Below are 144,179 nucleotides of genomic sequence, written 5' to 3' on the forward strand. Positions count from 1 at the left end.
CTTCCTTTCATGGAAGCTCTGAAAATTGGATCAGGTCCTCCTTGGAATTGTTGGGATAAGAAAGACAAAAGTTGCTGACTTGCAGGGACAGATTTCTTGTCTGAGGTCATTGTAGCCCACCAGTCATGGGGCTTGGTGTTTGCAGAGGGCTGAGGAGGAACTTAGGCAGCTGCAGGGGTCTTGAGGTCAGAGCAGGCTGTGTGAGAAGGAAATGACTGTCTGGTACATTGACCACTGTTCTTATTTTTTACCTTTTTTTTTTTTTTTGCGAAATTGCTTGTTGTTAGCCTCTGGGTCAAGTGCTCAGAAGGTTGTATAATCATTGATAATAAAAAAAATAGATTATGGTTGCTTTGGTGTTAAGTCTGGGATAGTTCCTGTGTTTAGCTAAAGATGATGAAGAATATATTGGTGATTTTCTAAGAATAACCTTTGGAATCATGGGAATATTCTGTATTGGGTGATTCCCCCTTTTCTTTCTGTTCCCCACTGATTATGATAATAAAAGACTGAGATTACCAGGGCAAAAGTAGAAGCTAGGGAAACTAAAGAAGCTGTCGCAAAGAAGCTACTTAGCAACTGTAGAAGCCCGAAGTGACCTGTCAGCTTGCACTAACACTGTCTCTGAGTCGTTACTGTGCCTTCCAGGTATCCAGTCCTTCAGACCCCCGAAACTGCTGAGGCTAGTCCCCAGCACCAGAGAACCCACAGCAGCCCCCTCCTACCCTCACCCTCTCACCAACCATCCCCTGCCACACCAGCAACCCCCAGGGCCCTATGCCCCATCCTGGACCGATTGGGAAGAAAAGCACCCATATGAGCCAGAGGCCCCACCTGCACCAATTGGAAAAAGAATGACCTGGAGCCCCACCTGTTCAGATTAAAGGAAGAAATGGGTAGATGGCTATGTAAGAACACATTAAACAACATAAAGAGTAATATGGCGCCATCAGAACCTAGTAATCCTATAGCAGCAAGACCTGAACATCCCAAAGCAGATGATCCAGAAAAAAACCACCGTACAAACAACTTTTGATGATAGAGGCCCTAAAAGAGGAAATGAAAAATTCCCCTTAAAGAAATGGAGGAAAAGACAAACAAAAAATTAGAAGAAATCAAGAAATCTCTTTAAAATGTCAAGAAACCCAAGGGGAAAAAATCAAACAAGTGAAGGAAACAGTTCAAGACTTGAAAACTGAAATAGAGGCAATAAAGAAAACACAAACTAAAGGAATTTAGAAAAAAAAATGTAAGTAAAGGATTAGAAGCTACAGAAGCATGCATAACCAACAGAATACAAGAAATGGAAGAAAGAATCACAGGTGTTGAGGATACGATAGAGTATTCATTCATCAAAGAAAATGTTAAATCCAGCAAATTTTTAACACAAAACATCCAGTAAAACTGGGACACCATGAAAACCAAACCTAAGAATAATAGGAATAGAAGAAGTAGAAGAATTCCAGCTCAAAGGCATAGAGAATATATTCAACAAAATTGTAGAAGAAAACTTTCCCAATCTAAAGAAAGACATGATCCTGCCCCTGACTTCCCTTCTGGACCAGAGGTGAGTATCCGGGCCCAACCCAGACCCCATCCCTGGACTCCAGCCATTCTGGGAAAACCTGCCCAACTTGGCCCCAGGTTCTGGCCACCGGGCAGGTCCCCTTCTAGCCCCACCGGGAGGGATCCCCTTTTCCAAGCCCCCCAGCAGCCCCTGCAATCTCCGCACCATGGCCCCACGCCCATCTGCCCGAGACCCCAGCCACTTCCTGAGACTTAGAGACCGGCCTCCAGCTCCCATCCTTCCCCCGACTTCCCTTCTGGACCAGCGACTTCCAGTTCAGATAAGAGCTTCCATCCTGCCCCAGAGTTCCCATTTGGACAAGAGAACTCCCATCTGGACAAGAGAGAGAGAGACTTCCTGAATCTGTCAGCTCTTTCTGAACCAAGTACACTGATAAGACCAAGAAGGAACCACAAGGAGATGGGCAGATGTCAAGGCAGAAGTACATACAACAAAATGAAGAGCAATACAGCATCACCAGAACCTAGCACACCTCCAACATCTAGACCTGAACATCAAAAATTGGAAGAAGCAGAAGAAAGTAGCCTTATGAGTAACATCATGAAGAAGTTAGAGGCTTGTGTAGAGGAAAAGACAAGAAAATTGGAAGAACGCTGTAAACAATTAGAGGAAAGGGCAAACAAATTAGAAGAAAACAATAAAGTCCTGGAAGAAAACAATAAAGTCCTGGAAGAAAACAATAAAATACTGAAAGAAAATCATGAACAAGCAATGAAAAAATAAAGGAAACAGTCCAAGACCTGAAAAGGGAAATTGAAAAAATAAAGAAGACACAAACAGAGGGAATGCTGGAAATAGAAAATCTGAATAAAAGATCGGGAACTTCAGATGCAGGTATAACCAACAGAATACAAGAGATGGAAGAGAGGATCTCTGGCATTGAACATACAGTAGAAGAAATAGTTTCATCAGTGGAAGGAAACACTAAAGCCAACAAAGTCATGAACCAAAATGTCCAAGAAATTTGGGACACCATGAAAAGACCAAACCTACAAATTATAGGGATAGAAGAAGATGAAGAATACCAACTCAAAGGCACAGAAAATATATTCAACAAAATTATAGAAGAAAACTTTCCCAACTTAAAGAAGGAAATGCCTATGAAGATACAAGAAGCCTATAGAACACCAAACAGACTAGACCCTCCAAAAAAGTCCCCTGGACACATAATAATTAAACAACTAAATGTACAGAATAAAGAAAGAATATTAAGAGCAGCAAAGGAAAAAGGCCAAGTGACCTATAAAGGTAAACCCATCAGAATAACACCCGATTTCTCAATGGAGACTTTGAAAGCCAGAAGGACCTGGACAGATGTAATGCAGACACTAAGAGACCATGGATGTCAGCCCAGACTAATATACCCAGCAAAACTTTCAATCATCATAGATGGAAGGAACAAGACATTCGAAGACAAAGCCAGATTTAAACAATACCTATCCACAAACCCAGCCCTACAGAAAGCACTAGAAGGAAAATTCCAACTGAAGGAAGTCAGATACACACTCGAAAACACAGGCAATAGATAAAGCCACAACAGTAAACCCCAAAGAAGAGAAGTACACACAGACTACCACCAAAAATAACAGGGATGAACAATCACTGGTTGTTAATATCCCTTAATATCAACGGACTTAATTCACCTATAAAAAGACATAGGCTTAGAGAATGGATATGAAAGCAGGACCCATCTTTCTGCTGCATACAAGAAACACATCTCAAATTCAAAGACAGACACTACCTAAGAATAAAAGGCTGGGAAAAGACTTTCCAATCAAATGGTCTTAAGAAACAAGCGGGTATAGCCATCCTGATATCTAACAAAATAGACTTCAAACTAAAATCAATCAAAAGAGATCAAGAAGGGCATTACATCTTCATCACAGGAATGATCCACCAAGACGAAGTTTCAATTCTGAACATTTATGCCCCAAACACAAGGGCACCCACATATGTAAAAGAAACATTACTAAAGCTTAAACCACATATAAAACCCCACACATTAATAGTGGGAGATCTCAACACCCCACTTTCACCACTGGACAGATCTCCCAAATCGAAACTTAACAGAGAAATAAAGGACTTAACTGATGTCATGACCCAATTGGACCTAATAGATATCTACAGAACATTCCATCCTAACAAGAAAGAATATACCTTCTTCTCAGCACCCCATGGAACTTTCTCTAAAATTGACTACATACTTGGCCACAAAGCAAATCTCAACAGATACAAAACAATTGGAATAACCTCCTGTGTTCTATCAGACCACCATGGTTTAAAGTTAGATTTCAACAACAACAAAAACTACAGAAAACCTACAATCTTATGGAAACTGAATAATGCTCACCTGAATCACCATTGGGTTAAGGAAGAAATAAAGAAAGAAATTAAAGACTACCTAGAGATCAATGAAAATGAAGATACCACATACCCAAACTTATGGGACACTATGAAAGCAGTGTTAAGAGGGAAATTCATAGCACTAAATGCCCACATAAAGAAGTTGGAGAAATCCCACACTAGTGACTTAACAGCACACCTGAAAGCTCTAGAACAAGAAGAAGCAAAGTCTCCCAGGAAGAATAGACGCCAGGAAATTATCAAAGTGAGAGGTGAAATTAATACATTAGAAACTAAGAGAATAATACAAAAAATTAATGAAACAAAGAGTTGGTTCTTTGAGAAAATCAACAACATAGACAAGCCCTTATCCAAACTAACCAAAAGACAGAGAGAGAGAATGCAAATCAACAAAATCAGAAATGAAAAGGGGGACATAACAACAGACATTGAGGAAATTCAGAGAATTATAAGGTCATATTTCAAAAACCTCTACTCCATAAAACTGGAAAACCTAAAAGAAATGGACATTTTTCTGGATAGGTACCACATACCTAAGTTAAATCAAGACCAGATAAACTATTTAAATAGTCCAATAACCCCTAAGGAAATAGAAACAGTCATTAAAAGTCTCCCAACCAAAGAAAGCCCAGGAACAGATGGTTTCAGCGCAGAATTCTACCAGATCTTCAAAGAAGAGTTAATACCAATACTCTCTAAATTGTTCCACATAATAGAAACAGAAGGAACATTACCAAACTCCTTCTATGAGGTTACAATTACCCTGATTCCTAAACCAAACAAGGATGCAACAAAGAAAGAGAACTACAGACCGATCTCCCTCATGAACATTGATGCAAAAATACTCAATAAAATACTGGCAAACAGACTCCAAGAACACATCAGAACAATTATCCACCATGATCAAGTAGGCTTCATCCCAGGGATGCAAGGGTGGTTCAACATACGAAAGTCCATCAATGTAATACACCATATAAACAAACTCAAAGAAAAAAACCACATGATCATCTCACTAGATGCAGAAAAGGCATTTGACAAAATCCAACACCCCTTCATGATAAAAGTCTTGGAGCGATCAGGAATACAGGGAACATACCTAAACATAATAAAGGCAATTTACAGCAAGCCAACAGCCAACATCAAATTAAATGGAGAGAAACTCAAAGCAATTCCACTAAAATCAGGAACGAGGCAAGGCTGTCCACTCTCCCCATACTTATTCAATATAGTACTTGAAGTTCTAGCCAGAGCAATAAGACAACATAAGGAGATTAAGGGGATACAAATTGGAAAGGAAGAAGTCAAGCTTTCCCTATTTTCAGATGACATGATAGTATACTTGAGTGACCCCAAAGATTCCACCCAGGAATTGATAAAGCTTATAAACACCTTCAGCAAAATAGCAGGATACAAGATCAACTCAAAAAAATCAGTAGCCCTCCTACATACAATGGACAAAGAAGCTGAGAAGGCAATTAGAGATACATCACCCTTTACAATAGCCACAAATGACATAAAATACCTTGGGGTAACACTAACCAAGCAAGTGAAGGACCTATATGACAAGAACTTTAAGTCCTTGAAAAAAGAAATTGAAGATGTCAGAAAATGCAAAGATCTCCCATGCTCATGGGTAGGCAGGTTTAACATAGTAAAAATGGCAATCTTACCAAAAGCAATCTACAGATTCAATGCAATCCCCATCAAAATACCAACACAATTCTTCACAGACCTGGAAAGAATAATACTCAACTTCATATGGATAAACAAAAAACCCAGGATAGCCAAAAGATTCCTGTACAATAAAACAAACTCTGGAGGCATCACAATCCCTTACTTCAAGCTCTACTATAGAGCTACAGTAATAAAAACAGCTTGGTATTGGCATAAAAACCGATATGTGGACCAATGGAATCGAATTGAAGACCCTGACATTAACCCACACACCTATGGACATATAATTTTTGACAAAGAAGCCAAAAGTGTACAATGGAAAAAAGAAAGCATCTTCAACAAATGGTGCTGGCATAACTGGATATTAACATGTAGAAGGCTGCAAATAGATAGATTCATGTCTGTCACCGTGCACAAAACTTAAGTCCAAGTGTATCAAGGACCTCAACATAAATCCAGCTACTCTGAACCTGCTAGAAGAGAAAGTAGGAAGTAGTCTTGAACGCATTGGCATAGGAGATCACTTCCTAAATATAACACCAGTAGCACAGACACTGAGAAAAACAATCAATCAATGGGACCTCTTGAAACTGAGAAGCTTTTGTAGAGCAAAGGATACGGTCAACAAGGCAAAGCGACAGCCTACAGAATGGGAAAAGATCTTCACCAACCCCACACGTGACAGAGGACTGATATTCAGAATATAAAGGAACTCAAGAAATTAGCCATCAAAACGACCAATAGTCCAATTGAGAAATGGGCTTTAGAACTAAACAGAGAATTCTCAACAGAGGAAACTCAAAAGACTGAAAGACATTTAAGGAATTGTTCAACATCCCTAATCATCAGGGAAATGCAAATCAAAACAACTCTGAGATACCACCTTTCGCCTGTCAGAATGGCTAAGATCAAAAACACTGAAGACACTTTATGCTGGAGTGGATGTGGAACTAGGGGAACTCTCCTCCACTTCTGGTGGGAATGCAAGCTTGTACAACCACTTTGGAAATCAATATGGCGCTTTCTTAGAAAATTGGGAATCAATCTCCCCCAAGATCCAGCTATACCACTCCTGGGCATATACCCAAGAAATGCTCAATCATACCACAAGAGCACTTGCTCAGCTATGTTCATATCAGCATTGTTTGTAATAGCCAAAACCTGGAAACAACCTAGATGCCCTTCAACTGAAGAATGGATAAATAAATTGTGGCACATATACACAATGGAATACTACTCAGCAGAGAAAAACAATGACACCATGAGGTTTGCAGGCAAATGGATGGATCTAGAAAAAATCATCCTGAGTGAGGTAACCCAGACTCAGAAAGACAAATATGGTATGTACTCACTCATAGGAAGATGCTAGATGTGGAACAAGGATGACTGGACTGCTACTCACATCACCAGTGAGGCTACCTGGAAAACGGGACCCAAGAAAGACATGGAGAAATGGATGAGATCTACATGAACAGCCTGGACATGAGTGGGAGCAATGAAGGGCGAGGGTCGAGGGAAAGAGAGTGGGAGATCCTAGCTGGATCAAGAAAAGAGAGGGAGAACAACGAATAGGAGACAATGGTAAATGAAGACCACATGAGAAAAGGAAGAAACAAAGAGCTAAAGAGGCCCACAGAAATCCACAAAGATACCCCCACAAAAGACTGCTGGCAATGGTCGAGAGACAGCTGGGACTGACCTACTCTGGTGATGGGATGGCTAAACACCCTAATATTTGTGCCATAAACCCCATCCAAGGACTGAGGAATCTGGATGCAGACATCCACGGCTAGCCCCGTGGTGGAGCACTGTGAGTCTAATTAGTGAGAAAGAGGAGGGTTTATATGAGCGAGAATTGTTGAAACCAAGGTTGGATAAAGCACAGGGACAAATAACCAAATGAATGGAAACACATCAACTATGAACCAAAGGCTGAGGGGCCCCCAACTGGATCAGGCCCTCTGAATAGGTGAGACAGTCAATTGGCTTGATCTGTTTGGGAGGCATCTAGGCAGTGGTACCAGGTCCTGGGCTCGTTGCATGAGTTAGCTGTTTGAAACCTGGGACTTATGCAGGGACGCTTGGCTCAATCTGGGAGGAGGGGACTGGATCTGCCTGGACTGAGTCTATCAGGTCAATCCCAGTCCTCGGGGTAGACCTTGATGTGGAGGAGGTGGGAATGGGGGGTAGGCTGGGGGGAAGGGGAAGGGGGCAGGAAGGGAGAGAACAAGGGAATCTGTGGCTATTATGTAGAACTGAATAGTATTGTAAAATAAAATAAAATAAAATAAAATAAAAATCAAAAAAAAGAAAGAAAGAAAGACATGCCTATGCAGGTACAAGAAGCATACAGAACACCAAATACACTGGATCACAAAAAAGTTCCCTTGCTACATAATAGTCAAAACACTAAACATACAGAATAAAGAAAGAATAATAAGAGCAGCAAAGGAAAAAGTCAAGTAACATAAAAAAAGGCACATCTATCAGAATTACACACGACTTCTCAATGGAAACTCTCAAAGCCAGAAGGTCCTGGACAGACATTCTGGAGATACCAAGAGAACACAGATGCCAGCCCAGACTACTATACCCATCAAAACTTTCAATCACCATAGATGAAGAAAACAAGATATTCCGTGACAAAACCAGATTTAAACATTACATATCCACAAATCCAGCCCTACAGAAAGTACTAGAAGGAACACTCCAACCCAATGAAGTTAGCTACAACCACCAAAACACAGGCAATAAATAATCTCACACCAGCAAATCACAAAGAAGGGAAACACACACACACACACACACACACACACACACACACACACACACACATTACCATAAATTAACAGGAATTAACAATCACTGGTCATTAATATCCTTTAATATCAATGGATTCAATTCACCTATAAAAAGACACAGGCTAACAGAATGGATATGAAAACAGGATCAATCCTGCTGCTGCATATAAGAAACACACCTCAACCTCTAAGATAGACATTACCTCAGAGTAAAGGGTTGGGAAAAAACTTTTCAAACGGATCTAAGAAACAAGCTGGTGTAGCTATCCTAATATCTAACAAAATATACTTCAAACTAAAATCAATCAAAAGAGATGAAAAAGGGCATTGCATATTCATCACAGAAAAAATCCATCAAGAAGAAGTCTCAATTCTTAACATTTATGCCCCAAATACAAGGGCACCTACATTTGTCAAAGAAACACCTCAAATCACACATCAAACCCCATACACTAATAATGGGAGACTTCAACATCCTTCTCTCACCAATGGACGTGTCTGCTAGACAGAAATTCAACAGAGAAATAAGGGAACTGACAGATGTTATTACTCAAATGGACCTAACAGACATCTATAGAACATTTCACCCTAACACAAAAGAATATACATGCTTTTCAGCACTCCATGGAGTCTTCTCCAACACTGACCACATAGTCAGTAAAAATAAATAAATAAATACATAAATAAATAAATAAATAAATATAAAATGAATAAATAAATTTCAACAGATACAAAAAAGAAAAAATGGAATAATCCCCTACATCTCATTGGACCACCACGGCTTAAAGCTAGAATTCAACAACAACACAAAATGCAGAAAGCCTACAAACTCATGGAAACGAGAAATGCTCATCCAAATCACTACTGGGTCAAGGAAGAAACAAAGAAAGAAATTAAAGATTTCCTAGAATTCAATGAAAATGAATGCACAACATACCCAAACTTATGTGACACTGAGAAAGCAGTTCTAAGAGGAAAGTTCATAGCACTAAGTGCCTACATAAAGAAGTTGGTGAAATCCCACACTAGTGACTTAACAGCACACCTGAAAGCTCTAGAACAAAAAGAAGCAAACTCACCCAGGAGGAGTAGACAACAGGAAATAATCAAACTGAGGGCTGAAATCAATAAAATAGAAACAAAGAGAACAATACAAAGAATCAATGAAACAAAGAGTTGGTTCTTTGAGAAAATCAACAAGACAGACAAACCCTTATCCAAACTAACCAAGAAGCAGAGAGAGAATATCTAATTTAACAAAATTAGAAATGAAAAGGGGGACATAATTACAGACACTGAGGAAATCCAGAGAATCATTAGGCCATACTTTGAAAACTTGTACTCCACAAAATTGAAAAATCTAAAAGAAATGGAAAAATTTCTGGATAGGTACCCCAAACCAAAATTAAATCAAGATCAGATAAACAATTTAAATAGACCTATAACCCCTAAGGAAATCGAAGCAATCATCAAAAGTCTCCCAATCAAAAAAAGCCTAGGGCCAGTGCAGAATTCTACCAATACTCTGGAAATTGTTCTGAACAATAGAAATAGAAGAAACATTACCAAATTCTTTTTATGAGGTTACAGCTACCCTGATACCCAAACCACATAAAGATGCAACTAGGAAAGAGAATTACAAACCAATCTCTCTTATGAACATTGATGCAAAATTTTTCAATAAAATACTATAAAAAACCGAATCCAAGAACACATAAAAAATCATGCACCCTGATCAAGTAGACTTCATCCCAGAGATGCAGGTATGGTTCAAAATATAACAATCTGTCAATGTAATCCACCATACAAACAAACTGTAAGCAGAAAACCACATAATCATCTCATTAGATGCTGAAAAAACCTTTGACAAAATCCAATACCCCTTCATGATAAAGGTCTTGAAGAGATCAAGGTTCCAAGAACATATTTAAACATAATAAAGGCAATATACACCAAGCCAACAGCCAACATCAAAACAAATGGGGAGAAAATTCAAAGTGAGTCTATTAAAATCAGGAACAAGACAAGGTTGTCCACTCTCTCCATACCTATTCAATATAGTACTTGAAGTTCTAGCTAGAGCAATAAGACAACAAAAAGAGATCAAAGGGATACAAATTGGAAAGGAAGAAGTCAGACTTTCACTATTTGCAGATGATATGATACATAAGCAACCCCAAAAATTCTACCAAGGTACTCCTATAGCTGATAAACACCTTCAGTAATGTGGCAAGATACAAGATTAACTCAAAAAATCAGTAGCCCTCCTATATACAAATGATAAAGGGACTGAGAAAGAAATCAAAGAAATATTACTTTTTACAATAGCCACAAACAATGTAAAATATCTTTGGGTAACTCTAACCAAACAAGTGAAAGACCTGTATGACAAGAACTTTAAGTCTTTGAAGAAATAAATTGAAGAAGATATCAGAAAATTGAAAGATCTCCCATGTTCTTGAATAGGTGAGATCATCATAGTAAAAATGGCAATTTTACCAAAAGCAATCTACAGATTCGATGCAATCCCCATCAAAATCACAATGCAATTCTTCACAGACCTTGAAAGAACAATACTCAACTTCATGTGGAAAAACAAAAAACCCAGGATAGCCAAAACAATCCTATACAATAAAGGAACTTCCAGAGGTATCACCATTCCTGACTTTAAGCTCTACTATAGAGCTATTTTAATAAAAACAGCTTGGTATTGGCATAAAAATGGACACATTGATCAATGCAATCAAATCCAAGACCCTGACATTAATCCACACACCTACAATGATCTGGTATTTGACAACAAAGCCAAAACTGTGCAATGGGGAAAAGAAAGCATCTTGAACAAATGGTGCTGGCATAACTGTATATCTACATGTAGAAGGCTTCAAATAAATCCATATCTGTTGCCATGCACAAAACTCAAGTCCAAGTGGATCAAGGACTTCAACATAAATCCAGAAGTAGGAAGTAGTCTTGAATGCATTGGCTCAGGAGTCCACTTCCTAAGTATAACACCAGTAGCACAGATACTGAGAGCAACAATTAAAAAATGGGACCTCCTGAAACTGAGAAGCTTCTTTAAGGTGAAGGACACTGTCACTAAGACAAAAAGGCAGCCTACAGAATGAGAAAAGATCTTTACAAACCCCACATCTGACAAAGAGCTGATCTCAAAAATATATTAAGAACTCAAGAAACTAGACCTCAAAATATCAAACAATCCAATTAAAAAATGGGCTACATAGCTAAACAGAGAAATTGCAACAGAAGAATCTCAAATGGCCAAAAGACATTTAAGGAAATGTTCAACATCCTTAGCCATCAGGGAAATGCAAATCAAAACAACTCTGAGATACCATCTTACACCTGTCAGAATGGCTAAAATAAAAAACACTGATGACAGCTTATGTTGGAGAGGATTCAGAACAAGGGGAACATTCCTCCACTGTTCATGTGAGTGCAATCTTGTACAGCCACGCTGGAAATCAGCAAGGCAGTATCTCAGAAAATTGGGAATCAACCTAACTCAAGACCCAGTAATATCACTCCTGGGCATATACCCAAAAGATGCTCAACCACACCACAAGGACATTTGCTCAGCTATGTTCATAGCAACATTATTCGTAATAGCCAGAACCTGGAAACAATCAAAATGCCCTTCAACCGAAGAATGGATAAAGGAAATGTGGTACATTTACACAATGGAGTATTACACAGTGGTAAACAAACGAACTAATTAACAACAACAACAAAAAACAACCACAAAACAATGTTATCATTAAATTTGTAGGCAAATGGTTGGAACTAGAAAAAAATCATCCTTAGTGAGATAATCCAGGCCCAGAAATATAAATCTGGTATGTATTCACTTATATGTGGATATTAGCCATTAGGTAAATAATAACCAAGCTACCATAGACCCAGAGAGGTTAGACATAGAGCAAGGGACTAGGAAGGATGCAGGGATATCCATGGGAGAGGGAAATAGTATAGATTTTATCAGTGAACCGGGGACAGGGTCAAGAAGATGAAAAGAGGAGGATCAATTCTAGAAGGGAAGGGGAGATGGGGTTGAGAGAGGGAATGCAGGAACAGATGGCTAGAATTGACAGGCATTTGAACGGCTGTATGGAAACCAGAAACTTCCTAAAATATATGAAGGCAATCGTGATGAAGTCTCCAAATAATGAGGGAGATGTAGTCCTAAATACCCAACTAGCCATCTCTTGTCATCAGACAAAGCTTCCAGTCCTGGGACTGGGTTATGTCAAATTAAGTTTTTGGCCAAAGGGGTTCTATGGAAATTCCCTAACAACCCAGGCTGTTTTTGCCAAGACAGTTGATTGCTCTCCACAAACTGACAGCAAGGCTCCAGTGCTTGAATCCTCCCTCACACAACTCATTGAACATGGCGAGGTTGAGCAGGTGCCCACATAATGCCTTCACCCTACATTTTAGTGTCTTTTGTGTAAGAAGGTACTCTTCAGGCTATTAAACAATAAATATAAACATGTAAATACCAACTCAGCCCGTAAACCTTTGGTCTGTCCTGCTTGCAAAATATGCTAGGGTAATGATGGCACAAAGCTTGTGGGAGTAACCAATCCATGTCTGATTTGACTTAAGGCTCACTCCAGGAGCTCATACCTGACACAGCTTGGGTGACCAAGAACCAGGGACTAGATAGCCCAGAAACCTAGGGTAAAACCAAATACTACTGTTCTAAAGCTAAACAAAATAACAGTAAAATGACTCCTAATGATATTCTGCTATACTCATAGATCAGTGCCTTGTTCAGTCATCATCAGAGAGGTTTCCTCCTGGAAGCAGATGGGAACAAATACAGATACCCACAGTCAGACAACACACACACACACACACACACACACACACACACACACACACAGAGAGAGAGAGAGAGAGAGAGAGAGAGAGAGAGAGAGAGAGAGAGAGAGAGCCCTTGGAACACACAGCTCTAAATGGGATGTCTCCATCAAATCCCTCCCCTCAGAGCTCAGGGAAGAGGAGACACAAAGAGTATAAGAGCCAAATCAACTGAGCAATGTGTACATGAGCTCATGGAGAGAGAAGCCACATGCACAGGGCCTACACTGCTCTGCACCAGTCCTCTGAACAAATATTATACCATTCAATTTAGTGTTTTTATGGGGCACCTGAGTGTGTGAACCAGTGGGTCTCTGATTCTTGTGTCTTCTCTTGGAGCTCTTTTCCTTCTGTTGGTTTGCATTGTCTCACTTGATGTGATTATTTTGCTTTATCTTATTATATTTATTTTGTTAAAAATTAAAATCAAGGGCTGGAGAGATGGCTCAGAGGTTAAGAACACTGACTGCTCTTCCAAAGGTCCCGAGTTCAATTCCCAGCAACCACATGGTGGCTCACAACCATCTGTAATGAGATCTGGTGCCCTCTTCTGGCCTGTAGTCATACATGCTGTATACATAATAAATAAATAAATCTTTTTTTTTTTTTTTTAAAGGGCTGGAGAGATGGCTCACTGGTTAAGGGCACTGGCTGCTCTTCCAAAGGTCCTGAGTTCAATTCCCAGCAACCACATGGTGGCTCACAGCCATCTGTAATGAGATCTGGCGCCCTCTTCTGGCCAGCAGGCATACATGCAGATAGAACACTGCATGTTGATAGATAAATCAAAATAATTTACTACCACCTCCCAAGGGACATAGCTTATACATCTTTCATACAAACTTTTATAATTATTTGACACCCACAGTCTATGAAAAATGATGCTTGTAAAAAAAAAGAAAGAAAGAAAAGAAATAGGAGCAAGAGAGAGAACAAAGGCAGAGTATAAAGTAAGTTAATTCTGGGAAGTCAACAACTACTAAATATTTCCTTATATTTTCCTACTTTCTATGGGAAAATATTTACATTTTACTGAATTTGAAATTGTCAGTGGGGTTTATCACATAGAAAACTATATGGAAAGCCAAAGTCTGTTTTGAAATACACAGTTAAAAACTAAGCTTCAAATTGTTCTTTGAATATTAAGTAAAAGAATATGTAGAGAAAGTCAATTAGTAGTCAATAACTATGTATGAAAATGTCATTTTTAAAAATCAAAATTGAGAATGAAGTACTAGTCTGATTATGAGAAGCCAGTTCAGGCACCCTCACCACTATTGCTCGTAGTCTAATCTGGGGTCATCCTTATGGATTTCTGGGAATTTTCCTAGCACCAGGTTTCTCCCTTACCTCGTAATGTCTTCCTCTATCAAGATACTCTTTCATTGTTTTCCCATTCTGTCCCTCCCTCAGATTGACCATCCTGTTCCCTCATGTTCTCATCCCCCATCCCTTCCCTGCTATTGCCCCCCCATTGCCAGTTTACTCACATTTTATCTATTTCCCATTTCCAGGTTAATTGATGTGTCCCTCTTAGGGTCTTCCTTGTTTCCTAGCTTCTCAGAGCTGTGGGTTGTAATCTGATTATCCTTTGCTTTACATCTAGTATCTACTTATGAGTAAGTACATACCATGTTTGTCTTTCTGAGTCTGGGTTACCTCACTCAGGATGATATTTTCTAGTTCCATCCATTTACCTGCAAATTTCATGATGTCATTGTTTTTTACAGCTGAATAGTACTCCATTGTGTATATGTGCCACATTTTCTTTATCCATTCTTTGGTTGAGGGGCATCTAGGTTGTTTCCAGGTTCTGGCTATTATGAACAATGCTGATATGAACATAGTTGAGCACGTGCCCTTGTGATATGATTGAGCATTCCTTGGGTATATGCCCAAGAGTGGTATCATTGGGTCTTGAAGTAGATTGATTCCCAATTTTCTGAGAAGTCGCCATAGTGATTTCCAGAGTGGCTGTACAAGCTTGCACTCCCGTCAATAGTGGAGGAATGTTCCCTTTGTTCCGAATCTTCTCCAACATAAGTTGTCATCAGTGATTTTGATCATAGCCATTCTGATAAGTGTAAGGTGGTACCTCAGAGTTGTTTTGATTTTCATTTCCCTGATGACTAAGGATGTTAAGCAATTCCTTAAATGTCTTTTGGCCGTTTGGGATTCTTGTGTTGAAAATTCTCTGTTTAGCTCTGTAGCCCATTTCTTAATTGGTTTGTTTAATAGTTTGCTGTCTAGTTTCTTGAGTTCTTTATATATTTTGCAGATCAGCCCTCTGTCAGATGTGGAGTTTGTAAAGATCTTTTCCCATTCTGTAAGCTGTTGTTTTATCTTATTGATCATGTCCTGTAGCTGAAGTTTTCCTGTGTCCTGCCTAGCCTGTGGTCAGGACAAATCTCTCTCATCCACCAGTCCCACTGCCGCTCAGATCCAACTAAACACACAGAGGCTTATATTAATTAAAACTGTATGGCCGAATGGCTCAGGCTTCTTGCTAGCTAGATCTTACATCTTAAATTAACCCATTTCTATAAATCTATACCTTGCCAAATGGCTTACTGGTATCTTTAAATCTTGCTTCTTATGGCATTGGCTGGCAGGGTCTCCTGATTCAGCCTTCCTGTCCCCAGTATTCTCCTCTCTCTTTGTCCTGCCTATACTTCCTGCCTAGCTACTGGCCAATCAACACTTTATTTATTAGTCAATCAGAGCAACACATTCACAGCATACAGAAAGACATCCACAGCAATGTCCTTTGCCTTACAGAAGCTTCTCATTTTCAGGAGGCCCCATTTATTATGCGGAGTTCCACAGCCAAGCACCAGGCTGAAATCTGGGATTCCAGTCAAAGAGAGGGAGAGGGATTATATGAGCAAGTGGGGGTCATGATCATGATGGAAAAATCTACAGAGACAACTGAACCAAGCTCATAGGAACTCACAAACTTCAGACCAATAGCTGTGGAACCTGCATGGGGCCTGACTAGACTCTTTGCATAAGGGATACAGTTGTGTAGCTTGGTCTGTTTGAGGGGCCCCAGCAATGTGATCAGGATCTATCCCTGGTGCATAAGCTGGATTTCTGGATCCCATTACCTATGCTTAGATACCTTGCTCACTCTTGAGGAAGTGGAGAGGGGCTTGGTCCTGCCTCAACTGAATGTACCAGGCCTTGCTGTTCCCCCACGAGAGAACTTACCCTTTTGGAGGAGGGAGGAGGGGTGGGTCAGGAGGGAGGGTTAGGCAGGGATGTGGGGAGCAGGAGCAGGAATGAGAGGGGGATTTGTGGTTGGCATGTAAAATGAATAAATTTTTTTAAAATAAAAAAAAGAAAATGAAGTACTAGGGTAAACATGAAAAGATGATTACATAGCACTGTACATTATATTACATTACATTGTATTGGAGTGTCTGGGTCATTTTCACACTAAGCAGTTCATCAATGATATCAGTGTTTCATTCAGACATTGCTACTCATTTTTAAAAAGGAAAAATTTCCAAAGTTGTAACTAACGGTGATAGACATTTAAGATTAATTTTCTGAAGAAGTTACTTTGATAGAAAATGATCAGTTATGGAAAATTTTAAGACCTTAATAATCAATTCTGAAGAAACAGAGACATGAACTGTATCATAATTCCCAGAGTTTTGAGAAAATAAGATTTCTCCAATTCTGTACATGCTTGTTTGTGATTTTAAGTATTTTCCTATTTTCATATTTACTGCTAATTGTGAAGGAAATTTTATTAATATTAAAATTAATGACAAATGCACTTCAATCAACTATAAACAAAGAGCCATATTTAAAAATCTACCTAAATTACCCATTGAAAATTCAGAAATAGCCCCTTGTTCCTTGCCTGTCTTGTGTGTCTCACTCATGTCAAGCCCAGGCTGGGTCCTGGGGTGAAGGAGCTGCCTGGCTACCACCAGCAGGGATACTTGAGGGAGGTCTCTGGAGGAGGTAGATCTCAGAAGGGACCTAGAGCTCGAGTGAGGTGACTGTCCCAGCCCGGGCCGTGGCCATGCTACCAAACGAAAGAAGAAGCAGTGACAGAACCGAACCACGTTCAACAGCAGCCAGTTTCAGGCCCTGGAGAGAGTGTTCGAACGCACAAACTACCGTGACACCTTTGTGCGTGAGGAGTTGGCCCGGCGTGTCAACCTCAGGTGTCCAGGTCTGATTCCAGAACCGCCGTGCCAAGTTTCGCCTGAATGAACGTGCCATGCTGGCTACCCGCTCTGCCTCGCTGCTCAAGTCCTATGGCCAGGAGGCCGCCATTGAGCAGCCCGTGGCCCCCCGACCTACCGCACTGAGCCCAGATTATCTGTCTTGGCTGGCCGGCATCATCCTGCTACAGCTCTGTGCCTCCCTACAGCCCCGGAGGTTCAAGTCCTGTGACCCCCGGGGTCAACATGGCCAACAGCATTGCCAGCCTGCGCCTCAAGGCCAAAGAGTTCAGCCTTCACCACAGCCAGGTGCCCACAGTGAACTGACAGTGTGCGCTGTGTCCAGCCTCCTCCTGGCCCAACGACAGACAGCAGCAATGGAAGTGGCCTTGTCTGTCCCTGTGCCCAGAGGGACTGGGCAACCTCTCCTGTGCCTTCTCTTTATCCCAGCTTCCTGAGTTCCAGAGGCCTGCTGGGTACTGGAAGGGCTTATGGTGGCTGAGATTGTGGCCTGAGGTCCCTGGAGCGGCCTGGCCAGAAGGTGGAACAGGAGTCTGCTAAGGAACTCACTTATGTATTAAAACCAAAAAGCTTTTGTCTTTAAGGAATAAAACCATTTAAAAAAAAAAGAAAATTCAGAAATACTAGATTCTGATAATGCAATTAACAAATATGCAAATGATAAACCTTAAAACCAGAAACTGATATATTTGCTAGTCCTATAGTGGGTGACCGATATGTAGACAGTTTTATTCTTATTAGAAAAATAAATTCACGAAAAATTTTAAATATTATCTATTTTTATTTTATAGTTTGTGCTATAGTATTTCTTTTATTTTGTATTTTATTTTCATATTGATATTGTATTATAAATATGTATGCTATACTTTAAGTGCTAAAACATAATAAAAGAAAATTTTCAGTCTTTTAATCATGACCATTGTTATTTGTTTATTTAATCGTTATTTAATAATATAATTTCATCGGATACTCATTAAAAAATAATCTGCTTCAAGTATCAAATATGCTTAATACACCATTAATTCCAAGTATATAGTTTACACTTAAGAAATAGTTGTTGAATGAATGGGTGAATGCACTTAATTAATATTGAGAAGTTAATGGGCACATTATGAGCACTCTTTTTTTCTAATTATTCACAGAGGCCTCAGGGAGCCTGTTCCCAGATAGAGAATAATATACCTTCTCACATCATATTTTCCTCAGAGCTTCATGATCATCATTTTATAATGTATTTTAGATCATCACACTGTGGCTAAAACCCCTTCAATTACTTTCCAAATCTTTGGTTTTCTTTTCTTTAGATTAAAATTTTTCATATAATATATTCTGATCATGGTCTCCTCCCTCATCTCCTCCCAGATCCTCCCCACCTCCCCCCATCCCACAGGCTTTCTCTCTCTTCAGCAAACAAACAGGCACATAAAAAACAAGACAAGGGGCTGGAGAGATGGCTCAGTGGTTAAGAGCACCAACTGCTCTACCAGAGGACCCGGATTCAATTCCCAGCACCCACATGGCAGCTAACAACTGTCTGTAACTCTAAGATCTGACACCCTCACACAGACATACATGCATACACCAATGCACATAAAATAAAGATAAATAAATTGTTTAAAAAAAAATAAACAAAACCCCCAGATCAGTTATAGTGACACACAAAGCCCCTTTGCAGTATGTTTTTTCATTGCTGTGGAACTTACCACTCCAGTCCTTTCACTGATAGTACTTTTGCACTTGTCCACACTCCTCATGACTTTTCTCAAATCACCTTATCACCATCTTCAATCTATATGAACCAGGAAACGCCATTCCACCCCAACAGACACCTTCTGTTTTTTTTTTTCTTAACCTTTTAAAACTTTTTTTAAAACATTTAGTGTGTGTGTGTGTGTGTGTGTGTGTGTGTGTGTGTGTGTGTGTGCCAAATTTAGGTCATCAGGCTTGGCAGCAGATACATTTTACACACTGAAATGTCCTGCCAGTCCGTATTCTGTTCTTTTGAATAGCATTTAGGCCTTTCTAATATTTGTCCTTTTCTCCTGATTGTGATAAGCCATTAGGTTTTGTAGTGTACTCTGAACAACTGCCTGGCAGAATTGGTGCTCAGTGACAGTTTTAGAATGAATGTAATTGCCCCAAGGATGTCAAAGGTGACTTGCTCTTGTGACTATATAGTTATTTATTAAGGCAGTTGAACTTAAGTTTCAAGTTCTTACCTAGACAAATCACATAAAGAAACAAAAAAAGTCATGCACCCAAGAAGAAAAACTTCTAATTGGAGTGTGGAGAATATTCTGAGACGTTGCATCTATCCAGGACTGGAGTGTCAATCACAAGGGTAAGCCCCTTTCTCTGGAGAACTGATAACTAGTTAACTTTGGCAGCAGAGCTGACAAAGCAGTTGCAGAAGGGCGGGGAAAGAGCAGGAGCCAGCGAGCTACCAGCGTAAAGGGGAGGGGCTGTGGTGACGCAAGTCAAATTGAACTGCTTTGTCCCTCTGCGCTCTCCGTCCGAAAAGAAGCTGAGGGTCATAGGTATGGCGGCTTTTAGGGTAAGTGAAAAGAAACTTAGTTTTCCACTCCCCACTCGCTTTGAGCCCACAACATTCCAGTAGCTGTAGAAGGGATTGTCTAAGGTAACTCCTGGAGGGAGCCACTCAGCAAGTGGAGGCCTAGAGGTGCGACTGTGAGAATCGGAATCTTTAAGATTTGCAGTCTCCTTAATCCCCTGCAGTTAAGTGCTTGTTCCAAGGCGGGCTTAAGCATGATAACCCGCTGGGTGATGAAAAGGCCGGGGCAACTGGCTGCTCCGACAGAGAGAAAAATAATCCTTGGCATTTGTTTTAGTGCTCAGTGTGGGGCTCCATGACCCGAACGTAGGACTTCCTTCAAAAATTATTTGGGGGCAAAACAGACAGAGACGAGACTTCCTAGAATCTGTATTGGACGTGGACTTATACTCAGTGTTGTTACTCCCAGTTGAATAACAAGTTTCGTTGGAGTTTTATGAGAAAAGGTGCTTTTATGTAGGAATGGGGTAGAGGAAGCGAGCCAGCTTTCTCTTGAGTTTCAACATTAGTTTACAAATACTTATGCACTGTATTTTTTAAGTGTATAATGACCCTGTTAGGCTTGAAGGAGGTAAGAGTGTCAGTAATTCAATCAACCGACGTTGATTTTAAGTTGGCTTAATGTTGTTCATTATTTCCCATTCTTACTGCATTTCTGCGGCTTGGGACCTCATACTTTCCCTTGAATTACGGACCTCTCTCCTAACTGGACTCCACTCCCTCCATTCCTCTGATGGAATCCATTTTCTCCTGTGCTGCTATAATACTTACACCAAGATGAGACTCGTACCTCTACTTTAAAGCCTTTATAGGCTCTCCATTATCAGCTCTCAGGGGTCAGGTTACACTTCTAAATAACAACACTTCACCTAGCCTCTGCTTTCCAGCTTTCTTTCCTGTCACCCAGGAATCCCCCCTTTGTACTTCTTACTTTATCTCTCCATGCCCCTTTTTACCTGCTCTTTCTGCAATTCCTAAAATGCCCTTGCCCATTCTCATTTACTTTCTACCAGGCATGTCCAACCAACCTTTTGATAATGCAACCGACCTGTCATCTACTAAGTTTATTCTGGAGAATCACAATCAAGTTACAAAAAAAAAAAAAAAAAAAAAAAAAAAAAAGCAAAATCAAACAAAAACAAAAAAAAAAACCCCAAACTTATAATGTTTTAAATACATTTACAATTTTGTATTGGGTGGGATGTGGTCTGTAGGCCACAGGTAGGACAGGCTTGTTCCCTTTGGTAAGGGAGTGACATTGACCAACTGTAATGATCCACACAAGATAGTTATTGACAACCATACTGATAAGTTATTAGTTCTAAGTCCTTTTTTTGATGGCCAGACCAAGAGCAGTGGGTTTGTGACTCTGAAAAGTTTCTTGGTGCCCAAGTTCAGGGATACAGAGCTTTTAAAGGCAAAACCCACAGAGATACATCAAGGTTAGATGAGGGTCACAGTAACCTTGAAACAATTATTTCTGGCAGAATATAGTAGTTATTTCAGACATAACTTTCCAGTTATTTTAGTTAATATATCTGGACTATGGTCAAGGCCATGGAAATCTCACATGTGTTGCCAAGGCAGACATGACCATTTTGGGGAGGGGGTAAAGGGCTGAGAACTATCTAAGCAAACAGAAAATGGAATAGGAACAGGATGGCATTACCTTAGTCATTTCATCCCCCCACTTTTAAAAATTATGTTTAAATTTTTTATCTTGGCTGAGGGGTAAATACTGGTTCCTGAAGATCATTAGCCTAACAGAGGGAAGTTTTTGTCTGATGAACATTAAAAGGCAATTTATTATAGAAGGCCCTATAGCAAGTTTTATAAAAAGGACGGGTAAGGGAACATCTAGGGCAGTGAAAAGTTGTGAGCCATGGGTTTTAATCAGATGTTTTATGGGACCAGAAATTATTTATGTTTTTGATCTAAGTTATTTTAAATTTTTTATAAAGTTTTTTTTTAATGATAACTTTTGATTTGTTAGCATAGAAGCAACAAGTTTTTCCTAGCATCACACAGTCTTCCCTGGGACATGAAAATGAAGTTTAAGCCTTGACTGTTTGTCAAGACTCTATCTGGGCATGGAGTGTAACTGAAGGTGTCTGATGTCTATCTATTTGATAAATTATCTGTTGTAGGCTCTTTTCCCCTCATTAGAGCCATAGTGTTCAAGGCAGTAGTCCCTATCATCTCTATTTATACCATCATTGGGACAAGGAGAGGGGCAGCCTCCTGTATTGCCGGTGGGCACATTTTTCCAGTAGTACTCACAGCTAAGAAAAGGACTCATGTGGCTGTTCAGGTGCTGTTAGCAAGGTGGGAGTCATAGATGATCTAAGCAATTTCTCCAAATGGTTGTTTCAATTACATTAGGAAATTGATTTAGGGTTAAAGTGTATTTCAGATTCCCAACACTGGACCACCCATGTGGGCCCAGTGTCACTTCCAGTTTTGGTCCCGGGTTCTCAAAGCACCCCCAATCCAGCTTATTGACTGACCTTTGTAAGGGTTATTAATTTAAACTACTCCTTTTTGTATGCCATGGTCTCCATGGTAGTACGATGGAATATTTTGTGGTTTGGGTGCCAAATCCAGGTTATGAATTGCCTCTGCCGTGGCTCCTGCAAACTATTGGTTGTGCACACCAGGAGCAGCAGCAATCAGGTAAAACAGCCACAGTGAGGGTCAGCACCAACTAGGGTCCAATGAATAAGTCACTGGAGGTCTAGAGTCACTGTGGGCTGCACTAGCCAGAAGAGGTCTGACTTCTGTGGTTACCCCCGCAGCTTCGGTGGTAATCTGTGCTCATCTGTGATAAACCTGCTCTGGTAGCCTGTATTATGCAGCAGTTAATGGTGTGAAGCAAATGGTGTTATCCTGCTACTGCGCAGTAAAGGAATAATAGAAGGCTTCTGTAGCAGTGACATGTGGCTAGACATGAATCTTTTGCTCTTTTTCCTTTGGCTAGGAGAAAGTCTCTCTGAGGAAAGCCCTTGTCAGCTTTACAGTTGTCAGTCATCCTCTCTCTTACATTGTCCTTCAAATAGCAAGCTAGAAATCTGAATGCAGATGTTTCAGCAGAGAATTCCTTGCCAAATATAAAATAGTTATCATGGATTAACAAAAGCTGTCCTAGCCATGTGGGGTAGTGCACATCTTTAATTCCAACACTCGGGAGGCAGAGGGCGATGGATCTCTGAATTTTAGGTCAGCCTGGTCTATAGAGCAAGTTCCTCTATATAAAGGAAAAAAAAGCTACCCTTCCAACTCCCCCATCCCTGCCATGTGTTAGAAAATGCAATCTCCACCTTTATCTCCTCCTCTTCCTTCTCTCCCCCTCCTTTTTCTTTTTAATAACCTAATGAAGTAAGCAGGGTATAGGGTGTGGAATCCTCCATTGGAGAATGGTCTCCATACTTGGGGTTAGACCACTGAGGAATACTGACTCTCCCCTCTCCTGTGGTTATAAACTGTCCATGACTCCTCGTTAGGGCAGAGGAGACCCTTTCCAATCCTTGGAACTTTGACTGGCTTGAGGTAGGGTAGGCGAACAGAGTTTTTGAATTCATGGTTAACTCTAGCATGCATCCAGAAGATGTTTCCCAGTGGTTTTCTTACCTTCCAGTCTTTGGTGGCGGTGAGTCTTAGGAGACAACGAGTGTGATGGAGATAGCTGATTTCGGGCTGAGCACTCCTTAGATGTTTGCTTATCTCCTGTGGTGGATCTAGTTGTAGTTTTTTAGGACTATCCAAATTGATTTTCAAAGAGGCTGAAGTAGTTTATACTCACACCAGCAATGTACAAGGGTCCTTTCCCTGCACAGCCACACCAGCATTTACTGTCATTCCTGGATGCTGGGCATTTTGACTGAAGTTATCTTAAATTGGGTTGTTTGTACCCTCCAGTCTCCCAGAAGTGGTCCAGCCTATAGCTCACATGTACATTGATTGGCTTGGTTGAATACACATAGCAAAAATCACAACAAACACACTAACTCCAGATGCCCAGGTCTTGTCAGGAAAACACATGCAGTATGAAAACCAACACAGTATGTCCCCACATCCCAAAGCATATTCTCATAGTTTCTCACAGGCTTTTATTTTTAATTTCAACCTTCTGAAGTTGACTTTTTGAAATGCTGATGAGCAAGGACCAAATTGTACAAGTACATTTTTTGTTATTATTGTACTTGGGTTGTTTGTATTGTTGTTCAGTTACCACATTTTCCCCCAAGAGTTTTGCAAGAAGATACAGTGTGTGTGTGTGTGTGTGTGTGTGTGTGTGTGTGTGTGTGTGTGTGTGAATTTCCTTTTTCAGTAAAGTATTTGCTCTTTGTTTTCTAATATAATAAATAACACTGTGGCTGAAGGACTTTTTGTTCTTAGTAGATTTAATGATACTTTATTTTTTTAGAGATGATTCACTTACCCACTATTTGCAGAAGAAAATAAGCACCCTGATATATACAGGTCCTCTGTTAGTGACACACTGGTGATTACTCTAAAACAGGGCACTCTTGTCAAAGACTTTTATGTTGCTGCCAAGAAATAGCTCCTGGTCTGTAGCTCCACGATGAAGCATTACTACCTTTTTTTTTTTTCTTTTCAGTTTCAGCTACCAAAAAATAGTAGTATATCTGTTAAAGTAAAGAATGAGTTTAGTGACATTTGTTATTATCACAGACTTTATTATCCTTGGAAAATTGTCTAGTATACATAGGGGTATATGTAGTCCAGGATTCAGAAAAAGAGAGTAAGTTGTGTTTTCATGGATAAGAAAGATAGTGTAAGCCTCTTCTTTATGACTCAAAGGAGTATATGGAGATCAGTGAAAATTATATGGTCATTAACTCAGGCTACTGAAGATCTTTCTCACAAAGATGTAAAAAAAAAAGAGTTTGGCAGAAGCGTGCTCTATTGACAGCATTCCCTTTTACTGCAGGTCACAAATATACTGTTTGTGGTTTCTTGGTAATATGTTTTAGAAAGGATTTTATCATTATAGGAGAGGCTGGACCAGAAGCTATATTGTGAAGGTCTTGTATTTTGAGATATAAATTCCCATAATTAAAAAAGTGATATGTCTGTTATATGTCCCTTGCTTGTAAAACTAATCTCTTACCAATTATATTGTATCTAATAGTCATTAGTTTATTCTGGAGCACTTCTTGATCTTTCAAGTCAATTTCTGTTCTGCTCCCTACCTGTTATTTCATCAGTTATGTATGTATGCCTCTATGTTACTTTCCTCTGGTGTGTACATACTTAACTCTTTAGAAAGAGGATATCACCCAGAAAGAACACTACTGGTATAGTTAGTTACACTTCCCCCTTCTCTGCTGAAAAGACAGATATTGGGAAAGAAAGAAGAACTAGAAAATAGAGGTTTAAAAAAAGAATTGAGCCGGGCGTTGGTGGCGCACGCCTTTAATCCCAGCACTCGGGAGGCAGAGCCAGGCGGATCTCTGTGAGTTCAAGGCCAGCCTGGGCTACCAAGTGAGCTCCAGGAAAGGCGCAAAGCTACACAGAGAAACCCTGTCTCGAAAAAACCACAAAAAAAAAAAGAATTGAAAAAAATATAATTTGTAACAAATGATAGTGGAAAAATAAAGAGTGAATGAAGGAATTGATTACAAAGAAGAACAATGATTAAAAACAAGAGGTAGGTAGGCTGCTTTTTCCTTTAGCTAGGTTGGTGAAATAGAACTTTCCATTGTTTTCTACTCCAATCTAGTGATCCAGAGTTTACATATGTAGCTCTGTGGTGATATAGTTCCCAAAGAATAAATGAAAACATAAAAAAGCGCCAATTAAAAGTAGAGAGCAGATAAAGGAGATTTATTCACTGCAGCCACATTAAGAAGAGGGACCAGTATACCCAATTATTCCCTCAAATCCTTCTTTGGGGTCCTGAAGTTATGTAAAGTTTAAATAGAGGCCAAGGATATGCACACCTAAGCAGTCCCAGTCTAAGTGTGGTCCTGCATGTTGACCCATCACTGAACTTCAGTTTCATCATGTAAGGTGGTTGGCAAGTTGTTAGAACTGTGTGAAATCTCTCTCCAGGAGACAAGTTTCCCATTTGACTGAGGCCTCTTCTTCAAGGATGAAATTTCGAGGGGAAAATTACCATGTCTTTGGAATCTTTTGTTTCAGTAGTTTGATAGTCAAATTGAGAGGCAAATCTCTTTAGAATATCTTCATTTCTTCTAAACTTGTTACAACAGTCTCTTTTCACTGTTCTTTTGGCCTACACAAAATGTAGTCTATTAGCCGGGCAGTGGTGGCGCATGCCTTTAATCCCAGCACTCGGGAGGCAGAGGCAGAGGCAGGTGGGTCTCTGTGAGTTCGAGGCCAGCCTGGTCTACAGAGCGAGATCCAGGAAAGGCACAAAGCTACACAGAGAAACCCTGTCTCGAAAAACCAAAAAAAAAAAAAAATGTGGTCTATTTAAACAATATTTAAAATATTTAAGCAGTTATACTACAAGTATATTTTTCCCTGGGGAACTCACTAATGAAAAGATTATTGGTTATTCTAGCTAAAAGTATATTGATCTGAGTAGAAAATACTATTTATGTATTTGATACAGTATGATTAATTTTACAAAGTCTTTTCCATGTTATATGTGAAGTTGAGTTCTTTCTTTAGTAAAAAACAGTTATGCTCTGTTGGCACTAAGAAGTGATCTTCAAAAATTTGAAATTTGGGCTAGAAATATGTTATAAATTAATATCCTCCTTTTTAAGTATTTCAAACATTTTATCTATTTTAATGTTTCCTTCTTAGAGTGTGAGAGATATCAAGATAAAATATTATTTTAGTCTTGGAACCTATGAGCATGTGCAAAATTTCAGAGTAAATACATTTTGGGAGATGTTTTACAATAGCCCTCCTGTTTTTCAGAAAGTTAAAAATTAATAGCATTGATTAACCTTAAGATTTTCAGTTGTTTTGTAGTTGATTTTAATTGCTACTACAAATAGACTTTCAATAGCTGTTACATAAAAGAGCTTACTAGATTCTGTATTTTTACTACCTTGTTTACAGTTAGGGATCCTTCATTATTTGAATATGAAGTCATTGGTATTCCAAAGTTCATTGGGCTCAGAGAAACATACTGCTACCCAACAGAACTCTATTTTAGGAGAGAAAATGGGTTGCATGCGTTCAAAAATAATAATATAACATTATATTTGTAAGTTCCAGATTATTGCTTTATACAAAGAGTTATATGAATTTGGAGAGATGGATTTGAGTGAGCCAGTGGAACTTGAGCTAGTCTTTCAGAGCAGGGCAGAACTAAGTAAGCATATTAACAATGTCTCCTTTTGAGTACCTGCTATTTGCCAGGTATGTTAGTTACAGGATTTGGGAGGTCGTTCTAGTAGGGAAGATGAAGGGAGTCTATGTACTGAGAGAAACGAGTGTGCTTTACATGTTTGAGGCCTGGAAAGATTCATTTAGCTGGAGTCAAAGGGTGTATGGGCAGAGGTGAATAAAGATGCTTGTTGAGGTGGGAGAATGAAGCAATAATTTAGAAAGATTAATTTAGCAACCCCATACAGCTTATTTAATTGTTTTGAAATTTTGTAACATATGAACCCTAAACTGAAAGCAACTTGAAAGGCATCTTCTTGAGTGTTTCTGTTCAGTGTTCCTTTCCTACATCTCTATGAGCTGTGCAGAGCCTCATTTTCCCCTGCATATAATGCACATGTGTTTACATGTGTATGAAACATGGCCTTCAGGCAGTTTTTAAAATAAAATTGCTGGTTTTGACAGTGTATAATATTTGTCTGACCTTGATATCCATAAACTGAATCAAGTTGACTATGCCAATCTTTTGCTGTTTCTGAAAGATTCTAATTATATTGTTTATATATATTTTTATTTTTATTTTTGTACTTCTTAGATTTTTATTTACCTAAGATAAATTTTCAAGTACCATTCAGTAATAACTGCAATACCATCTAGAGTCATAACATGTTTAGAAATTCCAAAATAATTTAGTTTTTTCATATAATATTTTAATTAAAATATTCAGTGTTTAAAATATGTTATCATTCTAGTTCTATTACTGAATTATGCAGCCACATTAAGCTGGGCTGTTTGTTCTGGTTATCTTATGATTGGCCTTTTAAGTGCTAGAGCTTTAATATTTATGCAAATCTCACAAGTACCATGTAATTCCCATCCATCTTAGACTAGGGAGTTAAACCCATTCTTCTTCACTCCTTCTCTTCTGTTTCCCAGTTTTGCTAATTGAACTATGTTGTGGCTGTTATAATATTTAAATGAAGTAGACTTGAATGGATAATTGAGCTCAGAAAGAATCTTAGAAATTGCTATCTGGAAAAGTGTATTGGTGTTGTTTGCTTTTTGTCTTCATAAGTGTGAACAGAATGTATACAACTTGTTGACTTTATGGGCAGGCTTGGTGATTTGCTCAGTGAATAGAGAGCCTTTTCCCTCAGTGTTTTTTCAGTCCTTCAAGGACCTTACAGAGTACTTGTATCTATTTACTTACCTGACCCTTTCAAAATATTATGTATACTTTCTGCACTATTAACATACTTTCCCATGCAGAAGAAGCATTCAGAAAATGTTAATTATCTACCACTTTTCCATCACAGTGTATTATTAGACCACATTTTTTGTGAGCACATTCGTCCTAAGGTGTGTCACACATCACTACTTGCTGTTAGTGTTTCACAATATTTAGATTTCAATAACATACTAGCTCCCATGCTCATTTTAAATGGCATTTGAATGTGGGCAACAGAGCACAGAGATGGAAGAATCTAAACTTTTTTTAATAGTGCGAGGCAGAAAAATGATATTCAATGTGGTCACATTGCGAAGAAGGACAAAGAAATCTAGGGAAAACCTACACGTCCATCTTTAGAAACCTCCAAGTCTGTCTTGGAGGCCTGAAGTGAGATTAAATTTAAAATAGAAGGCCTAAGATTTGCACAGCTAAGCAATTCCAGACAAGGTGTGGTCCTGCCCACCATTGGTTCATCCTTGTCTGGGATCAGTCTCATTCTTTAAGAGAGTCCAACAAGTTGTTGTTAGAACTATATGAAATTCCTTTCCAAAACACAAGTTCTCCCTCTGATTGGGCTTGTTCCTTGTTCCAGCATGAGATTCCTGAGGAAATTCCCATTTCTTTGGAGTTCATTGCTTCAGTTGTGGGAGGGTCAGATTGAGAAACACAAGTCTCTTTAGAATAATAGCTTCATTTTCTGTCATGCCAGTTATAATTCCCCACTTTCTGTCTAATACCTCAGTCTTGAGGTGGAATATGTCTCTTTGAAAAAATATAATAAGCAGAATTCAAGTAGGGACCAACATTAAAACACATTTAGTTAGTGCCAGGTAGCAATGCCTAAGAAACATTTTTTTTATAACCTTTTGGCTTTCAGTTACTTTTGGAAGAGCTGACAAAGCAACTTCATTTTGTTCATTAAGGATAGGGTGTCATCATGAAGCCTAGATTGACCTGAAACTTAAGGTCCTCCTGTTTCAGTTTCCAAAATGCTGGGATTATGGGAAAGCGCTACCAGAACCAGTGTGACTTTATTTCAGTTTTGACTACTTCTTGTTTGTTTCCAAATAATATTCTCTGAAGGCATTACTAATTAATCATCTGATAGTTTGTTCTCCATTTATTCTCTGAGGTCAGAGAAGATTTGTCTTGGTTTGTCTGAATTAATCCACATTGAACAGGGTTGGTAAGTGACAGATGTCAATGAATTAGTGCCAATAATCCCTTTAGGCTCAATTTTAGGTACCTGAAGTATAGAAGCAGCAGCTCTGCTCACTGGCATGCCTGAAGTTCTTTCTGCTTGTGCTGTGGGTAATGTCCTAGCATTTCAAAAATGATTGGGGTCTTTTGTCAGAAGCTGTACTTCTGTAGAATGTTGACAGTTTAGTGACAAGGCTTAAAGAAACATAACCATCAAGAGGAAAATTATTTTGAAAATTAATTGTAAATATTTATAAATATCCAATAACTGTTAATCTTTACAAGGTTTACATAGTTTGAGGCATCTATACATGTAAAACATCAAGTAACATTTAGCATAATTATACAGAAGTACTGTATGGAAGCTATTTCTAAAGCAAAATGTAGAATCTTTGGTTTAGTAGAATAAGTCTATAGCACTGACAAAATCTCTTAAAAATTTGGGGAATAGTGATAGTTATTACAAATAGATTATATACAAGTATATCTAAATACAATAGCAAAATACTTATTATAAGAGTATATATTATATATAGAGATATATGTATGTGTTAAATATATAAAATTTTAATAAACATATAAGAATATTATATATAATAGCTCCAGGTTTTAATTAGCACAATTGTCTAGAATGGCTATTTTTAATGCCCTTTTAAGTATGTAAGACAGTAAGAGGTCAGCATTATACCATACATATAATGAAACCATTGTATCCAGAGAGTGGGAGGGTCTCTGAAGTCCCATCATTATAAATGCCAGTTGGTTTTAGGAATCAGCAACTAAAGAGACTAAAGAAAATATGGTGATATTTTATTTGTGCTGAAATGTGATTTTATTCATATATTAATAAATAAAGTTGCCTGGGGGTCAGAGCTAATAGCAAGCCATAGCAGAAGCTGGGTGGTGGTGGTGCACGCCTTTAATCCCAGCTCTTGGGAGGCAGAGCTAGGCGGATCTCTGTGTGTTCAAGGATACAGCCAGCATGGAGACACATGTCTTTAATCTCAATACCAACCATAGAAGACCTGGAGGTCTGTACAGACAGGCAGTGATGAGGAAGTCATGTGGTGTAGCTGGATTTTTCTCTCCGGTTCCCACCAAGCCCTGGAAGTCCCTTAGCCCACTTATAAAATAAACACACAGACGCTTATATTATTTGCAAACTGTATGGCAGTGTCAGGCTTCTTGCCAACTGTTCTTATATCTTAAATTAACCCATTTCTATAAATTTATATCTTGTCACATGGCTTGTGGCTTATCGGCATCTTCACATGCTGCTTGTCATGGTGGCGGCTGGCAGTGTCCCTCCGACTTTCCTGTTCCCTCAATTCTCCTCTCTGTTAGTCCTGCCTATACTTCCTGTCTGGCTACTGGCCAATCAGTGTTTTATTTATATAGAGCAATATCCACAGCACTTCCCCTTTTCTTCTTTTTCAAAAAGGAAGGTTTTAACTTTAATATAGTAAATTACATATAACAAAACAATTATCGAGCAAGAATTACAGTTACAATATTAAAGAAAATATCCTATTTATCTTATATTTGTGAGTTTAAGGTTTTATATTTAACTTATCTTTTATCATAACTAAGGAAAATTATAACTATCTAGCTTTAACTACATCAAAGACCTCACAAGGATATAATATTACCTGCGAAATGGGAGAATGATGTAAGCAACTTTCAGGAGTTTTGCAGGCTAGACAGAGACAGCTGGCAGCCTGGAAAGTCATCCAAAGTTCTCTTGTAAAGTTGGGGCATCTGTCTTTGGTCCATAGGGCCAGAGTCTCCGTGTCCTGTAGAATGTCTGGCAGTTTCCTCTGCAAAGCAGGAACCTGAAGGACCATTTTTTCAAGCAAAGTTAGTGGTCACCTTTCTATGGGTCCTTTATGTCCAGTCGATACATTTTTTTAATCAGTCCAGGCAAGAACAGTTTCTTGTCAAAATGGCTATTTTTGTCAAGGTGAAGATAAATTTTAAATGGAGTGTCTTCAATGTCCATCCTCCTGTCTGAAGTAAATCAGTGCTGCCAGGAGCAGACATGTCTCACTGTCCAGAAAGTCTAAATTTTTAAAAATATTTTAAATGCCATATTTTGTAGGTCTTTGAAGTATTTGAAGATTACCTGTCTATCTGAAATATATCTTTGTATACCTAACTTAACTAACATGTTACAAGTTTAACTATCATAAAAGACTAATTATCTGTATTTTTTAAGACATGAAGCAGGAACCTGGTTTTGGCTCTGTTTAGAATTGGTTATTAAATATTCTCAGGTTTAAGGTGGAAACTTGAGCTGTTGGGTGCTATTTGTAGCTGGATTTTTCTCTCCGGGTCCTGCCAAGCCCTGGTAGTCCCTTAGCCTACTTATAAAATAAACACATAGACACTTTTATTATTTACAAAGTGTATGGCCATGGCAGGCTTCTTGCTAAATGTTCTCATGTCTTAAATTAACCCATTTCTATAAATCTATATCTTGCCACATGGTTCGTGGCTTACTGGCATCTTCACATGCTGCTTGTCATGGTGGCGGCTGGCAATGTCTCCCTTCACCTTCCTGTTCCCTCAATTCTCCTCTCTGTTAGTCCTACCTATACTTCCTGTCTGGCTATTGGCCAATCAGTGTTTTATTTATATAAATCAATATCCACAGCAATGTGGTTGGGTTTACAACCAATGAGAAGGCAGAACAGAAAGTCTATAAAAAAGACAAACACAGGAATTAGGTCTCTTGGATGAAGAGGACAGTAGCAGCAGTGAAGCGTAAGGTTTTTAGCTCTTAGCTCTGACCTCTTGGGCTTTCATCTTTGCATTGGCTCTGTGTTTCTTATTTAACAAGACGGTTACATCTACATCAAGGTCCAATATAACATGAAAATATTCCATCATTTGTATTGGTTATTTCTTTAAAGAACACAGTTAGGTGAAGCTATGAGGATGGGAAGAATATATTTTTTGGCATTTGAAACAGCCTATTTACCTATCTATCAAATTATTTATTCATGTTTATTAAATATATACATCATGCTTATTGCTGCATGTGCCAGTGGCCGAGACAAATATCATAACCTTTATTAGTTATTGGAGAGAGAGAAAAGATGTTTTTCTAAGTTGAGAAATGCAGGGTTTGTAGAGGACACATTTTAGGGTTATGTTATCCAGTGTAGGACTCAGAGGAGTGTTTCAAGATGAAAGAAAGGGTTGGGAAGAATTTTTTTTGTTAGTTCTCCATAATCCCTAATCTTTGAGTTGTTTCTCATTCATATTCAGGATAATGTCGGGCCCATGGTCCAGGACAAGCTGTGCATATTCTGGCATGCTGTGCCCATTGCTTAGACTGGCTCTGGCTGGCTACAATCTGTTAACTGTCTCCCCTTCCACACTTGGTTGTTTAGAAGTCACTGTGCTGAGCAATAACACTTGTAGGTTATTTTACATGTATGAACCTTACATGCTTTTAAGTTTGTAAATGGTGTACAATAAGGCTTAGATGCACAGCTATATATGTTTCTAGTCACAGATACATAAGGCATCAATTGTAGTAGAGTCAATTTAAATTAGTTACTTACAAAGTAGTTATTTAAAAGACTTCAATGTAAAACCGATCCTGAAATGAATTTTGACTTTGTGAAGACACTTTTCTAAGTAGCCACAAGTCTGAAATTCAAACAGCAAAAAATATAAGTCAATTTTTAAGCAAAACATAAAATCGTGCCTTAAGTTTATCACAAAGAGTAAGACAATCTGTTTAACAACTTTTGGTTGTTTTAGATTTAAGAATTAAGTTCTCGTTTTACATTGGTACCTTTACATTAGAGCATTAACAATTTTGAAGTAGATGAATCTTGTTAGTTCTCAAACTGGAGTTTTATAATTGGGGTGAGATACCAATTTTTTATTTTGTATTTTTTTTTAGCCTTTGTATAAATCTGTGTTAAAGACAGACTAGATTTTAAAAGTAAATACAGAAATATCCAACACTATCAAGTTTTAAATTGTCAGAAATTTAAAAAAAAGTGTGGTGGGGATGTTCATGGAAATTAGAAGAAGGTATCAGATTCCTTGGAGCTGAAAGTATAGGCCATTTTGAGCGGCCTGATAGTGGGTGCTAGGAACAGAACTCTGGTCCCTGAAAGAGCAGGACTTAACTCTAAACCACTGAGCCATGTCTCCGCACTTCATCTTAGCCAAAAGGCCGAGAAGCGATGAGCCATGTCTCCAGCCCAAACACATTTTTTTGCTTCACCAAATAGAGGTAAAAAGCAGCTAATTCTGACTGAACTGTAAAGATGGGAAAATGTCCCTGGAGAAAATGTTCCTGCTGGAAAATTCCATCTTTCCTGTCCACTTAGGGTCAGCTCATTGCTAGTGGCAGACACCCCCAAAATGTGTCTTAAGTCCATCTGAGTTGCCATTTTGTTATTGAACTTGGGGAGTCACAGCCTGTCCCCCAAGCCAGGTACAGACACCTGTCCTCACTAAGGTAATTAGAAGAGTCAAATTAAGAGTGGAGAGCAGAAAAGGGAAATTCGTGGATAAAAGAACCCAGTGACCTCACCCAAGTCTATTTCCCAGCATCTGATACTGACTATTGAATTATCATGAAGATTTACAAACTCAATGTATGCCAAGTTCCTGGGAACATGCTAAGTGCTCCACAGACACAGAACTTGGTGTCTTCAGAGAACCTTTATGTGACTGGAGGCATTGTAGTAAGGTATGGCACAATGCTGTAGTACTTCTACCAGAGAGCAGAGCCATTCCTCATCTTATTTTAACTCTCTACATTTTTTCTTTCTTTTCTAACGGTGGAGTGCCTCCACTACCGTCATTTGCTCTGCATCTGTTCTTTCTTCTATTTCCTGTCATTTCTTTTACTTCTTGACTGGTATATTCATTAATGGAGCTTTTTATAAAGACAGCCACTGGAATGCCCTTGTCTCAGTTCTTTACCTCTTTCTTTCAGTTAATTATTGATGTTTCAGGAAAGCTTTTTGGACAGGATATTTTGTTATGTTGTCCTGTTTCTTTCTCCTTCTTATGATTTTAGGACTTCACTAAAAGTTCTAGACAGCGGAAATCTTCAGAATATTTTACTTTCACATGTATCCTGTGTCTCTATTTGCTGTTATTGTTGTTATTTTTTTTTAAAGTTAAGTTTTTTATTTGGATTTTATTCTTTGTGTACACACGACCATGTCTGTTGGTGAAACTAATACTATGGTGTGTCCCACAGGTTTGAGTTTTTTGTCTTTTTTTAATTTAAAAATGTTTTTTTTTTTTAATTTTACATATCAACCCAAGTTCCCCCTCCCTCTCTTTCTCCTGTCCCCCCTCTCACCTCCCATCCCCCACTCTAGTCCACTCCTCAGAGTGAGTAAGGCCTCCTTTGGGGAGTCAACAAAGTCTGGCATACTAAATTGAGGCTGGACCAAGCCCCTCCCCACTCCAAGCACTGGGCTGAGCTCCTAGACTTCAGTCAATGAGAGGGAGGAGGGATCACAGGAGCAAGTGAGGTCAAGATCAAGATGGGGAAAACCGCAAGGACAGCTGACCCAAGCTAGTGGGAGCTCACAGATTCTGGCCTGTCAGCTGGGGAAACTACATGGGACCAAACTAGGCCCTCTGAACAGTGGGTGACAGTTACATGGCTAGATGTGTTTGGGGAGCCCCTGGCAGTGAGACCAGGACTCATCCCAGGTGCATGAACTGGCTTCTTGGAACACATTGCCTAGGGTGGGATATCTTGCTCAGCTGTTATTGCTCTTTAATGCTTAGGTTAAATGTTTTTTGTGAAGAAGACATTTTTTAGTGTCTGAACAAGGAAATGAATCTCATTTGTAATCACACTATTTGATTTTTAAAAATTAAATTATTAGTAAAGTTGTAGATGAATAAAAGAAAATTTTTCCTTAAGAATATGATTTTCTCCTTCCTTATTTTAGATGATTGGGGTTATAATGAATTATGTGTCCCCATGACATTCTTAGGCTGGAAAAACAAAATTGGTATTCACATGTTTTATAAAATACATTTTAGAAAACTCAAGGTAATAGCAAATAATTACCATTGAAAACTGTTTATTGTAAAAAGTCAAAAGACTGGATAAAGATGATATAACTACTCTATATTTTAGATCTTGGCTCTGACATTTGTATAAGAATAACTTAATGATTTGCTATCACTAATTTGTACTAAAACATGTATCTGATACAAACCCAGAGATAAATTGGCTATAAGGCCTCTTAGATTTATTTGCTTCATTGTAAAATGGAAATGGTGAGGTTCAAAGTAACATGAGAAGCCAAATCTAATTAAAGGGTTATGGGAAGCTTCATTGTGAGCCCTTATCTAGCAGTTTTGGGTTCTGGGAATTAATTAATCTGGTAAAAGAACTTGTAGAGCAAGTCTGCTGAGCTGAGTTCTGTGCCAGAACCCACGTAGGTAGGAGGAGAGAACAGGCTGCACACTTGTCCCTGACCACAATGTGTGCATGCACTGTGGCACCTGCACTACGCCCTCCCCCACCCCACGTGAACAGAAACCCAGAGTCATCTGTTCTGAAAAGGGATGTTTTGTGGAGCAGTGATGCAGAGTTTGGTCTGAAGAAGCTAGGAAAATAATGGATGACATGTTTCTTCAGAGATGGCACTGAGAGGGGATGGGGCAATTTGTTTTTTATGTTTGTATTCCCAGAACAGCTTCTGTGTTTTGTTTAAGACTGAGAAAAATGTAAATAAAATATATGTTTGTTTTTTTATGATCACCATTCTCTAAATTATAGAGTTAGGCATCTTTCAGGAAAACCCATCCCATATGAGGATAAACTTTCTCATTTTTAGTATTTCCATTCTTCCTTCTTGGAAGAATTAACACCATTGTATTTCTTCACAGTGACCATGACTAGCTTTGCTCCCAGTTTCAAGGCAGCATATATATGCTCTGAATGGATAGATATAGAGTTAAAAATTGATATGAGAATAGTTTAATCTCTCTTTTTTGAAAGAATCACAAGTTATTAAATGTTGCAGCTCCGAAGCAGCACCGTTTAATAAAACTGCCTTCAGTAACAGAAACTATCTTAGTCTGTGCTGTCCAGTACAATAGCACCAGAGACACATTGATCTATGGAGGCCTTAAAATGTGGCTTGGTGGGATAGAGGAGCTGCCTTTTAAATTAATTTTAATTCTAATTGTTCGTAGTATAAGTAGCACTTGTGATGAGGGCCCTAAGTATCTGCCCTAAACACTTCTTTTTTTTTTTTTATACAAATAAGGCATGACTAACTAGTTTTTGTCATATTTCCTTAAGCACAGATCTGTGACTAAACACAGTCATGCTATGAGTAGTAGCTAGTGCTATTTCTACATCTGAATGCTTCAACGCTTTCAAGTTGCTGATCAAATCATGATGAGTATTTCTACTCCATCTATCGTGTTTAGTAATACTTTGTATTGCTTCTTTTCTTACCATACAAATTCTACTATCCTTAGCAAAACAGAAAATAGAAGGTCTAGCAAGATGGCTTTGTGGCTTAAGGCACTTGCCCCCGTACCTGAAGATCTGAGTTTGAATCCCAGGGCTTACATGGTAGAAAGAGAGAACCAACTTCCATAAATTATACTCTGACCTTCACATATGTGCATGGCATGTCCATCCCCAGAACACACACAAAATAAATACTTATCGTTTAAAAAGAAAGAAGCAAGTAGGACTTCAGAATGAAGTTTTCAAATAAACTTGAGGGAATAGTTCTTAATTGTATTGAATTTAGTATTTTGTGTGTATGGGTATTTTGCTTCTGTGTATGTATGTACACCACTTGTGTGTCTGGTGCCCACAGAGGCCAGAAGAGAACATGGAACTGGAGTCACAGATGGTTGTGAGCTACCATGTCTATGCTGGGAATTGAACCCTGGTCCTCTCTCGAAGAGCAGCCAGTGTTCTTGACCACTGTGCCATTTCTCAAGCCCCTAACTTCATTTTTAAATTAGCACATACAGTATTAGATAGCATAATGTCTTTTTAAATAGTGTGTTCAACTCGATGCTCTCCTCCCTTGCTTCTCCATTCTCCTTCCCTTCCCTGCTGCTACTTTATATTTGCCCCTCTCTGAGTCTTTCTGCTTCCCACGCTTCCTGCTTCCAGGGTACCTCATCAACTTCTAAATTGTTAGAAATTTTCTAAAATATTAAAATTCCCTGTAGTTTCCATATTCACGATGTTTGATGTGAGTAAACATATGTTATAATCAGTGCAACATCACTAAATATAAAATATTCATGACTTCTGGTGACTTTCCCTTTTGGAGGAAAAGGGTGACAATAGCTTATTTGCTACAAAATTATATACTTGAAAATTATCAGTCATTTACCATCATACATTGTCATAATGAGAAGAAACTCTGGATGCTTTGTAGTGCAACCTCCTTTGAAAAGTGGGGAATTTGAGGCGTAGTGTATACAAAAGGTCGGCTAGAACCCAATTTTTCTATTTCACAGCCTTGTGTTCCTTCAGTGATAGCATTTTTACCTTTGCCTTTTAGACCTTCACAAGCGAACTGGCCTCGGGCACTGGAAAGTACGAAATTCTATTAAGCTGCTAATGGCTGTCCTATATTTTGATGACTAATCTCAACTTGTCACAGCTCATTAGGTACTAGAAATAGACTCACTAAGTTCCTGAGCCAAATATTTAAAAGCGTTTTATACTTGCAATATTGCAAGCACAATTGAATTTTACAAATCTCAATTTGAAGGACCAGCTGGCTGTTTGTATGAGGCACTTGTTGCATAGCTATATTCTAGGGTGCCAGCAGCTACTGAGGCATGTTACCACAGGTGTCTAAAATAGGATTTCTCTTTCTTTGAGAAAGGAGAAAGCACAATCACTTTTCTGAATTGTATTGATCAAAAGGCTAAATCTTGTGGTTGTAATTCTGTGAGGACAGATTATAATGTAGGCCAGCTTCAGTTTTCTCCAACAGTGAAACTATTCTAACCTGCCCACAGCATTTGCTGCTGCTATTAGATCTGACATTTTAAAATGTCATGGTGGATTTCCTGAACAAAATTCTTTAGAAATGAAAGATACACTTGATTTTAGCCAAAAGGCGAAGAAGCGATCAAAAGTAAATGATAAACAATTAACTCACAGATTTCCTGAGCCCACATCTTTTCTCCTTGAATCTCCGTATCAATCTAGCTATAGCTGTCATCGCTGCCAAAAAAAAAAAAAAAAAAAAAAAAAAAAGTATGTATTCTACCTTTGTCCCTAAGGAGTTAATAGTCTACTTGAGGAGCAAATGGTCATGCCAATGACACATGAAATAAAAAGCTCAGGATAAGAGTTAGGGAGAAAGAAGACTACCTGTATAGACTGGAGATAGATTACAGAGAACATGAAAGGTAAAAAATGGTTTTAAGCAGTGTGTGAGGAAAGAGGAAGCCAATTTATTTTCTTGAAGCAGGATGGTGATCTGATTGACAATAAAATTATCTTGACTTGACAGAGGCAATTACACTTGGCTGGAGTTAGATGAGACTATAGAGTCGTGGCCATGGGCTAGGAGAGACTAAGGATGACAGCAATGATGATGATGATGGTAACAGCTAATATATACTGAACCTTTTCTCTGTGTTAGTTCCTTTGTGATAGGTGACATTAGACATATGGACATTGACACATGAATTCACTTTCTCAGAGCCACATCATGAATAAAGAGTAGAGCCATAATTTACATTCAAATTTGACTCTGAAATCTGCCCTGTTTGTACTACTTTACCAAATAGATGAGAAGGGCTTGGGCTAGGTTGGTGGTTTCTATAGTCATTTGTGTATACCTATATTATTAACACTCATTGACATAAGCTGTTGCATTATATATTGTCTCTCCTATTAGACTGAGACTCTGAGAATGCAGATCAGAGCTTGCAACCCCAGTACAATTTCATTAGTGTCTATGTGATAATGTGTGCCTCTTCCTTATCCTTCCTCGTTTTTCTCCTACCTCTTCCTCCTCCTTGTAACAATGTTGATTAGCTTTATCCAAGCATGAGTTACAGTGCTGCTGGCCATGAGGTCAGTGTTAATGAATCAATAAAATATATTAAATAAAATGTCCTGAATTAGAAATGAATGTGAAACAAGGTTATATATTGATGAAAATAAAACCAGTGAATCATGGGAAGCTAACCCTGGATTTTCCCCAGGAGCAGTAGTTCTCAGCTACTTTATAGAACAGAGCAATCACAAATAACAAGAATCAATTGTTTTCATTATAAAAATGCTGGTAAGGGATGAGTTGTACCGGAATGAGAGAGTTATGTGCTGTTTATCTTTGCTGTTTATAATCTTTATGTTACAGAATGCTCTTCCTAAGGCTTCCTGTCTTTTGGGAGGAACTGGTTTTAATACTCATTGGCTTTTAAAAAATCCTTTATAATTTGCCCTTGACAAATCATTATTTTTGCAGTTACAGATAGTTTTAACTCCAAGTTCTTTCATTCTTGTTAAAGCCAGACCTCCTCTTAATTTTAATGCTATTTGATTAATTGGCAGCCTTATCTTATAATTTTATAGTATTCTTAAATTCCTCTGGTACTTAAAAATACTTTTGTTTGTTTGCTTTTATTTGTTTTTAAATCAGGAATTGACAGTTGTTTGTAGTGTTTCTGTTAAGGGTCAGATAATACTTTTGGCTCTGTGGAATATGTAAGGTCTCTAGTCACATATACTTCTTTGCTCTTCCTTTTACAAACCTTAAAGTATGCTTTACAGTCATTTTGTTTAGCTCAAAGCTCAGTCCAGAATTGGGCCAGCATTGTAGTTTGCCAAGCCTTTTTATAGTGTTTCAGTGTGCTATGCCATCAGCCACTCCATTTCACTGTTTTAACTTGTACTTAACAAGGATGAAGCATGCTAATCTGTTTTTGTTTTAGATTATAATTATCAACCAATTCATGTGAATTTATTTTAAAGTCTAGTTATTATTACTGCATTGCATGAATTAATGTAACTACACTAAGAATAGTATGTAGAAAAGTGTCCATATATTACAATACTTACAAAGTGTTTTTCTTTCTTTATATCTAGGGATTACTATCTTAGGAAAAAATAGTCTTTAAATACTGTAAGACTTGACCTATTTCACATAATCATCTTAGGGTTTTAGTAACAAAATTCCATAGGTTTGTAGGTGAGCATGCTTTGTGGCATCAGTTTTAATAATTTTGAATCTTTTAATGTAATTTTAATGATCTGGGTGATCATGAATACCTTGTGCATCTAGGAACAACAGCAGAATTAGCAAGAGACATGAATATGAAAGTTCTTGTTATGTAGCCAGCCCTGATTTAGAACTTTTCTTCCTGCCTTGGCTTCCCTAGTGCTGAGATTATAACTGTTTGCCACTTAGAAGTAGTGGCATTAAACATTATGTGTGTGTGTGTGTGTGTGTGTGTGTGTGTGTGTGTGTGTGGTGTGTGGTATGTGTATAAGTGTTTATTTGTATGTGAGTGCACAAGTATGTGAGTATACTTGCTTGTATGTGTGTATGGATAGGCCAGAGGTTGAGAGCAAGTGTCTTATTGATCACTTTCCATGTTTAATTCACTGAGGTAGGATCTTTTATTGAGCCCAGAGTCCTGGAGCTCACCATTTTGGCTAATCTATTTAGGTAGCTTGTTCCAGGAGTTCTGACTCTGTCTTCTGAGTGCTGGGATTGTATGCTGACTCCCAGGCTCTTCCAGCCATTTAGAGTGTGTGACAGGGATCCATACTCCAGTCTTCATATTTGTATGGAAAGTGCTTTATCCACGGAGTCATTTTGTGGCCAGACATTAATTTTTTACTAAAAATGTTTTGTCATTTACAAAACCTATGCTAAAAACGAATCAAATGAATTATACTTGTTAATTTTCTTTCATATTAAAATAATATTCTTTTTATTTTCTTTAAAATTGTATTTAATATATTAACTTAAAGTATATATTATTTGCTGCTGTGTTTTGAAGTAAAAACTAGTTTTGCAGCTTCCTTGGAGTGAGATTTTGTTTCTTTATTTAAAAATATTAATTAAGCAAAATTTAAATTATGTGTATGTGGAGGGGGGCTGTCAGTGCAGGTGTTTAAGGAGGCCTAAGGCATTGGATCCCAGGGAGCTGAGTTACAGGAAGTTGTGAGCTGCTATGTGGGTGCTGAGGACTAAACTCAGATCCTCTGCAAGAGCAATATGTGCTCTTGACTGCTGAGCCATCTTTCCAGCCTCTTTTTAGTTGTACAGCTTCATTTAAATTCACATACAGGATATTAGACACCAAGGCATTTTCCAACAGCATGTGTTTCAGTAGATTTTCTTCTTTTTTCCTCTTTTCCACTACCCTGCCTGACCCCCAATTCTGTCCTGTACCCAGTTTCTTTTCCTCCTATAAGTCACTTGTGCTTTTGCTCACCCTTGTCCTTCCATGGTGTCTGTTTTTACCCTTTCTTGTTCTCTTTTCTAGTTTTATAGACTTTAAACACATTTATAGTCATATGAAATTTGCAAAAAAGTAGATAGTTCTGGAAAGCATAATGTTAACAAGGTAGCTCAAAATCTTCCATGATTTTAAGTTATACTTTTATTTATTTATTTTGCATGTGCCAGGGTGTACATGTGTCACTGTGTTCACATGAAGGTTAGAAGACAACTTGTTTGTAGAAGTGGCTCTTTTCCTCTAATCTGGGTCCTGGAGATTGACTGCTGGTAGTCAGACTTGGTGGCAGGCACCCTTATTAGCTGAGCCATCTCAGCCTTTCATTTTTGATTGCATGTGTGCCTGTGTGATATGTGTGTGTTAGTGCAGTCATCCATGTGACATGGCATGATTGTGCCATGGTGTGATTGTGGCCGTCAGAGGATGACAACTGTTGGGAGTCAATACTCTGTTTCACCTTTTCCAGGCAGGATTTCTCTTTTCTTTCTGAGGCATGGCATACTCCAAGTAAACTGGCCCAAGCATTTCTGGGAGATTTTCCTGTCTCTACCTTCCATTTCCCCTAGGCTTCATTTCAGGTGTGCACTGCTGCATCTGGCTTTTTATGTGAGTGTCAGTAACTTAACTACTCAGATCATCATACTTGCAAGTGTTTTTACCTGCTGAACCATCTTATTGGCCTCTCAATTGCTTTTTGTGAGACATAGTTTTATGTTGCCCAGGCTGGCCTTAAACTTGTTATGTAGCCAAAGATCACCAATGAACTCTGGATTTTTCTTCTCTGCCTCTTGAGTGCTAGTATTACAAGCATGTGCTACCTACCAAGGTAGGTTTATGTAGTATGGGAATAGATGATAGGACTTTGTCTATGCTAGGCAAGTAATGTTATTACTTCTAGGAGACTGTAGTAAAGATAAGAGCTCATATATGTTCATTTAAAATCAGACTTTGAAGAAGACAATAAGATTTTTGCACTACAATAGTTAGGACAGCACAAGGTGTTTATATAAATGTATAAAGTAATTTGAAATAGTTGAATATTGAATATATTTCCCAAGATTCTCCCAATACTTATCAGGACTTAGAAACAGAGAATCTTTTCACTTAATGGTAATTTTGATGTCTTTTTCAGATGAGAAAATTGACAACCATGCCTGCAGGTCTGATGTATGCATCTGTAAATGTACATCTGGCCAAAGAAGAGGAACCCAAAAAGCAGCTAGTGAAACCAGAACAGGTAGGTATTTGGCCTACCAAAGTTTATGAATTTTGCATGATATAGGGATAATGGAAAAACTATGTAGGTGTTTTTGCTACATCTATTATAATAGATGTTATCTATTTTATAAGTATAAAGAAATAGTTATGAGATATCTAAAATACATAGTATATTTAGTAGAAACACAAAATTGTAACTTAAAAATGGTGATTTTTCTTAATGGCAAACCATTAAGAATGGGGTCTTCAGCCACAAAACTTTGCCCTACAGTTTGTCCTTCCTGAAGAATGTTCTGGGACTGGAGCCTAGCAGAATCCTCATCAAAGAGACCAGAGAGACTTCATCCAGCAACTGATGAGAGCAAATGCAGAGTCCCACAGCCAAACATTAGGCAGAGCACAAGGTGTCCTGAGGAAGAGGTGGAAGAAGGATTGGATTGGAGGAACCAGAGGGATCAGGGACACCATGAGAACATGTCCACAGAATCCATTGATTGGGACCCATGAGGGCTGCAGAGATCAGGGAGCCTATAGGGGTCTGACCTAGGTCCTCTGCATATATGTTATGGCTGAATAACTTGGTGTTCTGTGAGATTCCTAACACTAGGAGCAGGGGATGTCTCTGACTCTTTTGTCTACTTATGCGACACTAGAGGAATCACTTTCTCATCAAAACTTATAATGTGTTGAGACTTGTGATGGTTTTGGGGTTATCCTAGAAGTAGGGCATTCCTTCTATTTCACCAGGATTGCTTGGCTTACTTTTTGGAGGCATCTTTTGCTTCCCATCCACCAACAGTGAGCCATGCACCTGGAGCTGTATTCAGCTTGGCCTTTTTTCCATGAGTCCTTTTTCTCCATACTTGTTAGTTTCTTCTCATGCCTGTCCTATTTTGCTTTCTCTATGGCTGTGATAACACAATGACCAAAAGCAACTTGGGAAGGAAAGGTTTTGTTTTATCTTTAAAACTTACAGTCTATCATGGAGAAAAGTCAGGGCAGAAACCCAAAGCAGCAACTGAAGCAGAGGCCTTGCAGGAATGATACTGACCTGCTTCTCCTAACTTGCTCAGCTTGCTTTCTTACACCATGTAGAATCATCTGCCCAGAGGTGGCTCCACCCAAAGTGGACTGGATCCTTCTACATCAGTCATTACTCAAAGAGTGCCCACAGCCTTGCCTACAGTCCATTCTGATGAAGGCACATGCTTAACTGAGGTTCTCTCCTTTCAGATGGCTCTAGCATATGTCAAGTTGAGAGAAAACTAACTAGCCTGTGACTTTGAGAATTTCTGATGCTCTTCTTTCCTTTATTTCTTTAGAATTTTAATCTGCCTTTTCTTATTCTGACTCCTCTCCTTCACCAGGTTACAGGGCAGCATTATCCAGTCTGCCACCTTATCTGAAAGGACTAAGATTTTTGAATAGCAAAACTAGTGGTTTTTTGCTATGTTATAGAACATACAGAATTCCCAAGTACATTTTAATTGGAATTAATTCATTTGCTTATTAAACAAGGCTGGTTGCTAGCTATATGCTAGGAAATATTTTTAAAAATCAGGATCTAATTTTTAAAAATCAGGATCTAATTTTGAGGAACTTAAAATGTCAAAAGGATGAAAATGTGATATACACACAGAATGCCAATGTATCTTTATTGTGTAATTTGGACAATACTGCTGTTTAAATCTACTTGTTAATACAGTCTAAACCAAGTCAGAATACTTTGAATAAGGTGTTCTGGTTATTTTAAGTTTTTGTTAAATTTCTAGCTGAACAAAAAACTTCGATTCAACTTTTTTTATTAAACATCTTTTTAAAAAGGATCAATATGTTCTTGCTTTATTGAGTACCATTTATTGAACGTAATTAAATCCTCCTTTAATAGAAAACTTTGCAGGGCTATGAGACAACCATCTTTTAACTAAGACATTTGTAGATCACTAGAATGAATGGTCAAGCCATAATTATCCCTGGAAATTTCTTTTCTAAATTCATCAGTGTCATGAATTTGACTTATTTTATTGTCATTTGACGGTGTTGGATCATCCCTAGAACAGGAGTTAAAGGTGATTGTGAACTGCCATGTGGGTCCTGGGAATTGAACTCGGGTTCTCTGCAAGAGCAGTCTGTGGTCTTAACTGCTGAGCTATCTCTCCAGCTCCACCATTTCCTTAAAAAGCAAAAACCAAAACCCAAAACTTTATGATGAACAAACATATAAATTAACTTTACCACATATAGGTTTCTTTTTTTTTGTTGGGGTCTCTCTATAATAAACCTGATATCTATATTTATAGCTATATCTAACTAATCTAGAGCTACTTCACTTTTCATATAAATTATAAATTTCTGGCACTCCTAAATACACATAGGTATGTGACAAACTTAAATCCAAGCCTTAGTTTGAAAGGAGAAAGAGACGCTCCTTAATCCTAGTATAGCTAGCAAAGAGCTAATTCATTATAAAACAAGAATAATGTTATAAGGCACTTATACATTGTACAAGGCAAAAATCTAGCTAGTCAACATATGCACCATATCACATAGGTATCCTTTACATCTACTATCTCATCATACTATCCCATGTTTGTTTTTGGTAGATCTGACTAAAGCCATTAGTCATCTAGTTCCTTTTCTGTTATCCCGGAAACTTGACTCTCCTCAATTATATCCTCACCAACCTCCATGGAAAAGTGCTACACCCTGAGTATGAAATCATTCTTTTCTTTAAGCAAATAAGTCCTTGCTTGTTTATTTTCATAAATTTTTATATTTATATTTGTTTTTATTAAATATTGGTTAGAGTGTATTTGATATTTGAAAGGTATAAATAATAATATAAAACCACAATGGATAACCATGTGCCTGCTACTCAGTTTAGAGGAAAGGCAAAATCTCCTGTATTCTCATCCCTTTATTGACATATACCCATGATTCCACTGAGTTTGTTTCATTCCCTTTTTATTTTATTTATTTTTCTTAAATTTGATTTAATGTAAATGTGGGTGTTTTGCCTGCATTCTTGCCTGTGCACCACATGTGTGCCTTGTTCCCACAGAGGCCAGAGAGGGTGTCGGATCCTCCCTGCAGAAGTTAAAGGTGGTTGTGAGCTGCCATGTCGGTGCTGGGAATTGAATGTGGGTCCTTTGGAAGAGCGACCAGTGCTCTTAACTGCTGAGGCTTTTCTCTAACTCCATTATTTCCTTAAAAAAACAAAACTAAAGCCAAAACACTTCATGGGACCTTATCCGTTTTGGTAAGCAATTTGGGTGTTTATACACATTTGAATTATATATTTATGGAACATACTTGCATGTAATTTTGTGCATCTTAGCATTTGGTTTAGTAGTAGTTTCTTGAAAGTCATCCTTATTTTTGTATGTGGCTGTAACTGATTTTTATTTTTTATTTTAATTGCAGCAGGACCTTACTATGTAGCTCCAGCTGGCCTGGAACTAGCAGTGTTGTTTAGGTTGGCCTCAGACCTGTGAAGATCTGTCTGCCTCTGCCTTCTGAGTAGTGGAATTAAAGGCATGCACCATCATGCCCAGCAATGTGATTATAGTGATTATAATTTTTATATTTTGCCCTAATTTATAATAGTCTGTGGTATGGATTATAATCCAGTTTAACTTTCTACTTTTCCTTTGGTGAATATTTGAGTTATTTCCAGATTTTTACAGTTAAAATTTTGCTAGGATTAAGGGCTGGTGAGATGGCTCAGAAGGTAAAGATCTGTATGGACTAGTCTTATGTCAACTTGACACAAGCTAGAGTTATCTGAAAGGAGGGAACTTCAACTGAGATCAGCTGGAAGGCATTTTCTCAATTAGTGATTAAGCAGGGAGGGCCCAGTCCCTTGTGGGTGGTGCTATCCCTGGGCTAGTGGTCCTAGGTTCTATAAAAAAGCAGGCTGAGCAAGCCATGAGGGGCAAACCAGTAAGCAGCACTCCTCCATGGCCTCTGCATCAGAACCTCCCTCCACGTTCCTCCACTTTCGAGTCTCTGTCCTAACTTCTTTCAGTGATGGACTATTGCATGGAAGTGTAAGCCAAATATACCCTTTTCTCCCCAACTTGCTTTTGGTCTTAGTGTTTTCATCATAGCAATAGAAGTGCTAACTAAGATAAGGTCCTTACCATTAAGCCTAATGACCTATTTTCAATCCCTGGAATCCTCATGGTGAATTGAGAAAACCAACTCCCATATACCTCCACATGCACACCATAGCATATGTGTGCATAATCATGCATGCATACACACAATCAAATATAATTTAATTAAAAGATGCTAGGATTAAAACTAATGTGTCTCTCGGCTATGGTGATCAACATCTGTAATCCTAGTACTCAGGAAGCAGAGGTTGGAAAATCGTGACTTTGAGGCCATCTTAGTACCCTGAGCTACATAGTGAAGCCCTGTCATAGAAACAAAATAACAAACAAAACAACCCACTGGGTCATACTATATGTGACATCACTTGCTTCTGCTTTTCTAAATAGTTTTTATGTTCAGTTTATCATATCCTATTGGTAGTTTAGATTCTATAGACAATTTTAGCCATTTTTAGGAGGAAGGTTGATTCCTGTTTTTACACAATGCAGGAAAAGGCAACCCAGGTGTTTGTTTTTGACATGAACTTTATTCTCTCCCCAGCTCCCCATATATACTGCACCACCTCTCCATTCTAAATATGTTGAAGAACAGCCTGGTTATTTACAAATGGGCTTTGCATCCATCCGTACTACAACTGTTCGTTATATTGGCTGGTGCAAGGTAAGTCTATTTTGATAGTAGATGAATATCAATGTTTTTGATTAATTGTTTCAGGTATTTATAGATGCATTTTTAAAAAGAGAAGAAACCACCTTGAAACTTAGTGGATTAAAATACTAAGCATTATTTTGAAAATTAGTAATATGATGAGAGTTCAGATTGCTGATTCTTCTATTCATATGATATTGCCTGAGGCCACTCAGTGGCATTTATCAAGCAAATGGGCTGAGAGCTAGAGAGGCCAAAATAGCTTAATTTGTATCTTTAACACCCTGTCAAGGGTGGCTGGCAGACTAGACTCAGCTGACATTGTTGACAGAGATGGAAGCTAATAGCACACTGATGTTTTATTACCATCACCATATAAATTTAGTTGTGTGTTGTTAACATCTCTACTGTGAGGATCTTAGTAATAGTGGTACCAGTGTTTTTCTAATTCTAGAGTAATAATCACAGATTTACTTCACCAACAAATGTAGCCTGGTTGTAAACCTGTGTACGTTTTTTAACATTTATTTTATTATTTTTTGATAATTTCATACATGAGCACCATATTTTGTATCAGTCCATGAGTATTGTACTTACATCATTTCCACCCCAGCCTCTCCCTCTAACTCCTCCTGTGTTTCCACCACTCCCTCTCAATTTCATGACCCCTTCATTATTGATACACACACACACACACACACACACACACACACACACACACACACACACACATGCGCGCCCCCCCCCCACATACACGCATGCACACACACACTGTGAGTCTATTTAGTGTTGCTCATTTGTATATGTATTTAGGACTGACCACTTGGCATCAGATAGCCTATCAGGGTGCTTGTTTCCAGAGAACACTGGTTTCCCTTTAAGAGAAAAGGCCATTAATGAATTGCCTATGACTCTTAATCTGTGACTGGGGCCCTGTGAGATTTCCTATATCTTAGTTGGAATGTCAACTGATAGTATCGTTGTGAAGGTCTTCTTTAGGCTACCATGTTGTTAAGATTTCTAGATGCAGATTCCCTGTCATAGATAGTTCTAATATATTCCTTTTAAAAAGAAAATTTTGAGGCTGGTGAGATGGCTCAGTGGATAAAGACACTTGAGATGCAAGCCTGGTGACCTGAGTTTGATCCCCAGAACCCATGAAAGGAAGAAAGAGAGAAACAACTTCACACAGTTGTTCTTTGCCTGACTTCCACACACTGTGTGCATATGTACACAGATACACACACACACACACACACACACACACACACACACACACACACACACTAATCATCATCAAGAAATTCAATGAACTTATAAAAAATAGCATCCTTCGGTGAAATATCTAACCAGTGAACTCTGATCAATCTGGATGGTATTTCAAACATGATATGGGGTTATTTTTGAAAGTTTGTGCCTGTCATACAATTCCAGGGTACTGCTTGTGCTAGTCATCCTTAATAATGTGATCTCTGTTGGAAATATCTTTACTAATTGTGGTCTGAGTCATGCCCCTCAGGCTATATGCCAAGAACTAGATGATTCAGACTTACGTCTCTTGAGACCTAATTTTCTATAGTGTACTCAGATGTGTCTTCAGTGAGGTAATTGTTCCTGAGAGATCTTTAAATTGCTATTGTAACTATCACCCAATTTAAGACTGAAAGAACATTTTATTCTGTTAATATGCTGAAGCAAATAGGTTGATGAAGGGCACTTTCAAATGCATTTCATCTTCAATGTAAACAACTTTTCCTCTCTAATTTTCTCCTAAATACGCAATCTATTCCTCAAAAAAAAGTCTGATTTAAATTACTTCTTTGTGAAAAGTAGCATCATGTAGTGCAAATTCAAGTGCATGCTCCTAGCCTACACTTTAGTGTCTTGAAATTTAGGTAACAGTGCCCCCCAGTGGTAAAAATGAATTCTTAAGCACAGCTAAAGTAAATTTCCCCAAAGACCAGTTTTCTTCCTTGATGGTTAAATACTTCAAAACAGATCAGTAAGTATTTTAATGCTGCAGTTGATGTTTTCTGAGTCACTCAAGAGAAATGTCTCAGTGTCACTATATGTTTTATGCTAGTTTGTATAGCTTTAAACCAGGGGGAACATCTATGCTTATTCTTTTTTTTTTTTTTTTTTTTTTTTTGGTTTTTCGAGACAGGGTTTCTCTGTGTAGCTTTGTGCCTTTCCTGGAGCTCACTTGGTAGCCCAGGCTGGCCTTGAACTCACAGAGATCCGCCTGCCTCTGCCTCCCGAGTGCTGGGATTAAAGGCGTGCGCCACCAACGCCCGGCCATCTATGCTCATTCTTAAACTGAGACAAAATTAGTAAACCAAGACATCTCATTTCCCTCAGTTGTTTCTAATACAATTGTTTCTGTTCTTCTGCACTGAAAATATATATTGTTCTTGTTTCCATGTCATGGTTTCATACATAAGGAGGCCATATGTTTGGATTGTGTTTTCTTGTTTGTATAAGAGAATCCAGCATGGAATATAGCAAGATTCTGAGTAAATTTCCCCTAGTGTAAGTGAGACAACATCTATTCAATGAATATAACAATATCTTGGCATTCAAGTAAGTTAGAAACAGATAAACAGAAAAAACATTGCTTTAGCGCATTAATCCCTTTGGTGGGTTAGTATAATCTTGATTTATGGAGAATTTATATTCGTATTTAAAAATAAATGCCTCATTTGTTTTTTTCTCATTCTAATTGCACACTATGATAAAGGGAAGAGATAAAGTGCTTTTCATTAGGCCTTTCCTGTTTTTGTTTTTTTCTCCACAAATCATTATGCTGTTGCTATTGAATCCTTATTAGTCAAACAGTTTGTGTGTGTGCTGTGACATACCCCCCTTCATGATTTATTTAAGATCCATTCATTTTTTCCAGGCCATTATATAGTAAGATGATAAGTCATAAAATTTTCAGTATCTTTTCTGTGAAGTCACTGATTATTTTAAAGGTATTACTTTACCCACTTTTATGAAGAAAATAATACACCAGAATTACTATGTTAAATAAAATAGAAAGTAAGAGATGAAAATATGATAGAGTAAGCAAATATGCTCATAGTGAATAAACAGAAAATCTGGATTTAGATTTGAGTGCAATACTAAATCAACAGCTAAATGTAATCTCAGAATTGTGGGCTATTATGTCAATCAGCCACTTCAAAAATCCACATCTCTTTTGTTCTCCTTTTTTTGGCTTAGGGTGTTTATATCTTTATGAAGAATGGGATAATGGATACAGTACAATTTGGAAAAGGTAGGTGAGTAAACCATCTGTAAGTAGAAATGTATTATGGTTTAAGTTGTATTGTTTAAAATTTAAGAATATGAACATAGCATATTATCCATTACTATGATTACACTGATGTAGAAGATAGATTCTGTACTTTATCTGTAACAATAACACAGCAATAGTATGTACTATTTATTTTAAAATTTATTACATGCTGAGGCCTCGTCACATTGCTGAGTGTTGCTATAGAGTTTTCGCTAACAGATTAGAAAATGAGGGTTAGAAAGTTTAACTAGGTTTCCAAGGTTACTAGGAGGCAATACCCAGATTCAAACTCAGGTCATCTTTAACTAAAGTCCACATTGTATATTTATAAAACATAAGATAAAGATATATTCCCCCCCTTTTTTTTGGTTTTTCGAGACAGGGTTTCTCTGTGTAGTTTTGTGCCTTTCCTGGAACTTACTTTGTAGACCAGGCTGGCCTCGAACTCACAGAGATCCACCTAGCTCTGCCTCCCGAGTGCTGGGATTAAAGGCGTGCACCACCACCGCCCGGCTATATTCCCCCTTTTGCTAATTAGTTTAAATAAATGTTATTATCTGTTAAAATACATTATGCATTTTTTATCAGTTGCTGGGAAATTACATAGCAATCAGTCATCTTGAACTGTTTCAGCTAATGTTGGAAAGTAATTGTATTTGATGCTTTAGCTTCTTAATGGTATTTGGCAGCAGACTTAGCTCCCCAATATTCCTTGCTTAGAGCAGTTGGCAAAAATAAACATATGGAAAACACAAAGAAAAATCAACTAAAATTTTAGGTATGTACAATAAGCTTAATGAACTTTATTTGAAATATTATTATTTAATATGAATTAAGGATTAACATTTCTTATCAATAGTTTTTGAGACAAGGTCTTACTGTGCAGTCTAGGTGAACCTGGAACTCATTATCTTCCTGTCTTATCATCTCAAGTGCTGGGTTAACGCATGCAACAATATACCCAGCTATTTTTCATTAATCTTGAGGAACATAATTATGTATGTGATTATCGTCAAATAACTATGATAGAAGAGTATATTTTTAGATCTGGAAACAATTTGAATGTATAAAACACCAAGGCATATATACTTTGAATTATGCTTTATGTGTTTTTTGTCTTGCTCTTTGGTTTTAACCAATGGCTAATGTGAGGTTATTGGAAATAGTGACAAGAGGTGTCTAATTGCAAAACTCCTTTATAAGATAGCATTAATTCTTGCTGGATCCTACCAGTGTTGAAGCCTATTCATTGGAGGGATATAAAACATATATAATCATGTGGTTGATATATTATGCACCCCAATAAACTTATCTGAAAAAAAGAGAAATAATAGAATAAAAGGGTAGATTATTAAATCTACTCTGGGAAAAAAGAGATATAGAAATTATAGAATAAAGGATAGAATATTGAATCTACTCTGAGAAGTAAAAAGAGACAATATGGATATGATAAGATAAAAGGTAGATTATTGAATCTACCTTTAAAAAGGAACTACTTGTTTTAAATAGGATAAGTAATGAAATTTTTTGTCTGAATTTGTCAAATGTTAATGTACTGGACATTGTTAATGTATATAATGGAGTTTTCTGTCTGAATCTGTCAAATGTTAGTGGACTAGACATTGTTAAAATAATTCTTGACAGTATATATTGTATAAACTTATTGTATATACTTTTTCTTATTAGTTATAACTTTTTTATTTTAAACAAAAAAAGGGAAATGTGGTTGATATATTATGCACCCCAATAAACTTATCTGGGTGTCAGAGAACAGAAAAGCCACTATATTAAACATAGAGGTTAGGCAGTGGTAGTGCATGCCTTTAATCCTAGCATTCCGGAGTTCACAGCCACACTGGAAACATCCAGGCATGGTGATACACGCCTTTAATCCCAGGAACTGATGGCAGAAAGCAGAAAGGTACATAAGATGTGAAAACCAGGAACTAGAGGCTCTTTTAAGTTTTTAGGCTTTTAAGCTTTTAGCTTTTGAGCAGCAGTTCAGCTGAGATCAATTTGGATGGGGACTCAGAGGCTTCCAGTCTGAGGAAACAGAATCAGCTGAGAAATTGGCAAGGTGAGGTTAGTGTGGCGTGTTCTGTTTCTCTGATCTTTCAGCATTCACCCCAATACCTGGCTCCGGGTTTGTTTTTATTAATAAGACCTTTTCATGTTACATCATCAGGAATTTATTTTATCGTACTTCTTATTTAAGCTATACCTTCTAGAGTCATAGTTCATTTAATAATTATAGTAATGCATGTCATAAAGAGAGCAAGTATTAAAAGACCTATGGAAGGTAAATTTGATTTTGTAGTTAGTATTATAATAAATGATTTGTTTCTGTCCATATCAATTTTTTTGTATAACTTATTTAAAGAGTACTTCAACTACTCACTAACATTATATTGCCTACCCCTGACATACGAATCTCCAGATGTTCTGTACTGTCCTTACATAGACTGTCCAATTGTAGTCAGTCATTCTTACCCATTGTTAACTGGTCTCTTCAGATGCATATGTCTATCTGAAGAATCCTCCTCAAGATTTTCTTCCCAAAATGGGAGTGATTACAGCTTCAGGGCTGATGGGTTTGGTTTCAGCAAGAAAAGGTATGTTTATAAAATATATTTTCTCTTTCAATGAAATTATATTTTTTCTGAATTTTACCTTAATGACATTTATTGGATAATGTCAGATTGGGTTAGTATAAGATGTTTAGGTTCTTTACTGTACCATATTTATGTCTATAAAGGTTAAGCTTACCACACTAACTGTAATGAAGAATGGAGAACAACTGAAATTCTTCTATTCTGCTGGTAAAAATGCAAAGTGATAGAGGAATTCTACAAAATTGTCCCATGCTTTCTCATAAAGTTAAACATACACTTATCAAGCAACATAGGAATCACATTTCTAAGTATTTACTTACCCTAGATGTCCTGACTAGTCTTGTGTCAACTTGACACAAACTAGAGTTATCTGCAAGGAGAGAACCTCAACTGAAAAAATGCTTTCATAACATCCAGCTGTAAGGTATGTTCTCAATTAGTGATTAATGGTGAGGGCCCAGCCCATGTTGGGTGGTGCCACCCCTAGGCTGGTGGTCCTCGGTTCAACAAGAAAGCAGGCTGAGCAAGCCATGGGAAGCAAGCCAGTAAGCAGTACTCCTCCATGGCCTATGCATCAGCTCCTGCTTCCAGCTTCCTGCCCTGTTTAAGTTCCTGTCTTGATTTCCTTCAATGATGTACAGCAATGTGGAAGTGTAAGCCAATAAACTTATATGAAAAAATAAAGATAGAAATAATAGAATAAAAGGGTAGATTATTGAATAAAAGGGTAGATTATTGAATCTACTCTGAAAAAAATATAGAAATGATAAAATAAAGGGCAGATTTTCTTTTTCTCCCCAACTTGCTTTTTGGTCATGGTGTTTTGTTGCAGCAATAGAAACCCTAACTAAGACATTAAGAGAAATGAAACACCCCTACATGAATGCTTATAGCAATTGTTAATAATCATGAAAAAGCTGGAAACAAGGTAAATAGTCTTCAAACAGGTAAATGGATAAAGGAATCTGTGGCACATCCCTACAAAGGAAAACTATTCAGCATCATAATAATTTGAGCTATTGGTGCATATAACATTGATTGTGAATTTGAAAGTAGGGAGTGTATATATGATTCTGTTTATATGACATTCTCAAAAAGACAAAATTAGAATGACAGAAAGTGGATTGTTAGTTGCTTAAGGTTAAGAATGTAGGAAAGGATAATATGAAGTATTTTTAGTTATATGACTATATATTAAAATGTACAAATATATGACTTTTTAAGCACAATGTTAAAAAAATATATAGCTGTTGCAATTAAAATTGTAATTTGCTTTTTGTTGTCTAATTATAATTTTGGTTTTTTTAATCTGAAGAAATTTATACTACCAAAAAAATTCCTGAGAATTATATGTTAATATAAAGATGTACACTATCCACTCAAAATTGCTTTTCTTAATAATACTACTCATACTGGAAGCTATGTGAAGTATTTGAGGAAGATATGCTTTATCTCAGATAAAATCTGGTTTACTTTTGGTTTTATCCTGACCAAAGTAATTGAAATTAATATTAGCCAGATGGGAATGAAGTCTGTAAAAGTGAGTAACTCAGTCTACCCCTCTTATTCACTATTCACTATGATACAATATATCTGCTTTCTTTATACCTCTTTGTACAGTGTATCTGTACCTACTTTGCTTTTCCATCTGACTATAGCTCTCATGTGAATGGTCTGATAAGATTACAATCAGGCTCATGACTAGTTGCAAAGACACACAAGGCTCAGTATGTAGTCATGGTCACGGAATCAGAGGGTATAAAATGAATTTAAAAGGAGGGTGACATAGTTTAGAAAAGAATTGGTTGTAAATTTCTAGAAGTCTTTTCCCAGGGACTAATACAACATATACTTAATTTCTCTAGTAACAACTTGAGATGATATGAACAAAGCCAACAAGTGTTGAGTGACAGTGATGGGCAGAAGAGTGGCCAAGTTTTTGTTGAGGTCTAGTCACATAAACAGTATCTATCTAACAAAATTCCAGACTTCCAAGAGGAAAAGTTCTCAGAGCTAGCAGAAGCTCCTAAGGCAGCAGTCTTGAGTTTACTGTGTTAACTCTTTTCATGCATGCTATTTAACAACCCTGTTTTATATGCACATCATCAAGTTTTAGCTGTTTTCCATCAGATTATTATTTCTTTATATTGAGTGCTTTTGAGCTCTTTTATATTCCTAAAATATATAATAGGTTATTATAAGCTAAAGTAAGCTCACTGTTCTATATAGGTCCTTAGAACTGATTATCTCTATGTAACTGTGTTTGGTAATTTTCGTCCAACTCACTTCTGTATCTTTTTCCTTGAATTTTGAAGGGGATTGTCCACAGTGCATTACTTAGTTTCTTAATTACAATGTAGTAATCTTCTGGTAAGAGAAAGTATTCCTTAGGTCATTTATCATGTTTCTGAATGTGAGAGCTGGAATAATATGTTACTTCATTTTTCAGACTGCAGTTCTCAAACTACTAGTGAGTAGTGAAGTAAACATAGTAGATCTGAGGGTGTATTTTATTTCAAATGATAGAATTTATGAGAGAGTAGCAAATACAGTGCTTTGTGCTTACTATTTGAGTAAATATCATGAAAATTTTGTCTCAGAAATGTACTATGTGTGATAGATCAGAAATCATCATGTAACCTTATTCTTCATCTAGGTCATAGTACAGCTAAAGGAAGAAAGCTTTCTTCTAACCCTACTGTACTGAAGATAGAAATCTAAAAGAAAACCATTTGCATGTTTCTAAGTGCACAACACACAGCTAATGAGTATCTGTGTTTAGCATTCTTCCTTAACTCGAAAAGTATAACTGTTGAACCTACATGATAAATATCATTTTGCAGAATGGTTTCTTATATACAAGTAAGAAAGAGTGAATGTCATTTTTTCCAATAGTTTATCAAAAAAACAAAAACAAAAACAAAACCCTGCCGTACACCACCTTAATTCAGGGAATTTTGATGAATTAGGAGATCCTAATCCTGACATATTAGGATTGTTAAGTCAAGAACTAAACAAAAATCCTGAGGAGGAGCAGAGTTGAGATTCAGTTTAGGATATGCTTTAAGTAGTCTAGACTTTCTCTCCCTATACCACAGAAAGCAGCCTTCCTACCTACCTTAGCCAAGCTCAGTCTATTGTTAGACCTGACTTTAACAGGCTTCTTTAAAAATAATTAAACCACACAAAGAAAATACAAGGTGTGTAACGTTTCACAAACTGCAAAGTTAGCAGCAATCATTGTCAGGTATTTTTTCACCTTAATATTTTGCTCTTTCCTTTTTAAATACGGGTCTAAAAAGCTGTTAGAAAGAGTTAACAACTTACTCTAGTTGAAAAAGCGACATGTAATTGCTTAGTCTCATTCAGAGTCCACCATACCCAGACAGACATTTAGGAGGCCTGTCATTTGGAAGTAGTGCTCTTGGAGGTCTAAGCTTTAGCACAGAATGCTGTATTTCCCACTGTTATACAGCATTGCCGTGGTTCTATGGAAGTGTTTAGGGAGAGTGTGGGGATAAGATAAAAGCTGTGTGACAGGGCTTGATACAGAACTTCTTATACTCAGGTTAATCAGAGCAATTTCAAGTTGACAGGCTCCTAGTGAGAACCTAGTAAGATTCTCTTTGGAATTTTTTAAAAAGAGATTTTGCTGTCAAAAAAAATGATATGAAAATGACTCTTAGATGCTTAGTTAAGGCACTTTTGAAAACGCATTAATTATGTCAAGCTAATTGTAATTAGTATTACTTCAGTATTCTGAATCAGTGACATGAAGGAGTTATGTACCTTTCGAGGTCGTTAGCTGATTGGTTAGTTGGGTCCTTCACCTTTCTAAGTGTTAATCAGAAAGGGCATATAGAAGAGAGTCCATTTCACTTTAACCTGCTTTGATTAATTCTCCTATCATGCTTTGTTAGATATTTGAAAAAAATGTAATTATAATTTTTAAGTTTCTTAGGATATGAAAAATAATCTTTTAAAAAAGAAGATAATTACTAATTCCTTTGTGTAGATAATTATTAGGTTCAGAACATTTTTCTTAAATTGGACATGATGGCTAAGGGACATTAATTGAATTGAGAGCCTTAAGGGCATTTTAGGTACCATCTTGATTGGTATTACTAACTAAAGAGTAATTTGATATACAGTGATAGCTTAAAGAGGGCCAAAGAAAATATTATAGTATAATAACATCAAGTCTCTGATGGTATGTATTTTGAGTGAATGATTTGTTTGAATTTTGTAGGTTCTAGGTTTAAGAAGATTGCTTATCCACTAGGATTGGCCTCATTAGGAGCAACTGTTTGTTACCCAGCTCAGTCAGTAATAATTGCAAAGGTAAGTTCCTTTTAAGTGAGAGCAGTGTTTGTTTAAACTCCTAATGTGACAATATTTAAATGCCACACAAAACCTTAAACATTTGATTTTCAGAGGCATCTAGGTGAAATAAACTCTTGGGTTGGCACAATTACATTAGCATCTTGTCATGGAAAAATGTCATTTTCAATTTTATGATCATCATAAATAAATAGGATGAATGTGTTTAACTATAGTTCAGCAATGTAAAAGCAGGTTGATGGATCAAGTTCAGAGAAAAAACTGGAATTTATGGGGAGAAATACTGCTTCATAGTTGGGACTATATAAATGTTCTTTTTTCTTAGTTAACAGAAAATTATACCTGCCGGCAGCTACTCAGTTCAGAAGATTAACACAATGCAAGAAATAGCGAAATAATAGATTACAGAGACTTCTGAGGTTAAAAAAATACAGAAACAAAGTGAATTTTGAAACGTGTAAAAAAATACCATCATCCAGCTCATTGTAATTGCTGCACATTTAAATAGTCTCCTAATAATTTGAACAATTTTTAATGGAAGTTACCTTTTTGCAATGATAGAGTTTAGTCCCAGAGTCCCAGACACTGTGCTGGTCAAGCCATAAACTATATTTCCAGGCCTTGTATTTTTACCATGAGTTCAAATTCAGAAGCACAGATTTGGGGTATGCAAGTTTTTCTTCTTTTCTGCCATTAGTTATCAACATTTAATATTTCAATTCATACTTAAATATTGTTTCCAAAAGGATGTTCTGTACTTGTATTCTCACTACTATATCTCTTTAATTGTTGATGTAGATAAAACTGCTTTCTTCAATATTTTGAAAATGTCATGGATATTGTGAACTCTGCAGTTTATAATGTGATCAAGCTATAAAAGCTTATAAAAGGAAAAGAATATTATTCATTAAATCTAGTTATACTTGAGAAAATTGCTGGATAGAGTGATGAATTTTTTACAAAAGACTTCTTCCTATGAATTTACATGAGAATTAGACACTCAAATTAATGTCGATGCTGAACGAAAACTTGAGTTCATTTTACGTAACCTTTATATTGTTCTCATTTGCTGATAAGCAAATGATGGCCCACTGAAGCTTCCCAGGGACTACCTTATCTGAAGTCACACTCAGCTTTAGGCGTCCCACTTTTCTATCTGTTACTATTCCCACTGGATGATGCTGCCACTGATTCTCTTCTTTTTCTTTTTACAGTAATTTTTCTGTGCATATGTGTATGAGTGTGTGCTTATTTTCATAAAAATGATACCAATTCATCCTTAAATATAAGCATTAGAGAAAAGTTTAGGCTAGAAGAAATATAACCACTAAAATATGCTTCCAACCATAAAAATATCAGTATCAAAATCTCTTGGAATATTCTTTTAGCCGTCTTTACATGATTACATAGAAAGATAGATGAGTAGAATAGAATAATGTCATAGTATAGATCTTTTTAAATTAAAAAGTGTTTAATTCATTTTAACAAAGGAAAAAACTTAAAGAATTATTGAACTTTAATATTAAATTCTGAAAATTATTCTACAGTAAATCACCAAAATTTCTAACAATGCAACCCTTGCTTTTTTGACACTCAGTATATTGTATATAATTTTGTCAGATTAGAATATACATATATGTACATATATAAGATAAGTAAATAGATAAAATATGGCTTCTTGATCTAAAATCCATGATAGGATTCAGAAAGTCTATGACTCCTACACTATCTAAAATTGTATGGAAAAAATATTTGTATATAATACATTCTGTTTATTTGGTATTACCAGGACTGGTACATAGCAATTACCTGAAAAATTGAAAGCAGTATATATCTGAAATTTTAATTCAAATTGTACTATGTCTATTTTCTCTACTTGATTGTTTCAAATGTTTGTGTGTACATGTCCATGCATGTGTGTACACAGGTAGGTGTTCATGTATATACATGCACATATGTAAGCATGTACATGTGAAGGCTGTAGGACAGCCTTGTGTACCATCCTCAGGAACACTATATACCTCCTTTGAGGTAGGGTATCTCATTGGCCTGGAGCTCACCAATTAGGCTAGATCAGCTTGCCAGTTAGTTCCAAGGACCATCATGCTTCTGCTTCTCCAGATCTCAGATTATAAGTAGACACCATCACACTGGACATTTTTATCTTGGTTATGAGCATTGAACTAAGGTTCTTTGCTTGCAAAGCAAACACTATACTGACTGAACCATGTCCTGTAACCCCACCTCCTTTTCTCTATTTTAAAGGAAGGTTGTTCACTAAATATTAGGGTTTTTTGTTAAGATCTTTGACATCTTTCTTACAATAATAATATATTTAAAAATTACATTTCCATTTTCTATTAGTTTCTTTCAAATAGGGAAAATCATTTGAATAAACATGGTTGCAGAATCCACCTCAATTTTATATGTGTGTGCATGTGGATGTGTCTCCCAGCTTTTTCAATGGCTAATCTTAAAGAAGTTATATTTTAAACATTCAGTTTCAAATCTTTATAATGCATTTAAGTCAGTTTTCCTAAAAACATATTTTAACTCATATTTTGTCTGTCATGTTGTACTTAAATTGTTTAGTTTCAAATGAAACTGGTATAGAAACTTATAGAAAAAGTAAACGTAAGACTGTGAGTCAACTTGCAAAAGAAGTCATCATATTATGTGAAATAAGCTAGATTCAGAAAGACAAATATTGAATCTTTTCTCTCATTTATGGATCCTAATTTACATATTGATGCATAAAAGCACACACACACATGAATGTGATATGGAAATGTATCTATGTGCACAAATATATGACATGAAAGCATAAAGGAGTCTAATGGAAGGAAGAAGACTCAAAAAAAGGAGGAAGGAATTGGGAGTGAATATGGTCAAAGGACATGATATACTTGAAAGCAATTGTGTTTAGGAAACTTATCATGGAGGAAATTTTGCAAGGCAATTTGGAAAAGATGTATTTTATATTGAAAGTAACCACTAGTGATCAGTATTCAAAATTCTGTGAGTATCTTTTACTATAAAATAAACCTTTCACTTGGACTGGAGAGGTGGCTCAGTGATTAAGAGTACTTGGTGCTCTTCAGAGGACCCAGGGTCAGTTCCCAGCACCCACACGGCGGCTCACAACCATCTGTACCTCCAGTTCTAGGGAGTCTAATGCCCTCTTCTGCACAAGCGACAGCCATGCATATGCTGCACATATGTATATGCAGGCAAAACATTCACACACTTAAAATAATGATAATTAAAAAGAAGTAAATAAATTTTAGAAACTCTGTGGCTACTCAGACAAGTCTCCTTACAAGGATATCAGATAAGAGCTTTTCTATTGTAAGTATTTTTCTTTTTGGAAGGAAAGGGTTGTCAGCTTTCAAAACAAGTGACAGTCCAGACAGTAGGTAAATGAAAGTCCACTTAGTATGACACTATTGTTTTTTTAAACATTTTTTTTACAGTATTTCATCATTAACTTTATATAAAAATTAACCAAGTAGTCTGTCTTTGGACTCTGTAAAGCATCTAGGAATAAACTTTTATTTGTAAAACTTAAAGTTAACTGAGCTTTATTAACTTTGTGATTAGAAAATTACCTCAAAATATGTTAAATATGTCATTTAACAGGGGTAAAGACTGCTATATGGTAATGATGGTACTTTACATTAGTATATAAAAGAAGGATGCATTATTTAAGAATGTGTTGGGCAGGCAGTGGTGGCACACGCCTTTAATCCCAGCACTTGGGAGGCAGAGCCAGGTGGATCTCTGTGAATTTGAGGCCAGCCTGATCTACAGAGCTAGTCCAGGACAGACCCCAAAGCTACAGAGAAACCCTGTCTTGAAAAAAAAAAGTTTACATCCTTAGTCATCAGGGAAATGCAAATCAAAGCAACTCTGAGATACCATCTTACACCTGTCAGAATGGCTAAGATCAAAAATACTGAAGACAGCTTATGTTGTAGAGGATGTGGAGCAAGGGGAACACTCCTCCATTGTTGGTGGGAATGCAAACTTGTACAACCACTCTGGAAATCACTATGGTGACTTCTCAGAAAATTGGGAATAAGTCTTCCTCAACACCCAGTTATACTACACTTGGACATATACCCAAGGAATGCTCAATCTTACCACAAGGACACATGCTCAACTATGTTCATATCAGCATTATTCATAATAGCAAGAACCTGGAAACAACCTAGATGCCCCTTAACTAAAGAATGGATAAAGAAAATATGGCACATATACACAATGGAGTACTACTCAGCAATAAAAAACAATGATATCATGAAATTTGCAGGCAAATGGATGGAACTAGAAAATATCATCTTGAGTGAGGTAATCCAGACTCAGAAGGACAAACATAGTATGTACTCACTCATAAGTGGATACTAAATATGAGGGAAGGGATGGCCAGACTGCAACCCACAACTCCAGAGAGGCTAGCTAACAGGGAAAGACCCTCTGAGGGACACATAGGTGACCCTGTGAAGGAGAAGTGGATGAGATCTACATGAGTGGACTAGGTGTGGGGGGTGGCAGAGGGCAAGGAGTGGGGGATGAAAACATAGGGAAATGGGAGGGTCAAGCTGGAACAGGGACAGAGTGGGAGGGTAGGGAGGAAGATACCATGACAGATGAGGACATCATGGGAATAGGAAGAGACAGGGTTCTGGGGAGACTCTCAGGAATCCACAAGGTTGACCCCACCTTGCTCTTCTGGCAGTGGTCCAGAGGGTGCCTGGACTGGTCTACTCTAGTAACCAACCTAGCAAATAACCTAGCTGTCAGCATAGAGCCTTTGTCCAATAACTGATGGAGACAGATACAGAGATTCACTGCCAGGCACCAGGCTGAGGTCCTGGAATCCAATTGATGAGAGGAAAGATACTGCAGGCGAGGGACGTCCAGATCATGATGGGAGGACATGCAGAGATGACTGGCCACACTAGTGGAAGCCCATGAACTGTGGACTGGTGTCTGTGGAGCCCCCATAGGACTGGACTAGGCCCTCTGGATACGGAAGATGGTTGTTTGGCTCAAACTGTTTGGGGGGCACCCAGGCAGGGGGATCAGGATCTGTCCCTGGTCTATGGGCAGGCTTCTGGAACCTGGTGCTTTGCACAGCCTTGGTGCAGTGGGAAGGGGCTTGGACCTGCCTAGGCTCAGTATGCTGGGCTCTGCTGACTCCCCATGGGATACCTCAATTTGGGGGATGTGGGGATACAGGGTGGCTTGGAAAAGAGGGCTGGGGGATGGGAGGAGGGGGGAATCTGTGGATAGTATGTGGAGTGAGTAGAAAAATAAAAATAGAAAAATAGAAAAGAAAAGAATGTGTTGGGATACTAAAGAGCTTTACTATGTATCAAGTGTAAATAAATCCTAGATGGAATAAAGGCCTACTCATAAAATGAAATGCTATTTAAAATGTAAGAGGAAAAAGAGAGGTATATTTTAACTATTTTTAAATAAGTTACATCTTAAGTAAACCACAATCTTGAAGCCATCAGAGGAAAAATGATACATTTCACTATATAAAATGATTACAGTAAGCCACATACAAAGGTTAATAAATAAATGGAAAAACTATTTGTAATGTATACAACAAAAGTTAACATCCTGAATGTATTAAGAACTCATATAAAAATAATAAAGAGATGAGTACTCTTTAGAAAAGTAGAAAAAGTATACAGATAGGCAGTAGACAGTATAAGATGTATAAATGGCCTAACCAAAGATACTAAGTTTTTATCTGCAGTTGTTGGGTTTTTCTTTTTTACTCTTTGGGGGGGGGGGCATGCCACCCAGCTCCCAAATAAATCACACACAGAGTCTTATTCTTAATTATGAATGCTCACCTTAGCTTGTTTTTAGCCAGCTTTCCTTAACTTAAATTACCTGTCTGTCTGTTGCCTCTGGGCTTTTCCCGTTCTCTTACTACTGTAAATTTTATTCCTGCTCCATGGCTTGCTGTGTAGCTGAGTAGCTGGCCCCTGATGTCCTCCTCCTTCTCTGGCTACTTACTTCTTCCTTTTTTTCTCCCAGATTTCTCCTTCTATATATTCTCTCTGCCTGCCAGCCTCACCTATCCTTTCTAATGCCTCGCCATTGGCTGGTCAGCTCTTTATTAGACCATCAGGTGTTTTAGACATGCACAGTAACAAAGCTTCACAGAGTTAAACAAATGCAACATAAACAAACATAACACACCTTAAAATAATATTCTACTATAAGCGGTTGCATAAATGTCAATTTAAGAGATCATGTATATTTTGATACTGGGGGAATTTATTGGAGAAATTATTTTGGCCACTCCAAACACCTGGTAAATATGCACATGGTCAATCCATCCCCTTATGGAGCCCTATTGTATAAAGCAAGCTCAGATCCTGCTAGGAAATCTCTGTGGACCCCAACAACATACCACTTGAAATTTTAGTCTGTTAAAACAGTTCAAAGTTGTAAGTTTGTAGAAAAGATTCAGCAAGTTATATTTTAAACAATTTGGCTTTTAAAATATCAATACTTATTAAATTTAGCATCATAATATCAACATTCAGAGTCCTTACTGTTTTTTCTCTAAGTAATATTTTCCATTTTTCATAAACAATTTCTTATATTTAGGCAATGTATTTTGATTTTATATATCTGTTGCTGGAGGGCTTCTCTCCAGGTTCCCCAAGCCCCTCAGTCCCACAATCCACTTATAAAATAATCACTCAGACGCTTATATCACTTATAAACTGTATGGCCGTGGCAGGCTTCTTGCTAACTGTTCTTATATCTTAAATTAACCCATTTTTATAAATCTATACCTTGCCACGTGGCTGGTGGCTTACCGGTGTCTTCACATGCTGCTTGTCCTGGCGGTAGCTGCAGTGTCTCTCCCCTCAGCCTTCCGCTTCCCAGAATTCTCCTCTCTCCTTGTCCCACCTACTTCCTGCCTGGCAACCTACTTCCTGCCTGGTCACTGGCCATCAGTGTTTTATTTATATAGAACAATATCCACAGCAGCTTTCCTTGTGTCCCACTTGTCCAGAAAGGACAGCATTGTATTTGTACTGTCAGCCATCAAGGCAAGGGCAGTTCTTTGCCCAGTAGGCCATTTTGTGCCAAAAAGACAAACTTCCAAATGGAAATGTCTTAGAAGCCCAACATTCTCTCGGGATCAATTGGTACAGCCAGGAGCAATTGTGTCTCACGTCAACAGAATTGTAAGTTATTTAAATGCCATATTCTCTAGGTCTATGAAGTGTTTGAAGATTACCTGTCCATCTGACCTATGTATCTGTCAATCTGGATAACCTAACTAACGTAACTATAGAGATGACAGGCATAGGTGACTATAAATCTATAAGTCTTATCTACCGAAATAACCTAAGGACTAAGGCTTCACGTAAACAAGGTAAACAGTCTATAAGCAAATGTATGGTGAAGAACGATGACTTCAAAATTGTAGGTCGCAGGGTCTGGGAAAGGTATATCACAATCCAGCGGTGTTCTCTGGAGCTCTGCTCAGTTCACCTCCAACGTTCAGCGTCCCGGCACAGAGAGAGCACACAGAGAGAGCGCTGGCCCATCCAGCTCTCAGATTTCCAGGCGCCTCCCCTGGCCCTGCCTCGTAGGCGTGACAGTTGCCAGAGTCTCAGTGGGGGTTGGAACTTCCAGATCCAAGCTGAAATGGCTACCCACTACAGGAATTTTTAATTTTTTTAACAGTGTTGTGGATAAAGCATCATGTACGTTAGACAAGTACTCCTATAATGAGCGTACACATCCATAGATGCTCATTTTTTGTCTTTCAGCTTCATAAAGACTTAAAGGAATAATAATTTTGCTGTTAGCTAATAAGAGTGAGAAAACCAAAGTATGTATGTGGTGGAAGTGTAAATTGCTGCTGTTTATTGCTAACTTTTTGACAATATGATAACATCTTACAAAAACCAAATTAGAATGATTCTTAATCCAGAAATTTCACTTCTAGGAATTTATTCTGAGAAAATACTGCAACTGTGAATGACCTAGTTGTATGTATAAGGAATAGGATGCTAATTTCATCATTTATACCTGTTTTCATGCTGTATTATTTCTTTTTTCCCCTATGCTGTGGAATGAGTATAGAGCCTCATCCATGTTAGACAAGACCCTACCATAGGGTTTTATTTCCAACCCTGAATTGCTTAAATTTTTCAAGTGATAGTATGCAATTAATAAAAACAAATTTTTTTAATTTGAAGAATAAAAAATTGCTTAAAAAATACACACGTTTGTCAAAAGTGTAATTTTGTAAAGTTCTCTATTAAACCTTAGTAGTTGAATACTGTAACCGTGAGGAAGAATGGGGAAAATTAAGAAGGAACCAAAAGATATTCAAAGGGAAAATGCTATTAGTAGAAGTTAACCCAGACTGACTAACACGGAACTCGGGATCTCCCAGACAGGTACCGTCACTCCCAGCTATCTTTCTATCAGAAACGAATGTCAGTCTCTAAAAAATTAATCGATGTCTTTTATTTCTCAGCGAATGGAGAAAGATCCATAAAGTTTAAAACAGTCATTGCATCTTAGAAACCTTATTTTTCTCAGTTATCTGTTTATTTCTCTCTCTCTCTCTCTCTCTCTCTTTCTCTCTCTCTTTTTCGAGACAGGGTTTCTCTGTGTGGCTTTGTGCCTTTTCCTGGAACTTGTTTGGTAGCCCAGGCTGGCCTTGAACTCACAGAGATCCGCCTGCCTCTGCCTCCCGAGTGCTGGGATTAAAGGTGTGCGCCACCACCGCCCGGCTCCTGTTTATTTTCTCAAAATATTTCTTCCTAAAATTTGTAGATGCAATTTTCACTTAAAGTCCTCTAATAGGAGCCACCTGGCCAGATCAGAAATGGCAGGACACAGAATGAAGAATCTTGAGTGGTGTCACACATGTGGAATCTAGAGAGGCTAAAACAGAAAAGCAAATTGCAAAATACTGGTTGCTGGGGGCTGGCAATGGAAGGAAATGGGGAAGTGAGATGTTTGGATATACTGAAAGTTATAGGACAAAATGTTAGGAGACAAAAAAGTTCATGAGGTCTTTCTATAGCAGGGCAATTATAGTAAATGTATATATTGACTACCTGAAATTTGCAGAGGAACTTGATCTTAAGTGTTTTCATCCCAGACATATGAAAGGTAACTACATGAGCTGATACCTATGTTGGTAAGCTTGGCTATAGGAGTGAATAAAAAAAAAGTATATGTATACCAAAGTATTATGTTGTTTACCTTAAGTAGAATTTTTATTTGTACTGCCTCTATAAAGTTGAAAAAATATTTTAAAATAATAAAATAGTGGCTGAGGTGTGGCTCCTTAGAGTGCTATGTGCAAGGCCCAGAGTTCATTCTTAACACTATAAAAATATTAAAATAGCTGGGCGGTGGTGGCGCACGCCTTTCATCCCAGCACTTGGGAGGCAGAGCCAGGCGGATCTCTGTGAGTTCGAGACCAGCCTGGTCTACAGAGTGAGATCCAGGACAGGCACCAAAACTACACAGAGAAACCTTGTCTTGGAAAAAAACAGAAACCCTGTCTCAAAAAACCAAAAAAAAAATAAGCATAATTTAAATTGATGTTATATTATGAAAGAAATTATGTATTTGTTAGCTCTTTATAGGAAGCTAGTCCTTTTTCATATACAATTTTGAAAATACTGCTTTATTTTATGTGAACTAGACATTGATATTTTTATTGTTGATTGCAACCTAGGTGTTCATATAAAATACCTGATCTGAATTGAAAAGTTTCTCCCTTTTTCTTTGTTAGATAACTGGGAAAAAGGCATATACTACAAGCCAGCAAATTTTTCAAGCCATTAAGTCATTGTGGACAAAAAGCAGCGAAAAAGAGTCACTCCCTGAACCAAAGGAAGAAACTAAGGTAGACTTTAAATAAACCAAAAATGTAGTCATTTAATTTTGGTTTGAGTAAGCATTGGCTCATATTGATAATACTACAGAGACATCAAAGAGAAAATGGAAATAAATGAAAGACCCAAAATAACTTGGTATAGTATAATTTTATATTCTTTTAGTAAAATCATTTGCTTCTGAAGAAAATGTCTGTTTTTGCTAAACAGGTAGGAAAGTCTGACAAAGTACATGCTAAAACGCCTGACCTAAAACATTCAGTGACTTTTCCAAAAGATCTTGCCTCTGAAATGACGATGAAATCGGAATCAACTGCAGGTTTGTTTGGAATTTTTAATTTTGTTTTCATTTTTATTAAATAATTTTAGAACATTATAGTTGATACTTTGAACTTACATGTTTTCCTGAATGTTTTCTCCCTCTTATGTGTGCTTTGAATTTCGTTTTTGGTTATGAGGGACCTAGATGCCTGAGATTTTTCTTTTTAAATCACCATGTAGGTATAATACAAGTCTCCACATGTGTGGGTCTAGAGTAGTACTGTCAATGTGATTGAGTGAAACATTTAATATCACTTTATAAATGTGAGCTATTTTATCAGGAGGAGGAAAGTGTACCTTTCAGGATTTTATCAACTGACAGGTATGAGTCACACCTACATAAAGCGGATCAGCTCCTATTTCTCATGCTATTTACCTGCCAGTCTCCTGTCAGTCTTGGTTTCCACTATCTGTGGTTTTATTAAATTCAGGTACCAGGAGAAAATGAAGCATGAAGTAGTACTTGTAGCACTGTTACAACTTTGCTAGTATTCATTATTGACAATTAATATTTTGTGGGACCAAAGAGTGATAGTTATACTTTCTAAAGAAATCCTACCAATGATCAAAAAGAATGTAGCCAAATGTTTAAAACCACTTTGACAGTCTATTCACATAATCATGTCTGTCACAGATTTGCAGAGATTTGCCTTTCTATACAATGTGAATGATTCAACCCATAAGCTGCCTCATTGCAAAGGAAAGATACCAGGTTCAGAGGTAGAAAAGTAAAAATAGCAGTTATCTACCCTTCATAAAGCATGTACTATGATATAGAGTCCTTTAAATATTGTATTCAACCAGCAATACAAAGCAAAACAAAACCCCATCTCTGATGTATTGATAATTTTTCCCATTTCATGATGGAAACAGTTTTTTTTTCAAATTATATAACTTGTCAGTAGCAGAGCCATATTTCTAGCTCATTTTCCTGATGCTACAGTCCAACCTCTTCCCATTGTATCTAGTCCTTTTAATTTAAAACCAGAATTTAGTGTCTAATTTCCTCTTCCTCTTGCTCCTCTCTCAATCTCCATCTGGTGATAGGGCATGGGTCATGCCTATAATTTAAGCAGTTGGGAAAATGAAACAGAAGACTTGGGAATTAGAAGCCAGTGTGGGCTCTTGCTTATCTAATGAGTTCCTACACTAGTCTGGGCTACATTCCAAGACCCTGTTCAAAATTGCAAGATGCTGATAACAATAGTATGTGACCAAGAAGAGTTGTCACCAAATAGCAAAACCTGATTTGAATGTTTTTCTGTCTTTCCATTCTAATAAAGACAAGTTATACAATTTTTAGACTTTCTCTGAGTAACCTACAGTTGAACATATTTACAAAGGATATAATATATGCAGTCATTTTTCTAAGTGTCTGTCAATTCCCAACTATCTTGGTTGCAGGGCGTTTACCCACCAACACCACAGTTCCATAGAGTTTTCCTGAGTGCGAGCAGCAGGAAATAGTAGATAGAAGGATTTAGATTGTGGAGATAAACATATAGAAAATAAAGAATAGCCTCAGAGGGCCTAGAACTTATTCCAAGGAGCCCTGACTGTCTCTGCCCTAAGGTATTTAAAGAGATGCCAAGGGGTAGAGCAAAAGACCTCTCCCCAGCATAGCCATACGCAGACCATCTCAGACTCCTGCACTCAGGCCTGTGGTCCTAATCATCCTCTCTATGTGGACCTGCTGAGTAAAGCCACGAGGAACCTGAAAATGGGCTCCCACAGGTTCCCCTTTCTTAATATATAAAAAATAACTCATTATTAATGGCTTATAGCAATCTCCGTAGCTGTTACACCTCCCAGTATGGGAGTAGAGGATGATAAAGATGGCATTTCTCTTTTGAATTAGGTCCAAGGTGACTATAACAGTCTTTTTTTTCTAAACCAAAAACTCTTAATGCAATTGCAAACTTAAAGAATCCTGCATTTCATAATTACCAGTAACAGGTTATCATAAATATTGCTATATATAGTCACAATTCTCCCAATCTTACAACTCAAAGCAAACTCTTCACCATTTGAATTAACATATATGGTACTATATATAGTTACAATTTTCTCATTCTTAAAACTTTAAGTCTTAATAGAACCATTTGAATTTTCTTGCTAACAAAACAGGAAAAACTTCTGATGTATTCACATCAAACTTAAATATATTTCCTTAACTCCATGAAACCAGGGTGCATTAATATCAACAGGTTAAACATAATTTCTACAAACATACTTTCAATCTTAATTCACTCATAACTCCTCCTTTTCTCTATAATTTTTTAAACAATCTCAAACCTAGTTAGAAAAACCCAAACTTACACAATTCCTACAAACCCATATTAAAATGCAATATTCTCAGTCTAACCATTAACACTTTGAAAACTTTTAATAAAACATCCAAAAGCAGTTTCTTAATAAAACTCTTTACACTTTAAAAGTAGTCTCATAGCCGGGCAGTGGTGGTACACGCCTTTAATCCCAGCACTTGGGAGGCAGAGCCAGGCGGATCTCTGTGAGTTTGAGGCCAGCCTGGGCTACCAAGTGAGTTCCAGGAAAAGGCGCAAAGCTACACAGAGAAACCCTGTCTCGAAAAAAAAACCAAAAAAAAAAAAAGTAGTCTCTTAGTATACTCCATTTGCATTTCTTAATAAAAACATTAATCTACTCAAATAATTTAATTAAATTAAATAAATTAAATAGAGTAAGGAATATTAACTCTACCTTTTCTTTATAATTCTTTAAGCAAAATCTCAAGCCTAGTTAGAAATCCCAAACTTTTCCATTTAAACAGTACCATTTGTAACACAAAACCAGTTCTATAAGTAATTCCATTTTTACAAAAACATTTCCATAAAATAGTTCCATTTTTAACACAAAACAATTCATGAATCAGTTAATAAAGCATATGTGCATGCACAAAACTGCATCTTGAGTCTGGGTAGAAACAATAAATTTCTTCATTTAAACAGTTCCATTTTTAACACAAAATAATTCCAGAAAACAGTTCCCAGGTCATTACTATAAGTAAATTCAAAATTGTCCCATTGCAATGAAATCACTATTGTTCATTTCATTTCTTAAGTTCCAAAATTCAAATAATAGATTCTGGTATGAGCCTTCCAAATAGGAAGAAATCCATAACAAAAATCTTTGTAGTTTTATCTCATTTTTTTTAAGTTCAAAAAGTTCAAAAAATTAAATTCTGGTATCAGACTTTCACTTCCAAATATGAAGAGACGTTTTACAACCAAAATTTTGCAGTTAACAATTTTAGTTCAAACAAGCGTCTCTACAACTTTCATTCTCAAGCCAGAGACTTTTTTAGTTACACTAATATTTTAAACTGCACCATTTTTGCTGTTAGCTCAGGTTTTTCTGTGTTGCATTGATTTTCCATGGAACTCAGCTGCAGATGCCTTGTGCTTGTTCTGGCATCCACCATTTTAGCTTCTTAGTGGCTTCTGGAGCTTTGAAACCACTCAGACTGCCTGCTTTGCAATCTACTAGGACACTAACTTCTGTATCTTAGGTTTTTTTTTTTAACCATGTACATTAAGCATAGATTCACAACATTTACACTTTTTTACAAATTCATATAACATACCTTGCAAAGCATTTAGACTCATATTCAACATTTACACGTTTTTACAAACTCATATATAACATTAACATCTACTTATTTATACTCCTTAAGGAAACTATAGAACTACTTTAGCGGATATATTTCTCATTTACCTCTTATATTCATCTTTTACAACTAGCATCTTCTTACAAGCTTGTTGCTACATGTCTTAAGACAACCTTAGATACTCCTTGCAAGCTTATATCCTTAAAGAAACTCTATAGATCTATTTTACAAACTTATATAGGGCTACTATTAGCATATATCTAACTTAGCAAACACCTAAAGATTTAATTTTCTACTTCTTACTGCTGTGGATATCATTCTATATAAATAAAACACTGATGGCCAGTGACCAGACAGGAAGTATAGGCAGGACAAGGAGAGAGGAGAATTGGGGAAACAGGAAGAAGGGGAGAGACACTGCAGCCACCGCCAGGAGAAGCAGCATGTAAAGATGCCGGTAAGCCACCAGCCACGTGGCAAGGTACAGATTTATAAAAATGGGTTAATTTAAGATAAAAGAACAGTTAGCAAGAAGCCTGCCACGGCCATACAGTTTATAAGTAATATAAGCGTCAGAGTGATTATTTTATATGTGGATTGTGGGACTGCGGGGCTTGGTGGAAGCTGGAGAGAAGCCCTCCAGCAACATCTTACTCTTAATTATTATCACTATCTCTATTAGAAAGATTCTTTTAACTAGACAGGAAGTACGCATATCATTTCTAAAGTTCAGAGCTTACAGACAGCTTTGATATTCCAAAAGTTCTTGATAGACTGAAACAAGAGTGTAATTCTTTAATGGCTCTCTTAACTCTGGGATTTAGTGACTTCTGTTGCTATGCATTTCAGATGTTTTATAACAACTTTATTAAGAGCTATGTCAGTTTACCGCAAACCCAAAAAAAAGAAAGAAAAACCTTGTAAGAAATATTCTGTTTCTGAATTGCTTAACTGGCAACTCAATTTCCCAACAGGGGAAGATAGTTGTCTAAATTGGAATGGGGTTCTAGACCTGCATCTTTCAACAATTCTGAAAACATTGCTGAAACTTACTTTCAATAGTCTCAAACTCCTCAGTAGTCTGGAAGCCTCTTTATTCTCCTACTATCCCCAGACTGCAAGATGGAACCTTGATATCAGGAAAATTGATTTAGCTGCTTTTTACACTCAGACTCTGATATAATTTTCTACCTTCTTAATTTTTTTTTATTTTACAACACCATTCAGTTCAACATAATAGTCACAGATTCCCCTGTTCTCCCCCTCTCGCCCCCCTCCCCCTCCCCCCAGCCCACCCCCCATTCCCACCTCCTCCAGATCAAGGTCTCCCCCAGGACCGGGATCGACCTGGTAGACTCAGTCCAGGCAGGTCCAGTCCCCTCCTCCCAGACTGAGTCAAGCGTCCCTGCATAAGTCCCAGGATTCAAACAGCCAACTCATGCAACGAGCCCAGGACCCGGCACCAACACACAGCTGCCTCCCAAACAGATCAAGCCAAATGACTGTCTCACCCTATTCAGAGGGCCTGACCCAGTTGGGGGCCCCTCAGCCTTTGGTTCATAGATCCTGTGCTTCCATTCATTTGGTTATTTGTCCCTGTGCTTCTTAATTTTAAAGCTGTATTTTCCATGAGTTCTTTAACAATGCTGATGTTTTGATAGATTTTTATTAACCCAGTATTTCTACCAAAACTGCTACTTTTCAAAGGAGTCAAGAACATAGATGTTCTTTCAGGAAACATATCCTTCGTTAGCTTACTGAGAAAGCATTTTCATCATTTCTTTTCATTAGCTTTAACCCTTGTTATTGTTATTAGCAGCTGTGATATTTAGCATTTATTTTTTATTAGGAACTTTCAGGTGAAGCAACTCTATTTCGTAAGACAGCTAGATTTTCTGAAGTTTGTTTCTCATCTATAAGGCAGTCATTTCTTTTGGAATGTCTGTTTCTTTGTCTTATTAGATTTGCAAAGGAATCATTCATTGCAGGTTGTTTGGTCAAAAGGCAAAGAACTTTTTTATTTTCCACTAAGTTTCTTCATAGCTAAGACAATGTTCAGTATATAACTGATTTCCCTTGTTTTAAGGATTTTAAAGTGGCTTGTTTGCTCTTATAGGTAGCTTTTTGTCTAATCTGAGTCCTCAAGAGGCAAGATTAAGCTTTCTAGCATTGCTTTGAGAAGAAATTTTATTCTGAGCTGAAAACATTTTGGACAGTATCACCATCTTTAGCTGAAAAACTACATTTCCCAGAATGCATTTCTCTTCATCAGCTCACTGTCAAGAGATAGCTTATGGACTCCATTTCCCATAGTTCTTTTCCAGGTCCAAAAGTCACTTATGAAGTTTTTGCCTGGGAGGTTTGAACCAAGTTTTTTTGCTTTTGCAGTGGGAGATTTGAACAAGCATTTTAAGTTTTCAATTACAGAACATTGTGAGATTTCTGTTCTCTTCTCAGCTGGCTTCAACAGGTGTCTCTGCTTTATCCGACACTGGCCCCGGATCAGAACCGCACCTTAGCATGAATTGAGGCTGGCATTCCTGATAGCAACTTTCCTCAGGGCTTGTGTTTGCTGTAGCCAGTCAGTGAAAAACAAAAGCATTTACAACAGCTTTTCCATAGCTCCTTCAGAGTTTTTTTTTCCCCACTGATCTTATTCTCATTTTGCTTGTTCCTTCCCCCTCAGATGCAGAGCTTCAGCTATCTGTCTGCGGCTCTGTACCTCTGCTAGCTGCCTTTGGAGGTAGGGGCTCCCCCGCCCCATCTGCCTCAAACTCTAACAGCTTTTCTCAGGTCATGCATTTTCTGGGGCAGAATCTGTCCCTTCTCCTTTTCTTCAGAGAGTGTTTTTCCCTGACAGTTCCCATTTTGGTCTCAGTTTATTCCCTCTGCCCCAGAAACAGTTTTTGACACTAAAGTGGCGGCTTTCCCTGCTACTGAAGGTAGGGGCTTTTTGGCTGTTTCTGTTTTCAGGGTCTGTGAGGTTTGTGTTCATAAATCAAGCTTCTGCTTTTTTTTAACAAGGGAGGTTTTTGTTCCCCCTAAACTCGCATTTATGACAGGTGTTTTGCCTCATCAGGCCTTCACTTGGCCCAGCCCCTCAGTGGGTTGCGTTTGTTTTGTCCAGGTGCTCAAGAACAGAGCTTTTGCCAGAGAAAATCACCCCTTAGGGCTACGCTCCCTCATCTCACCAAAACAAAGCTTTCTGGTTAGAAAAGAAAGCTTTACTCCTGGATAGTTCTCCATTCTGCCCTGGCTGGCCTCTTTCCCCAGACAACTTCTGACTCGGCAGCATGACTGCTTCAGACACAGTTCAGGTCTACTGCTTTCCCAGAAAGGTCTTTTCTCTGATAGGAAAGCTTTTCTCAGATTTCTTTTTGCAGCTGTGGACCTATCAACCCGGAACTTGTGGGAAAACGGACAACTATGCTGTTCCCACTGGCTTTAGCTTTGTTCTTTAGCAATTTCCCCCTGGGTCCTGCACCTTCCTGCCTCAGCTCTGTGCTCAAGGAACCTAGTATGCCCCAAATGCACTCCAGCTTGGAGAGACTGCTGGCTAGTTGCTTCTCAGTTGTTGGTTAGAAGCTAGGATACAATGCTTAACAGAGTTTGCATTGCTTCAGGAGATCTTTGCATAAGGTCAATTAGGAGCACCCTTTCATTCGGACAAGTCCTCAAACAAAACCCTTGATGCCTCAATTCAGCTGTAACTGAAAAGCTTGGCTTTTTTGCTTTTCCCATGTAAACAGTTTCCTGCTCTATTGGGCTCTTTGTGGCTCTTTACCTACACTCTCCCAAGTGTTTCCTCAGGGTATTCTGACCCACTGCCTTTTATTTTACTAGCTTGAAGAGACAGAGCTAAGAAGAGGGGTTTTTAGGAACTGATCTCTGCCTCCTGCATTGCAGGGAGGATTTTTAAAGCTTGAAAGAAAGAACTTACAGAGGTTTTGCTGTCTTAAGAGGTTTATTGTTTTCCATTAGAGCTAATCACAGCTAATTCTCATACATTCACATTCAGGTGATTCTAATTTTTGTCCTTCTGCGTGAGAAAGTTAAAGGCTTAAAGTTTTTTTTAAGAGCTTTTAATTTGAGAAAGAAAGATTAAGGCTTTTTAGAGAGATTTTCCCCCCAAGTTTTTCAAGAAAACCTTTTTAGTTTAAGAGAAAGATTTTTTCCCCCCAAAACTTCTGAACTTTAACCTTTTTGGCTTTTTACACCTGCATTTTTGCCTCAGGGAGAAATCACTTTCTCCTGCCACTTGGACTTAGCATTTCCGCTGTCCCCAGGTCAAAAGCTTCCATAGGAAACTTTTTTCTTTCCGAAAAGCTCAAAGAAGAGCTTTTTTACTACTTGTAAAACTCAAAGAAAGTTTTTTCCCCCAGTTTGCGTTCATAGCCCCCAAAGTTAGAAAACTGAAGAGTCTTTCTGTCTAATTGCCTTATTTATCTTAAATTTTTTCTACACGATCTTATACTTCTAAGTTTTTCCTACACTATATTGCTACACTCTAATTCCTTATTTTTCACAGATAGAAATTGAGAAAAGGATAGAAGAGATTCTTGCGTTGCAGCATCAGACATCCTTCCAATCCATTTTTTTCCTTTTCTCTCGAGGATAAAAACCCCTGCCCCTTAATAATATATATAAAACATACTATATATATATTCCATAACATCAGGCATGCCCTCTTTTTCCACTGGCAGGGCCTGACAACACACTTTCACCAAAAACTCTGAAATAAAACTATTATTTTCCTGTAGCTGGAGAGCGTCTCTCCAGGTCCCACCAAGCCCCCACAGTCCCACAACCCACATATAAAATAATCACTCAGAGGCTTATATTATTTATAAACTGTATGGCCGTGGCAGGCTTCTTGTTATCTACTTCTTTTATCTTAAATTAACCCATTTCTATTAATCTATACCTTGCCACGTGGCTCGTGGCTCACCAGCATCTTCACATGCTTGTCATGGCGGGCAGCTGGCAGCATCTGTCTCCCTCAGCCTTCCACTTCCTGGAATTCTCCTCTCTCTTTGTTCTGCCTATACTTCCTGCCTGGCTACTGGACAATCAGCATTTTATTTATACAGAGTGATATCCACAGCATTTTACTTTGTCTTTAGTCCTCCCCAACCCTTTTTTTAGTCCCTGTTTGGGTACCATTCTACAGGGGTTTACCCACCAACCCCACAGTTCCCCAGAGTTTTCTTGAGTGTGAGCAGCAGGAAATATTAGATAGAAGGTTAGATTGTGGAGATAAACAGATAGAAAATAAAGGATAGCCTCAGAGGGCCTACCTAGAACCTATTCCAACCCGCCCTGACTATCTCTGCCCTAAGGTATTTATAGAAACACCAAGGGGTGAAGCAAAAGACCTCCCCCCAGCACAGCCAAGTGCAGATCATCTCAGACGCCTACACTCAGGCCCGTGGTCCAATCATCCTCTCTATACGGACCTGCTGGGTAAAGCCATGAGGAACCTGAAAACAGGCTTCCACACTTGGTAAAGGTGAAATAAAATACAGCTTAAAGTAGGATTCAAATCATTCCCACCTAATATTTTTCCTTATCCACCTGTGATCTGGAACCCTTTCCTATCTTGGATGTTGTACATGAAGAGCATTCTAAAGAGACTTGCAGTGGGCATGGGATACCAGTAATATTTGTGGTTATTATATATCTTAGTTCATGCTACTATAAATAGGAATATTATAGTCTGCATTGCTTTCATTCAAGAGAATGGAAGTTCAAGATCAGGGTGTCAGGATGGACAGGTTCATATGAAGGCATTCTTCTGGCTCCTAGGCAATTGATGTCTTGTATCCTCACATGGTAGAGAAGAGAACCAAGCATATTGTCAGAACACTTTACACAGCACAAATTCCACTCATAAGGACTTCATCACTTCATCTAATCCCGATTACCTCCCAGTGGCCTTGCCTCCTAGTACCATCACGTTGGTGGTTAGGGCTTTAATGTAACAATATATCTTTGAGGGTTAATTATCTCAACCTTAGAATTTAGCATTTCCCCATTTCACATGTAATCAAGAAATTCAATTTCATAAGAAACAGTAGTGATTATGATCACAGGTTTTAGGATAAGACTTGAAGGTGAATACCAAACCAGAATTTGAATAGTTCTATTACCTGGAACAAGATACTCACCATCATTTAGGTTCAGTTTCCCCATCTGCAATTCAGTTTCCTCATTCACAAAAAAAGAGAATAATAGTTCTTACATGTTTGCTGTGAGGGTTAAACTATCTGGCTCTCTGTCTCCTGTCTGTCTGTCTATCCATCCATCCATCTATCATCTATCAATCTATTTATCTATCATCTATCTATGTATCATCTATCTATCCATCTATCTATCTACCTATCTATCATCTATCTATCTATCATCTATCTATCACCTATATACCTATCTATCATCTATCTATCCATCATCTATCATCATCTATCTTTCTGTCTGTCTATCATCTATCTATCATCTATCCATTTGTATCTATCATCTATCTATTGATCTATTATCTATCTATCTACCTTTATCATGTACACACATACCCTGTCACAGTATCTCAATATGCGTTTCAGACTAGCCTTGAACTGCTGGAAGTCCTCCTGCCTCACCCTTTTCAGTGCTGAGTGAAGCCTCTATCCAGATAGATTATAGGAAAATGTTCCACAGGAAATTCTGTGCATTCAACATTTTAAGAATTTCTGAGGATTAGAATTCTAATTTAGTCTTTGATCAGACTGTGGACAAGAATATAAATTAAGGGAGTAAGTAGAATTGTTAGAGGACTTAGAAAATTTACATGCACTGTTAAGACAATCTGAAAGCAGATGACACATAAAATTGTTTGTCACATCCCTACTAATATCTCTGCTTAATACATTTAGAGGGATGGCCACAGTGGATAGGTTGCCCATGCCACAGTGGATAGCCCCACAACTATGCCCATACAGGCAATAATTGGACTCAGTGGATTATTTAAGAAGGAGGGGAGTGCAGTGGGTAGCCTTAATACTTCCCCCAATAGGGGAGGGAGGAAAAAAGGGAGGGGGGGAGGAGAAAGAGAAAGTGGGAGAGAGGGAGGCCTTGAAGTGGAAAGCGAGTTATATCAGGGGAGGGCCAGGAGAAGGTGAAGGGAGGGAGTTGGAAGTGGATATGATTAAGATACATTATATACATCTATGAAGGCTACTGATGATAGACAGGTTTTTTTTTATACATGCATGCACATATAGGCAGCACTAACAGGACTTAGTGGTTTATCAAAAATAAATAAATAAAAGAGCTAGAGAGTTTGTTCAGCAGTTAAGAGCATTGATGGCTCTTATAGAGTACCCAGGCTTGACTCTATCACCCACATGGCAGTTCATAACTGTAACTCCATTTACAGGGGATCCCATGCCCTCTTCTGGCTTTTGTGGATACCAGGCATGCATGTGGTATGCCAATATACACCCAGTCAAACAACCATTTATAACACTGATGATAATAATAATATGAAGTTGGGGACATGATGGGAAGATATGGAGGTGGGAAATGGGAGGCAGGTAATTCTCATATTATTGTTCACATATATGAAATTCTCCCCACCTGTAGATGGAAAGCAACAGCCAATTATTGGCTACTGAGAAAGGGAAAAAATCTGTTTTCTCCAGGGACAAGTCCCAGACAAGTTATCAGATCCCTTGTGGCCAACCGTAAACATGTGTATGTATGAGCAATAATGGAATATGGTGTGTGTATGTGTGTGTGCATTACTGAAGATTAATAACAGTAATTGATTTCTTAGAGTCTCTTTAGATTTCTGTATATGTCTAAACCAGAATTTATGGCCACAATTATCACTCAAAGGAGATAGAAAAATTAATGAATGTAACAATAATGAAAGAGATTATGAAATTGAGAGTGGCCTTTACACGGGAGGAGTTAGAGGATGAGGGAGTGGAAATAATATAAACACAGTACTCAAAAGCTAAAAATTTAAATAAACAAAATTCTCAAAAATAAAGAAAATTTCAAAATGTTAAAGCTTAAAACTTTTCACATTATTGAGCAGAGGCTGCCACCACGTGGCAGGGAAATGAATTTCAGAAAAGCTGACAAGCACAAAAGCACCAGCATTTCTTTACACCTTTTTAGACCATTTCCAAATGAAAAATATGTATGTATGTATTTATGGTTATATTTAGATATTTTAAAATATTATCTAGCAGCATAATTAATGCCTACTATAATTTTCAAGTAGTGCCAGTTGAAAATATATTAAGATAATCTGTAAGGTAATATGAAAACTTCTGTGATTTCTTTTGGTAATAAAAATGTAAACATAATATTCTTGTGGTTTGTCACATACATTTACTACTGAATAAAATGTCCATTTTTTTAGAGATTAGTAAAGATATAGACATTTTTTCTTAATCTCACTTGATAGCTCACTAGTCTTATAGACCCCCCAAAAGGACCTCAGATTTAAACAACCCCTTATGTATGGAGAACAGTACTAAAGTCGTGGGTGCTGTTTATGACCTGATTAAGACTTTTAAATATAGTTGATCATAATACCATATATAAGTGCCACTCTTTATAAAGTAGAAAATGTTTCTGGAAATATGGGCATAAGATAAATCATTGTGGTCACATTTATTTCTTCCCTTTGTTTTAATCATAAAACAGAAAATAAAATTCTGTGAGCAAAATATATGGCTCACTAAAATTATAAAATCATTTAAAAATGATTCAGACATTGAAAATAATTAAAAAAAAACAATGATAGATATATGTTCCAGAGACTAGAAAATTTAAACCTTTGTTGTTAAATAAATGACTGCTTTTGATATCTTAAGACAAGATACCCTAACCCTTATCATTTTCTAAGTAAACTTCCTTTTATAAACAAGAATTTTTTTTACTAGTTTGTTGTTTCTTGCCTACTTACCATGCACAAGATAGTATATGCATCATGCTGCTCCCATCATCCTATCTAATGCTAAAAGTAAGTATGTGATATTGTTACTATACTAACCTCCATTTTCAGAAACGCTAGGACTCAGTAGGAGTCTGACAAGCCTGGATTCAGTCTGGCTCCCCCACTTAGCAGCTGAATGATAGTAGTCAAATTAATCTCTCTAAATTAAAATCTCCTCTGTCAAATGTGAATAATGCAGGAATGCATTGCTTAATGACATGGATAAATTCTGATGAATATGCCATTAGATGACTTCACCATTGTGGAAACACTGCTATGTGTGTACACAAACTAGTTAGCATAGGTCAGGATACAATGTGACTTATATCAACGTAAACCCCAAATGTGTGATGCCTTGGGCTACATCTTGCCTGACATACAATTAGCTTGTTAAGCTAACTATTAAGTCACATTAATAAATCTAAGGATCAGTTTTCAACTCAAGCACACGAAATCCATCAATAACTATGAATACAGTTTAAGCTCCCTGACCTTAGAAACAACAACTTCAATTGGCCTATAAGATATCGCTTTCTCTTGGTTCTTTTTGTTAATATTTCTGTTATACTCTCTTAATCTTAACCTGAAAAGGTTACAGTATCCCAAAGAATTCCCTTCTTGTACTTATCTGGGTATAGATAACGCTACCTAGCTCCATGGTTTTAAATGTTGTATAGGTGGAGCTGCTATAAACCAGTTAAGTCCTCCTGTGAACTGTACTGACACATTTCTTTTCTAGCTGCCTACCCAATATTTCTACTCGTATGTTGGATAAGTAATTCAGATTCAGCACTTCACAAATTTAACATTTCATTTGCTTTTCCTCAAAACTACTTATATCACATTTTTTTTTCTGGCTCAATAAATGTCAGCTCCATTTTTCTAGTTTCTCAAAGTAAAACAGTCAGCCCCTTTAGAAAATCCCATCCATTTTACCTTCAGAGTTATTTAGAGTATAGTCCTTTCTGACAATTCTCACAACTGTCACAAAAGAAACCCTTCAGGGTGCAATGCAATGTCTTCTTATCTGCTATGCTTACTTCTTTCTTTGTTCCTCTATGGTCTCTTTTACTTAGGTAAACATTCTCTTATTAAACACTGCTATGTCACTCATCTACTTAAAATAGCCCGTCAATGTAAACTAAAAGGTGACTCTGAACTAGCCGGAGCTCCTCTTCTATTACTCGCCGACACCCATTTGTCTGCTGTATTCCAGCCATATTGTATTATGTCCTCACACTTCCTTGTCTTTAGGTCATCCTAGAAGTCACTTCTCACAGATGTCTACAGAACCCATGTCTGTATCTCCTTTGATTCTTTGCTCAAATATCACCTTTCTAGAAACCCTTTCTAATAATATTATTTCAAATTGGAAATTACCCCAACACTTCATGTGTCCCTCCATGATTTTGTGTTCTGTGCAGTACCTAACCATCATACGATGTACTATATATTTTACTTACCTTGTTTATCTTACCCATGTTAGGCTCATATTGAAGAGATTTTATGTTTTCTTCACTGCTGTATTCCCAGTACCAAATATAAATGTCTTCTTTTTTACTCTAATACTTTATTAGGCACAGCACAGTTTATACCTGACCCCAAGCTCATGGATCACGGGCAGTCTCATCCAGAAGATAAAGATATGTACAGCACTAGAAGCTGAAATCGACTGCAGTGGGAGCCTGCATAGAGAACCACAAGGTGTACCAAGTGACGACAATGGTTAAAAATCATGTGATGAATGGGTAACTGACAGCATGACTAGAAATTGTCCCGTGGCATTTTAAAATAAACATTTTGGCCAATGATAGACGTGGTTAAAACTCAAAATAATGAATACAACACAAGTAATATTAAGAGATTGATGAGGCAACCAAAGTAGAAGTACTAGGAGTATATTTCATGACTTGTAAGAGAATTTATTAGAAAGCAAAATAAAGTGAAGATATAAATGTCAGTAAGACTAAAACCTGAAAATATGCATATGTAAATATACATATACATGTTTATGCATATGAATCTGCTTCAGTTTTCCCAATTATTGCCAGTTAACTTAGAATGGTAGATAGAAGGATGTGTTCTTTTTTCCCAGAGCTGGAATAAAATATCCATATTTTATGGCACATGAACTTGGGTTTATGTCTTTGTTTTATTTAGTTTAACTACTCTTATATGCCTGAAAACATCTGTTTAAAAGGACTAGACCATATACTACATTTTCCTAATATTGCTTAGCAATTTTGCTACTGCTTCCTAGGTATTATGCTTTTCTGTTTCATTCCTCTCAGGCCTCTTAAACCCATCAAAGTTGTCTGTTTTCTATTACATAGAGCAGAAATGTATAATTCTTAGATCTGACCATTCGCAACGAGCCATCTAAATTCCAGAGTTACTCTTTGTACTCATTCTTTGCACCCTTTCCTAAGACTAGTGCTTCTTCTCAGATTTCTGATTTTCCATTTTTACAGGACTCTATTTCATCCTGTTTAACCTTCAGTCTTTGTTTTCTCTTTTCAATCAGTTCTGTCCCTCAACTGGTAAATAGATTTAGTTTTGTTTTGTTTTTTAAGAAAATCCAAAAGCACAGTAAAAAAACAAAAAACAAAAAAACAAAACAAAATATAACTCAGCCTCTTCTCTCAAACTGTCTTTTCTCTTGAGTTTCTTTCTATAATTTCCTGTACATCTTTTAAAAGCTATTAATGTGCAAATGAAGGGGAGCACATTGATTATCGATAATGTTTTAATGGGCATTACAACCATGAGGTGTTAGTTAGTTAGGAGACTGGCAAGTATTGTTTGATTCTTCAGGATGCTTCAAAGCTGAGTCACTCCTAACACACTGCCTGGAGTACTTTACGATAGACCCTCCCTTTCTTACTGTATCAGCATCTGACATGTTGATGAGCTCAGACCTTGTTTTCTACTTTGCTGTCAATTAATTTTCATAATAAGTAAACACAAAGCTGGAGAGATGGCCTGGCAAGTCAAAGTGTTTTCCCTGAAGCCTGATGACCTGAGTTAGAGCCCCCTCAAACGCACATGGTGCAATGAGCAATGAGAGAACTGAATCTTACAGGTTATCCTGTGACCTGCACACAAAGGCAGTGACATGCTCGTGTGCACATGATAAATACTTTTTTTCTTTTGGTTTTTTGAGATGGGATTTTACTGTGTAACAGCCTTGGCTTTCCTGGAACTAGCTCTGTAGACTAGGCTGGCCTCAGACTCACAAACATGTACTGGTATTAAAGGTGTATGCCTACCACTGCCCAGCTAAATAAGTGTTTTTAAGTAAACATAGTCCTTTACTATTTTTTGTTTGTTTATTTGCTTTGGTTTTTGTTATTTTTGAGGCAGGGTTTCTCTATTTAACAGCTCTGGCTGTCCTGGAAATTGCTTTGTAGGTCAGGCTGGCCTCAGAGATCCACCTGCCTCTGCCTCCCAAGTGCAGGGATTAAAGGAGTGTATCACCACTACCCAGCCCCTCATTATTAGTTTTTCTACCATGGCTTCTACAACATCTCTAAATAAAGCAGAATACAAATATAAAAATTATTATTTTTTTTCCCCGAGACAGGGTTTCTCTATGTAGCTTTGCGCCTTTCCTGGAACTCGCTTTGGAGACCAGGCTGGTCTCGAACTCACAGAGATCCGCCTGCCTCTGCCTCCCGAGTGCTGGGATTAAAGGCGTGAGCCACCACCGCCGGGCCACAAATATAAAAATTATAAATGAAGGAAGATTGCTCAGTGAAAACTAGATTTTTTTTAAGGCAAATAGTAAGGCATTCTGTATAATTTAAAGGGAATTTGTGTGAGCTTTCAAAGACTATAATTTGAAAAGGCCTTATATGCAAAACCATCCTGCAAAATTGGATACATATCAAGTATTGTATATTAAGGACAAAACATCCAGGCGGTGGTGGCGCACGCCTTTAATCCCAGCACTCGGGAGGCAGAGGCAGGCGGATCTCTGTGAGTTCGAGACCAGCCTGGTCTCCAAAGCGAGTTCCAGGAAAAGCGCCAAAGCTACACAGAGAAACCCTGTCTCAAAAAGACCAAAAAACAAACACAAACAAACAAACAAAAAAAAAAAACAGCAGAACTGAAAAATTGTCTTTTGAACAAATTTAGGTTTTAAGTTATAACTCCTATGAATTATATTGTTACATTGCAATAGCTAGTTCTTTGACAGCTTATTTAATAGCAAAATGAAAAGCATTTGCTTATAGTGAGTTTCTTAAACAATGTGTAGAGAGTGTGACAAATGCAGCACCCTCAGAAAGGGGATGAGAGTTCTACAATAAATGTGTCTCATGAGAGCAGTCAGGCAAATTTAAGAAATGGTAAGGTCTGTTGAGAGAAGTTTGGCAGTAGACCCACTGATCATACAAATATGGTTGAAGTTGATATTTTAATGATGGTGTTGATGACAAATAGAATGTCTCTGAGGAAGAGTGCAGCCAAATCAAGAGATTTATATGAAGCAGTAGTACATATTAAAAGAATTTTCCTTATCCATTGTCAGCATATGTAGTATAGTTACTGACAGTATCCCAGCAGTGGGAGATAAAAGATAGGAATTTATGAAGTTAATATAAGATAATGAAATTGCTTCCTCAAATTCATGTCTAATGAAGTGTCTTTGCATAGCACACCAACAAATTTTGTGTGCAGAACCATTGAAATGGGGCCAAGAGATTGTCTAGTGGGTCAAAGGCTTGTTGTGAAAGCATGGAGAACTGAGTCTGAATCTTTAGAAACCTAGGAATACCAAGTGCAGCAGTGTACCTCTGTCACCTCTGTGTTGCTACATTCTTACTACAAGAGGGGATGCTATAACATGAATCTTCAAAGGTCTTATAATAAAAAACCCAGAGCCAGATATTGGTGTGAAAACTGTAAGATCAGAGAAGCAGAACAACCAGCCACTAGATTACCTCTGCAAAATCTTCAGCCTCAAGAGAGAGTTCCTGTTCATCATGCCTTATATTTTTCTGTGTTCGGCCATATTACTTCCTGGGATTAAAGGCATGTGTCAGCACTGCCTGGTTCTGTTTCTCTCACATAGTCCAGTGTGGCCTCGAATTCACAGAGATCCAAATGGATCTCTGCCTCTCGAGTGACAGGATTAAAGGTGTGTGTCACCATTGAACTCTATGTCTAATCTAGTGACTGGCTCTGTCCTCTGATCCCCAGGTAAGTTTTATTGGGATACACAGTATATCACCACAGGATGTGGAGATATGAGGACCCCGGAAGTTTGTGGCATAGCTAGCCTGATGTATGCAATAGAAAAGAACAAGAAATATATCTCAAACAATTTTTGTTCACTACAAATGTACTTGTAGCATAGATGTGCCCACACTCACACATTAATGTATACACATATATGCACATTCATGAAAGTTTTTTAAGTATTAAAAATGGATAGTATTGCCGGGCGGTGGTGGCACATGCCTTTAATCCCAGCACTCGGGAGGCAGAGGCAGGCGGATCTCTGTGAGTTCGAGGCCAGCCTGGACTACCAAGTGAGTCCCAGGAAAGGCACAAAGCTACACAGAGAAACCCTGTCTCGAAGAAAAAAAAAAAAAAGGATAGTATCATGTACAAGATCAAGCCAGTCAAAATTCCAACATAGATAGGAGACCTGCTCCCCCCTACTACCCCTCTATGTTGAGGTCCTACCCCCATCCAAGGAGCTATGGTCCACTGATTGCTGCTAATAGAGGGAGCATCACTTTCTCTTGGCGATATGACCCGTGGTAGGTTGCTCATGCCCCATTGGATGGCCTATACCCATTTGCATGTAAGCAGCATTAATTAGACTCTGTTATTAATAACAAAAATAATATAATGTGAAGTTAGGAGGGAGAGCATAAAGGAGAGTTGGAGGAAGTAGTGGTGGATGGATGTGGTCAGAATACATTGTATAGATGTATGGAACAAGGACAGCAACAATAGACATGGCAAACTTGTTAGGGAAAAGCTCAGGAGGCATCAACCCAACCCAAAGAACTACAGGCAATGAAGGATGCTGAGAGCAGGAGAAATAATCTTCCTCAGGGAAGAGCACACCAGTAGGTTATCCAATACTGATGGGTCAACCTTGAAAACACAAGTTACACTATACAGACTGAGCAGGTTGTCCTTATGTACTTAGGAATGTGTGTGTGTGTGTGTGTGTGTGTGTGTGTGTGTGTGTGTGTAAGAGCAATTAATGAAAAAAGAGGCCATAAATTTGAAAAAGAGCAAGAAGTGGTGTATGGGGGAATTTTGAGGGAGTAAAGGGAAGGGGGGATGATATAATTACATTATAGTTTCAAAAAAATTAAAAGCAGAGAAAAGTAAAATCTTTTTAAAAAATGTGTATTTTATTTAAAGCAATCTTGAAATTCTAATTTCATAATTCCCCCTCCCCTTTCCTTCCTGAAAATTCCATATATCATTCCTTGTTCTCTTTCAATGTTATGGCTTCTTTTTTCATTAGTTGTTGTTATGCTTGTACGTGTTTGTATCTGTGTGTGTGTGTGTCTGTGTGTGTGTGTGTGTGTTCCTAAATATATAAATACAACTTGCACTGTCTGTACATCACTTTTTTAAATCCTGAATTTCATAAGACCCAAAGGAATAAATTATCACCGGTTGACGGGAATTCCTTTAAAATGTTGATTTTGACATGGTGGTGTTATTTACTTTCAGAAATAAGGTGGTTTGAGGCCAAATGTTTAAAAAAAAATGATTTGTGAAGCATTATCAGGTCCTTTATGGGATCACATAGAAAATTTGTGCCAGAACTTAATGATGAAAACTAGTTTACAGACTTACCAATTTCAGGTATTTAACTTATTGAAGTGATATAAATATGTATTTTCAAGGTAAAAAATCAACTTATCAGGACAGTTTGTCAAATTATAACAGTGTTCCAAATGAAAGTGAAATTATGTCATGTTGTCATGTTGGCTAAACATGATTCCCAGAGCTCTAAAAATTATGTAACCTTGTTTTTTTAAATTTGATACAAGAATGTGAAAACAGATTTTAAAATTTCTGAAAAATTTAGGCTGGGCGGCGGTGGTGGTGCACGCCTTTAATCCCAGCATGAGGGAGACAGAGGCAGGTGGATCTCTGTGAGTTCAAGGCCAGCCTGGTCTCCAAAGCGAGTTCCAGGAAAGGCGCAAAGCAACACAGAGAAACCTTGTCTCGAAAAACCAAAAATAAATAAATAAATAAATAAATAAATGAATGAATAAATAAATAAATAAATTTAAATTAAAAATAAAAAAAATTTCTGAAAAATTTGTATATTTGTAACTCCAGTTTTAGCCAACATAATTGTTCCCTGACAATTTTCAAATGGAAATCATGGAGCTGAAATTTGACACTGAACTTAAAAGGTCATTTCTCTTTAGTAGATTTATAGATCCCATTTTGCTAGACTCAGAGTCCTTCACTTTTAGCACAATTCATGCCATTGCTCTTTGGGATCAGCTCCCTTTGTGAACAACTATTTCAAGAATGAAGCACACTAAAATAAAATTAGAACCAAGATACTTGATGAGCATCTGAGAACTCATTGAGAATTAGAGCTGCTTTGATACACTAGGTTTTCAAAGACAATGACAGATACCCAACTAGTTTTATGGTGTCATTTCAATTTTACTTTTATAATCAAACTTTAGTTTTTACATAAAAAGGGTAATCAATTCCCTGTCTAGCTTCCTGTCTTTTAACTTTTCTTGAACTTGGACCATTCTGGCTTCTTTACCTACTTGAATTCTTAGATCATTAATCACTGTTCACCATTCCCTCCTTGAAACTTACTTTTCCTTACTCTGAATTTCTTGTTATTCTTCATGTTTCTGTTGCGTTAAATCTCTTAAAGGCTGAGACTTCCCAGTTTCTATTCTTTGTGATCTTTCCTCATTCTCTATATGCTTTCATTTTTATTCAACCACCTTCTGGCTACAGAAACCATTTCTAAGTTATTATTCATATTATAGCCTCAGTCTTTCTCTAATACTATAGACCAACCTATATTTCTAATGAATATTTATATTGATTCAACATTTCAAAGGTTATTTCAATGTCATTGTGTCTAAAACTAAATGTCTACCTTCCCCATTCTAATTCTATCATTTTCTTGTTATATTTCATCATCACTCTCCTGAGAGCACAATAATGTACTAGCTATTCTGCACACCATCAACCTTCCTCTCTCTTCACAATGTCTTTTGCTTGCATGTGAACCAAGGAAAGAGCTTAAACAAGGATTGTATTTAAAACCAAAAACAAGGTAGCATAGGTATAATACAATGTTTCCTTGGTGACATCAAGACCTAGACTTTCCACACTGGTCTAAGCACATTTCAGAGTCACAGGATGACTGTTATACCAGAAGGGAACATGTTACATATCCAAAGTGGGAAGACAAGGGACAAGTGTACAGTATGCAGAGAGTACACCTGAGTTCTTTTCATCAGAAGATTTCTGTGTATATCTAAACCAGAACCTATATAGCTACAATATTCACTCAAAGAAGGTAGAAAATGATTTTTTTTCTTGTGGCGAGAAAGGCAAAATGTTAAAGATTAGAAATGGATGAGTTTGATTTATGTGTATATTACCTGATTCTTACAGCTCATCATTAATTTTGTGACAGTCATCTTTTGACAACTATTAAGTAGGTGTGTTAATGAAAACTTCAGTAGCACACCATTGCCTATAAAATCAAATCGAAACTTATTACTGTCTTATATCTTATATTCTAATCTTCCTTCTTATACAACTTCCTTCAAATGTACATTTATGATATTCCACTTGCTTAATGAGCATGTTTCTTCTTTCTGCCTCTTCAATGCCTGTGCTGTTTCCTCTCAGTATGCCCCTTTGTCTTGTTTCACTTTACCTTCTCATGTCCTACCTAAACTTCAAGTATAATTTTACTGTCACCTTTTTCAATCCTCCAGATAGGATTTGTGAATTCAATGCAACCCCTTGTCCTTGGTATTTATAAATATTATAAAATACACAGTTTTTAAATAAGTATTTTCTCACAGACAAATATCCTTAGTGGGTATGGCTGGTGTATATTGGAAACTTACCTTTTTATGATGGTACTACATAGTTACATAATTCCAAAATAATTGTGACTCTATAAAGCAGGAAGGATGGAAACATATACAAATAGCAGTGTTGAATGCGGTATCTTCTCAAAGTACAGCCAGAGAGCTCTAGATGTTTAGGGATGGAATGTAGTTATGGAACAGTAGCAAAGTGGCAATGGTACTGAATGCCCAAGATAAGGAATCACTCATTTTTCACAAGTAAGGTCTTCAGAACTTAGTATCACTGTAGGAAATGAATTTTAAACCTTATACCTACTATTTCTACTTAAATATACCCATACTTCATCATGTATAAAACAAATCCTTAAGAAAATGCCATTTGAGCATTGTGCTTATTTAATTTCAATTATGTTAAAATATGAAAATGCCACCATTGTACATTTGATGAAATACAGTTATTAAAAACTCTAAGCCCAGTGTGAGTGGTTTTTCAATGATGCAATCAATTAGATTGTTAGAACTTTTACTAGCCATTACTGTTTAGTTTGGATAATGACGAATTGACTGTATCTTGAAAAATCTGTTTCAAAGTCAAAATATCTACAAGAATATTGTGCTCACTTGCTTTATTTCACAACATTTGATGTCAAAGTGATGTTTCTAAGGTGACATTCACATGTTGAGGCCTATGTTGGGATGAGTTGTTACCAGGGTTTTTTCATGTTTCCTCTGCAAGTTCCAGGAGATCTTCCATGTTAAATCTGAACAAATGCCAGCCTTCCTCACAGGAAAGGTCCAAAGCCCCTAGGCGAGTGTAGTACGCAACGGAATCCTGATTCCAAATGACAACAAGAAACTGCATGGCACTGCATTGGGAACTGATGGCTATCTGTTTAAAAACAAACAAGTAAATATTGTCCTCATTTGACAGTATAGTCATTCACTATTTCCTGAAGATCTCCAATATATATTACTATATGTATATAATAATGCAAAAGACTATAGCTATTTTTGGACTAAAAGAATCTTTTATATTATTGCAGGTCACATTGTGGGTCTATTTTATGAATAAAATTACTTTCTACTCTCATGTTTGCTTATTCTTGATGGTAAAAAAACACATATAGTATGTTTGTACAATATATAGGAATAAAATTTAATTAAATATAACATAGAATCTATCTGAGCTTTCAAATTGAAAATCCACTTTAATAAAAATTTAAATGCATGTTGCAAAAATGTTTTGTGTATATGAATGCATGTGTTCATATGGGTTTGGTATGCATGTGTGTGAATGCATGTGGTGATCAGAAGGCAACTTCAGTTGTTATCCTTCAGGTGCTTTCCACTTTTTGTTTGAGACAAAGTCTCTAAGGGACCTGAAATTTTACTAAGTAGGTTAGTGTGGTAGCTAGTGAGCACAAGAGATCCAACAGTCTCTACCTGTCACCTTGCCACTGCTGGCATAAAAGTACGTACCACTACTCCTGGCTTTTTATGTGGATTCTGGGGATTGGATTCAAATTGTCATGTTTTCAAGGCAAGCACTTTACCAACTGAGCAAGTCCTGGTGTTATATTTAATCAGTAAGATTAGTTACCGAATCTATGCCTTGTTAAATAACACTTAATAAAGAAAAGGATAATATGTAGACTATCAGTACTAACTATAACACATACCTGACTTAGCTTCTTCAGCATAGCAGCCCCAATACCTAGACCTATTAAATAGACATTGTCAAATAAGGCTGTACATTGAAATTTTTCACTTAAGTAGTCAATTATTTTAATATTAAATCAATAAAAGATCAAACTCTTTATGGTTGCCATATATTCTACTATATATATATATATATATATATATATATATATATTAACATGTTGAAACCAAACTCATGAACACTTTAAATCATCTTTTATCTTATTGTAGCATGACAAAATGGTAATACAAAAGAGATTAGTTTTATCTTAAAAATTCATGATGATTAAAGTTGCCAAGAGATGGAGAGTCATTCATTCATCTTTGGTGATATGGTCACTGGTAGATTCCTGATGCTCTAGTGGGTTGCCAAACACCCATGTATATGAAGGTAACACTGATTGGACTTGGGGGTTATTAATTATAAAAAAAAAAACAGGGCAGGAAGCAAGGAGGGAGGAGAGGTTGGAGGCACTAGTTGGAGAGAGGAAGTGGTGGATGAATATGATCAATGTGCTTTGAATAAATTTAATAATTATAATAAAAAATTCATGATGAATAAATGAGTCTCTGTCTTTGTATTCTTTCTTTTGCTTGAGAAAGGGTTTCACCATCTATTGTTGGATGGCCTGGAACTTGAATTCACAGAGATACACCTGCCTCTGCATCCCAAATACTGGAATTAAAGGTGTGTGTCACCATGGTGGCCTTCACTGTTTTCATAGAACAGGGTATATTTCTTAAATATGTCTATAAGAAACAAACCTAAAATATAAAATTATTTTACAGATTAAAAATAGTAGTTGGGGATAACATAGCTTACTTGAGTATGTTGATAAATACTATTGAAATATTTTCTAACTTGTAGTTGAGTCTTTGCTGTACTAGGATCCTGATCAGGCTCAAGAAATGGAAATGAGTTATCTGGATAACTTAAAAATCATATGCATAGTAAGGCTTATCTGTAGTCTTTACATTAAAATATAACTTAGAAACTTTAGATGTTTGCAAATACTATTGATTGTAGTTTTACCTTGGTAACCTTCAATGATGTAAAAATCCTCTAGGTGAAGCAGTTTGCCAATCCATGGGTTGTATGTGTAGTAGTACATGGCAAATCCAATAATTTTTACTCCTGCGGAGAAGAGAGGGAACAAAAAGGGTAATGCTTTAAATCATAAAAAGGTATATGTCTTCAAATAGAATATGAAAGTGTTTGCTGCTTTAACTATTTAAGCAATAAGTGGTTGTTGGACAAAATATCAGTACATAAATTTACAATGTAGAAAGTTTACTTTTCTTATTTTCTTATAGTCTTTAAAAGAAAGTATATAGTTTGACATGTTCCTATAATTTTTAATACCTTTATAATCAGAGTTACATAACAGTTATTTAAAAGTACACCGGGTTTGCATATTGCACTCCTCTGCTTAATACTATTTACACAATGTGTATTTATTAACTGTTAACTCTGATTTCAGATATAAAAAATGTATTAGAGATTAAACTGGAGAAGAAACATTTACCTGATTCTGTTTGTTGAGCGGGTACTTCTGCAACCAGGCAGTAGAAAAGTGGATTGTCTCCAAAACCATCCCTGAATAAATCTGAAATATCAATCCACATACAACATATCAAAGTTTATAAGCAAAGATGTCATGATAGGAAGCAGTGGGAACACATCTTCCTCCCTGCACAGCAGCTATACTAGGAAAAACCATCTGAAGTGAGTATTTTAACATTCACAACTTTAAAGAGAGTCTGCCTAGTATCTGCTGTTAATTTGGGCTAAATGTAGCCATGCATGTGGTGTCAGCTACCTGCCTATGTCCCTTTGAGTTTTCTAGCAGATGTCTGTAGGAATGACAGCTTGTGTTTCTGGAATAGTTTGTTGAAGCCTGGTTGATCCATAACTTGTCTTTTCCTTAATGTGCTGTACTGATTGTTGAGATGAAGGCTTGGAGACTGATTGTCATTATTCCACCCTCCACTGACTGAAGTGACTTCTGGGAAATTAAATGGATCTACTCCTGCTTTGTGTTTCTATGGGAATTCTCTCTCTCTCCTCCCTCTTTCTTGCTCTCACTTGCTCTCTCTCTTGTTCTCTCACTCTCTTTCACTCTCTCCTCTTTCTATGAGAATAGACACACATAAGAGAGAATTTAATAAAATTTCAACATAGTCTGTTAATCTCTGCTACAAAGAACCTACAATAATAAGACACATTAAGTGTTTAAATAAAATCAACAAAGTGCAAAAGAAGTTATTACTGAGTTATTAATGAGGGAAATGAAGGACAAAGAAAGGATATAAAATGGCAGAAGTGACTCTTTTGTGTAGTTAAATATAAAAAGATTACTCCATTAAAATATAATGATGAATGTAATGGATACTCTTTTTTTAGTTTTTACATTTTTACCTTTAGTGTGTGTAGTGGGGAGGGTGGTCAGAGGACAACTGGCAAAAGTCAGTTCTTTCCTTTCACCATGTGGGTCCTAGGACTCAAACTCAAGTTATTAGGTCTTTACTCACAGAGCCATCTTCCAGAACCCAGTACAGTTAAAAAAAATTCAATTACATTTTTATGTAAGAGACACACTCTGGATTCAAAGACACAACTAGGCTGAAAATGAAATGATGGAAAAAGATAGCATGCAAACATAAATAAAAGAAAGCTTGGGTAGCTATACTATTATAAAATTATAGATTATTGAAGGAGAGAGTGGAATTGTGTAATTATAAAAATATCAAATCACTAAGAAGATAGAGCATTTATAAACATATACATAACAAAAATTACAACTCTGAAATAAAAGAGACAAATGCTGATATAAATGAAGGAAGAAAGACATAGCAACATACTAATAGTATGAGACTTTAATATTACATTTTCAATAATGTATATAACAACAAGATAGAAAATAAAGTCATAAATTACTGAACAATATTAGAGACCAACTGAACTTATCTTGTATGTTATTTCTTTTCTACTGCTCTATTAAAACACCATGACAAAAGCAACTTATAAAGAAAGCATTTAATTTAGCTTAAAGTTTCAGAGGGTTAGAGCCAATGATAGCAGAACAAAGGCTTTGTGGCAAAAACAGCTGAAATACCTTGATCCATAAGCAGGAGGCAGACACAACACAGTGGGAATGGCATGAGTCTTTTGAAACCTCAAGCCTTGCTCCCAGTAGTACAGCTCCTCCAAGAAGTATATAACTCATAATCCTTCCCAAATAGTTCCACCAACTGGGAAACAAGCATTCAAACATATGAGCCCATAGAGACCATTCGCATTCAATACAACAACACACACATGTGTAAGACAATGTGCATGTCAAGTGTGCAAGGAACTTTCTGCAGGATAGGACATATGTCAGTCTACATGTCAAGGCTTGATAAAATTTAAAAGACTAAAATAATGCTCAGTATATTTCCCAATCACAAAGGCATGAAATTAGAAATCAATAGGTAAAAAATCTCTATATTCAAAAATATATGAAAATTAAACAACACACTTTTAAACAGCCAATAAGTGAAGAAGGAAATCAAAAGACTTAGAATGTGAATCAATGATGGAGCACTTTGCTGGCATGTGAGAGACCCTAGGTTCTGTTCCTAGCATGACAACCAGCTAATTGATAAATGCAAATGAAGATTATTGCTGCAAATCATTTAAAAATAATCAAGATGCAATTTTGTTGAAACTAGTGGTGTGGTATAGTATAACTGCAAGAACAAGCCACTGCCACGTCTCACCTCAACAACTCCACGAATCCTCTGACTGAATATCTCCAAGTCCTCAGCTTTTCAGGGGTCAAAAAAGCTTCAACCAAAAAGGGCTTCTGCCAAAAGGGCTTCAGCTGGCAAGGGCTCCCCAGCCAAAAAGGCTCTCTAGCCCAAAGGCCTCTAGCTGCAAGGCTCCAGTCTCTGTCTCCTCATGCCTTCTATACCTTTCTCTGCCCAGCTATTTCACTTCTTTCCTAGTGCTGAGATTAAAGGTGCGTGACTCCCAAATTCTGGGATTAAAGGTGTGTGCCACTACTGCCTGGCCTCTATGTTTAATCTAGTGGTTTGTTCTGTTCTGTGATCTTCAGGCAAATTTTATTAGGGTAGAACAAAATATCACCACGCACCATGACCAAGGCAACACTTAGAAAACATTTGAGGCTTCATTATAGTTTCAGAAGTTTAATCCATTATCAGCATGGTAGGGAGCACGGTGCTGGCTTAGTAGCTGAGCACTACATCCTGAGGGCAGAGGGGGGGCAAGGAGGGAGGGAGGGAAGGAGGGAGAGAGGGGGGAGGTTGGAAAGGGAGTGAGAGAAAGAGAGGGAGGGGAAGAGAGTAGAAGGGAAGAAGGAGGAGAGAGAGACTGGGCTTCTTGGCATGGGCTTTTGAATCCTCAAAGGCCACTCCCTGTGACACACTTCCTCCAGTCCTTCTAATACTTTAAAATATTGCCACTCCCTGGTGACTAAGCATTTAAGTATATGAGTATATGGGTCAGTCTTATCCAAACTACCAAAGTCGCACTTAAAACATTCAACTACTTTTCTGGTTCAAAGTCCCAGAATCTTCCATATTCTAAACAACAATGAGATCAGGCTTGTTCCAGCAATACCCTAGTCCCTGGTACCAACTTCGGTCTTAGTTACAGTTTTATTGCTGTGAAGAGAGACAATGACCAAGGCAATGCTTCTAAAAAGAGAGCATTTAATTGGGGGCTTAAACGATTAGTCCGTGATCATCATGGTGGGAAGCAGAGAGGCATGGCACTGGGCACTGGAGCAGTAGCTTTACATTCTGACCCACAGGCAGCAGGCAGAGGAGAGAGGGTCACTGGGCCTAGCATGGACTTTTGAAACCTCCAAGCCCATCCCCAGTGACACAGCTCCTCCAACAAGACTGCATTTCCTAATCATCAAGAGTCCCCAAACTAGGGGCCATTCTCACTCAAGCACCACACCCACTCTCCGTTTCCTTAAATTGATACAGATTCCAAAGAACTCCAAATATCCAAAACAACTTTAAAATGAAAGAATAAAGTTGTTGGATACACACTGCTTAATTTTCAGATTCACCATAATGTTATAATAATTAAAACAGTATGATACTGGAAAGAGGCCTGACATATAGACGAACCAAACAGAAACAAGACCTTAAATATTCACAAACTTAATATGGTTAACCAATTTGTTATCAGGGTACCAAAACCATTAATTGAGGAAAAGACTGACTTTCCAATAAATCATCTTATAAAACTATTTTTCCATATATAAAATAATAAAGTTGGACCCTTTTTAATCATATTCAGAATATAGCTTGAAATAGATTGAAGATCACAGTGTGCATGTAACATTAGAAAACTCTGAGAAGAAAATGTAGGAAATCAGTAAGATATTGTAAGTGGCAATGGTTTCTTAGGTCTACCTGACAACCAAAGCACAGTCAAAGAAAAAGAGACAAATTGGAAAAGCTAAACTTCAACAAAATAGCACGCTATAAAAAGAGGTAAAAAAAAATCTCCACAGAGTAGAAGAATATTTTGTGGAAGGGTCTTAGTAGATTATGTTCATACTTAAGTATTCAACTTTAAATAACTATCCTTCACTTGATTCTTCTAATGTTAAATAAATGACCCTCTTTATTTGGTCTTTGCCAATCATGATATTTCACCATCTTTTAGCCTTCTTTTTACTGTGTAAAAAGTTCTAATTCATAATAATTTTCTACATTATCCATTAATATTTTGGTTATCAAATGTAATAAAACTAACTTTTTTCAAAGCTCCTTCCAACATATTGCATGTTAATTAGCACTTTTGACCAGTCATACCTCCTCTTCTCTGTTTTGCAATGCATTTACAGTCTACTGCATCTGTATCTGTTTCATGCTTTGAGTGAAAATGAAAACTAGTGGAACATTGAAAAGGCTAAGGGAAAAAAATTAAAAAGGGGGGGGGTGGGGCTGGAGAGATGGCTCAGCAGTTAAGAGCACTGGACCAGGGTTCAATTCCCAATACCCACATGGCAGCTCACAACTGTCTGTAACTCCAGTTTCAGGAGATCTGACACCTTTACACCAATGCTCATAAAATAAAGTTAAATAAATTAAAAAAAATAGAAAAGGAAAGAAAAGACTAAGGAATTTGTGTCTTGTATATTTCAATGTTATTAGTAGGGTCATGTTTTGTAACAAGGATGGAAGCTTCTGCATACCTAAGTATCTATTCTGTGTGCATGCATTCACACAGTTTTTACCTGCTCTAAAATTACCACAAAACATCTTACCCAGTTCTGTTAAGTTCACGTTTTCTTGCATGCCTTCATAGGAAGCCATTTCCTGTCAAAGTAGAAAAAAAAACCTTTCAGCTGATGATTTAGTAAATATTATAATCATTGAAATATTTATTAAACATTTATATACACAGGTATCCTGTGATGTGTTAAAAAGAAGTCAAACTTGATCACAGTTATTTAGAAATTAAAATCTGAAACAGCAATGCAACACAAACTAGGTAGATAACTAGTTGGTAGCTAGATGATAGGCAGGTAGATTTATAGAGAGACAATAGACATATGATAGAATTCATATCATGGGTATGTGAAGGTTAACTTTCTGGGTTACTAGCTTTGAATTCAGCAGGAACCTGGAAAGTAAAGGAAAACTTTTTTCTGGGTAGTCACAGTCACAATGTTTATTTATTATGACTTTACAGAGAAATTTGTGACATGTATTTGCCTGGGGTGGCTTTTGCTAGCATAACTTTAGAATTTTAAAATTGTGGCCTTTATTATTAATTTTTTTGCCCATCCAAATTCTTTCTTTTGTGATGCTTATTTCATGCTTGGAAAGTTATAAAATATTCACTGTTGTACTCCTTTGTCCATTTATTTTCTCTATTTTCAGTTGGGGCTATCAATTGTACAAAATGCTGGGTTTTATCCTCTTCTGTTCTTACTAATTGCTTTGTATATTTTTGTCATCCCAGTGCCATTAATTGAATGACCCCTCTTATATTCAGTGATTTGAAATATCCCTTAGTATCAAATACCACATTCTCACATTCTCACATGTACTTTAGAAAACTTTTGGACTCTTCATAAAGTTTCATTGTGCTAGTTCTGATAATTTTATGAAAACCCTTTTTCATTTATTTTTGAAATTATAATATAACCACATCATTTCTCCCTCTGTACTCTCCCATATACTCCTTGCTTACTTAGCAGTGTCCGAAGGTTACACCCATAAATTCTCACCAAAATAACTGTCTAAACATGAGCTGAACAAGGACAACAATAAAATTTTAATTTTTATGTATCAACTTTCTATTTATAATGTCAAATGCAGTCATGTCAGTCACATGAAAATACATATGTACTTATACATTAAACACTTTAAAAACTTTTCTAATATTATTATTTTGTTATATTCTCTTGTATTCAAACTTTTTATTTACATTATTTTTTATTTACATTATTTTATTTTTCCAGGTAATCCAGAGTTAAATTTTATTTTGCATTGACAAAAACTGTGAAGATATTGCATTTTCCCATATGACAGTACAAGAATTCAACAGAATATTTCTTACCCCACAATAAAATCTTACTTATCTATATAAATGAAATAAATTTAAGTTCTTCAAAATGTGTGCTGGCTCATTTTCTGTCAATTTGGCACAGATTAGAGTGATTTGAAAGGACAGAACCTCAACTGAGGCAATGCTTCTATAAAATCAGGCTATAGGCATTTTAAGCCTGTACATATTTAAGCCATTACATATAAGCCTGTAGAGCATTTTCTCTTTAGTGATCAGTGGGAGAGGAAACAAACCATTGTGGTGGTGCCATCCCTGGGCTGGTGGTCCTGGGTTCTACAAGAAAATAGGCCTACCTAACTCACAGCAATAACAAGTTGCTTACATCTTAACTGTTTAGACCTGAACAGATCAAAATGTTCAGTGAATATACTAGTCATTTTCAAATTATGTAATAAAAACTCTGGTCACAGTATTTGATTTTGCTGAATTACTTTTGAGAAACTAGCTGCTTTGCTTTACCTAGTTTATTTAATACTGGTATATTATGGATTTATAATATTAATATATGTGTACAAGCTTTAAAATATCATACACTTCCCATGAGGAAGATGTCATTTAGTCTGGTATGTATCTGCAAAACATTTTAACACCAAAAACATCAGAAGTTTTAAGATCAAGCAGAGAAAAAGGCTATACTCTGCTATAATGATGCTAGTGACACAAGGCGTCATAATGATGTCTATTAGCTAAGGAATTTTGATGGAAAACTAATAAATTCTTTAGCAAAGAGTGTTTTCTAAATTTGAAAATGATCAAGTATTGGGAAAATAGAAATATATTAAAGAACATGAATCTCAAAGAACTCCTAAATACACATCTGTATCACATGAATGACTGCTGTCAGTACAGGAAAATTCAATCATGGTAACTATAGTTATTACATTGTCACATTTACTGTACTGGTATGGTTTCTAGGAAAGGTATTAAAATAAATGTGTGTGTAAGAAAACTTTCACTCAGTTGGTTAGACTCATGGGATGTATCTGTGAACAGACCTCTGGATATGCTTTACCAATGAAGCTATATTCCCTAGTCCACATCTCATATATATATATTACAACAATTTCTTGGTGTCATAATTGCTATAATCTTGTTTTATATGGAAAATGAAGATTAGAAAGGGTTAGTGATTACCAAAACACTGTGTATATGAATCATAATTAATAGAGGTAGGTTCAAAGCTAGACTATGCATTCCTTTTATTCTTTCAGCCCTGAAATAATTTCTAAGGAATAAGAAAATACAGGCTTACTTTTATCAATTGCAGGATATCTGGGCAGTCCTGAGGCTCAGCAGGTCTTATGTAGAAAGGATCATTACTTGTTTTTCTCGTGGGTAATTGAATCATTCCTTGTTGATTTGTATCAAAATCACTCATGCTTGATTCACTTGGCTCTAATTGACTTTTACCTGGTTGACTTATGCCTACTTGACTTGAGTCTGATTGGCTGGTGATGTCTGATGGGCTGGCTTTCATCTCTGGTTGATTTGGACTTGTCATTGATGTATCTGATTGTGTCATTTCTCCTTGGCTTCGTTGGGTGGTGTCTATTTGGTTTGTATCTAATAAGCTAGTTCCTGGTTGGGTGGTATCTGGCTGGCTTGTAGCTAATTGGTTTGTGCCTAATTGAATGGTTTCTGGTTGACTTGTCTGTGATTGTTTCAGGCCTTCTTGGTATGTACCCTGTTGGCTGGTACTTGTCTTGGATTGCCTTGGCATCGGTTCCCAAATACCTGATTGTCTCATATATGGGTTGCTGGGATCTAATTGCCATTTTTCTGATTGTCTTGTGCCTGAGCAACTGGGGCTTGGCTTCCATGTATATAATTGTCTTACACCAGGGATTCTGGGACTTTGTTGACATGTATCCAATTGTTTCATGCCTGGGTGGCTTGGGCATGTTTGCCATGCATCTGATAGTCTTGTGCCTAATTGGCTGGGGCTTGGTTGCCATGAATCTGAGTGTCCCATGCCTGAGTGGCTTGGGACCCAGGGGCATGAGTCTGAATATCTCATGCCCAATTGGCTTGGGCCTGGTTGCCATGAATCCAATTGTCTCATACCTAGGGGGCTGGGACCTATTTGCCATTTTTCTGATTCTATCCTGCCTGGCTGGTTGGGACCCCTTTGCCATGAATCCAACTGTTTAATGCCTGGTTGGATGGTGCCTAATTGCTGTGTGTTCAATTCTATCCTGCCTGGTTGACTGGTGCCTGGTTGCCATCTGTCTAGCTCTTTCATGCCTGATTGGCTGGGGCTTAATTGCTCTGTGTCTAAATCTTTTATGCCTGATAGACTGGGCCCAAGTTGCTTTGTGTTTGATGGTGTCCTGCTCAGTGGGCTAGGGCCCAGTTGCTTTGTGTCTGATTGTGTCATAGCTGGTGGTCTAGGGCCTAGTTGACATGTGTTGGACTGTCTTATGCCTAGTTGGTTGAGGCTCAGTTGCCAGGTGCCTGACAATTTCTTGCCTAGTAGGCTGGGATCTGGTTGCCATGTGCCTGACTGTTTCATGCCTAGTGGGCTGGGGCCTGGTTGCCATGTGCCTGACTGTTTCATGCCTAGTGGGCTGGGGCCTGGTTGCCATGTGCCTGACTGTTTCATGCCTAGTGGGCTGGGGCCTGGTTGCCATGTGCCTGACTGTTTCATGCCTAGTGAGCTGGGACCTGGTTGCCATGTGCCCGATTGCCTCATGCCTTGTGGGCAGAGGCCTGGTTGCCATGTGCCTGATTGCCTCATGCCTTGTGGGCAGAGGCCTGGTTGCCATGTGCCTGACTGTTTCATGCCTTGTTGGTTAAGGTCCAATTGCTGTATGTCATTTTGTCTCATACATGGTTGTCTGGGGCCTGGTTGCCCTGAGCTTGGTACTCTCAGTCTCATGCCTGGTTGAATAGGATCTGGTTGCAATGTGTCAAATTGTTTCATACCTGGTTCAGTGGGATCTGCTTGTCTGAAGTTTAATTGTCTGATGGCTGAAAAATCTACGAGTGCTTGCCATGAATTTGAATATTTTTTGTTTAAGTGGCTTGAGCTCCATTGACCTGCATCTTTTTGTCTGAAGCTTGCAGAGCTTGACCCCCATTGCTGTGGTTCTCTTTGTTTCATTCCTGGATAACTTGGATCGGATATCCATGTATCTGGTTGTCTCTGTCCTGCATAGCTTGGACCTGGTTGCACTGTGTCTGATTGTCTCATTCCCTGATTGCTTTGGTCTATTTGCCACATGTCTGGTGGTCTCCTACCTGGATACCCTGGACCCCATTGCCATGAGTTCATTTGCTTCATGTTGGGAGGAGGTGGGCCTGGCTGCCATATGCTTGTTTGGCTCATGCCTGCTTGATTCATGTTTGGTTGGATTTTGCCTAGGTTTTTTATATCCAGTTGGCTTGGTTCTGGCTGCTTCATACCTTGTTGGCTCATGTCTGGTTTGCTCTTGACTGGCTGGTCCATGCTTGGCCCTGGTTGTTTCATATTGGGTTGGCTCGGGCCTGGTTGGTTCATATCTGTTTGGCTTGCACCTGATCTTGTCACACCTGGTTTGTTCAAGCCTTGTTGGCTCATGCTTGGCTGGTTGATGTTTGGTTGGCTGGGCCCAGGTTGTTTCATATTGTATGGGTTTCTGCCTGCTGGGCTCATAACTGTTTGATTCATGTCTGTTTTGCCTGAGCCTGATTGTCTTATGCCTGGGTGGTTCATATCTGGTTCACTTGCACCTGGTTGTGTTACATTTGGTTGGTTCAAGCCTGGTTGGTTTATGCCTGGTTGGTCCATGACTTGTTTGGCAGCTGATGGGTTGGTGGACAACTCACTGGCTTGTAAGAGTCTTGATAGACAGGATCTTTGGACTACAATGCTGTGGTGAAAAGTTATCAGCTGTTTCCAGTTTGTCTAAACTCACGCTTGGAGATAGTTCTCTGTCATGATGGGAATAGGAACAGAGGTGACTACCTGAGGAGGGTGACTGAAGCCTCGAATTTGCTGGAGTTGGCTTCACTAGAGACCACAACTCCAAACTTGATTGGATTTCAGCCTGCCATCTGGTCTTTTCCTGCCAACAGGCCTGAAGAGGAAGAACAAAATGATCCTGGGAGAGTGTTACCACATCACCCCTCCCCCAATCCAAACTGGAATGCATCATAATGAAGTCACAATGCCAGTGTCTCTGTGCCTATGTGTTGTTCTTACAAGTGGTGAGGTAAGGGCAGGGCAGCAGCGGCTGTTTGACTGGCTCTCCAATCTCATCCCAGCACTGTAGCAGTATGCTTGCAAGTGTCTCCTCCCACTCTATCTCCATTCTCTGTGGAATTTGCTGAACCTTGGTGTGGGCATAGCTTTACACCTTCCTGTGGACCCTCTCAACCCACTTCTAGCTCATTCCCATTCCTTTGTGTTAGCCAAGGATATCAAGAAACACTCTCTACTTGCAATTTCCACTAACCAAAGCAGACCTAGACTCAGGTAGGTGAATTTCACTCTGCTTCATTTCCTTCATTACAATCTGTCCAGCCTCACCCAATCCTTGTGTCAGTTTGCTTGCAGGTACAGTACCTCCTACCTCATCTCCATTTACTGGAGATTACAACTATGAATACAGACCCAGGATTCCCCTGGTCTTTTATCTCTGTTTTTCAAGATTATTCTTTGTTTTACTGCAACCTACTTGAAGAAGCCACTCCTATCACACCTTGAACTCCCTAGGAACTCTGATTCTTGGTAGGAACAGAATCTCCTTAGTTCATTTCCTCTCAGCCGTTTCTCTGAGCCCATCTCTATTACACTTCACCACCCACAAACCTGCAGAGGTGTTCTCTATCAGGCCACACACAGCTACTAAACTTTCCTAAGATCCAGAGAGGGCAAAAGAAACCAAGTAATGGCATACCCACCCAACAAACACAATACCAGATATCAACACCTAGAATCACCTCAATCATCCTAACTCTAGATTCCTAGACAACAACACAAAAACAAAAATATTAACCCCAAGATAATATGTATCCACCAGAATCTAGTAACCCTACTATAGTAGACCCTGAGAAATGCAATATAACTGAAACACAAAGCAAGGATTCCAAAGTATCAATTATGACTATGTTCAAGGACCTTTAAGAGGATATGAATAAATGCCTTAGTAAACTCTGTGAAAACACAATCAGTGGAAGGAAATAAAGAAACAGTTCAAAATACAATAATAGAAATAGAATCACTAAAGAAAACCCAAACTGAAGTAAAACTGAAAATGAAAAATTTAGGAAGTCAAACAAAAAACCTCAGAGATAAGCTTCACCAACAGAGTACAAAATGTGAAAGAGAAAATTTCAGGCATTGAATAAAGTAGAAGAAATGCATACCTAACTCAAAAAAAAATATTGAGTATAAAAATACACAGGCACAAAAAAATCCAGGAAATCTGGGACACTATGAAAAGACCAAATATACAAATTATAGCAATAGAGGAAGGAGAAGAAATCAGGGTCAAAGTCATAGAAAATATTTTCAACAAAATCATAGAAGAAAATTTCCCTAACCAAAAGAAGGATGTATCTAACAAGGTATAAGAAAAATACAAAATACCAAATAGACTGGACCTGTCTTACAACACATAATAATCAAACAACTAACTGTACAGAACAAAGAAAGAATAAAATCTTCCAGGGAAAATGACCAAGTAATAGATAAAGGCAGACAGCTTAGAATAACACCCAATTTCTCAGTGGATACTTTAAAAGCCATAATGGCCTGGATAGATGTTCACAAAAATCTAAGAGACCACAGATGCCAGCCCATACTACTATGCCCAGCAAAACTATCAATCACAAGAGATGAGAAAGAAAAAACTTTCCTTGATACAGCTGAATTTAAATAGTATATATCTACAAATCCAGAAGTCACTAGAAGGAAAACCTCAATCTGAAGAGGTTAACCACACCCAAGATAACACAAAGAATAAATGATCCCAGACCAATAAATCAAAAGAAGAGGGAAAACCCATACTATAACAACAAAATAACAGGAGTAAAGTAGCACTACTCATTGATAACTCTCAATATTAATGGTCTCCATTCCCTAATAAAAACACACAGAATAACAGACTGGATTAGAAAACAGGGATCAATCTTTCTGTTACATCCAAGAAACACACCTTACCATCAAGGATAGGTACACATTCAGGTAAAAGGATAGAGAAATGTATTCTAAGCAGATGACCCAAGAATAAAGTAGGTGAAGTTATGTTAATATCCAACAAAATAAACTTCAACCCAAAACTAATTAAAAGATGCAAAGAATGACACTATAAACTCATCAAAGGAAAAATCCACCAAGAGGACTGTGGGAGCCCACAAAGGTTTCCTAGTGAGATCTGAACTTGCTTTACCCAGCAGGACTGTATAAGAAGATGATTGGACCATGGGCCTGGCTACCAGGTGTTTGGAAGGGTCTGCACTTGGCTATAACTAGCAAGGGGGAGGTCTTTTGCCTCACCCTTGGCATTGTTATAAAAAGCCCTTTTGAATAAAGCTCTGGGCTGTTGAGTATTGACCCAGGTCCCCCCGAAGCTATCCTGTGTTTCTATCTTTCTTCTTCTTGTCTAGGCCTATAATTCTATCTACAAGTTTCTTATTCCTCTCTCCTCCTCATAGGAAACCTTTAAGAAGTGGGATCAGTTCCCCCACAGAGGATGTTGCAATTCTAAACAATTATGCACCAAATGTGCAGGCATATAAGTTCATAAAAGAAAAGTACTACAGCTGAAATCACATATTGACCTTCACATAGTGATAGTGGGTGACTTCAATACCTGACCCTACTCTTGTCAATAGACCAGTAAATCCAGACAAAAACTGAACAGAGAAATGTTGGACCTAAATGATATCATAAATCTAGCAGATGTTTACAGAATAGTTCACCCAAACATAAGAGAATATACTTTCTTCTCAGCAGCTCATGGAAAATTCTCAAAAAACTTACTACATATTTGAACACAAAGCAAGTCTCAAAAGATATAAGAAAATTGAAACAACACACTACATCCTAACTTACCACCATAGATTAACAAGATGTCAACAACAATGGAACTAACAGAAAGTTTACAAACTCACGTAAAATGAATAACTCATCACTGAATGAAAGATGGTTAAAGTCAGAAAATTAAGATAGAAATTAAAAAGTAGTAGAATTTAATAAAAAGGAAAATACAAGATCTTCAGACCTATAGGACAAAATGAAGGCAGTTCTAAGAGGCAATTTCATAGCTCTAAGTGACTACATAAAAATGAATGATCTCATATTAGTTACCTAGTGACACATATGAGAGCTCAAGAACAGGATGAAATCACACCCGAAAGAACAGACAGAAAGAAAGAATCAAGCACAGAGCTGAAATCAATAAAATAGAAACCAACATCCACCACTACCAACAACAACAAACCAATACAAAGAATAAAAATGAAGAGTTGGTTCTTTGAGAAAATCAATAAGACTGATAAAGACTTAAATTAACTAAAAGGTGAAAAGAGAAGTTCCAAATTAATAAAATAAAATTAGAGGTGAAAAGGAAGAGTTCACAACAGACACAAAGGAAATCCAGAGAATCATGAGGGCATACTTTAAAAATTTATATCCCACCAAACTGTAAAATGGTTAAATTTCTTTTTTCTTTTCTTTTTTTTTTTTTTTTTTTTTTTTTTTTTTTTTTTTTTTTGAGACAGGGTTTCTTTGTGTAGCTTTGCGCCTTTCTTGGAACTCACTTGGTAGACCAGGCTGGCCTCGAACTCACAGAGATCTGCCTGCTTCTGCCTCCCGAGTGCTGGGATTAAAGGCGTGCGCCACCACCGCCCGGCTAAATTTCTTGATATGTATGACTTACCCAGTTAAATCAAGATCAGTGAAACTCAAACAGCCCCACAGCCCCAAGTGAAACAGAAGCAGTAATTGAGTCTCCCAACAAAAATCAGCCTAGTGCCTAATAGTTTCAGTTCACAGTTCTACCAGACCTTCAAAGAAGAATCAATGCCACTAGTTCTCAAATTATTCCACAAAATAGAAAAAGAAGGAACATTTCTGGATAGGTACCACATACGAAAATTAAATCAAGAGCAGATAAACAATTTAAATAGACCTATAGCCCCTAAGGAAATAGAAACAGTCAATAAAAGTCTCTCAACCAAAAAAAGCCCAGGACCAGATAGTTTCAGTGCAGAATTCTACCAGAATTCCAAAGAAGAGCTAATACCAATACGCCTCAAATTATTTCATACAATAGAAATGGAAGGAACATTACCAAACTCTTTTTATGAAGCTGATATCCAAACCACACAAAGATGCAACTAAAAAAAAGAATTACAGATCAATCACAACATGATGCAAAAATACTCAATAAAATACTGGCAAACCGAATCCAAAAACACAACAAAAAGATTATCCACCATTGTCAAGTAGGCTTCAACCCAGAGATGCAGGGATAGTTCAACATATGAATATCTGCCAATATAATCCACCATATAACCAAACAGAAAGGAAAAAAACACATCAACATCTCATTAGATGCTGAAAAGGCCTTCAACAAAATCTAATACCCCTTCATAATAAAGGTCTTGGAGAGATCAGGAATATGAGGAACATACCTCAACATAATAAAGGCAATATAAAACAAGCCAATAACCAACATCAAACTAAATGGAAAGAAACTCAAAATGGTTCCACTAAAATCAGGAACAAGACAAGGCTGTCCACTCTCTCCATATCTATTAAATATAGTACTCGAAATTCTAGCTAGAGCAATAAGACAACAAAAGGTGATCAAGGGGATATGAACTGGAAAAGAAGAAGCCAAAGTATTGCTCTTTGCAGATGATATAGTATAGAGTACATAAGCAACCCTAAAAATTCTACCAGGAAACTCCCACAGATGATAAACACCTTTAGTGATGTAGCTGGATACAAGATTAACTAAAAAAAATCAGTAGCCCTCCTATATACAAATGATGAAAAGGCTGAGAAAGAAATCAGAGAAACATCACCTTTGACAATAGCCACAAATAATATAAAATGTCTTGGGGTAACTCTAACCAAACAAATGAGAGTACCAGGGGCAAGGGTCAGGCTGGAATAGCAATAACAGTTCTAGGAGAGAGGAGACAGGCTAGCAGAAACAAACAGAGAAGAAAACTGAATTTCTTGGGAGCTGCTCACCATTCCTGGACTTCTCTGTGACCATAATCTGCCTAGTCTGTCCCAGCATCCAAATCATGAGGGAGCAAAGAGAGTGTTGCATACATGCATCCCAGGTCTTAATGGTCTGGAGTAGCTGTGCCCCTGGGGCATGTACTTCAAGGTCATAGTCTGATGTAGCAGTCACCTGCTGCCTCTCTAGGGGTTGTGCTTCAAGGTCATAGCTAGAACAGCTACCCATTACACTGTATGACAAGAACTTTAAGTCTTTGAAGAAAGAAATTAAAGATATCAAAAATGGAAAGATCTCCCATGTTCTTGGTAGGCTCAACATAGTAATAATGGCAAACTTACCAAAAGCAATCTACAGATTCAACGCAATTTCCATCAAAATCTCAACACAATTCTTCACGGACCTCAAAAGAATAATACTCAACTTCATATGGAAAAACAAAACAAAACAAAAAAAACCCAGGATAGCCAAAACAATCCTGTACAATAAAGAAACTTCCAGAGACATCATCATCCCTGACTTCAAGCTCTGCTATAGAGTGATAGTAAAAATAGCTTGTTATTGGCATAAAGAACAGACGTGGATCAATGGAAACAAATTGAAGACTCTGGCTTTAATCTACACACCTATGAACACCTGAATTTTGACAAAGAAGCCAAAATTGTATAATGGAAAAAGAAAGCATCTTCAACAAATGTTTGCTGGCATAACTGGATGTAAACATATAGAAGATTGCAAATAGATCCATATCTATTGCCATGCACAAAACTCAAATCCAAATGGATCAAGACCTCAATATAAATCCCATTATACAGAACCTGGAAAAAAAGCAAGTGGGAAGTAACTTTGAATATATTGGCACAGGAGACCACTTCGTAAATATAACACCTGTAGCACAGACAGTGAGAGCAATAATTAATAAATGGGACCTCCTGAAACTGAAAAGTTTCTGTAAGGCAAAGGACACAGTCAATAATACAAAATGGCAGCCTACAGAATGGGAAAAGATCTTTACTAACCCCACATCTGACAGAGGGCTTATCTCCAAAATATATAAAGAACTCAAGAAACTATACATCAAACTACCAAATAATACAATTAAAAAATGGAATACATATCTACACAGAGAATTTTGAACAGAAGAATTTCAAATGACCAAAGGACATTTAAGGAATTACTCAACATCCTTAACCACCAGGGAAATGCAAATCAAATCTTACACCTGTCAGAATGGCTAAGATCAAAAACACTGATGACAGCCTATGTTGGAGAGGATGTGGAGGGAAAGGAACACTCCTCCATTGCTGGTGAGAATGCAATCTTGTATAGCCACTTTGGAAATAAGTATGGAGGCTTTTCAGAAAATTGGGAATCAACCCACATTAAGACCCAGCAATACCACTCTTGGGCATATACATAAGATGCTCAACCATACCATAAGGACACTTGCTCAACTATGTTCATAGCAGCATTATTCATAGTAGCCAGAACCTGGAAGCTACCTAGAAGTCCCTCAAGTGAAGAATGGATAAAGAAAATGTGGCACATTTACACATTGGATTATTATTGAGTGGCAAAAATAATGACATCATTACATTTTTAGGCAAATGGATGGAACTAGAAAAAATCATCCTGAGTGAGGTAACCCAGACTCAGAAAGACAAACATGGTATGCACTCACTGATATGTGGATACTAGATGCAAAGCATAACCCCAGAGAAGCTAGGTAACAAGGAGGACCCTAAGAGAGACAGGCATGCATCACCCCATGAAGGGCAAATGGTGAACATCTTCTGGGCAAACTGGGAAGGGGGTAGAGAGAAGGGTTTGGGGGATAGGAACATGAGGAATCAAGATGGCTGAGTTTGGGGAGGGATGCAGAGGGCGAGCAATGAAAGAGATGTCTTGACAGAGGGAACCATTATGAGCTTAGGGGGAAAGTTGGTGTTAGGGAAATCCCCAGGAACCCACAAAGATGACCCCAGCTAAGACTCTTAGCAATGATGGAGAGGATGCTTGAACTAGTCTTCCTGTAGTCAGATTGGTGACTACCTTAATTGTCATCCATAGAACCTACATCTAGTGACTGATGGAAGCAGATGCAGAGGTTCACAGCCAAGCACTTGGCCGAACTCCTGGAATTCAGTTGAAGAGAGGGTGGAGGGATCATAGAAGCAACAGGGGTCAAGATTATGATGGGGAAAACCACAGAGACAGCTGACTCAAGCTAGTGGGAGCTCATGGACTCTGGACTAACATGGGACCTGTTATGGGACCAAACTAGGCCCTCTGAATGTGGGTGACAGTTGTGTGGCTTAATCTGTTTGTGGGGCCCCTGGCAGTGGATTCAGGACTTATCCTGGGCACATAAACTGGCTTTTTGGAGCCCATTTCCTATGATGGGATGCCTTGCTCAGCCTTGATGCAGCAGTGAAGGGCTTGGTTCTGCCCCAACTTGGTATGCCAGCCTGTGTTGACTCCCCAAAGGAAGACTTATCCCCTATGAGGAGTGGATGGGAGGTGTGGTCGGGAGGGAGGTGGGGGGAACAGAAGAAGGGGAAGGAGGGGGAACTGTGGTTGTATGTAAAATAAAAAAATAAATAAAAATAAATCATGAAATTTGCTGATAAGCTGATGTTTCGAGAAAAAAAAAAAGCATCCCGAGCAAGGTAACTCAGGCCCAGAAACACAAATATGGTATGTATTCTCTTATATATGGATGTCAGCTTTTAAGCTTTCAATAGGCATACTAAAATTCATATAATCACAGAGGTTACACAGTATAGAACTAGTAGGGAGAGGGTCTTCCAAGGAATGTGAATAGAATATATAATTATGGAAAGACAGTGGGCATACTGGAACTGGAGGATTAACCAGGGAGGGGGATGGAAAGGAGGGAAGGGAGGGAATATGGTGGGGAGGGGCAGCTAACACTAAGGGCCATTTTAAAGGTTGTGTGTGTGTGTGTGTGTGTGTGTGTGTGTGTGTGTGTGTGTAAAAGAAATCTAAATGGAGCACCAAATAGTGGGGGAGACAATGCCCCAACCACACATCTTTCCACCATTAATGCCAGGACTGCATTATATCTAATTGAGTTTTTGGCCAACTGGGCTCCATAGAAACCCTCCAAAGTACTCAGGCTATTGACACAGCTATTTGGTTTCTCTCCACAAACTGATGGTAAGACTCTATTGTTGAAGACAACATTTACATATCTCATTGAACACAAAGAAGTTGAGCTGGTACCTAACTAGAGCCTTTACCCATACTGACTAGTGTCTATGGCACTGGAAGGTCTGTCAACTGTACATAGGAGAAATGTATCCACCAACTCTTCTACAAACACTGTAATCTACAAAGTCAACCTGCCTGCATGATATGCTGGCATCATAGTGGCACAAACGTTTGGGGAGTAACAAACCTCTATCTGATTGGATTTGATGTCCACTCCATCCATGAGATGGAACCTATGCATGACACTGCTCAGCTAGCCAAGAAGCTGCAACTAAATTCTACTGTCCTGCTAAAGGAATGTAGCAATAAAATGACTCCTAAGGATATTCATTGTACCCATAGATCATTGCCTTGCTCAGTCATCACCAGAGAAGTTTCTTCTTGCAGTAGATGGGAATTAATATGGAGATCTACATCTAGATTACATGCAAAGAGTGAGAGACCTCATAACAGTACTAAATGGGATGTCTTCACCAAACCCCTCCCCTCAGTGCTTAGGGAGCTATGCCAAAGAAGAGGCAGAATGATTCTAAGGGCCAGAGAAGATAGATGACACCAAGGAAACAGCATCTTCCCGACATAACAGGATGGATGTAATATGAACTCACAGACTGAGGCAGCACATACAGGGCCTCCACAGTTAAGTTGGATGGGGTCTCAGTGCAGAGAGGGGGAAGTAGACACGAGCTCCCATCCCTAACCAAGAAGCTATCTCTATAGACAACCACTTGCAAAGGAAAAATTAGTTTTCTCCAATGAAGTCTCACTGGTTATATAAACCACATTTAAGGATGGGCTTCATGCCCAGCAGTAGATGGTTAAAAACTCAGTGGTCTGTTGGTAGATTTGTGTTATCTCATATTGCTTTGTTTGGGAATTTTTTTTATACTATTGGCCTTTTGCTTGTATATTATGGTTTCTGACTCTGCATTTTGTTTATGGTGTTTGCTGATATTTTTAAAAAATATGGTTAGTTTTCTTTTTTTATTTGCTTTTTTGTTTTCTAAGGAGCGAAAGAAAGTGAGAAATGGATGGGTGGGAAGGTGTTAAGGATCAGGGAGGACCTTGTGATCAGAATAGACTGTTAGGATTTCTAGTAAGAAAAAGGAGTTTGAATGATTAAAGAAAAAAGAAGAGAAAGCGATTGGGAAGGTTCTCAAAGCTTATTTTCAACTATACCCCTGAGTGTTCCTGCTGATTTTACTAATTTGTTCAAAGACATCTGCCCTAACTGGCAATTTTTTCCCAAGTGAATAATTTACTTACTATTTCTGTGGTATCTTTTTCTCTTTTTGCACATAAAAAAAACCTAAAATGCTTTAAAAGGTGTTCCCTAATAAGATAATCAGATCTTGAATGCAGAAAATAAACATTTTGTTAAAAATAATAGCTTCAGGTAATGTCTTAGCTACTTTTCTATTGTTGTGAAGAGCCACCATGACATAGGCAGCTTATAAAAGGATGCATTTAACTGAGGACTCATTACAGTTTCAGAGTCAGTTACTGACCATTATGGTGGGGAGCATGGCAGCAGGCAGGTAAGCATGGCACTGGAGCAGTACCTGAGATCTTATGTCTTATCTGCAAGTCAGAGACTAGGCCTGGCATGGATGTTTGAAACCTTAAAGCCACCCCCAGTGACACATCTCCTCCATCAAGACCACATCTCCTAATCCTTCCTAAACAGTCCACCAACTTCAAAACCAATAAATTATGAGCAGGCAATATTTGAGTTAATATTTTTATGACATAGGCTTAGTGGGAACCACTTTGTATTTTCTCATCTCTAGAGCAGTCCTTTCATTCTTGATTCTGAGAAAAGGTCCTCATAAGATTTGATAGCATAAACAAGGCCACATGAAAGCTGTCAAAGAGGCTGAAATCAAACCCAGGTCTTATTCTTTTTCAGGATCTTTACAAGCACACTTTCCTCATTCTAACACACTACTTATTCTTCAAATTCACATCTATGAGGTCCAACATGTCCCATCACCCCAAATCTTATTACTTCAACTGCGTATAATTTATATATATATATATATATATATAATATATATATATATATATATATATAACAGTTAATAATACTATTGGAGATGACACTTATTTTTTATGTACCAGAGAAACTTACTTCAGCTATTTCAAGTCTCACACTGTTCTAAAAATTATCATTTCAATCATTATAGCAATACTTTGTTAGATGTACTATTTTCATGTTGTCAATAATGTAACATTTAGGAATATTAACTGATTTCCACAAGTCTAGTAAATGCTAGAATGAGGCTAGTGTTCAAGGCCCATATTATAAATGGCAGAGTTCAAGTAAAACTTGAGTCCATTTCTCATTAAGCTTCTACTGGTACCTAAATATCCTATCTTCGGCCCAGAAAGTCATTCAAATCACACTATGGAATTATGTGAAGCCTAATAAATATTAGATATAAGTACAATACTGATATTCACCTACCTATTTTTATAGCAGAAATAAGAGTTAAAATGAAATAAACATTTCTTGTGGTTTCAGGCACAGTTTAAGGAATACTTGTATTAAGTCACTATATTCTCACAATCTAATGTATAGGCAATATTAGTATCTGCATTGTTAGGGTACAAAAATTATGATTCAGAGAGATTAAATAACTTGACATATGTCACACAGCTAAAAGTGCAAGTAAAATAAGAAATATCTATTTTAGTTATTTTTTCTTAAAACTCCAGGAAAGAGATAAATGATTTTGCTGTTTTACAAAAAGAAATTTATGCAACTTATTGTGTACATGGATGACGTATAGGTTTTGCTTATTAGAGGGGTTATATGATTCTTTCTAGTTGATATCTTTAAGGCTAAGATTAGAAAATGAAGTTTGGTGGTATAGAAGTAGTTAGAGAGTTTGTATTGGATTTTGGATCATGAGTGTTTGCATAATTTGAAGACATTTTAGTTGTTAGATCTCCCTTTTTTTAACTTGGAAAAGTGCTAGATTTGAATACTTTGCAACTGAATGCAATTGAAAAATAAAGAGATATATGTTCTCACAGAAAGTTACTTAGTGAAATTTGTTCCATCATAGAAATACTGAATGATATTGTATCTGTCAATCATTTAAATTCCACTGTTACTGATACACTATCAGGTGAAAAACAGTTTTTAGAGTGCTTTAACAAAAGCTTCCACAGCCAGTGTCTGCCACAAGGTGACAGCATTGTCTAGTTTAAGAAACACAAGTCTACAGTTAAATGCTGTAAGCTTCTATTTCACGTGGTTAAAGTTTGAACTCATATATAGACTCTGAAAATCTCAAGATGTCTAATTTTAATCATTTTTTATTTTTAATAACTCTTCGTTATTCTAATAAATAGAAAGTACAAATAAATTATGATTAGTAAAATGTTTTCCATTACTTTAGAATTTCTTTTAAATTTTTAATTTTTAAAAGATACATTTATTTTAATGTATGTGTATGTTTTTCTGGCATATCTAGCTGTATACTACATGATAGCATGATACCCACAAAGACAAGAAAAGAATGTGTGATCCCCTGGAACTTGAGTTATGGATGGCTATGATTCACCATGTGGGTGCTGATAACCAATCCCTGGCCTCTTGCAGTAATAACAAGTGCTCTTAACAGAGATCCTCCTCTCAAGCCCCCAAATTTATTTTTTTATTAGTCCTTTGAGAATTTCATACCATGTATTTTGAATATATCCATCATCTTTCCCATCTCCTCCTAGATTCATGCTTCCTGTCTCTACCCACTAAATTTTACATCCTCTTTGTTGTCACCTATCAAGTTCAATTAGTGATAGCTATATATTTTTAGATATGGCCTTTGAGTGGAGTGGGTCAGCTAACCAGATGCAACCGTCTTAAAGAAAACTGACTCTCCCTATATGACCTTCCAACAATTAACTACCAGTAGCTTCTCAAATCATTCTTACCCAGTTATGAATCCTGTGAACTACAATAACCACTGGTTTGGCAAGACACGCCCACCGTTACAATAGTGACACAAACATGGGAGTAACCAACTATTTACTCCTCATATTGAAGTCCCACTCCATAAGATGAAGCCCATATCTGACACTATTGCCAGAGCAAGAACCTGAAGCTACATAAGTCATAGTCCTTACAGTAGAGCCTACTACTTTTATTCTGCTAAATGGACATAGAATTAAACCAACTCCTAATAATTTATCATTATACTTATAGAAAATGCATCTCTCAACCTTCATCAGAGAATCTTCTATGGATGCTGATCAATAATAGTAAATGTTTATTAACACAGAGACTCAACTGGTTAACATGCACAGACTAATGAACTGTGGAATGCTAAGCCCTAAATGGAACATCTATATCATATTCTCTCCTCCCATGGACCAGAGGTCATAGTGGAAGAGGGGGTAAGGAGTAGATGAATATAAGAGAACTATGACCTCTGGACCCAGAAAGACATTTGCACATATTAACTCATAGCAATTGTAACAGCATGCACAAGACCCATGCAAGGTCAAGCTATGCTTTAAATTTTATTATAATGAATGCTGTTTATCACTGTAATTTATCTGGCATTATTCATATGAATAAGTAACCCATAAAGTCTACTACCGTCATAATTAAGAGTTTTTGCTTGGTCCTCCTTTCCAAACTACTGCTGTGTTTCAACCATGTCGTGAAACCTCACAGATTAGAACCAGAAAATGGAGCCATATGAGTGTCCAGAAAACCACCTATCTTCTGGTTGCTGTTGCTGGGTATTAGGCACAGAGCAGCTGCAATAACCAGGAAAAGAGACAGGTCACATCCCCAAATCTGCCTCTGTGATTCATTGACTTCCAGCTTTTTCTCCAATTTGAAGTATGCTCAGCAGAAAGGAAGAGGGACAACCTCTGCCCCAGTGGGTACAAGGGACTGGCTAGAATGTGTCTCCATATTGGTAGATGGCCATAATTCAGAAGAAAGTCCAGCGGGGAACTTCAGGGCTCTGTGTCCACTCTATCTACACTCCATGTGAATGTCAGTGGAGCCCGAGTCATGTCCTACCTGGCTTCCCCAAAGTTTTACTCTGTCATTTATTTAAGGCTAGAGGCTAGTCCTAACACCTGAGGCTGAAAATAGATCAGAACCAGCTATCAGCAACACCAATTGCAGAACCATTTTTAAAAGGAGAGATGAACTGTAATATTTAAAAGGTGAAGAGGGACAGCTGTTTCTTAAAGTGCAAAATTTTACATATTTTTCTCCAAGTTTTTGTGCAATTTTTGGTCAAGTTCAAATGTAATTTTGACGGGGGTAGGGAGTTTCTATTCAGGTTTTGATTTTTGAGGTGCCTTTTAAGGCCGATTCCTTGAGGTAACTAGTCTTCCATGAAGAGACAGTACTGAGGGTAATGCTAGTTGCTGGTGAAGCTTCTTAGTTGGCTGTCTTCTCCATCAAATGAGAATCCAAGTCATTCCTGTTGTCTTTCTGTCCTTTAAAATGCTAGCGTTTTCTATTGAGAATTCTCATACTGTGCAGACTCACTTGTTTCCAATGAATATTGCCTCAAATAGCATAAGAAAGCTTTAGTAATAAAGAAATTTGCCCATCTGCCCAATCACTTTTCTTGTCTTAAGTGTCAGTCTGTATATTGGATAGAGGTATAAATACTGAAGGTATTTCTCCTCTGGCTCCACTCTTTTGAGAATGGCCTGTATAGAGGCAGTTGTTTGTTTTCCCAGTACCAGACTGTGGCTGGGTGCTCAGGTTTAGTGGGAGTTCAGCAAGCATCATGGGTAATGCATTCTCCTAGACCTTGGATGGTCAATTGAAGTCTGAGGCATAGACACCCAGGAAAAGTTGTGCTTTCAAGCGGAGCTTTTCACAGTGGAGGGGGAAATTTAGATCCTGCTGCAGGACTTCTGCTCTATTTGTGTTATCGACAATATTGTTTTTTGATCAGCTTGTTGGGTAAAGACTGGACAGCCATGTCTTCTTTCTCCTTTTTGTCTGTCTTCTCTGCAGTGGCACCGGTTTGATAACACTATTAATGTCTGGCTTGACTTTTGCTTCTTTGATCTTCAAACTGCTCATCATTTCAACTGTGGCTTTCTGCTTGTGCACCTCTAGGTCACACATTTTGGTAGTCATGGTTCCTAAGTGGGGGACTGACCTGTGAAGAGATGAATTGCACTACACTAGTGCCATCACTGAGTCCTGGATTGCCTTATTTTTTAAAACTAACATTCCACTTTTTGTTATTAAAGATCTAGTATAAATAGTAAGTTTTATAAATCATGACCTCACAAGTTTTATTTCTAAAACTTAAAAATACACATGCATTTTGTTCCACTAAAATATTTCTAATTAATATAACTTTTTAAACTACCCACATAAGTGTTCAATGTTGGATATACTTATGCATTTAAACTTCACAGACAAGTATATTAAAATATTATCTCTGAAGATGCTAAAAAGAAGTCCAGGACAGTCATATGAATTCTGGCTCCAGCTTAATTTTATCTAAATGAATACTTACAAATAATAAAGATATTTGTACAATCCTCATATACAGTATCTGCATTCTGTTTGTAGGTATATTGTATATTGCAATGAGTCAGAGCCAGTATATTTTTCTTATCTTTTTTTACACTGACAGACTTTTTTCACTTCCTCATAAGATGTAAGCAGGAAAGAAGTATGGGAGAGGGAAAAATGGTAGGTCTGGGAGCTGAAGGGGTTCAAGAAGCCAGACAGGAGCACAGCTGAAAACTGGGATATTTACCCAAATCTATATGCAGAGTACATTAGAGATAATCACCAGTAAGAAACACATCCTTTTAAACGTAATAATGGCATATATTATTTATTTGAAAATGTATGCTCATTGTAGAGAGCCTATCTGTCACAGGCAGACAAGAACTTTTCTCTATTTTGAAAGGAGTATACCCCAAAGTATTTTAACTCACTTTATTTTCAGATATTACCAACTAAACAAAAATCCATGTCTTTACCTATGTTATCTTTTTGCTTAGCTAAGTTGCATATCAGGGACAGATGGTTTTTCCTGTGTGAAATGTCCTTAATAGTAACCTTTTGTGAAAGGCAGAATATATTCAGAGACTAGCATGGGTTGGAGGTGACAAAGGAAATTGTTTAAATGTCAAAGAAAGAAGTTGTGTTACTTTTTTGAATCAGCAGAACAGAGAAAGAGGCCAAGGATCTTAGAACTAGGAAAATGGGTGGAATGAAGAGAAAGGACTTGGTCTTCAGGAGAAGAGGCTGGCAAAAAGTGATACACTGATGTTTAGGACACCTGTGAAAATGTCTATGATGTTAATATTCTATTTAAAATAGTCTCCTAGATGCACCACAGACATGTACCTACCCTTTTACCAATATTTCTATTGAAGTTGCTCAGTACACACTAATTTTGTATTAGTGGTAATTTGTAGGCATGGCAGTGGAGGGCTGATGACTTCATATTTGGCTGAAAGAAGAGAGCAGCGACAGAAGTTGAACCCAGGAGTAGGGACAATTGACTGTAACCTGAATTGGCTCATGAATCAGAATATAGGAAAGTGACTCTCCAAGAGAAAATGCCAGACAAAGAAAACAAATTATACTGTTACCTGCGGTGGAAATGCAAGGCATTTTGTTACTGGAAGAATCACAGACTCTAGAAAATGGATGCATTTAGATTGTCTAAGAATGACTAGAATAGTCAGACAGTGGTAGTGCATGCCTTTAATCCCAGCACTCAGGAGGCAGAGCCAGGTGGATCTCTATGAGTTCGAGGCCAGCCTGGGCTACAGAGTGAGTTCCAGGAAAGAAGCAAAGCTACACAGAGAAACCCTCTCCTGGAAAAAAAAAATGACTAGAATAAAAATTGCTTAGAATATTGTCTGGACATAACTGATATCTATATTTAAGTAGCTATTATTTTGTTGTTTTCTTTTTGAAGAGATAAAATTTTAAATTAAATTGGTATTAAAGTAACTATTTTTATCACTTAATAATATATTGTATTCTAAAAAATAGCTAAGAAAGCAGAAGCAAAATGTGTTCCTGGCTCACAAAAATATAAATGCATGTGATCAAACTTATGTTAATCACTTCAATTTAGCTACTCTACAATATGTACATATTTTAAAATAATGTATATAACTGGCAAAGATTCTCTCCCATTTCATAAGGCCTCCTACTTACTCATATTACAGTATCCTTTGCATTACAGAAACTTTTTTAATTTTACAATATACCACTCATTAATTATTGGCCTCATTTCCTGAGTGAACAGAGTCCTATCCTGTTCAGAAAGCCCTTAGTTATTTATACTTATGCCATGAAGTGACATTCTTGTTTTTAACTCTTAATAGTTTCAGAGTTTTGGGTCTTATGTTAAGGTCTTTGATCCATTTGGAGTTGATTGTTTATGCAATGTGAGATAATGGTCTTGTTTTATTTATTTTCATGTAGTTGTCTAGTTTTTCTAATAACTTTTGTTAAAGAGGCTCTTTTCTCCAATGAGTGCTTTTGTCGCTTTTGTTTCTTTCAAAAGTCAGGTGATTATAACTACATGGGTTTATAGCTGCAGTTATAGTCTTCTCTGTTGTAGTAATCTACATGCCTGTTTTGGGTTATTCTCATGCTGTTTTTATTAGTTATGCCTCCATATTATGTAAATCCAGGTATGATTGCTGTGGGATGGTCTGTATGTTAAATTGCTCTGATTGGTCAATAAATAAAACACTGATTGGCCAGTGGCCAGGCAGGAAGTAGGTGGGACAAGGAGAGAGGAGAATTCTGGGAAGTGGAAGGCTGAGGCGGGGAGACACTGCCAGCCGCCACCATGACAAGCCGCATGTGAAGGCACCAGTAAGCCACAAGCCATGTGGCAAGGTATAGATTTATGGAAATAGATTAATTTAAGCTATAAGAACAGTTAGCAAGAAGCCTGCCACGGCCATACAGTTTGTAAGCAATATAAGTCTCTGTTTACTTGGTTGGGTCTGAGCGGCTGTGGGACTGGCAGGTGACAGAGATTTGTCCTAACTGTGGGCAAGGCAGGAAAACTCTAGCTACATATGATAATACCTTTAATATCATTATTGTTATAACTATTACTATTATTATTATTGCTCAGCATTGATTTGGCTATCTGAAATCTTTTGTGTTTCCAGATAGATTTTAAGATTTTTTCCCCTGTTTTTGAGAAGAAAGGTCCTAATATTTTGATTGGGATTGTACTGAATCTGTAGACCACTTTTGGTAGGATGAATATTTTCACAGTGTTGATTCTTCCTATCCATTAACATTGGAGATCTTTCCATTTTCTAGTATTGTGGTAGTTTGAATGTAATTGGTCCCCATAAGCTCATAGACAGTGGCACTATTAGGAGGTGTGGCTTTGTTGGAGTAGGTGAGGCCTTGTTGGAAAAAGTGTGTCACTGTGGGTGTGGGCTCATATATGCTCAAGCCATGCCTGATGTCTCAGTTCACTTCATGTTGGCTGTGGATCAAAGATGTAGAACTCTTAGCTTCTTCCTCAGCACCATGTCCTCCTGCATGCTGCCATGATCCATAATGATGATAATGGACTGAACCTCTGAAGCACCCAATTAGTTTTCCTTTATAAGAGTTTCTGTGGTCTTTTTATAGGCAAATTGAGTTTATTGATATTAAGGGATGTTAATGACCAGTGATGGTTAATTCTTGTTATTTTTTGGTGGTAGTGTGTGTGTGTTTCCCTTCTGTGGGGTTTGCTTGTTTGAGGTTATCTGTTTCCTGTATTTTGGTGGTTGTAGATAACTTCATTGTGTTGAAGTTTTCCTTCTAGTACTTTCTGTAGGGCTGGGTTTGTGGATATGTAATGTTTAAATCTGGTTTTGTCATGGAGTATCTTGTTTTCTCCATCTATGGTGATTGAAAGCATTGATGGGTGTAGTAGTCTGGGCTGGCATGTGTGGTTTCTTAGTATCTGAAGAATGTCTGTCCAGGATTTTGTGGATTGTAGACGAATTTCTAAGCAGTCTTATTAAATAAGGAACAAAGCCAAATATAGGGGTAAAAGCTGTGGAGATCAGGAAAAGGCTGAGAGTCACCCAGCTAACCTTAGCTCACCAAGCCGCTGTAGCTTCCCAAGAGAAAGCTACTTTCTGTCTACCCAGGCTTTTACTGCCTTGCTGTTCTGTCCCTTCATTGGCTCTTAGCCCAGCTTCCTCACTTCCTTGTCACTGCCTGTCTGTACAGACCTCCAGGTCTCTATGGTTGGTACTGGGATTAAATGCATGTGTGTCACCATGCTTGGCTGTTCCCTACTGTGTCCTTGAACAGACAGAGACTCTCCTAGCCATGTGATTGGATTAAGGGCATGTGCTACCACTGCTTGACTTTTGTTTATGGCTGGCTATGTCCTCTGATCTCCAGGCAAACTTTATTTATTAACATACAAATAAATTATCACCACATTTCAGCACAAATAAAATATAACCACACTGGATTTCAGAGTTTCCATTGAGAACTTGTGTGTAATTCTAATAGGTCTGCCTTTATATGTTACTTGATCTGTTACTCAGCCCCAACTTGGTATGCCAGCCTGTGGTGACTACCCAAGTGAGGAGGGTATAGAGATGGGGGGGTGATAGAAGGGGAGGGAGGGGGATCAGGGGTTCATTTGTAAAAGGAAAGACAAAAAAATTAAAATAAAATAATTAAAAAAAAGAGTTGCTGTGGTCATGGTATCTCTTCACAGTAACAGAAACCTGAACTAAGACAAAATTTGGTACCAGTGACTGAGGTATTGCTGTAATAGGCATGACCATGTTTTTGTTTGTAGTAATATGGACTTTGATACTTTGAGTTAGAAAAGCAGTTTAATGCTTTAAGTGCTGCTCGATGGGCCATACTAGTAGGAACATGGGAAATAGTGGTGCTGAGTATGATTTGATTAACTGTAGGGGCCTGGATCAAGAGGGTTCAGAGTAGAATTTTAGTCTGTGGCCTAGATATCATTCATGTGATATTTCAGTGAAGAATGTGGCTGCTTTTAGCCCTTGTTCAAAGAATCTGCCTGAGCCTAAAGTAAAGACAATTGAATTAATTACATTGGCAATGGAAATATCAAAATATCCTAGTATTGATTCAACTGTGTAGTTATTATTGGTCACTGTTATACATATTTATAATGAAAAGCAGCGAGCTGAGCAAGGAAACATACAAAATGTACAGTTTGAGGAGAAAAAAGAGCACCATGAAGTGAAATGGAGCTAATTTATGGAGATAAACAGATTAAAAATAGAATACAAAGAGTGGTGACCTCAGTGCAAGATCCCACCAGAATAAGTTTCCAACTTGTAAAAAGGAATGAAACAAAAGCTTAGAGCTTTAATCACAGCATTCCAGAGGCAGAGGCTGACAGATCTCTGAGTTTAAGGCCAGTCTGATTTACAGATGCAGTTTCAGGATAGTCAAACTTAGGCAGTGAAGAAAATCATCAAAACCAGAAAGTTGGTGAAGATGTAATTGAATGAGGGTGCCATGTTCTAGCCACAGTAAGCAGAAGAACATGGTAGCTTCACCCATATGGTTCTGGAGCCAAGGACAGAAGAAAGGGGCTAAGGAATTTGTTTTCATGATGAGGAAAGCTATTGAGCCAAGGCATGTGGCATGTGTGTCCCTGAGTGGAGACCTAGAGATGCCATTGTGTGAAGCTGTGAAGGTGAAGCCTGGATTGCCTTGAAGACACCAAGATGTTGGAGATGTCAGAGCCATGGGATACCTGCTGAGGAGAGCTGTTAACAGGGAGTGGAACCAGCCCAAGAGAAAGAAGTGTGTTGCAGTCAACAAAGCTGAAAGAATTGGAGATCTGAAGAGTGTTTTGACATCAGACATGGAGCTGCAGAGTTTGGTGTTTGCCCAGCTGTTTTTTGGTCATGCTTTGGTCCAGTATTCCCATACTATGCTCCCTTTCCTCTGTTTTGGAATTGGAATGGGGAAAGTAGAAACCATTGTCCTATTCCTGATATTAATTGATATGATTTGAGCATTTCCTCATTTAGTATGTTAGCTAAAGTTTTGTCATATGTCTTTATTATACTGAGATACTGTCTTAGTTAGGATTTTTATTGCTGTGAAAAGACACCATGACCATGGCAATTCTTGTAAAGAAAATATTTAATTGAGGTGGCTTGCTTACAGTTTCAGAGATTCAGTTCATTATCATCATGGTGGGGAGTATGGCATTGTGCAGGCATACATGGTACTGGAGAGGGAGCTGAAAGTCCTACATCTTGCACACAACAGGAATTTAACTAAATGTGACATTGAATGAAGCTTAAGCAAAAGACCTCAAATACCACACACTTCCTCCAACAATGCCATACCCACTCCAGCAAAGCCACACCTCCTAATAGTGCCACTCTATGAAATTATGAGGGCCAATTACATTCAAACTACCACAAATATCATCCATTCCAAGTTTCTTTAGAACTGTTACCATGAAAGGATGTTACACATCATTAAAATCCTTAGTTTGCATCTTTTTTAGATCATGTGATTTTTTCCTTGAGTACATTAATATGATGCATTATATATATTAATTTCCATATGTTGAACTATCCTTGCATATCTAAAATGAAGCCAACTTGATTGTAGTGAATGATCTTGATTCATTCTTGTATTCAGTTTGCAAGTAGTTCGTTGAAAGCTTTTGTATGTGTGTTTATAATGAAGATCAGTCCATAACCATCACCCTCAAAGCACAGAGAATATCATAAAAGAGGGGGGTAGAATGAATGCAAGATCTGGAGGATGAGAAGAAGTGCTGTGAAATGTTGACTTCTGGACATGATATATCAGTTACACTAATGAACTAATAGTGTTTGTGGATAACCATGCAAGACCTGTACAGGAGTGGGCCCTCCAAAACTCCATAATGAATAGTGGAGAGGTTCATTTGGCCCTACCCTTCTCTGAGGTGCTATTGGGAGTTAATGGTTACTGGAGGAGGGGGATACATTTTGTTCAGTGGTGAAGTTGCCTGTGTGCCAATAAATCATCTCTCACCTACACTTACATAAACAACCCTGGTTTAATTCAGTGGGCAACAAAAAAGACATTATAAAGAATGTCAGTGGAAGTAGCAGGGAATAAAAGAGTGTAATTTGGAGTAGATATGATCAAAATGTGTTGTACACATTTATGAAATTGTCAAAATAATATTAAAACTAAGGTAGCATGTACTATAGAGCATATATATATATGATTTTCAATTAAAATAAATTAAAATTTTAAGTATATGCTGGTTCTGTCTCTGTGAGTTCATATGAGCTTTGCACAGGTTGACTTAAAGGACCTTGTTCTCCTGGTTTCCTCCAACCTCTCTAGCTCTTACACTCTTTCTGTCATTTCTTCCACAGGATTCCCTGAACTCTGAGGGGAGGGATTTGATGGAGACATCTCATTTAGAGTTGTGTGTTCCAAGGTCTCTCTCTCTCTGTGTAATGTCTGGCTATGGATCTGCTGTGGGATGTCTTTCTGTATGCTGTGAATATGTGTTGCTCTGATTGGTTAATAAATAAACTGCTTTGGCCTGTGGCAAGGCAGCTTAGAGGCAGGTTGGAAATCCAAGGAAAGAAACAAAAAAAAAAAGGCAGAGGAAAGAAAGATACCAGCCTGCTGCCCAAGGAGAAGCAAGGTGCCAGCAGACCAGTAAAGCCATGGAATATGTGGCAAAACATAGATTAATAGAAATGGGTTAATTTAAGATATGAGTTAGTTAGCAAGAGGCCTGCCATAGACCATATATTTTGTAAATAATATTAAGTCTCTGTGTTTACTTGGGTCCAACTACAATGAACCTCTGTATTTGTTTCCATCTGCTGCAGGATGAAGCTACTCTGATGATGATGATGGAACATGGGACTGACTGCTCCACGAGTTATTTTATCACAACTTTTTAAAAAGACCACTAGTATTTAGTTTCACCCAAGGTCTCTGGGTTATCTAGTCTCTGTTTCTTGATCACCCAAGCAGTGTTGGGTATGGGTTCCATCTCATAAAGTGGGCCAAATCAAGTTAGATGTTAGTTCACTATCCTCACAAGCTTTGCACACCATTGTCTTAGCTTATTGTGCAGAAAGGACAGCAGTATACATCGAAGGTTTTGTGGCAGGGTCAGTGTTTACATTTATCTTTTGGTAGGCTACAGAATTCTTTTCCATACCAAAGACACTAGAATGTAGGGGTTAAGTCCTCTGTGTATATAACTTTCAGTTTAGTATTCTTATGGGACTCCTGAGTGTGTGAACCAATGGGTCTCTGGTTATTGAGCCTTCTCTTGGGGCTCTTTTCCTTCGGTTGATTTGCCTTGTCCGAATTCAATGTGATGCTTTCTTGTTTTATCATAAATTTTATTTTGTTTGTTTGTTGTTATCTCTTAGAAGCCTGTTCTTTTCTTTCTTTCTTTTTTTTTAAGATAGCGTGACCACTTTATTAGGAAATCTCTAGAATTAATGGAAATGTTAGAACCTTTGCTGGCTATTTCACCATGATTTGGTGTTGATGAGAAGCAGGGATCTTTAAGTTGTCCAACGTTAACAAAAAATAAACCTCTTCTTCCTCCTTCTCCTTGGAGAATCAAACATAAGTGTTGCATGAATCTTAAATGGTCTTATTAATAAAATCAAACCCAAGCCAGCTATTGAGGTGAATGCTGGAAGATCAGAGAAGCAGAACAAACCACAGCTACCTCACCTTGCCAATTCTTCAGACTGGAAGCCTCTGAGTCCTCATCCGAATGGCTCTCAGCTGAACTACTTCTCGAAAGCTTGAAAGCCTAACCAGCCTAGTTCCTGGTTTTCATACCTTATATACCTTTCTGCTTTCTGCCCTCACTTCCTGGGTTTAAAGGCTCACTTCTTGGGATTAAAGGTATGAGTTACCATACCTGGCTGTTTCCAGTGTGGCCTGAATAGATCTCTGCCTCCCAAGTGATAGGATCAAAGGCATGTGCACCACCATTTTCTGGCCTCCATATCTAGTGACTGTTCTGTTCTCTGACCCCAGATAAGTTTATTAGGGTACACAATATTCTGGGGAACACAATACCACCACACATAGGGACTCAGTACATACTGGGCAAGCACTCTATCACTGAGATGTATTCCTAGCCCATGAACAGAGAGATTTATCTGGTCTCTCTTGGGACATAACTGATTGAAAACATTCAGAAGGATGACAAGAATGATGTGGAGAGGTGGAGGCAGAGGTAGCTAGTATAAAAAGAAAAACGACAAAATATCATATAATAACTATAAGAAACAATTTTGAAACAGAGGTCACAAGCTACTGATTTAATTGGACATGAAATAAGCATTGAATTTGGTTGAGGCTACTAAAAGTTCTGATTGCATAATATACCAATAAAATAAAATAAAATATATGGATTTTGGAAAAAGAAGACATCACATAATTTGCATACAGCAGGATTAAGGAAGTCAAAGGGAATCTAGAAAACATATCTAAAGATTCTGTTAGCCTAGCAATGTTGCAAGACAGAATTAACAAGCAAAAATCAATTTGATTTTTATAAGGTAGCAATTAACATTTAGAAACAAGCAGAAAACAGTAATGATTACCATTGCAACAATAATGATTACAATTGTAACACACATTGAAATATTCAAGTGTAAATTTAAGAAAACATGTGTATGATCATTGTGCTAAAAAATACAAAAAAAAGGGGGCTGGAGAGATGGATCAGAGGTTAAGAGCACTGACTGCTCTTCCAGAGGTCCTGAGTTCAATTCCCAGCAACCACATGGTGGCTCACAACCACCTGTAATGAGATCTGGTGCCCTCTTCTGGCCTGCAGGTATACATGCAGACAGAATACTGTATACATAATAAATAAATAAATCTTAAAAAAAAATTATATATTATATATTATATAGACGTGAATGAAAGTGGAAGAGCCAAAATAATGTGATAAGTTTATTGTGGAAGAATCACGGCTCCCAGGTTTTGGGTTTCTGCAGCCTTGTAGTGGTATGCTGTAATCACCATAGGTGCTGACACAGGGACTGAGTCATATGCTGTAATCATCAGTGGTGCTAACACATGGACGGGCACTTACTTGCCATGCAGAGACTCCAGAAGTGGAACAGTAAACACAGAGAAAATTGATTCTTCACAAATATGTAAAACAAGTTCAATGAAAGAAATTGTCTTTTGACAAAAACTTAAATCATAGATCTTATATTTTATGCAGACAATAGCTTCAAGGGAGTCACAGATACAAATGTGTGTAGATGAATTTTTCTTGGGGCCACCAGCTCACAAAAAAATGACACAGAGACATATTATTAATTATGAAAGCTCAGCCTTAGCTTAGGCTTGTTCCTAATTAATTTTTATAAATTAAATTAACCTATATATTTTTTATCTGTGTTTTTTTATGTGGCTCCATTTTATTTTCGCTCTACTGCCTATTCTGCTTCCTCCGTGTCTGGCTGGAAACTCCACCTGTCTTCCTCTCTAAGTCCTCTCTGCACCAAGATGTACAGAAGTACAGCCTAACCTCTTCTTCCATAGCTATTGGCCATTCAGCTCTTTATTAAACCAATCACAGTCACACATCTTCACATAGTGTAAAGAACTATTCCATCACATTTCCCCCTTTTTGTCTAAATAAAATGGAAAAGTTTTTACTCTAACATAATAAAACTATAAACAATAATAAAGATTATCAGGTAAAAATTACATCCACAATGACCAGTCCATTTGTGTTTGGCATATTCAGAAAAAATACTCTATTATTTATCTTATCTTGATGAACTTAAAGTTTTCTACCTAATTTACTTTCTATCATGATAAAGGAAAACTGTAACTGTAACCATCTAGACTTCAACTCCATCAGAGACCTGAGAAAGATATAATATTACCTGAGTAAACAGTAAGTGCAGAGCAAGCAACTTCTAAAACTATGAGAAATGACAGAAAGAGCTGGCTGCCTGGACAGTCACCCAAGTTTCTTCTGTAATGTTGGGGCATCCGTTTTCAGTCTATAGGTCTAGAATACCTGACAGACTTTTCTTTTTTATTAAGAGATTTTCTCCTCATTTCACATACCAACCACAGATTCCCCTGTCCTCCCTCTTCCCACCCCCAGCCTCCCCCCCCAACCCACCACCCATACCTACCTCCTCCAAGGCAAGGTCTCCCATGGGAGTCAGTAGAGCCTGGTACATTCAGCCGAGGCAGGTCCAAGCCCCTCCTCCCTGCACAAAGGCTGTGCAAAGTGTCTCACCATAGGCACTAGGCTCCCAAAAGCTGGCTCATGCACTAGGGACAGATCCCAATCCCACTGCCTGGGGGCCCTCTAACCAGTTTAAGCTAAACAACTGTCTTGCTTATCCAGAGGGCCTCCTCAAGTATTAGTCCACAGTTCATATGTTTCCACTAGTTTGGCTAGTTTTCTCGATATTTTTTCAAATCATGGTCTCGATATCTCTTGCTTATAGAATCCCTCCTCTCTCTTGTGGATTGGGCTCCTGGAGCTCCACCTGGGACCAGGCCATGGATCTCTGCATCTGCTTCCATCAGTCACTGGATGAGGTTTCTATGATGACATTTAGGGTATTTATCCACCCAATCACCAGAGTAGGCCAGCTCAGGCACCCTCTTGACCATTACCAGTTGTCTATGGTGGAGTCATCCTTGTGGATTCCTGGGAACCTCTCTAGCACTCTGCTTCTCCCTATTCAGATAATGCCTTCATTTATCATGGTATCTCTTTCCTTGTTCTCCCACTCTGTTCCCATTCCAGCTCGAACCTTCTGCTCGCCTAAGCTCTCATTTACCCATCCCTTGCCCTCCATTACCCCCCCCTTCACTCCCAGTTTGCTCATGTAGATCTCCTCCATTTCTCCATTGCTGGGCAATCCATGAGTCCTTCCTAGGGTCCTCCTTACTAGTTAGCATTCCTGGAGCTGTGGGTTGCATTCTGGTTATCCTTTGCTTTACATCTAGTATCCACTTATGAGTGAGTACATACCATGTTTGTCCTGAGTCTGGGTTACCTCACTCAGGATGAAATTTTCTAGTTTCATCCATTTGCCAGTAAACCTCATGATGTAATTGTTTTTCTCTGCTGAGTAGTACTCCATTGTGTATATGTACCACATTTTCTTGGTCCATTCTTCAGTTGAGGAGCATCTAGGTTGTTTTCAGGTTCTGGCTACCACAAATAATGCTGCTATGAACATAGTTGGGCATGCGTCCTTGTGATATGATTGAGCACTCCTTGGATATATGCTCAAGAGTGGTAGAGCTGGGTCTTGAGGAAGATTGATTCCCAATTTTCTGAGAAACCACCATACTGATTTCCAAAGTGGTTGTATAAGTTTGCATTCCCACCAACAGTGGAGGAGTGTTCCCCTTGTTCTACATCCTCTCCAACATATGCTGTCTTCAGTGTTTTTTATCTTAGCCATTCTGACAGGTATAAGATGGTATCTCAGAGTCGTTTGATTTTCATTTCACTGATGACTAAGGATGTTGAGCAATTCCTTAAATGTCTTTTGGCCATTTGAGATTCTTCTGTTGAGAATTATCTGTTTAGCTCTGTAGCCCATTTTTTAATTGAACTGTTATGTATTTTGATGTCTAGTGTCTTGAGTTCTTTATATATTCTGGAGATCAGCCCTCTGTCAAATGTGGAGTTGATGAAGATCTTTTCCCATTCTGTAGGCTGTTGTTTTGTCTTATAGACCCTGTCCTTTGCCCTACAAAAGCTTGTCAGTTTCAAGAGGTCCCATTTATTAATTGTTGCTCTCATTGTCTGTGCAACTGGTGTTATATTTAGGAAGTGATCTCCAGTGCCAATACATTCAAGACTACTTCCTACATGCTCTTCTATCAGGTTCAGAGTAACTGGATTTATGTTGAGGTCTTTGATCCACTTGGACTTAAGTTTTCAGCATGGTGACAGATATGGATCTATTTGCAATCTTCTGTATGTTGATATCCAATTATGCCAGCACAATTTGTTGAAGATGCTTCCTTTTTTTCTATTGTACAGTTTTGGCTTCTTGTCAAAAATTGGGTGTTCATAAGTATGCAGAATAATGTCAGGGTATTCAATTTGATTCCATTGGTCCACAATCATTTTTTATGCCAGTACAAAGCTGTTTTTCTTACTGTAGCTCTATAATAGAGCTTAAATTCAGTGATCATGATATCTGGAGAGATTGCTTTATTGTACTGGATACTTTTAGCTATCCTGGGTTTTTTGTTTTTCCATATGAAGTTGAATATTGTTCTTTCCAGGTCTATGGAGAATTGTGTTGGGATTTTGATGGGGATTGCATTGAATGTATAGATTGCTTTTGGTAAGATTGCCATTTTTACTATGTTAATCATACCTATCTATGAGCATGGGAGATCTTTCCATTTTCTGATATCTTCTTCAATTTCTTTCTTAAGAGACTTAAAGTTCTTGTCATACAGGTCCTTCACTTGCTTAGTTAGAGTTACCCCAAGGTATTTTATATTATTTGTGGCTATTGTAAAGAGTGATGTTTCTTTCATTTCTTTCTCAGCCTGTTTATCATTTGTATATAGGAGGGCTACTGGTTTTTTTGAGTTAATCTTGTATCCTGCCACATTACTGAAGGAGGTTATCAGCTGTAGGAGTTCCTTGGTCGAATTTTTGGGGTCACGTATGTATACTATCATATCATCTGCAAATAGGGAAGGTTTGACTTCTTCCTTTCCAATTTCTATCCCTTTGATCTCCTTTTGTTGTCTTATTGCTGTAGCTAGAACTTCAAGTACTATATTGAATAAATATGGGGAGAGCAGACAGCCTTGTCTTGTTCCTGATTTTAGTGGAATAGTTTTGAGTTTCTCTCCATTTAATTTGATGTTGGCTGTAGGTTTGCTGTAAATTGCCTTGATTATGTTTAGATATGTTCCCTGTATTCCTGATATCTCCAAGACCTTTATCATGAAGGGGTGTTGGATTTTGTCAAAGGCCTTTTCAGCATCTAATAAAATATCATGTGGTTTTTTTTCTTTCAGTTTGTTTATATGGTGTATTACATTGACAGATTTTCATATGTTGAGCCAACCTTGCATCCCTGAGGTGAAGCCTACTTAATCATGGTGGATATTTTTTATGTGTTCTTGGAGTCTGTTTGCCAGTATTTTATTGAGTATTTTTGCATCAATATTCATGAGGGAGATCGGTCTGTAATTCTCTTTTTTTATTGCATCTTTTTTGGCTTGGGAATCAGAGTAACTGTAGCCTCATAAAAAGAGTTTTGTAAATTTCCTTCTGTTTATATTGGGTGGAACAATTTAAAGAGTATTGGTATTAACTCTTCTTTGAAGATCTGGTAGAATCTTCTGGTCCTGGGCTTTTTTTGGTTGGGAGACTTTTAATGACTGTTTCTGTTTCCATAAGGTTTATTGATCTATTTAAATAGTTTATCTAGTCTTAGTTTAACTTAGGTATGTGGTAACTATCCAGAAAAGTGTGTTTCTTTGAGATTTTTCAATTTTGTGGAGTACAGGTTTATGAAGTATGACCTGATAATTCTCTGGATTTCCTCATTGTCTGTTGTTATGTCTCCCTTTTCTTTTCTGATTTTGTTAACTTGGATGCTCTGTCTTTGCCTTTTGATTAGTCTGAATAAGGGCTTTTGTATCTTGTTGATTTTCTGGAAGAATCAACTCTTTGTTTCATTGATTCTTTGTATTGTTCTCTTTGTTTCTATTTTATTGATTTCAGTTCTCAATTTGATTATTTCCTGGCATCAATTCCTCCTGGGTGACTTTGCTTCTTCTTTTTCTAGAGCTTTCAGCTGTGCTGTTAAGTCACTAGTGTGAGATTTCTCCAACTTCTATTTTTTTTTTTTAAGATTTATTTATTATGTACACAGTGTTCTGCCTGCATGCCAGAAGAGGGCACCAGATCTCATTATAGATGGTTGTGAGCCACCATGTGGTTGCTGGGAATTGAATTCAGGACCTCTGGAAGAACAGCCAGTGCTCTTAACCTCTGAGCTATCTCTCCAGCCCCTCCAACTTCTTTATGTGGGCAATTAGTGCTATTAATTTTCCTCTTAGCACTGCTTTCATAGTGTCCCATAAGTTTGGGTATGTAGTACTTTCATTTTCATTGAATTCTAGGAAATCTTTAATTTCTTTATTTCCTCCTTGACCCATTGGTGATTCATTTGAGCGTTATTCAGTTTCCATGTGATTGTAGGCTTTCTGTAATTTTTGTTGTTGAAATCTAACTTTAAATCATGGTGGTCTGATAGAATACAGGAGGTTATTTCAATTTTTTTATATCTTGAGATTTCCTTTGTGACTAAGCATGTGGTCAGTTTTAGAGAAGGTTCCATTGGGTGCTGAGAAGAATGTATATTCTTTTTTGTTAGAGTGGAATGTTCTGTAGATATCAAATAAATCCTTTTGAGCCATAACATCAGTTAAGTCCTTTATTTGTCTGTTAAGTTTCTGTCTGGCAGGCCTGTCCTGGTGAAAGTGGGGTGTTGAAGTCTCCCACTATTAATGTTTGGGGTTTTATGTGCAATTTAAGCTTTAGTAATGTTTCTTTTACATATGTGGGTGCCCTTGTATTCGTGGTATAAATGTTCATAATTGAGACTTCATCTTGGTTAATCTTTCCTGTGATGAATATGTAATGTCCTTCTCAATGTCTTTTGATTGATTTTAGTTTAAAGTCTATTTTGTTGGATATTATGATAGCTACACCAGCTTTCTTCTTAAGACAATTTGATTGGAATGACTTTTCCCAGCCTTTTACTCTGAAGTAGTGTCTGTCTTTGAAATTGAAGTTTGTTCTTGCATGCAGCAGAAAGATGGGCCCTGCTTTCATATCCATTCTGTTAGCCTGTGTCTTTTTAAATGTGAATTAAATCCATTGATATTAAGATATATTAATGACCAGTGATTGTTAATTCCTATTATTTTTTGTGGTAGTGTGTGTGTGTATTTATCTTCTTTGGGATTTACTGCTGTGGGGTTATTTTTTGCCTGTGTTTTTGTGGGTGTATCTGACTTCCTTCGGTTGGAATTTTCCTTCTAGTGCTTTCTGTAGGGTTGGATTTGTGGATAGGTATAGTTTAAATCTGGTTTTGTCTTAGACTATCTTGTTCACTCCATCTATGGTGATTTAACGTTTTGCTAGGTATAGTAGTCTAGGCTAGCATCCATGCTCTCTTAGTGTCTGCATTACATCTGTCCAGGTTCTTCTGGCTTTAACATTCTCCATTGAGAAGTCATGTGTTATTCTGATGGGATAGCCCTTATAAGTCACTTGGACTTTTTCATTTGCTTCTCTTAATATTCTTTCTTTTATTCTGTATGTTTAGTTGTTTAATTATTATGTGGTGAGGGGATTTTTTGGGGGGGTCTACTCTGTTTGTTGTTCTATAGGTTTCTTTTATCTTCATAGGTATTTCCTTCTTTAATTTGGGAAAGTTTTCTTCTATGATCTTGTTGCATATATTTTCGGTGCCTTTGAGTTGGTATTCTTCTTCTTCTTTTATCCCTATTATTTTTAGGTTTGGCCTTTTCAGGGTGTCCCAAATTTCCTGCAAATTTTGTGTTATGACTTTTTCGGCCTTGGCGTTTTCTTTGACTGATGGATCTAGTTCTTCTATTGTATCCTCTACACCGGAGATTCTCTCTTCCATCTCTCATATTCTGTTGGTTATGCTTGCATTTGTGTTTCCTGTTTATTTACTCAGCTTTTCTATTTCCAGCATTCCTTCTGTTTGTGTCTTCTTCATTGTTTCTATTTCACTTTGCAGGTCTTAAACTGTTTCCCTCACATGTTTAGTTGCTTTTTCGTGGTTTTCTTCACTTTCTTTAAGGGATTTATTGATTTCTTCCAATTTTTATTTGTCCTTTCCCCAATTTCTTTTTGATTTCTTCCATTTTTTTGTTTGTCTTTGCCTCAATTTCCTTAAGGGAATTTTCCTTTTTTCTTTAAAGGCCTCTAGCATCTTCATGAAGCTATTTTTAAAGTCACTTTCTTCTGCTTCTTCTACATTGTGATGTTCATGTCTTGCTGTTGGAGGAGAGCTAGGTTCTGGTGATGCCATATTGCTCTTTATGTTGTTGAATATATTTTTGCATTGGCATCTGCCCATCTCTTCCTCTAATAGGTGTAAGAGGTGCCTGTGTCTAAGTGAGCTCCTATTGGTCCATGCTGTGCTTGTTGTATCTGTGTCTCAGGGGGCCCTCTGGCTCTAATCTTAGCTCTTGATCTAATTGGAGCTTGCAGATTCTGTATCTCAGGGATCTGCTCTTGGCTCAATCCAAGCTAGCTGATTCTGTGACTCACAAAGCTGCTCTTGGTCTTATCAGGGCTCTTGGTCCAGTCAGAGCTGATGGATTCTGTGTCTCAGAAAGCCACTCTTGGTCCAATGAGGGCTGGCTGATTCCCTGTCTCAGGAAGTTACTCTTGGTCCAATGAGAGCTCTTGGTTCAATGAGAGCTAGAGGTTTGGTTTTTGTGTCTCAGGAAGTTATTGGGGTCACAGGCAGATGGGTATTGGGGCAGGGCATGGAACTTGTATATTGCCGGTTCCAATGGGTTTTTTTTTGGGGGGGGGGCTTCCCACAGGAGTTTTCCCTGCTGGCCAGCAACTGGGGCAGAATTGGGTGGGGGTTCCCAGGGATTGGATGTGTCCCAGGGTTTGGGTCCTAGAGGCAGGACTCTCTTGCTGGGAGAAGAGTCACTCACCTCTTGGTCCAATGAGAGCTGGTGGTTTGGTTTCAGTGTTTCAAGAAGTTCCTGGGGTCACAGGTGGATGGGTATTTGGGCAGGACTTGGAACTTGTAGATTGCAGGGTCCGATGGGGGAGTTTGGTGGAGGGGGGTTCCCACAGGAGTTTTCCCTGCTGGGGACAACTGGGGAAGTGTTGGGTGGGGGGTTCCTGGGGACTGGCTGTGTCCCTGGGGACTGGCTGTGTCCCAGGGCCTGGGTCATAGATTGCCTGTTCTTTTCTAATGAGAGACAGAAAGAGAATAGATCTGGATGGGAGGGGAGAGGAACCAGGTACGAGTAGAGGGAGGGGAAACTGTAATCAAGATACATTATATGAGAAAAGAATCTATTTTCAATAAAATGGGGAAAGGAATAAAGAATAAAATTTTTTAATGTGTGGATAATAAATCTCAAACTCAATAGCATTATAAAATCTTTAAAAATCCAATATCACTCAACACATATTTATCCAACTGTTTAAGCCTATATTGATTGAATTTGGGAAAGTGCTTCATTTTTATTATCCTATTTGAAATTCACAGGATCAGGAATAAAAACAATAGCACAGATAAAGAAATTTAGCCTTGAAAACATTAGCCTGCCCTGCCTAATAGCAAACAACTTGGAAAAGAGTGAACTAGAATTCAAAGCTCAGGACTGAATCAGCATCTTATTTAATCAATGTTATATTTCATGATCATCTCTACAATTTTATCAGAATATGTTAATTGTACAAAGCAGTGCATTTCACAATGACATTTCCACCTGACTTTCTTTCCCCACATTCTTTCCATATATAAGAAAGGCATGTCATATTTGTCTTTATTAAACTGGCTTATTTTCACTTAATATATACATCCCTGAATCTATCCATTTTCTTACAAACAACATAATTTCATTCTTCATTAAGGTAGAGTAAAATGTGTGTGTGTGTGTGTGTGTGTGTGTGTGTGTGTGTGTGTGTGTCCACTCATTCACTGGTGAAGGCCTAGGCTGATTCCACAATTTTACTATTGTGACTAGTGCCTGATTAAAAACAGATATACAGGTATCTGTATTATATGCTGTCATTCTTTTCAGTATATAGTTAATAGTTAGGATAGCTGGTTCATATAAATGTTCTATTTTTCACTACTTAATCTTTATATTGATTTTCACAATAGTGTGATCACTATTGTGATCAATTTATAGTCCTACTTTGGATGTAAATATTTTAAAACATCCATTTTATTATTTTGTGAGAAATTCATACATGAATAGCATATTTACAACGTTTCCATCCCACACTACCTTCCAATTACCCGTTGCTTCCCACTTCCTCTTAACTTCTTGACCTCTTCTTCTTTAATAGTTATTGATACATATGTATATATAAGTATATCCTCCTGAGTTCATTTAGTGTTACTCATGTGTATAGGTGTTTAGGTTTTACCACTTTGGATTGGATAACATACAAGAGACTCATTCCTGGAGAAGATGGATTTCCCCCTCTCTTATCAGTCATTAATTACCTGTAGCTTTTCATCTAGGGGTGGTGCATTCATTTTTTTTTTGTTTGTTTGTTTGTTTCTTTCTTTCCTTCCTTCTTTCTTTCTTTCTTCCTTTCTTTCTTTCTTTTTTGGTAGGGCATGTTTTATTCTTTCATATATTTCATCCTTGGGGGGAGGCATCCCTCACCAGCACGTTTTCCCAGAGTACTCTTGAGTAGGAGCAGCAGGAAATATTAGTTAGAAGGATCTATCTAAACAGATAGAAAATACGGGACAGCCTCGAGAGGGCCTGGATCCTAATTAACCAGGCCTTGACAATTCTCTGCCCTAGGGTATTTAAAGGAATGTCAACGGGTGGAGCAAAACCTGCCCCCAGCACAGCCAAGTGCAGACCATCTCAGACACCTGCACTCAGGCCTGTGGTCAAATCATCCCCACTATGCAGACCTGCTGGGTAAAGCCACTAGGAAACCTAAAAATGGGCTCCAACACACTCTGACCTCAGTTTTCCCTCCCTCCTCTCCTCTCAGTCCCTTTCCCCCACCTCCCTTCTCTCCACAGTTTACTTGTCCTCTGTCTCCCTTCAGAAAAGGGCAGGCATCCCAGGGATACCAACCAACCATAGCATATGAAGTTGCAAAAAGACTAGGCACATCCACTCATATTAAGGCTGGATAAGGCAACCCAGCAGAAGGAAAAGGGTCACAAAAACAGTACAAAGAGTTAGAAACAACCCCCGTTCCCACTGTTTGAACCACACAAGACCAAGCTACACAACCAAACATAAGCAGAGTGCCTAGGTCAGACCCATACAGGGTTCCTGTTTGTTGGTTCAGTTTCTGTGAGCCCTGCATGCTCAGGTTGGTTGATTCTGTGGGTTTTCTTGTAGTGTCCTTGAGCCCTATTGCTCCTACAATACTTCCTCACCCTCTTCACAGGGATTCCCCAAGTTCCACTAATGTTTGCCTGTGGATCTCTCCATCTGCTCCCACAAGCTGCTCGATGAAGTCTCTGATGATGATTATGCTAGGCTCCTATCGACAAATATAACAGAACATTATTAGAAATTATTTCATTGGCTTTTCTCCCAGTTGTATTTGTTTCTAGCCTAGGTCTCTGGAGTATCCAGCCTCTGCTTCCTGGCCCTCCAGGCAGTGTCATGGATGGGTCATGAGCTGGACCAGTCATTGGTTGGCCACTTCCACAATGTCTGTGTTACCTTTATCCCAGTACATCTTGCATGCAGGACACATTGTAGGTTGCTGGGGGATGTCTTTCTGTATGCTGTGAATATATGTTGTTCCCATTGGTTAATAAATAAGCTGCTTTGGCCTATGGCAAGGTAGTTTAGAAACAGGCAAGAAATCCAAGGAGAGAGACAGGAAGAAGAATGGCAGAGGAGAAGAGACACTGCCTGCCACCCAAAGAACAACATGCCAGCAGACCAATAAGCCACAAAATACATGGAAAAACATAGATTAATAGAAATGGGTTAATTTAAGATATAAGAGCTAGCTAGCAAGAGGCCTGTCATAGACCATGCAATTGGTAATTAATTTTAAGCCTCTGAATGATTATTTTATAAGTGGCTGAGAGACCATGCGGCTGGACAGGACTGGAGAAACCTTCCAGCTACATTTGGCACCCAATGGGGGGCATGCACCCATGACCCTGGGATTGGGAGTTTCATGTTCTACCAACTGAGCTAGCTGGGTGGGACCGGAGAAACCTTCCAGCTACAGTAGGTCAAAGGTTTTGTGTTTGGGTTGGTGTCTAATCCCTCCACTGGAAGACTTGCCTAGTTACAGGAGATGGCCAGTTCAGGCTCTGTATCCTCCAATACTAAGAGTCTTAACTAGGGTCACCCTCATAGATTCCTGGGAGTTTCTATTTCACTAAATTTCTACTTTATACCTGAAATGCCTCCCAATTTCAGTTGTCTCTCCAGGTATTCTTTCCCTCCATCCTCCTATTCACCTAATCCTTCCTGTTCCCATGTCCACCCACTCCCAGACCACCCATGAAATCTAGTCTATTTCCTCTCTCCAGGGAGATTCATGTGTCCCCCCTTGAGCCCCTTTATTACTTAGCTGCTCTGAGTCTGTGGATTGTAGCATGATTATCCTTTACTTTACAGCTAATATCCACTTATAAGTGAATACATATAATATTTATCTTTCTGGATCTGTATTGCCTCATTTGGGATGATTTTCACTAGTTCCAACATTTTCCTTCAAATTTCATGATGTTTTTGTTTTTAACAGCTGAGTTATAATCCACTGTGTAAATGTACCACAATTTCTTTATCCATTCATTTGTTGAGGGACATCTGGGTTGTTTCCATTTTGAATAAAGCCTCTATGAATACAAATGAGCAAATGTCCTTCTGATAGGATGGAGCATCCTTTTGGTATATGCCTAAGAGTGCTGCTATAGCTGGATCTTGAGGTAGATCAATTTCCAACTTTCTGAGGAACCACATATTGATTTTAATAGTGACTGTACATGTTTGCACTCCCACCAGCAATAGAGGAGTATTCCTTTTGTTCTCCTTTGATGTGGAGTTGGTGAAGAACTTTACCCATTCTGTAGACTGTCATTTTGTCCTATTGATGGTGTCCTTTGCCTTCAGAACCTTTTCCGTTTCATGTGGCTCCATTTATTAAATGTCAGTCTTAGTGCCTACACTATTGGTGTTCTGTTCAAGAAGTTGTCTCTTGTGCTAATGCATTCAGGGCTATTCTCCACTTACTCTTCCATCAGAGTTAGTGTATCTGGATTTATGTTGAGGTCTTTGATCCACTTGGGCTTGAATTTTGTGCAGGGTGATAGATATGGTCTATTTGCATTCTCCTACATGCTTACATCCAGTTAGACCAGCACAATTTTTTGGAAATGATTTCTCTTTTCATTGTATATTTCTGGCTTCTTTATAAAAAATCAGGTGTCCATAGCTGTGAGGATTTACAACTGTGTCTTCAATTTGACTCCATTGATCAACCTGTCTGTTTTTATGCCAATACCATGTGGTTTTATTACTATAACCCTGTAGTAGAGCTTGAAATCATGGATGGTGATACCTCCAGAAGTTCTTTTATTGTACAGAATTGTTTTAGTTATTCTGGGGTTTTGTTTTTCCATACAAAGTTGAGTATTGCTCTTTCAGGATCTGTAAAGAAATGTATTGGGATTTTGATGGGGATTGTGTTGAATCTGTAGATTGTTTTTGGTAAGATGGCCATTTTTACTGTATTAATCCTACAGATCCATGAACATGGGAGATATTTCCATCTTCTGATATCTTCTTCAATTTCTTTCTTCAAATACTTGAAATGCTTGTCATACAGACCTTTCACTTGCTTACTTAAAGTTACACCAAGATATTTTATATTATTCATAACTATTGTGAAGGGTGTTGTTGCTCTGATTTTTTTCTCAGCATATTTATCTTTTCTATATAGGAGCACTACTGATTTTTTTGAGTTAATGTTATATCCAGTCATTTAATTGAAGGTATTTATCAGCTGTAGAAGTTGTTTCTTATGTATACTATCATATCACCTACCAATAATGATATTTTGACTTCATCTTTTACAGTTTGTATCCCTTTGAACTCCTTTAGTTGTCTTATTGCTCTAGTTAGAACTTCAAGTACCATATTGAATAGATATGGAGAGAGTAGACAGACAGCCTTGTTTTGTTCTAGATTTTAATGAAATTGCTTTGAGTTTTTCTTCATTTAATTTGATGTTAGCTATCAGTTTGCTACAGATTGCCTTTATTATGTTTAAGTATGTCCCTTGTATCCTTGATTTCTCTAAGACTTTTGGATGTTGGATTTTGCCAAATATTCTCTCAGCATCTAATGAGATGATATGTGTTTTCTTTTTCTTTCAGTTTGTTTATATGGTGTATTACATTGAAAGATTTTCATATTTTGAACCATCCCTGCATCACTGGGATGAAGCCTACTTGATCATGGTGGATGATCTTTTTGATGTGTGCATGGAGTTTGCCAGTAATTTATTGAGTATTTTTGAATCAGTAATTCTCTTCCTTTTATGAGTCTTTGATTTGAATATCAGGGTGACTGTAGCCTCATAAAATGAATTGGGCAATATTTCTTCTGTTTCTATTTTGTGGAATAAATTTTCTATTTTGAGGAATTTTGGCATTAGCTCTTCTTTGAAAGTCTGGCAGAATTCTGAGCTGAAACTATATGATCTTGTGCTTTTTTTGGTTTGTAGACTTTTATTTTTTTTTCCTTTTCCAGAGCTGAGGACCGAACCCAGGGCCTTGCGTTTGCTAGGCAAGTGCTCTACCACTGAGCTAAATCCCCAACCCCTGGTTTGTAGACTTTTAATGACTGCTTCTATTTCCTTAGGGGTAATAGGTCTATTTAAATTGTTTATTTGATCTTGATTTAACTTTGGTAAGTGATATCTATCAAGAAAATTGTTCATTTCATTCGGATTTTCCATTTTTGTAGAGTACTAATTTTTGAAGTATGACTTAATGAATCCTTAGATTTCCTTGGTGTCTATTGTTATGTCCCCCCTCTTTATTTCTGTTTTTTTTAAATCTGAGTATTCTCTCTTTGTCTTTTAGTGAGTTTGGATAATAGTTGGTCTATCTTGTTGATTTTCTCAAAGAACCAACTCTTTATTTTGTTGATTATTTGTATTGTCTCTTTGTTTCTAATTTGTAGATTTCAGCCCCCAAGATTGATTATTTCTTGCCATCTACTGCTCTTGGGTGTATTTGCTTCTTTTTGTTCTATAGCTTTCAGAGGTGGTGTTAAGTTGCTAGTATGAGATCTCTCTAATTTCTCTATGAAGGCACTTAGTACTAAGAACTTTCCTCTTAGCACTGCTTTCATTGCATCCTGTAAATTTGGATATGTTGTGCATTCATTTCTGATGAATTTTAGGAAGTCTTCAATTTCTTTATTTCTTCCTTGACACAATAGTCATTCATTAGAGAGTTGTTCAGTTTCCATAAGTTTTGGCTTTCTGTTGTTTCTGTTGTTGAAATCCAGCTTAAGCTGTAGTGGCCTGATAAGATAAGGGGGTTATTTCAATTTTCTTATATCTTTTGAGACTTACTTTGTGACCAAGTATGTTTTTTTTATTTTAGAGAAAGTTCTGTGAGGTGATGAGAAGATACATTCTTTTGTGTTTCAGTGAGATATTCTGTAGACATCTGTTAGGTCCATTGAGTTAAAAGGTCTGTTAGCTCCATTATTTCTCTGCTTAGTTTTTGTCTGGGTGATCTGTCCATTGGTGAGAATAGGGTATTGATGTCTCCCATTATTAGTGTGTGTGGTTCAATGTGTGATTTAAACTTCAGTAATGTTTCCTTTACAAATGTGGGTGCCCTTGCATTTGAGGCAGAAATATACAGGATTGAGAAGTCATCTTGATGGATTTTCCTTTGATGAGTATGAAGTATTCTTCTCCATCTCTTTAGATTAACTTTGGTTTGAAGTCTATTTTGTTAGATACTAAAATTGCTACACCAGCTTGCTTCTTAGACCCATTTTCTTGGAAAATCTTTTTCAAACTCTTTACTCTGAGGTAATGTCTATCTTTGATATTGAGGTATGTTCCTTGTATGTAGTAGAAGGATGGATCCTGTTTTTGCATCCATTCTGTTAGTCTGTGTCTTTTTATTGGGGGAATTGAGTCCATTGATATTGAGAGATATCAAAGACCAATTATTGCTAATTTGATTCCTTGGGTTTGTTGTTGTTGTTGTTGTTGGTGGTGGTGGTGGTGGTGGTGGTGTGTGTGTGTGTGTGTCCCTTCTTTTGTTTTTGCTGGTGTGAGACTATTTATTTCCTGTGTTTTCATGGGTTAGCCTCCTTGAGTTGGAGTTTTCTTTCTAGTACCATCTGTAGGGCTGGATTTGTGGATAGATACTGTTTAAATTTGGCTTTGTCATGGAACATCTTCTTTTACCCATATACAGTGATTAAAAATTTTGCTGGGCATAGTAGTCTAGGCTGGCATCTGTGGTCCCTTATAGTTTGCAAGACATTTGTCTGGGCCCATCTGGCTTTTAGAATCTCCCTTGAGGAGTTGAGTGTAACTCTAAGTCTGTCTTTATATGTTACTTGGCCTTTGCAGCTTTTAATACTCTTTCTTGGTAATGTATGTTTAGAGTTTTGATTATTATGTGGCAGGGGGACTTTATTTTTTGGGTCCAACCTATTTGTTGTTCTGAAAGCTTCATGTACCTTTATAGGCATGTTCTTAAAGTTAGGAAAATGTTTCTTCTATGATTTTTTAAAAAATATTTTCTGGACCTTTGAGCTGGGATTCTTCTCCTATTTATATTATTCATAGGTTTAGTCTTTTCATAGTGTCCCAGATTCCCTAGACGTTTTGCATCAGGAATATTTTAGATTTAACATTTACTTTGACCAATATATCAATTTCTTCTATTGTATCTTCAAAGTCTGAGATTCTCTCTTGATTCTGTTGGTGATGATTGTGTCTGTTGTCCCTTTTTGCTTACCTAGATTTTCCATCTCAAGAATTCCTTCAGTTTGTATTTTCTTTATTGCTTCTATTTCCATCTTCCTGTCTTGAATGGTTTTATTCATTTCCTTCACCCATTTGTTTGTTTGATTTCTTGGCTTTCTTTAAGAATTTATTCTCCAATTGTTTTTTTTTTTTTTTTTTTTTTTTTTTTTGCTGGATTTCTT

At 37.7% G+C, this 144,179-nt stretch overlaps 2 protein-coding genes and 1 pseudogene across 2 annotated transcripts; 2 read left to right on the plus strand and 1 right to left on the minus strand.

Annotated features, from left to right (window-relative positions):
* The first annotated feature begins 940 nt into the window (after positions 1 to 940).
* LOC114696787 lies at positions 941 to 17,819 on the plus strand (annotated as a pseudogene).
* A 2,161-nt stretch (positions 17,820 to 19,980) lies between these two features.
* On the plus strand, positions 19,981 to 83,533 carry Apool (apolipoprotein O like). Its single transcript, XM_028874758.2, has 9 exons — positions 19,981 to 20,067; positions 43,455 to 43,559; positions 48,200 to 48,319; positions 51,530 to 51,584; positions 54,119 to 54,217; positions 58,467 to 58,558; positions 68,367 to 68,480; positions 68,680 to 68,788; positions 82,979 to 83,533. Exons 1-9 carry the CDS (start codon positions 20,053 to 20,055, stop codon positions 83,065 to 83,067), a joined length of 798 nt encoding a protein of 265 aa, XP_028730591.1. The 5' UTR covers positions 19,981 to 20,052; the 3' UTR covers positions 83,068 to 83,533.
* A 7,550-nt stretch (positions 83,534 to 91,083) lies between these two features.
* Satl1 (spermidine/spermine N1-acetyl transferase like 1) lies at positions 91,084 to 104,019 on the minus strand. Its single transcript, XM_037198998.1, has 6 exons — positions 101,029 to 104,019; positions 98,467 to 98,518; positions 93,697 to 93,777; positions 93,204 to 93,305; positions 92,152 to 92,192; positions 91,084 to 91,361 (listed from the first exon to the last, which is right to left on the minus strand). The coding sequence occupies exons 1-6, from the start codon at positions 103,543 to 103,545 to the stop codon at positions 91,191 to 91,193; spliced, it is 2,964 nt and encodes a 987-aa protein (XP_037054893.1). The 5' UTR covers positions 103,546 to 104,019; the 3' UTR covers positions 91,084 to 91,190.
* Positions 104,020 to 144,179: the final 40,160 nt, after the last annotated feature.

This window comes from Peromyscus leucopus, chromosome X (genome assembly GCF_004664715.2).
Source record: "Peromyscus leucopus breed LL Stock chromosome X, UCI_PerLeu_2.1, whole genome shotgun sequence".
NCBI classification, from domain to species: Eukaryota; Metazoa; Chordata; class Mammalia; order Rodentia; family Cricetidae; genus Peromyscus; species Peromyscus leucopus.

Bases quoted from the DNA above. Each gene is read 5' to 3' on its own strand.
- Apool (XM_028874758.2), top strand. The intron at 68,481-68,679 runs GTAGACTTTAAA...TTTGCTAAACAG, and splicing joins AACCAAAGGAAGAAACTAAG to GTAGGAAAGTCTGACAAAGT. The intron at 68,789-82,978 runs GTTTGTTTGGAA...ATACTTTATTAG, and splicing joins GAAATCGGAATCAACTGCAG to GCACAGCACAGTTTATACCT.
- Satl1 (XM_037198998.1), bottom strand. From the start codon at position 103,545: ATGGACCAACCAGGCATAAACCAACCAGGCTTGAACCAACCAAATGTA. The intron at 92,193-93,203 runs GTAAAACTACAA...TCTATTTAATAG, and splicing joins CATCATTGAAGGTTACCAAG to GTCTAGGTATTGGGGCTGCT. The intron at 91,362-92,151 runs GTATGTGTTATA...GTTTTTAAACAG, and splicing joins TGCTGAAGAAGCTAAGTCAG to ATAGCCATCAGTTCCCAATG.